Genomic DNA, 144,179 nt, shown 5'->3' with positions numbered 1-144,179 from the left:
CCGACCTGAGGAACCTAGGAGGCTTGTGCAGATTCGCCAATCTAGACGAAGCCATGCGTGACCAAGTCGTCCTCGGCCTGAAAGACCCAACTCTCCAAAGCAGACTGGTGGCTACAGGGGACATCTCCTCACCGACGCCGTAGCCAAAGCCACCGCAGCCGAGGCCACCCGTAAGTCAGCAGTGCGAATGCGGCGTTCAAACGGAACCGACCGCCAACCCACCAGCGAGACGGCAACCGCAGCAGAAAAACACACAGCATCCACCCACCACGGCAACATCGAATCCCCTTCTGACAGTGAAGAGGAAGAAATTCACAGACTTCAGTCGGAACGCGAGCGACGAGACCGGCGCAGTTGTAAGTCGAGTTACCAATGTGCCAGCTGCGGAGGAAATCACCCACGTTCCGAATGCAAGTTCCTGGACACTGTTTGCCATTTTTGTGAAAAACGAGGGCATATTGCCAAAGTATGCCGCAACAAATGAAATTCCAGGCCCCGACAATGGGGAAACAGCCCAAGAAGAAGTGATGGCACCCCCACCATGAACCGGGACCGCCAAAATGACAGCCGATGGAACCGGGACAGCCGACCCAGGAAGTTCATCGAGGTACCCAGAAGAGAAGAAACGCACCAAACAGTCACCATCGGCCACGCTTCATCAATAGACGCACGGAAGATACATGTAGAAGTCACCATCGAGAATCAACCTTGCACCATGGAGGTAGACTCCGGTTCCTCCCTCTCTATGGTCTCCTGGAGGACCATAAAACGACTAATTCCCAGCATCCGCCGCCAAGAGCTAAGCAACTAGAAGCTAATATTGAGAGACTATCAAGGTAATCGCATCCCGGTCGCTGGCACTGGACATTTTAAGGTTTCCTTCAAAAACCACACCACCATCCTACCACTCACAATCATTGATAAAGACCGACCCAGCCTACTCGGGTTGCAGTGGTTCGCACCGTTGGGGATCGAGATGGCAGGCATCAACCACACAGAAGACAAAGACTGGGAAGCAACGCTCATCCAAGACTTCCAAGAAGTCTTCAGTGAACATTTAGGCAAGTACAAGGGGTCCCCTATCTCCTTTAATCTCAGCCCTGACATCGCTCCCATTCGTCTCAAACCGCGCCGAGTGCCTTTTGCACTCAAGCCTATGTTAGATGAACAATTAGACAAACTAATAGCGCAAGGCGTGTTAGAACCCATCGATCATGCCTGTTGGGAGACCCCAATTGTCACCCCCATCAAACCTGATGGCTCCCTGAGAATTTGTGGGGACTACAAGGCCACCCTCAACCACGCATTGCAGCAGAGCGCCTACCCGGTTCCAGTAGTCCAACATCTCCTGCACTCACTAGTGGGTGGCAAAATCTTTGCAAAGCTCGACCTGGCTCAAGCTTATCAACAACTGCCAGTCGATGCTGAAACCGCCGAAGCCCAAACAATAGTAACTCATAGAGGGGCGTTCAAATGTAACCGGCTCCAGTTCGGGGTCAGCGTCGCACCGGGCATTTTTCAAAGTCTAATGGAGAGATTGCTGCAGGGAATTAAAGGAGCCGTGCCCTATTTCGACGACGTTCTGGTAGCAGCCCCTACCAAACAACAATTGGAAAAACAGCTGAGGGCGGTCCTACAGAAATTCAAAGACGCTGGCCTCAAGGTAAAAAAGGAAAAGTGCCAATTATGCACTTAAAGGGTTGAATTTCTTGGCTACCTCCTTGACAAACAAGGAATTCACCTCACAGATAAAAAATTGAAAGCCATCAAAAACGCCCCCAGACTAAAGAACAAAATGGACCTCTAAGCTTTCCTCCCACTGCCCAGACTTAACACTTTCTTTACGCAGATAGGTAATGGCTTCAGTGTTGGAAGGGAGTGGATATTGCTCTCTGTTTATATATAGTAGCTTCCCCTATTGGCAGGGGTATTGTTTTCCCCTTGATAGTTCCTTAATTGGGTGGTTATTTACTGTCTGAATGATTATTTGAGTTAGTAGTTCCTTGATTTGGGTATTGTTTACTGCTTGGTTGTTTGGTGTTGTAAACTGCTAAAGATCTATTAAGCCAATTATGGTTCTACAACATTCTGTCGGTGGGAGTGAAATTTGGTTTAGAAAGTTTATATTTTCCTACTGAACAAGCAGAGCTGGTATTGTTGTTGATGTTGTTGTCATCATGGTCATCTTTATTAAAAATGCAGAAAACTGCACAGCAAATAATTCCCATCCTCCCTTTTCCCAGACACTCACAGATTGCAGTAATAAAGACAACATGGGGCATAGTTTAAATTTTTAACTCTGATCTTGAACAAACAAATATTTTTCTTGTTTAGAATGTATATGTAAAACCCACACATGTACAACACTCATATACTTTCTATCATTTTAGATTTAAAAATAGGGTTACATGGACTGATAATTATGATTCTGTTCCTTTAATAAGGCTGCTTTTAACACTGCTATCACTGCAATCGTTTCTTTGACACTGTACCTCTCAAATAAAATGAGCTTTTATGATTTGCCCAGCATATAAATGTACTCTTTCTCTGTATATTTTCTTGAGTTTTGCAGAGCTTTGAAGAGATGCCGTAGTTCCACAGAGCTTTAGTCAAATTTTTCACTTGAAGCAGGCATGCAAGTCCAAGTGGAAATCTGGTTCAAAGCAATAAATCCAATCAAGTGGCTGCAGAGTGCTTTATAGCCTTTTGTAAGTACTTTGCAAATTCGGTGGCATTGAACTGCTGGAAAGTAAAAAAAAAAAATCAACTGTGTTGCATTTCGTAACAGAATAACAGAGTTGGAAGCAGGTTCCGACCAGTTCTGGAGAACCGGTAGCAGAAATTTTGAGTAATTCAGAGAACCGGTAGTAGAAATTTTGAGTAGTTTGGAATACCATCTCTGACTGCCCCTGCCCCCATCTATTCTCTGCTTCTGGAGTCCCAGCTGATCATGAGGAAAGCATCAGGAGCCCAGGGAGGGAAAAAACACATTTGTCTCTTTTTGTTTTTGTTTTAATTTAGTAGCATCAACCAGAAGCGAAAGCTGTGGTAGGAATTATATACTTTTCCCAGAAGGAAAATTCTCAAAACTCACTCTCCACTTCTATCATAGTAGGAACTAAACCTATGCCCTTCTAGAGCGTATGGTCAATACCCAGGATGATGAGTATGTCTTTCTTGGATTAGAGGAGATGTGTCAACTGTGTTGGAATTAACAGACCTGTGGAATAATTGAATAGTGGACTTCAGCTTTAGAGTTTGCTATTTCCTCTAGGTTTTTTTTGTCCCCCACTCTTATTTCATGAATCTGGTTGTTCACAATCTTTATACTCTGTGAACTGACCAGTAGAATATTAATGTTGTTTAATGTTTACACTGCTCTGTCATTTGATCCCTGAAGACTTGACCCCTAGCTGCATGGTATCCAACCTCAACTGTCAATAGCCAAAATATTCATAACCCTTTCATGACCCCACTTCTGTAATGGAGAATAAATGCTAACACAGTTTCAGATTAAACCAGCATCTCTGACTGTATAAATTCCTGGGGACTTCTGTTTTTCAAGCATTAAGTAAGGTATTTGTAAGCTCATGTAGATTTTTTTTGTTATGAAATATCTTTCCATTGTTTTTGTCAAAGCCCACAAGCATAGGAATTCCTACCACACTTTAGAATATCTCAGCCTGCAGTTTCATCTGATCATCGTAATTCCTGTCTGCCATTGCAAACACAAGAACACCAAAAATGAAATGTTCCACTTCATTTGACCTTTGCTTGTAGAAATATATTAAACATGTATAAAGACTACATTTTTTCTTTCATTGATTCCAGAATGTATTCAATCTGAAAAGCAACAGAACACAGATTTCAGGAGCTGTCAGCCATTCAATTTACTATGGCTGTTCCACAGAAAAAATGTGCAGAGCTAAAAGGACATCAAAAACAAACATTCAGTTACCTGCTCAGCATACAGAGGACCCATAAGAGAGATCCATTTATTGCCAAAGGGTATTCAAACTTTGAACTTCTGCTTACCTGGAAATGTGACAACACTTAATGGTCAGACTTCAATGTTCAATATTCTTCCTTCTTTTATAACAAATTATATTATAACATTCTAGGATTTTTGCATATTCCATCCCATTCTGGTGTAAAACCTGTGACCTGCATTTTTCCCATACATGCATTCCTATGACCAAATAACCACATCTTTCATAACTTTACTCCAAATTAGATCACTTGTGAACTAACATGCTCATTAACTGGAATTCTGAATTTTATTTATTGATTTATTTAAAAATAGTCACATAGTTGTCCATCTTATAACCACCTCTGGATTGGCCCCACAGTCTCCACACGTTCTTGGTAAATGGGATGGTATTATTCTATCTGTATTCCAAATTGTAAAGTCTCTGTGAAGCTCACTTTTCATCAGGAAGAGAGGAAGGAAGAGAAAATTTCTCACCATTCTTATTATTTGGGTACTGTTAAGTCTTCATAATCAAATAGCTGTCACTGATAGTTCCTGTGGTAAAAAGAGGGTATGAACATTGATAGATAGTTCTGGTGACTTTTCTGAAATCTTGGTATCTATATGGTTCATTATGTAGCTAGGCAGATATAATATTTAGTGCTATCAAAGCCATTGGTCACAAATCACTTCTAAGGCTTGCAGGAATATCTGGTAAATCCATAAATTAAATTACTGGAAGGGAATACCATATTTTTCCCCAGAAAGCACTTTATTTGGTGCATATCTCTGTAACTGAGAATGTATTTATAGGTTGCTTTGGTCTACAGAAATGATAAGCAAAAATTGCCATGACTTTGCTCAACAATTTCCTGACTGCATGGCACAATATTGAACAGGGGAAAAAAAGCCCAGGCTGCTGACATATTTTAAATACATCAATGTATCATTGAGGGAGTAATACAATTAGCCAGATTGCAAAGTAGTGGGAACATGAAGGATATTCTTTTTTAATTGGAAGAAATAATTACTCTCACTAAAATTATTTGTACTGATACACTTCAAGTAAAATTAGGAAATCAGAATAATTCATGCCAAATCCAATTAGTTTCACCTTTTTATTTCCTGTGTGAACCTTCTGATGTATATTGTTGACATTACTTTCTGATATTGAGTAAATGCTAAGTGAGAAGCAAAATGGAACATATTTAAACTCATTGCTATGTAGTAATATATAATATTTTTAATATTCTTTCTTGTGTTTTTTCTGTAATGCCAATATTCATAAGAAGTCTCTTAATATACTAATTGAAAAACAGCCTAGAACCTCTCAGCTCTCCTTTTCTCATCAACTCCATCCAACCACAACTTTCTATGCATATGGTTGACAAGAAATGATTGGCCCAAATCCACCCAGCCAGCTTCTGTGCCTAAGGAAGCTCTAGAACATGGTTGTCTGAACTTCACTGTCCAGCACTTTAACCTTATAAGTAAGCTTAAACATTACTGTCTGATCTTAATTCATTCTCTCTGTGTGACCAAGGCAAATCAATGTTGGTATTCATATTGGTCATTTTTGTATTCATTTGCATACAAGCTTACATCACCCATTCATTATTGATTTTATTTCTTCTTGTTTTACCACATGCACATATTCCATCATCATTATTATTATTATTATTATTATTATTATTATTATTACCATCATTGTCATTACTATTGTTATTATTATTATTATTATTAGTAGTAGTAGTAGTAGTAGTAGTATATATCAACAACAGCTGGTCTCAGGATATAACTGTAATACTGTATATAAGTTTTGTGATGAAAACTTAGAGTCTTTACACATCAACTGCAAGCCATTTTACTCTCCACTTGAGCTCTCCTCATTTCTCCTAATAGCTGTGTATGTTCCTCCACAAGCCTGTGCAAACAAGGCATTACGAACTCTTGCTGATCAAATTATGGAGTCTGAAGCCAAACACCCAGGTTCCCTTCCCATAATTTTAGGAGATTTCAATCAAGCAAATTTAAGGAAAGAGCTCCCAAAATATTTCCAGCATGTAAATTATCCCACCAGAGGCAAAAATACTTTAGATCACTGCTACACAACAGTAAAAGATGCTTGTAGCTCTTTACCATGAGCAGCTGTGGGACACTCTGACCACTGTATGATTCACCTTGTACCTGCCTACAGACAAAGACTTAAAACCATGAAACCAACAATTAAATCAGTGAAGACTTGGTCAGATGAGGCAAAGCTGAAACTCCAGGCCTGCCTTGATTACACTGACTGGAATGTTTTTGAAGATGCCTCTGCAGACCTAGATGAGCTCATAGATACTGTAACATCATATGTTAGCTTCTGCGAACATATGTGTACCAACAAGGAACCTGCAAATATATAGTAACAATAAACCTTGGTTCACAGCTAAACCTAAGCAGCTACGTCGTTCCAAAGAGGAAGCCTACAGAAAAGGTGACAGAATGCTAAACAACCAGGCCAGAAACATACTGTATCAACAAGAGAGATCAGAGCAGCCAAAAGAAACTACTCTGAAAAGTTGAAGAATCAATTCTCAACAAATGAACCAGCAAACATGTGGAAACCTCTTAAAAACATCACTGGCTTCAGCAAACTTCCTGCCCAGGCAGAAGGAAATCAACAACTAGCAGATGACCTGAATGTGTTTTACTGCAGGTTTGAAAAGAAACTACAGCCACCTATCTCCACAACCCACATCTCAAACACACCAACAACAGCCAAGCCTCCTACAACTAGCCCCAATCCATTGGGCTCACAACCTCTGGTGATCACAGATGAAGAAGTGCAAGATCTATTACACAGACAGAAGCCAGGAAAAGCACCAGGGCCAGACAAGATAACTCCTTCTTGCTTAAAAGTCTATGCTGACCAATTGGCCCCCATGTTCACCCAAATCTTCAATAGATCACTAGAGATGTGCTATGTTCCTTCCTGCTTCAAACATTCTACCATCATCCCAATGCCAAAGAAGCCCTCCATCAAGGAACTGAATGACTACAGACCAGTTGCTCTAACATCTGTAGTTATGAAAATCTTTGAAAGGCTTGTGCTGTCCCACCTGAAAACCATCACGGATCCGCTGTTAGATCCCATGCAGTTTGCATACCGAGCAAATAGATCGACAGATGATGCTGTTAACATGGCTCTGCATTACACACCTTGAATCTCCAAATACCTACGTAAGGGTTCTCTTTGTAGACTTCAGTTCAGCATTCAATACCATCATTCCAGACACTCTTCTAAGTAAATTATACCAACTAGCGGTACCTGAACACACTTGTAAGTGGATCATAAGCTTCCTAACAGACAGGAAGCAGCAGCTGAAGCTAGGCGGAATCACATCTAATACCTGTACAATCAGCACAGCCCCCTCCCCCAAAGGCTGTGTGCTATCTCCACTTCTCTTCTCCCTATATATCAATGACTACATCTCAAATGATTCATCTGTTAAAATACTGAAGTTTGCTAATGACACAACAGTGATTGGTCTCATTCGAGACAATGATGAATATGCATACAGACAGGAGGTTATACAACTTGCCTTGTGGTGTAACCGGAACAATCTGGAACACTCAAAACCATAGAAATGATGGTAGACTTTAGAAGAAACTCTCCCATACTACCACCTCTTACAATACTAGACAACACAGTATCATCAGTAGAGACCTTCAAATTTCTAGGTTCTACTATATCACATGACCTATAATGGACACCTAACATCAAAAACATCATCAAAAAAACACAACAAAGAATGTTCTTTCTGCGCCAACTCAGAAAGCTCAAACTGCCCAAGGAGCTGCTAATACAGTTCTACAGAGGAATTATTGAGTCTATCATCTGCACCTCTATAACTGTCTGGTTTGGTTCTGCAACCCAACAGGAAAGACACAGATTTCAGAGGATAATTAGGACTGCAGAAAAAACAATTACTACCCACCTGCCTTCAATTGAGGACCTGTATACTGCACGAATCAAAAAGAGGGCTGTGAAAATATTTACAGACCCTTCACATCCTGGACATAAATTGTTTCTACTCCTTCCCTCAAAACGACTCTATAGAGCACTTCACACCAGAACAACTAGACACAAGAACAGTTTTTTCCCGAAAGCCATCACTCTGCTAAACAAATAATTCCCTCAACACTGTTCAACTATTTACAAAGTGTACTATTACTGTTAATCTTCTCATCACTCCTTATCACCCATCCCCTCCCACTTGTGATTGTAGGACTGTAACTTTGTTGCTTGTATCTGTACGATTTATATTGACTGTTTCCTAGTATGATTTGATTGTTGATTGTACCCTATGACTATCATTAAGTGTTGTATGTTATGATTCTTGATTCTTAACCAATGTACCTTTTCTTTATGTATACTGAGAGTATTTACCTTGTGTGTCCAATCACACTTGGCCAATAAAGTATTCTATTCTATTCTATTCTATTCTATTCTATTCTATTCTATTCCATTCCATTCCATTCCATTCCATTCCATTCCATTCCATTCCATTCCATTCTATTCTATTCTATTCTATTCTATTCTATTCTATTCTATTACCTTCAGCTTACTTTTATGTTTCTTATAATGTAGCAAATTCTCATTTTCCTATAAAATGTAAGTAGAAACAAATTTGTATGTACAGACATTTCTGCTTATTCCAAGAAAAGTTCATTCCCCACAATAGAATGCTTCTTCTTTTTTTACCTACATTGCATATCTTAAAATTATATTTTCTAATGTTCCTATTTTTAATATACATCTGTGACCCAGTGCTGTCTGCATCAAGGCTGCATGGCAATAAATCCCAAATGTATTTGGTAAAACAAGAGCAGAGCAAGGAATTCAGGGAGCAAAATATTCAGATAATTCATTCAGAACATCACACAGGAATGATACTTGGCACGTTCAAACATCAGCACACAACACTTCTGCAACTCAGCGTTTGTTCCCAACAAATGCCCCTCCCCATAGCATCTCCTTAAGTCTCATTCTCCAGATGTGCCTGGTGAAGTTGGGCGGGGCATTCTCCTTGTGAGTGTCCTGCTCCGTCTGAGCTGATCCCGCCTCTCTGCACTCTCCTAGCCCTTGCATCAGTAGGGGGTCGTTCTTGCCTCTCTCTCAGTTCTTGTTCCATCTCATCTTCCCCCGCTGATTCAGACTCCAATGGGGGCATGACAACATCCAAGTACACAGGTTCATAGGACTGCTCTGTTGTTGTTGTTTTTTCCTTTCTTTTTTGCCATTTAGATACTACATGCATTTTTTTCTGTCAAGCACAATGCCTTTAACTTCAATAATTAATTTTGAAGTGTGTGTTTCTTATTGCCTCATATATTGTCAAATTTTCATTGTAAATCATTTGGATTCATAGGCAACAATGTGGCACCATTTTCAACCAGAAATGTATACCCATTTTATCCTAAACCAATATGTCTAACATCACTGTAAGCATTCCTTTTATATTTATTCATGGTTCACTAAACATCCAAAGTAATGTCACACATTCTGCTGTCACTCCCTGATCAATGTTAAATCATTCACTGCACAAATCCATTTATTTCCATGCAAACCTTTAGTTCTATCTTGTATCAATTTTGCCATTTTCGGTGACCAACATTTAACTCCATATTCATGCCAATCACTGTATAATTCAGGATTATTTACTTTAGTATATATTTCTCTAAATGCTTGCTTGCTTGTTTGATTTGTATCTGATATTAGTCAAATTACTCTCAGTGGTTGACCTGACATGAAAAAAGCAATTTAAAATATCCACAATAGGCATAAAAAATACATGACAATAAAACAACAACTCAAAGACAAAACCACTCAGACATAAAAGCAGACATGGACCAGCCTGGTTAGAACACACTTGGGAAGAGGTTTCATGGGTGGGGTGGGAGTTAGACCCTGATCTCCACAGACAGACTGTTCCAAACAATCAGATTTGATTAACTTTATATCCCGGAAGTGGGATATTAGCAACAGTTTTCCCTAGATGAAATTAGGTAGCGTTGACTAGTGTTCAGAGCAAGAGATCTTGTAGGTACCCAGGTGCTAAGCCATAAAAGTTTCTTTTCTTTATTATTTTTTTCTTGGACATTGACATTTATAGTAGTGTCCAGAAATAATGATAATAATGATGATAATGATGCTAATGATGATAATAATAATAATAATAATAATAATAATAATAATAATAATAATAATAATAATAATAATAATAATAAAAACCTTTATGGCTTGGTACCTTGCTACCTATAATACCAGACTTGTATTTTATCTTCATGCTATTATTTTACTTGTGATCTTTTTTTCTCCTTTCTTCTATGTTTATTTTTCCTCGCTAACCATTATTATATATACAGTATATAATGTGTGTGTGTGTGCGCGTGTGTTTGGGTATACTGTATGTACCTTGCTACCTATAGGACCCCTGTATTTATAGCATTCATTCATATTCCAGTCATCAGAATGCTATAATTCCCAAACATTCTCTCAAAATACTCCTTCCCCTTCTTTTTTCATCCTGCATCATTTCATCATTCTTATTCTTAATCCCAAGCACTGTTCTTAGGGTCCATTTTCACCCACTTCCAAAGCAATACCTTTATTTCCATCAAAACTGCTTTGCATCTTTTCTGCTGTTTTCAATCTCACCATTCTTTGCTGAGCTTGACTGTTTCCCTTGAGGCTAAAGAGGTGCACAAAACGTGGCATCCATGCACTTTCCTGTACATAGAACAGGCAATTTGGGCTGATTTGTGCACAGAACAAAACAGCTGTGTTTGGATTAGGCACAGAATGAGAACATTCATGTTCCAGGGAGAAGGATTCCCAAGTGTGAGAGAGAATTAAGAAAAATGTGATGCAGTTGGTGGTAATAAGTAGGGGCACCAAGGGGAAGGAAGCGGCTGGGAAGATTGGGGAGGTACAGGTGGATCAGATAATAGGGCAGAAGTGGAAATAAGGAAGGAAAATGCAGGAACTGTATGGTGGGGCTATTTAACATGATGTGTTTATATTCAAGTGTGGTAGAAAGTACAGTGTTGGGAAATTGGCAGCTGGGCTGGCATAGAGCCAGACAAAGGGGAAGGTGAGAGGAGTCCCATCCTTTCTCTACTTGTCTGTAAGATGGTTCTGGGTTTTTGTCTTCCCAGAATTCTGTAAAGAGTTCTATAATGTTCTTGGTCTCAGTTCAGCAGGACCATGACACAGAGGAATTTCAGAGTTTGTCTTATTGCACAAAACATATTCTTACTGTTCTTGCACAGTTTGCAACCTTTTCCTGTCTTTATACACGACTACACAATGCATTTCTTTCTTTCCCAGTTTTTGAAGCAAACTTTATCTTATGTACAACTTTTTTTTCTGATCCAAAGCCTTTTCATTCTCCCAAAGCATCCTTTTTCATACTTCACATTAATGTATGATACTTCCAGGCATTCCATGACACTTTGTAATATAATTTGTTCTCACTGGGTTCCAAGCAGCTTTCATAAACTCTCTCCTTACATTGACCTACAATTCATGTGGTTGTTAGTTTCTAGTATTTCTTTAATACCAGACTTGTATTTTATCTTCATGCTATTATTCTACTTGTGATCTTTTTTTCTCCTTTCTTCTATGTTTATTTTTCCTCGCTAACCATTATTATATATACCGTATATAATGGGTGTGTGTGTGTGCATGTGCTTGGGTATACTATATGTATACAGGTGAAACTCAAAAAATTAGAATATTGTGCAAAAGTTCATTTATTTCAGTAATGCAACTTAAAAGGTGAACCTAATATATGAGATAGATTCATTACATGCAAAGCAATATAGTTCAAGCTGTGATGTGCCATAATTGAGATGATTATGGCTTACAGCTCATGAAAACCCCAAATCCACAATCTCAGAAAATTAGAATATTGTGAAAAGGTTCACTATTCTAGGCTCAAAGTGTCCCACTCTAATCAGCTAATGAAGCCATAACACCTGCAAAGGGTTCCTGAGCCTTAAATGGTCTCTGGTTCAGTAGGAATCACAATCATGGGAAAGACTGCTGACCTGACAGTTGTGCAGAAAATCATCATTGACACCCTCCATAAGGAGGGAAAGCCTCAAAAGGCAATTACAAAAGAAGTTGGATGTTCCCAAAGTGCTGTATCAAAGCATATTAATAGAAGGGAAAAGTGTGGAAGAAAAAGATGCACAAGCAGTCTGGAGAGGATTGTCAGGAAAAGGCCATTCAAAAGTTTTGGGGACTTTCACAAGGAGTGGACTGTGGCTGGAGTCAGTGCATCAAGAGCCACCACATACAGATGGATCCTGGACATGGGCTTCAAATGTCATATTCCTCTTGTCAAGCCACTCCTGAACAACAAACAATGTCAAAAGCGTCTTCCCTGGGCTAAAGAAAAACAGAATTGGTCTGTTGCTCAGTGGTCCAAAATCCTCTTTTCTGATGAGAGCAACTTTTGCATCTCATTTGGAAACCAAGGACCCAGAGTCTGGAGGAAGAATAGAGAGGCAAGATGTTTGAAGTCCAGTGTGAAGTTTCCACAGTCTGTGTTGATTTGGGGAGGCATGTCATCTGCTAGTATTGGTCCACTGTGCTTCATTAAGTCCAGGGTCAACACAGCCATCTACCAGGAGATTTTGGAGCACTTCATGCTTCCTTCTGCAGATGAGCTTTATGGGGATGCTGACTTCATTTTCCAGCAGGACTTGGCACCTGCCCACACTGCCAAAAGCACCAAAACCTGGTTCAATGACCATGGGATTACTGTGCTTGATTGGCCAGCAAACCCGCCTGACCTGAACCCCATAGAGAATCTATGGGGCATTGCCAAGAGAAAGATGAGAGACATGAGACCGAACAATGCAGAAGAGCTGAAGGCCACTATTGAAGCATTCTGGTCTTCCATAACACCTTAGCAGTGCCACAGGCTGATAGCTTCCATTCCACGCCACATTGAGGCAGTCATTGCTGCAAAAGGGGCCCAAACCAGATACTGAGTATATTTGCATGCTTATACTTTTCAGAGGTCCAATATTGTTCTATGTACAATCCTTGTTTTATTGATTGCAAGTAATATTCTAATTTTCTGAGATTGTGGATTTGGGGTTTTCATGAGTTGTAAGCCATAATCATCACAATTATGACAAATCACAGCTTGAACTATCTTGCTTTGCATGCAATGAGTTTATCTCAAATATTAGTTTCACCTTTTAAGTTGCATTACTGAAATAAATGAACTTTTGCACAATATTCTAATTTTTTGAGTATATATATATATATATATATATATATATATATATATATATATATATATATAGTATGGTGTTCGGCTTGGTTGGTATTTTCCCACGTCATTGTAGTTGTTCTTTTAAAGTTGTAGCAACGTTTCAGCAGAATCTCATCTGCCATCATCAGGCTTCTGTATTGTGTCGCCTATTGTGAAGCCTGATGATGGCAGATGAGATTTGCTGAACGTTGCTACAACTAAAAGAACAACTACAATGACGTGAAACTACCAACAACCAACACCATACATGTAAGTACCAGCGAAAACTTAAGAAAACATATATATATATATATATATGATTTGTACTGAAACTTTTTCAAAAGAAGATACAAATTAATACAAACTAACGTGAAGTAAGAAAGAAAAATAAAGAATTCAAATAGAAAGGAAGAAGTGCAAGGAAAGAAGTAGTTAAAGAAAAATAGAAAGGAAAGAAAAATGATAACAAAGAATGGGCTTCCGAACTTCTTCATACAATTATATTTTAACCTCTCTTCCCTAAAGTTACATCATTAATACTCTTCTTTCTATAATCTATTCTATCCTAATTATCAAGGCCATAAAACACTTTCATTTTTTAATGCAAAAGTCCATAAGAGGTTTTCAGTCATCAATACAAGTGACTCTTCTCTAATCAAAGAAGTTAGTTTATCCATCTCAGCAAGATCATCAGTTTCACCATTCCTCCATAGTGGGTAGTCTGAATTGTTTCATTTTAGTGCATACACAATATTCATATATTGAAATAATCTTCCACTGCCATTTTTTGTTTACCTATTAGTCCTATACAGCAAAGTTCTAACTTCAACTGAATATTAATCTTTAATATCTAGTTATATATACTGAATCACCTTATACTGTACTCTGTATCAAAGTATGTATTTGGATCCATTTTAAGTTTTTTTTACATAATCATCAGCATAAAAATCGTTCCTTCGTGTTGTGCACATTTCCAACATACATTTGAAGTCTTTTTTACTCATTCTAAATAATTTATATGGCATTAAATATCAAAACTGCATCATTTTCTAAAAAAATTCTCGTTAAGATCGTAATGCAATATAAATTTTAACACTTTGATCCCTTTGTATATTACAACTGAAATTCTTAGCCTACTTTATTGAACATTTTTTAATCTCTTCTTCTTCTGTTCTTCCTGTTTCAAATTCCAGCAAAAGCGTATACATTTTAACAATTACACGTTCATCATCGGTTCACAATTGTACTTCTAATTCTGCGTTACTCCACCTTTTACTGTGTTACTCCACCTTTTTGTACATTTTGAATCTTTTAAATAATTAACAACAATATCCTTCTGCTATTAATTGCTTTCTTGATTTAATTTTAAATTCTCTTTCATAGGTTCCAATAATTCCTAATATATCAATCATTTGTCCTTGTTGGCTAGTTTCTTTTCTATGATATGAATTACTAGTCCTGGATAGAATGGTCCTGTTCCTGATGCACAATCTAGGGGTCCTCTTACACTAATAGCTTCTGATATGATATGCATCTTGAAGATAGAATTAAAAAGATGTTTTTGGCATAACCTGGATTCTTATCTAGTCCATATTCTTAATATGACCCATCTAATACAATTATTTTTGAAATTCATATTAACTTTAACTTTATGCTAGTGTAAATATCTATGCCATCCAAACTTCAGGTCATGACCTAACTCTAAAAGCCTCTCGTAGTCTCAGTGACATCTATCTTGTCATCCAGACACACACAAACCCCCCCAAAGTACAATTTCAAATTCAGTAAACCCAATCATTCTCTTTCCTTTGTGTTGCATTATAAAGTTTGTAATATAATATTTATAATATTCCTTATAATATTCTAATTGGAATTTCCTTAAATACAATTATACTTGTATTATCAATCCTCAATCTAGTATCAAAATGCTGTTGTAAAACTTGATCTCTAGTCTTCTTCCTGACAAAATGCAAGGGGAACACAGAAACATTTCTTAATTTTGCAAAACATGTATTCATCCTATAAACCTTTAAAATCTATGCTTATTGTCATCTTCCTTCCATTCCATGAAATGCGACAAAAACCTAACTATGCTTTTTCTCTGATATCCTCTCCATGTTTAGTAATTGCTCTGATTCTAAACAAAATTCTTTCTCTCTCAGTTTCAGTTATGCAAGTTGTCCCATTCTTTTTCCATTTATCTATTTATAACATTTGTTTTTCTTTCCCAAACTTCCACTTTGTTAGTAAAATTGTTTTAAGTCTGCAGCCAGTCGCTCAACAATTTCCTCAATCATTTTAATTTCTTCTTTCACATCTTTCTTTATTCCTGCGAATCCTTTTCCATTTATTTTCTTTTACTTACTTTTTTCCATTGACATGCCCAGCTACGGTGTTCACAGGGCTTCCAGCCAAAAGAATACAAAATAACCCAACCAATCAAGATCACCAGTTAATATTCCTTGGTTTTGTTATGTTGGAATGATAAAGAACATATTGTAAATCAAGGTTTCTATAACCTAAATGCGGCATTTGATAATACCATGGGGTGATCATACTGCAACGCCTCTACATCCCTCTAACAAGACTCCAATCCTGCCCTAATTACAGATAGACACAGTATGGATCATAAGCAATGGCATTTAAGGACACCAAAGAAAATACAACAGTCTGTTTTCTATAATAATTTGTCTCATTTTCCTCAAGGGTCATTTCACAGTGTCAGCATGCATTTACTTTCATGCTTCTGTTCATGATTATGCCACAAAGAAACCACCATACCTGCTAGCAAATCTCCACATTAAATTCAGTGCTGTTTTGTTTAATCAACACTTTCCAATAATAATTTTAATAAGATAGCCTCAAACATACCCATAATCCAATCAGCCTGCCAAGGAGACCAGATAGGAAACACACTACAGGTTGACCATAATTGAACCTAAAATTTCTGTTGCTAAATGTGGCAGTTAAGTGACTTTTGCCCTGTTTTATGACCTTTCTTGCCACAGCTGTTAAGTGAATCACTGCAGCTGTTAAGTTAATAATACGGTTGCTAAATGCATCTGGCTTCCCCATTGACTTTGTGAGAAGATTGAAAAAGTGAATCCCATGAGCCCAGGATCATAAATATGAGTCAGTTGCCAAGCATCCAAATTCTGATCACGTGATCACAGGGTGCTGCAACAGTGAACAATTGTCATAACTCACTTTTTTCAGCGCTGTTGTAACTTTGAATGGTCATTAAATGAACTGTTGTAAGTTGAGGATGAACTGTAGTTCAACATTATTTATTATTTATTTACTTATTTACTTATTTATTTTTTCAAACAATTATTAGATAACAGGTATAAGTATAAACATGGTTATAAATACATGAAATGGATATGAATAAGGAAAAAAAGAAACAATAGGACAGGGACGGTAGGCACGTTTTGGTGCGTTTATGCACGCCCCCAGATGAACTAATTCTACTTCATTGTAAGACTATATTAACAGAAACTTCTGAGTCAGAAAGTGCACATCTCTTGCTGTCTCTTTTTTACCTCCTGATAAATTAGAGTGGATCCTTCCTAAATTTCTTTCTCTGCCCATTAGTGAGTTGCAGGCTCCTCTAGCTTTCATCTGATCCCTTCCTCCCATCTTCTAAAGTCATTATTCCAAGGATTTGGACAGGATCACGCCTATGTGACATCTCTTGGCCCTTTGCTCCTGACCCTTCCCATGGTTCATGGAGCAGTTGCGGGTTTTGAAAAGGGTTAAGGGATACCTAGAATGCTGCTGGAGGAAAACGAAGAATGACTCTGACCAGACACAACTTACAGCTACATTAAACCTACCTCATGGTAATAAAAGCAGCAAAACAGCACTATTTCTCTGGCCTTATTGCATCTGGATCACCTGGTCCTTCCTGGGACAAGGAGGCTCGGGTGATCATCTTCAGAGCTGTGCAGAGGAATTTGTTCAACACCTGAGGGACAAAGTCACTTGGATTTGCTTGGAGCAAGTCCATACGAGGTGCCTCAGGAGAGTCTTGCCTGGTGAACTGGAAATTGTTTGACCTTTTGGACCTGAGGAAGTGGGCAGGGTCCTTAATGCTGTCAGTGCCATGACCTGCCAGTTAGATCCTTCTCCCTTCTGGAGGGTGAAAGCCTTCAGGATGGTGACTAGCACTTGGGCTCAGGCAATGATTAACATGTCACTACAGGAGGGGACATTTCCAGGGCCTTTTAAGCTGCCTGCTTTTTAAAAAATTGCTTGATTCCACCTGTCTGGGCAATTTTCATCCTGTTTCCAGTCTTGCCTTCCTAGGGAAGGTGGCAGAAATGGTGGTTGCCTGGAAGCTTCAGAGGATCCTAGATGAAACAGGTTATCTGGATACCTTTCATTCAAGCCCACTTATGGGAAAGAAATGGCAATGGTCATGCTTGTTGATTATCCCTGGCAACAGCAGGATGGAGGTAATGCAACCATCCTCACTCTCCTTGACTTCTCCGTGTCCTTCGATACTATTGACCATGATATTCTTTTGGGCAAGCTGGGGCTGGGAGGCATTGTTTCAGCTGCTTTCTCCTTGGCAGGTACCAATAGGTATTGAAAAAGAGTGAAAGATCCATTCCTCAACTGCTATCTTGTGGTGTGCCACAGTGTCTGGTACTATCTCCACTGCTTTTTAACACCTACATGAAGCCACTGGGTGAGATCATCCGTCACCATGGGTTGAGGTATCTGCAGGATGCCAACAGTAGCCAACTGTATATTTCCATCCTTGGTGACCAAAGTGATGCTGTTGCTGCTCTCTTATGGTGCCTGGAGGCTGCAGGGGCCTGGATGGAGGGACACCAGGTTTCAACTAAACCCTGGAAAAACTGTTTGGCTTTGGGGGCATTTACCTCCAAGATAAAGGACGTTGAAATCTAGTTCTGGATGGGGTGGTACTAGTCCAGATAGTTTTGGTCCACAACTGGGGGGTTCTCCTGGACTTGTGACTCCTGACTGAAAAGCAGGTGGTAGCTGCATGTAGTTGTGCCTTTGCACAACTTCAGGTTGTTGTGGACTCTCCTATTTCTGTGCTCAGTCAATCAAGCCCTAATCATTTTGTGCTTGGACTATTACAGTGCACTCTACATGGGGGTACCTTGAATTGTATTTATAAGCTAGAACTGGTGCAGATGGGGCAGTGTGGGCAATTCTTGGGGACTCATGTAACACCACTGCTCTGCAAGCTGCACTGGCTTCCAGTTTGTTTCTGGTTGCAATTCAAGATATTTTATTTATAGTATTTTATTTATATTGCCTATAGGTTTTGTACAGCTTTATCTTTATTTATATCACCTATAGGTTGTGTATAGTTTTATCTTTTTAATGGTAAGTGTCAGAGATCCATCCCCAAACCCCTCTCTAGATGCGAGCTCAGAAGGAGAATCAGCAGAGGAAAGTGCAGAGCTGAGTGATGGTCTGGATCAGAGCTCAGAGAGAGCTATCTGGACTGAGGAGCTATCCAGACTCATCTGGTTGACTCGGTCAATCAGATGAGCAGCAGGCTGAGGCTGAGAGAGACAAGCCACAGTTGCAATGAGTTGGCCAGGAGACTGCAGTCAAGGACTGGGAGGAACTGCTGCCCATTAGCAATGAGGAAGATAATCCATATCTCTTTCTGATCCTAGGATACATAGGGCAGAGAGGAGACAGGAGCAATGCTGGCCAGCTAGATTAATTGTGCGGAGGCAACCTTTCCCCATGTGAAGAGTTGCACTGATATCACATAATTAATCCCGCCCCAAGGACTTGAGTGTTGCTGGAGCAATGTGCCCAGTTCCATGCCTTGTGTATTTGTGCTATATATACCGAACCATTTGATATGTAGATTGTTTCCATTGGACTCAGTTTACACAGTGACTCTTCCTGTGCTGAGCTTGGAATCTGAACTTGAACAATGTGGATGCTTTCTGAGGACCTGCTTCGTGTGTGTGTGTGTGTGTGTGTGTGTGTTGACTAAGAGTTTCTAGAACTCTTGCTGTGTCTTCATGTTTGTGAAGGGAACAAGGCAGTACAGAAATCATCTTTAAAGCCCTTCATGGAATGGTTCTAAGCTACTTGAGGGACTGTCTCATCCCACTGGGATTGGCCCGCCCCACCCATGCCAACAGAGGAGGCATACCGCAGGCTTCATAGGGCAGCATATTCCTGCTGGTGGGCTCCAGCTGAAGTGCTTTCTCTGCTATTGCACCTGCCCTTTTGGAACATGTTGCCTCCCTGGACCGAGGTCAGCTCCAACCCTCCTACTTTCCATAGAAGCTTAAAGACCTGGCTTTGCCGGATTGGCTTGGGGCTCGAATGGAGGGGTTTCACATTGGGAGTGATTGATAGATTAATAACAGATCCTACCTGCCCTCCTTCTCATCCTATTCCATCTTCCCATCTTTAGTTAGGGTTGAGTATTTGGATCTTTAGTATTTTATTTATATCTCCTATAGGTTTTGTATAATTTTATCTGTTTAATATTGTAAACCACCCAGTGTTATCCTGTGGTAAGATGAATTTTAAAAATAAATAAATCATCACATTCCATTGCAATAGGGGAGGCAAAACAAGGAAAGAGAATGTTTTCTGCAGAAAAACCTAGTGGGATGTGAGTCTAAATTCTAAATTTCAAGATGAACATAACTGCCAACGCTTTTAGAAACTGCTTCTGATCTAATTCTTTTTAACAGCAAAGACACTCAGAATCGCACATTCACTGTATATAATGCAAACATGGATTGAAAGGCAGAATACAAAAGAAAGTTAGCAATATAAACCTCATCATCCTGAAGGAGTTGCAAAATAAAAACCCCTCTTCATTATATTAAAGGATGGTTCAGATCATAAACCTTCATGTGCTTCTCAGCAAGATTATGACTAAAAATCATCAAAAAGGAACAAATGAGGTTAGAGACTAAGGCTTCTTTCCCAGTTGTATTCATAAGCTTCCAAATAGATAATAAATGATGTCCTGTTAAAAGTAATCTAAATGTATATGTATCTCACTAGAGATGTTCCAAGAGAGAAAATATTACTAACATTTATAAACAGCCTTTCCAATAAATCACATATACTCACAGTAAACTCAGTTCTCTAAGTGCTAGTCTTTGTGCATCTAAGACAATATGATCTGCAGGGCAAAAGGTGATAATTGACTTATTTTGGAGAGCATATAGAGCATCAACAGATGTAAAACATAAAAAAACCAAAGGAGGGGAATATAAAGGGCAAAAACAAAGAAAATACTTCAGCAAAGACCAGGAACCCTCAGGGAAAGAGCTGGGAGGGGAGGATCAGCTGAAAAGAATAAAATAGATTGGTTGGAATATTAAATTGAATACTGTAGACTTTAGCTGTTTTACAAATCTTCTCACTCCAAAGCATCTTTCTACAGCTGCGATCTTCTTTATGGGATCATGTCAACAATGCTTAATCACAAACAAAGCTACATTGGGCTTTCTGCTGCTGCTGCTGCACAGCCACTTACACAGCCACTTACACAGGAAGTGTATTATATTCAACCTTAGAAACACATCTCATGACAAACATTTTGGCTTCAGATCTTCATTCAATGTATTGAAAATTGTCCTAAAGTTAACATTTGCTTCAAAGGGTTTCATAGAACTGCACTTTCAAACTCTTTTGTCATTGCTGACAATATTTTAAGCATAAATTGTCACTGGAGATTCCCTGAATTCCATTGTTAACTTAGCAACAACCATAACCACAATGGCCACTTGGTGAGGGCAGTTCTAGCAGTCCACATTGCTGTTGTTAAATGAAGATCATGTAGGTCATTAAGCAAAGGTTTCGTGTGACCATGACTTCTGATTTCCTGCTGGCTTCCCCATTGACTTTATTTGTGGGAAGCCAGTAGGGAACATTGAAAATTCTGTTCATGTGACCATGAGGGGCTATAATGGCCAGAACTCCAAAAATGAATCATCAATTTCCCTCATTCAGCAATACCTGTGTTGAGAGTTTACAAAATAGAATTTAAAATCCTGATAATTGTTCTGGTGTGCTTACTGCTTCTACAAGACCTTTCCCTGGGAAGGTTATCATTGCTTAATTTCATGTTGTCATTCAAAGGGAAAATTGTTGGCATTCTTCAGTAACTAAGAAAACATGGTAAATGATTGTGTTATTTGATCATTAAGCTGTCAACAAAAAGTTCCAGGCAGAGGTTTCATGCGCTAGAAGATCAGAACAAGTTCAGGAGATCTGGTTGTCTTGGAACAGGAGCAATCATTCTGTCAAGATGCACATTTTACTATGAAAGCAGACATTTTTCAACTCCACTTATGATCTTCTGTAATTAGCAAGACAGTTCTAATTATCATGTTTTTAAAATCAAGCCTTTCCATCACTTGACTTGCAATTGTTAATAATTCCCCTAACAGAAATCTCTCTCTCCATACATGCATGCATGCATACATACATAAATACAAACACACTCACAAATATGTGTGTGCATGCACACACAGAGAGATACCTGCTCACACAAACACATACACATACACCTTTCAATTTCATAGTTTACCTACAGGATGCTGCATTGATAAATGTCTCCTGAGTTCTCGTTACCTTAGTTTACTAGGAAATTCTACATAACTTGTGTGCCTTTCGATAACATTTATTGTATAAATTTACCATGTCCAGATGAATGTATGCAGAACATCAGACATCTTTCTTGCTACTAATTATGTTTTCACCATGGTTCAATTTGCACATGTATTTAAATTCCTATCATGTTATAGTTTTTTTTTGTTAAAAGAACCACTATTCATCCCAAAGTAATTTGTCTAAAGCATGTTATATGTCAAAAAATTTTTTTTGATTCAACGAATCAAATAATTTTACCAACTCTTAACTCAAGGGGAATGCCCTCTCCTCTTAATATATTTGAACAGGCTTAAGATTGAATAATGTATATCTGGAAGTGTAGGGTTGAGTTCTGTTTGTATACTACTAAAAGTTTAATTGTATTTATATGCTCATACCCTCAGGTTAGTCCAAATAATGTTTTATATTACAATAATTTTTGAATCAAGGTACCCAAAATCCACTACCTTAAATAATGCATTAAAAATTCAGTTACTGACATTGAACTGAAATTTCAAGGAACTTCAGACTACTTTTATTTGCAAAGTTGTAGCTGCAGCAGCATGCCCATTGTCACATGGTCATGATTTTTGATACTCTCTACTAGCTTGTCACAAGCAAAGTCAATGGTGAAGCCAGCAGGAAATTGGAAGTCATTCCTTTTCCCACTGGCTATTTTGCCCAATTGTGGTCATTCTGTTTATCTGTTTATGTAAGAAAATATTGATTTATTATTGAAATTTGTTTACCACTACAATTATTTTCTATTTGTGATATGTACTCTATTTTGGTGATCATAGGACCATTCTGCACTGGGGAAAGTGTAAAATGTAATGTAATTACATACATAATACAATGTAATATAATGTAATAATAATAATAATAATAATAATAATAATAATAATAATAATAATAATAATAATAATAATAATAATAATAATAATAATAGTAAAATATAAAATACAATACAATAGTGTGTGCATGTGTGTATGTGAGTGTATACACAGTATATTGATGGATGAAATTAAATATGTTTAAAGTTTTGAGAAATCAGAATGAATAACTTCATGCAGCCTTCAGTAATATTCAGCATTTAAAAATGTAGTGTTGGATTCATGTGTGTTTCGGTATTTTGATGATACCACATATAGGTTCCAGTTCCCCCCCGCCCCCATTAATATGTTTCTTGTTTTAGTTCTCTATTATCATCTCCTTGCTGGGAAAAGCTTTATCAAAATTTTCTCATTGATGATCTCATGGATGATTTTTTTAAATTCAATCCATGTACATGTACGTGTGCATGTGTGTATGCATATGTATATGTAATGTGTGTTACACACACATCGCACTGTCCCACCAACATTTGCATATTTAAGGTAGAGTAGATGGGGCTTAAATCTAAGACAAAGTCAAATGGATACATTTATCTATCATTATAGAGCATAATGATAATAATGAGCATAAGATAATAATAAGTATTATAGTTTGGTTTTAACTGTTTTTATTTTCTATTTCAAAAATGACAACCATGTTGAGTCTGTTCTTGAAAACTAGGGAGTAAATGTATAAAATAAATGCATAATAACCAAACACTTACTCTGTCTTCCTTTCACTTTTCATTTCCTGGAATGAACTATAATAATATGAGCTGAATAACATGCAACTATATAAAAATAATGATTTAGAAAATATGCACTCGTCCTCTATGTTTTTGATACATAGAGTAGCTAGAGAATTATTGTTAGAAGTTATAAAAAGAGAAACTGGAACAGCTGTTCTTTGAAGAGTGATATTGCTCAACTGTTTTATACAATAGACTGCATCTGCAATCCACTGAATATGCAGCTGACTGGAACCGTGCATTCTGGAATGAAAAGAATTATAAACAAAAGATGTTTTATAGTCAATGATGGAGATATCCTGACTGCATGCCTTGTATTTCTTTTTCTTGAGCTAAGCAATTCACTTAAAAATAATGACAATGCTGGAGATTATTTTAGAGGGTATTTATATGTTCAGCAGATGTTCAGTTTAGCTGTATAAAGTAGGATTATCATCCATGAAGTTGGAAGGAAAACAATGTTTTATTTCTGCTGGAAATCTGTAGACTAGGAAGCTGTACAATATATTTATTTATTTTATTTTATTTTATTTTATTTTATTTTATTTTATTTTATTTTATTTTATTTTATTTTATTTTATTTTATTTTATTTTATGATTTGATTTGTCAATTGCTTACAAGATACAGGTATAAGAATAAACATAGTTTTGAATTCATGAGATAGATACTTATAAGAAAAATAAAAACAAACAATAGGACAGGGGCGGTAGGCACGTTGGTGTGCTTATGCATACCCCCTACAGACCTCTTAGGAAAGGAGTGAGGTCAATAGTAGACAGTCTAAGGTTAAAGTTTTTGGGGTTTGGGGAAGAAACCACAGAGTCAGGTAGAGTATTCCAAACATTGACCACTCTGTTGCTGAAGTCGTGTTTTCTGCAGTCAAGTTTGGTGCGGTAAACCTTGAGTTTGTATCTATTGTGTGCTCTTGTATTGTTATGGTTGAAGCTGAAGTATTCATTTGCGGGTAAGACATTGCAATGTATGATTTTATATACTATATTTAGATCAGACCGAAGGCGGCGTAGTTCTGGGTTTTCTAGGTCTAGAGTTTCAAGTCTGGTGGCATAAGGTATTCTGCAACGAGTAGAAGAGTGGAGAACTCTTCTTGTGAAATATTTCTGGACTTTCTCAACTGTGCTAATATCAGATACATGATATGGGTTCCAGATTGATGAGCTGTATTCAAGTATAGGTCTAGCAAATGTTCTGTATGCTCTAGCTAGTAGTGTGATATTACCACAGAAGAAGCTATGTAAGATTAGATTAACAACTCTTAATGCCTTTTTGGCTATGTAGTTACAGTGGGCTCTAGCACTTAGATCATTAGAGATGAATACTCCAAGGTCCTTGACAGAGTTTAGATCATCAACAAGGTCTTGACTATTTAGCTTGTATTTTATTTTCTGATTTTTTTTGCCAATATGTAAGACAGAGCATTTATTTGTTGAGATTTGAAGTTGCCATTTGTTTGACCATTCTGATACATAGTCAATATCTTTTTGAAGGGTAGCAGTATTGTCTGTGGTATTGAACAGCTTTATATCATCAGCGAAGAGAACACAGTTGCTCTTAATATGATCACAGAGGTCATTTATGTAGAGTATGAAGAGAGTTGGTCCTAGAACACTGACTTGGGGGACACCACTATTGACAGGTACAGAATTTGATAGGACACTCCCAATTTTGACCATTTGTTGTCTGTTTGACAGGACTGCTTCTATCCAGTTATGCAGTTGTCCAGAGATACCATAGGATTTTAGTTTTAGGAGTAGTTTGTTGTGTACCACTGAATCAAAGGCTTTACAGAAGTCTATGTAGATTGCATCTATTGCTTTGCCCTGATCAAGTTGTGTAGTCCATACGTTTTTGCAGTGTAAAATTGAGAGTCAATTTGGTGTAGTGGTTTAAGAAGCACAACTAGAAGCTAGGAGACCATGAATTCCCTAGTCTTAGCTTAGACATTAAACCATTTGGGTAATATTGGACCAATCACTTTCTGTCCAAATTAGGAAGAGGGCCATGGCAAATCACTTCTGAAAACCTTGTCCCCTCCCCACATCCCCAAAAAACAAAATGAAACTGCAGGGTTATTGCCAGCCAGTTACCATGAAATGACCATGACTTGAAAGTGGCAAGTAATAACAATAGTGCAAGTTATCACCTTGATCATTGAAGATGAAGACAAATGAGGCAAAATTATAAAAGAATGGGAAGTGAACATAAGTATGTTGTATTAGCTTTTCCTGCTGAGTTTTTTTTTATCCTGTTGTTTTCTTCACCGCACACCATCCAGAGTCAAATGACTGTATAACTAATATATAGGTAAAAGAAAGTTTAAAAAATCAAGAATACTGTACATTCCTCAGTTACCTGGGAAAACTGTAACTAGCCTATTGGTTCAGATAACGGGGTTTAGAAAAAAAAACACCTTCTGTTGAAAGATAAATTAGGATCCAAAATAAAGGTAATTCATTTTTTTAAAATTTCTGTACCCCCAAATCTTTTCCATTTCAATAAATCTTGTCAAAGAACACCTGATGAGATTCTTATTTTCAGTAAAATTGGTGGCAAAAAGCCTGATATTCCAACAACTCTCCTATTTCTTTATAAGGGAGGCTACTTTATTTAATGTTCTTGGCCAAGATCATGGCAACCAAACCTTTGAGTACACAAGTGATTGTTAAACAAGTAATTAAGATCTATTTCAGCATCAGAATTAGGTAGATTGGTTGGCTAATATTACCTGAATAATGGAGCAAATTAGGGGAAACACATTGTAGTTGTTCTTCCTGCTATTCTTGCACCTTTAGATTTTCCCGCTCTCCAGGCACTTTATAGGTTGATGTATCACTTGACAAGAGTGAAGCTTTCATCACTCAGTGTGAGTTAAACATTTCCTTGATATCAGTTGAGATTTCCACAGATCACGTTTAGTAGGATTTATCTTTGGACTCTTAATAGATGGGGCTGTCAAATGGTCAATTCTTATCATGTACAGTAAAGATTCTATGATATATAACTGCCAATTTTAGCAGTAGCTAAAAGTTGCCTTTGGTTACACTGCTAGAAGAGCTACAATTAACTTTGATTTTCTCAGAATGTTCAAAGTTAAATACAGGGTGTGGGCATAAGTAGGTGGATAAAGTATGTTGTGGACTCCATCAGTTAAAGAACTCTGACTGATGGGGTCCTGAAAGAAATTCTTCTCTGATGTTGCCCATGCCCTAGAATATCCCCCCCCACAGCAGGGGCAACAACCTTCCTCACAGGTGGGGCAGACCCCTACTCTCCTGGCCTTCTGAAAAGGAGTAAAAGCATGGCTCTGTGGCCTTAAGTGGAGAGCACAGAGGAACATCAATTGTGTGGGGCTGGTTAGTGCCCTCCCTTTGCCTCTCAATTAATTTTTAATACTGACTTAATCATCCTTCCTTTTATTTTTTTTTAACTTTTGCATACTAATTTTTATACTTTAATATTTTACTGTACACCACTCAGAGTCTCTCTGTGAGGAAATCTGGCACAAATTTGGCAACAGTGTAATAAAACTAAATAAATTAGTAGCTCACTTTAAAATGTATTTGAGCTGAAGACTTCTGGGGAAGAAAAGGAAAACTGAAAACAGTTCTGCTAAGAACGGAGCTGAAAACTATAGTGATATGAAGAGTCAGTGATGGGGTTTGTTCTTTGGGAATTCCTCTCTGGACTAGGAAAGGATATGGGATCATCCACATGTGCTCCAAAGAGTTGTTCTTCATTGGGGTCCTGATGGGTTTGAAATAAGGAAGGAAGGAAGTAGGAGAATAAAATATTGATTTATTTTTATTTTATTTATTTATTTGGTTTGTCAATTGCTTACAAGATAATAGGTACAAGTAAAAACATAGTTATGAATACATGGATACATATAAGAAAAATAAAAAATAAAAGAAACAATAAAAGAAACAATTAAAACTAAAATTAAAGATTTACATTTGGCTTAGCAGTGCAGAATGGATCAAATTTTTTTAGAATTCAATGTATTCAAAGGTATTTGTGAACAATGGATCCAGAAGATAATTTTAAGAGTGTCTGCTATAATAGATGGCCTGTCTTTAAAAGATGCTGTGGAAAAGGAACAAATTTTATCAGATAAAATTGAAATTGATGTGAAAATGGATTTACAAAAGAATGACATGGAAAAATGCACTTCACTGGATATCTATATGACCGAAAGAAATATATAAATAAGTAACTGAATATGTAACTTGGATAACTTTGCTATATTGGATTTACAAAGCAGACTTGCTAAAGTTTTGAATTTTGAAATGAAAGAAAAATGAAAAGAAATCAAGCTCTAGGCCATTATTTGAAAGGATTAAAAAATCAAGAAGTTTAAAAGTAAAAGGAAGGAATGTAAGATTTATTTGATCTAGGTTAAAGTAGATTTGTTGTTATTTCTGGTAATCCTAATGGATTTTTGCTGAATAGGACTGAATGACAAGGTTTTAAGGATTCGTTTATAGATAAGAAATGAAACATGGGAAGAAGAGATCATTTGTATTTTAAGATAAAATGATATATTTTCAAAATTGTTTATACTTATTGTGATGAAGAGGGAAGTCATTTACTTATATATTTCTTTACTTTTCTTTACTATATCCCCATATTTCTTTTCTATTTTTCTTTTATGAACTTTCTATTTTTTCAGTTTTTTCTTTTCTTTTTCTTAGTTTGTACTAGTTGAATAAAAATTACTTTTAAAAAGTGAGAACTGTGTGTCAACTCATAAAACATATTGTATACACGTTTTATAGTTGTCAACAGAAAGAAGGGGGGAGTTTCAAAGAGCAGGCAGCAGTGTGGAATCGAAAGTACATTCCATTCATATTTTCTTCAGAGACTGATTAGATGACTGAAGCTTCTGCTGCACAAAAATCTAATTGGAGAGCATGATTGATGACTCTTGGCTATGGACGTGTTTCATTGGATGATACACCCAGAGGGATGGGGGGGAAAGCAGGATCAAGGGTGACAGTGAATTATGTATCTCAGAGTCGGCTACACCCAAGCTAATGCCAGCATGTTAACTTCTAATAAATCCTTTGAAGTTTTGAGAGTGTGACTCAAGGCTCATGATTTAATTGGAGTAACTGCCAGAATCCTGACACTGTGAGCTGGGATTATTTATTTATTTGATTTGTCAGTCGCTTACAAGATAATAGATATAAGTATAAACATGAGTAAGAATACAGGAAATAGGTACGAATAAATGGGGACAATAGGATAGGGACGGGAGGCACAATGGTACACTTATGCACACCCCTTAACTTCCTTTTATTGAGCCATGGTGATGCAGTGGCTAGAATGCAGTATTGCAAGCTAATTCTGCTGACTGCCAACTACCAGCAGTTTGGCAGTTCGAGTCTCACTGGGTCAAGGTGACTCAGCCTCCCATTCTTCCAAAGTCGATAAAATGAGGACCCAGATTGTTGGGGTCAATATGCGGACTCTGTAAATTGCTTAGAGAGGGCTGTAAAGTACTGTGAAGCAGTATATATATAGTAAGTATAAGTGCTATTGCTATTGATCAATGTCAAAAGAGTGCTATCTTAGGAACTGCACAATGAATTAGGGTGCTACAAACACTTTACTGAAATTGCTTTAATATTGTGTAACCATAAATGGAAAGCTGAAGTGCTGGGACACTTTCTACAAGAAAGAAAGGAAATGTCATACTGCCTCTTCTACCCCACTTTTTTTCTAGAATTGAACTTACGAAATTAATATAAATCTGCCATCGCGATAAGTTTTATTGTGGTAATTCTGAACATGTTGCACTGGCTTTCTCTGCTTCACTTTCTTTTCCTGAACCATTTAGAATGTGCCATATCTTAGAATCAAAGATTATGTTGTTAGTAAGTAACTCAATCTTTCCAATTTTTAGTTTAGAAGAGATCTTCGTTTCAAGAATTCAGCAGGGGAGCTATCAGAAAACCAGGAAGAGCATTAGTATGCAATATTTTGTCCTGTTATTCTGTGCTCTCAAGCTGCTGTTCACAAACACTTTTCAGAATCAGTAGTGATGGCTAATTTTATTGACAAGCCTATTATGTAAGCACTCACTTTAGCCACAATTGAACCCCCATTTCATGCTTAAATTATTGATAGAGGTGTTTTATGGGGAGAACGTGGGATTTCAGATTCAGGTTAATGTCGGCGTTCCAACCAAACTCTCCATTTCAGTTCAGCACTCAGAGACAAAGTCCATCCACATAAGAATTTATTGGAGAAGTTATATTGGCACATCTGGGAAAAGCCGAATCTGAAATCCCACATTTTATCCTGCTTAATTAAACTCACATCCAGCCCCCTTACTGATGACCCCCAAGTCACACTCTCCAATCCACCTCTATTCTGAACTCCCACTAAGTTCAGTCACTTCCCTCCAAACTCCAGCGACTTGGCCTTGTGCAGGGGTGGGATTCAAATTTTTTAACAACTGGTTCTGTGGGCATGGCTTAGTTGGTGGGCGTAGCTTGGTGGTCATGTTATTGGCTGGGTGTGGCCAACTCAGTATCACTCACATCGAGGCACGCATCTCCTCGCCTGGCCTCTCATGACTGTGGGGATGCTGCAACAATGTGAAACAATGTGTGAAAAATGGTCATGTCACTTTTTTCAGTGCCATTGTAACTATGAATGGTCACTCCACACAAGCAAAGTACCAGCAAAGGAGGGGGGAAAAACTCCAGAGAAGTTCCTGAGACAGGAAGTCTAGTCCTGCCAAGAATGTAATAAGAGTTAACGGAGAGGCAGTTTCTGTAAGCAACACTAGAATATTTCCTTCCTGCCTTCCTTACAGGATTAGGCCAGTAATTTCTTCTAACAACCAGTTCTCCAAACTGCTTAGAATGTTAACAACTGGTTCTAGCAAATAGGTGCAAACTGGTAGAATCCCACCCCTGGCCTTGTGCTCTGGTGAAAGAATGTTGCTGTGGCAATCCTCCCTCCTCACTTTACTTTCATTCCCATGGTCACCCATCTCCCTTGTGGCAGCCCAAATCTGATTCAACATGAATGCGGGGCTAACACAATCACTGAACACACCATCCTTCTTTACCTCATTTAGCTAGATATCTTACACGATTACACTAGCTACAGATCCGAAATCTTGACATTTGCTGGTATTAAAATACCATGTTAACTGTATTTCATAACTGTCAAGATCAGTAACTACAGATAATCAAGCCCATCTTCCATTACCACTGTTTAAAAAGTCATTCCTTCTGTTTTGACAGAAAAATATTCTGAGTTTACAGATCTCTTTGGAAAGAACAAGTAGTTTATATTCCCCTCACCCCATTTTAGTTATTACACCTTGGTTCCGGAGCTCAGACCCTTATTGGACATTAATATCCTGTGTCTACCAAAAAGTTGGCTTGTTCAAAGGAATGTATTAAAAATTCCTGTGAACAAGTTCTTTTGAACCATTTCTTTGAACTATTTCTTTTCCTGTGAAAAAAGGTTTATTGGATTGCTTTCCTTTCTTATCCTTCTCCTATTTATTTCCATTACCCCCTAAGATAAAATATATCTCTTAGAGAGTAGTTCATGACTTTAGATTTTTGAACTCTCTGTTAGAGATCACTATGTGCTTCCACTCATTTCTGATCTTCTTGAAAACCTGCACAAAGTGTGTATTTTTACTAAATTGAACTTAGCAGAAGCTCACAATTTGATTTGTATGACAGACATACATAAATATTTAACTGTCTTTGACACATTTACAAAAAGTTTCAATACCCTGTGATGCCCTTCAACTTTTTGGTCTTTATGGGATTCATGAATGAAACATTTTCAGATATCTTGGTTGCTTATGTCATGCTGCAGTTAAACGTGTTGTTTTTTTCCTCCCAAAAATTGCAGGTGCCCATACTGAACATATCAGAAATGTTCCGGTTGTTCTTCCATCATGTCAGAGTGGAATCCGCAATTGTGCATGTTTTTGCTCTGTGCTCACTTATTGGAGGGTCCCGATGGGACTGGAACTACGCTGAAGGGGTGGTGAAGAAGGGGGGACCACTTAGAGGGTTGAGGGGAGCCGCATCTCCCCTCCCTGACAAGATAAACCCCCTTTGAATAGAAGTTACAGCAGTGGTCTAAAATGGCCACCATGAAGATGGGAGGCAGTCCGGGAAACTAAGACTGCTGGAGTGGTGAAGTTGTGAGTGGTATGTGAACCAGGCAATATACATGGACATTAAGGTACCTCAGAATTAAGAAATAAAGAACTATTTTTGATGAAAGTGTGTAAAAGCAGTGACCGGAGAGAGAGAGAAAAAATTTGAACTTATGAAATTGGTTTTGAACATTGAAATGAATTAATTTGGAGGTGGAAAATTTAGAGGAAAATATCTGATTACAAAAGGCTTGGAAATTAAACTGGATTATTGGATTTTTGGCACTAAATAGGCATAAATTGAAATTGAATTGAACGTATTAAAAAGAAATAATAGCTAATAACTGGAATTAGCGAAATTAATAAAAGGTTTTTTTAAGTGAAAATAAAGGGTGGAATGTGGAAACAGAATTGAGAGTGCCACCTAATAGTACAGGAAAAATTTCAGCAACTCTTTGAAAAGTGCTTGGTCTTCCTAAAATTGGAATTTAAAAGGAAATAAGAGGAACTCCACTATAATAAAATAAAAACCCTGAAAAGTGAAATACTATAATACTCCAAAGGAAAAAGATACATGAAGAAATTACCTTGGGATTATTTGGTGACTTTGGGAAAAAGTTGGGAAAGAAATTAACAGAAGGAACCTGGAAACAAAGACTTATGGACATTGATTGTTGAAATTAAATATAAAAGATGCTGGTTGAAATAAACTACTGGACATTTGGATTGGATATAATTATCAAGAGAAGGAGAAGCATACAAAATGAGAGAACTATATGTGGAAATGAGACTGGAACTACAAGATATGAAGGAAATGATGAAAGAAAGCATGGAAATGTACAATATTATACTACAAAAATTAGATGTGGTGATTCAGATTGAAGAAGAAGAAAGAGAACCAAAGGGGGAGGAGCTAAATAAAGAGGAAACCAGCTTTAAAGAACAAGTAGAACAACAAACATTAAAATGAGGGGGGGAGAATTAAAGTTAAAAATCTGAGGTTTGATACAATAATTAAAGGGAGAATTGTTTGGAAAGCTAAACAAAGGAAAAGGAAACAGCAGAAGAGGGAATTACAGAGGAAAGATCAAGAGAGGGAGGGGAACAAAACAAATAATTGGAATAAGAAATGGAGGGAAATAATGAAGGAAAAAAGGGGAATTAAGAGAAAGGACCACAAGATGAAGGGAAGCAGAAAGCAAACAAGAATTAAAAGAAATTATATAATCAGCAGGATGAGAGACAATGGGTAGAAGAAGAATAGGGAGGGAGGTTCTGCAAGATAATTTGTTGTGATATATAAGAATAGAGATTTAAAAATAGATAAGATTGGAACTGATATTTTTAAAGGATTATTGTTAAACCAGATATAGATTTTATTGAAATAGATATGGAAATGGGAATTTATTATAAGAATATCAATTGATATTTAATAAAATGATGAATAAAGTTAAAATGAATTATGAGAATTGTAATGGAAAGGTTAATATCAGTTTCTATAATTAATTGAATAGATTAATATTTTTGGAATATATAGGTGATTTATAAGGTAATTGAGAAAAAGAGTACCATGTGGAATCTGACTTAAAATATATAGGCATATGTGATGTGTAGTAGTTAGGAGAATATTGTTAGTAATGTATAATGTGGTAATTAAAATGGTAAATTTTTATAATGAATTAAAGGGAATAAATTGAAGGAATGTATAAGGTAAATAGGTGGCAAATGGGAATTGGCAACTAAAAGGGACAACTTTTTGAATTATTAGAATAAGGATGAAATTTATTGAATAATGAACGGAATAATAGTATGTGATAAAATTGCAAATGTGACAGATAAAAGCAATATGTGTAATAAATATATAAATGAAATAAGAATTTTAGATAATATTGTAAAACAAGACATGAGAATATTTTAAGAAAAATGAAACAAGTTAAAATATGAACTGTAATTGGGTAAAATAAGTGTAATGAATTTAATATTTGAGAATATTCAAAGGAAAATAGAATAAGTAATAATGTTATATGAAATCGAATAAGAAAGATGAATATGCAACTATGGCCATGTTTGTATTGAAATGTAAAAACCTGGAACCACACTGTTCGCCAAAAAATATATAAAAAAAATTAATAAATATTTTTTTAAAATATAAAAATAAAAAGTTTATTAAAAAAAAAAAGAAATGTTCTGACACAACTTCACAAACACAAACTGTACACTAAAATGGCGAAATCTGTCTTTGCCATTCCTGCCCTGGACTACTTTGTCTAAAAATAGGAGGGCCATATGAGAAAAATTTAAGGGTCACATGAGGCTTTGGGGACCACCAGTTGTACATTCCTACTACAGCAAATGTGAAAGAATTGATCTTCATCTCTCAAGCTAATGTCAAGATCAGAATGTAGCTACCTCTGTGATCCTGAATATCTATCTTGAGTAACCTGTTGTTTATCATCTATAAATAAATAAAACAAACAAAAAAGTATCAGTTATCCAGAAGTGATTCTGCCACATAAATATTTACTTACAATGGCTATTACTTTTATGTTTTAATGAGTAGCATATGAATTATGTGAGTGAATGTTCAATCCACCAGTTCAGAATTTTCCCATTGGCTAGATTTGATACTTTACTGGTGGCCTTTCCTGAAGCTACAATAAATCCCTACATAAAACAAATCTGTCATTGGTTATGCAGACAAATATAATCAATATAAGAAATCTTGATATTTTGTTTTGTCCTTGATATAGGGATCTGAGGGAACACTTGCTAAAACTGCTCCTTAAAGGCTATATATAATATGATTTATATTTTATCTTAACTCTAATGAATTGCTCTAGCTATCTACATGACTTTCTAATGCCTTTTTGTTTGTTTGTTTATAAAGTTGATATTTATAATTGAATGGTGTTTGAGGTGTGTTTTAGCTATTTACCATACTTTTCGCACTATAAGATGCTCCAGACTATAAGACGCACATTAGCTTTAAAGGAGGAAAAAAAAAAATCTGCCTCTGCCTCCCAGCATCCATCTGGTATTCATCTGGCTTGCAGCAAACAGCAAACAGCCTGGTTAGTTTCAGCACATTATTGCAGCCCCAGCACATGGCTCATCAGGGCTTTGCTCTGTTGTCAACTGAGCTGAGCTGCTGCTGCTGCCGAGGAGCTTTTGCTGCCGAGCAGGTGATTGGCGATTGAATTTGCCTCCTGGAATACCACTGATCAGCTGTTCTAGGCAGCAGGAATCTCTACCACTACCTATCACTGCCTATTACCACCCATTTGTGGCTGTGTTCACTGCCGATAGGCAGCGGCGAATGGGCAGTGGTGATCGGTGGTGGCGATTGGCAACAATGATCGGCAGTGAACAGGCAGTGGCAAACGGGCAGCAGTGAATGGGCAGCGATAATCAGTGGTAGTGGCAAATGATGGAGGTGAATGGGTGATGATGATAAGTGGTAATAGGCAGCAATAGGCTGTGGCAGTGATCCCTGCCACCTAGAACAGCTGATTGACAGTATTCCAGGAGGCAAATCCAATCACCAATCTTCTGCTCGGCAGCGAAGGCTCCAGCATTCCCTGGTGGTGGCGGCAGTAGAAAATGCTGGAACTACACCAACCCCCTTCCCCCCACCACAACATTCACTCTATAAGATGCACAGACATTTCCACCCACTTTTTGGGGGGGAGGGGGAGTGCATGTTATAGTGTGAAAAATATGGTGTATATATTTTTTCTCTTTTTTGGTTTTAGTTCCTTTTATAACAATTAGTAGTCTATGTATAATAAAGTATTCCCTATCTTTGGCAAAATGGTATTTCACTTTTTATGCTGTATACGATATATGTTTATTAAAGAAATGTAGAAATGATTAATATAAATTAAACCAAAGTACAGTATTTCTCACCTTACAAGAGAAGCCTCTAACTAGCATTTTGATACCTTTCTTATCAGGTTTGTAGCTGTTAGTAGGCAACTGTCAAGTCTATGATTCATCTATGTAGAGTGCTTAGACCCTGATTTCAATCAGAATAGAGCTGGGAGGTCCTTGGAGGTCTTCTAGTCCAATCCCCTGCTCAAGCAGGAGACTCTACACCATTTCAAATAGGTAGCTATCCAGTCTTTTCTTAAAAACCTCCAGTGATGAAGCATCTACATCTGAAGGCAAGCTGTTCCACTGGTTAATCGTCCTTACTGTTAGAAATTTTCTCAATTCCAAGTTGCTTCTCTCCTTGCTTAGTTTCCATCCATTGTTTCTTGTCTTGCCTTCTGATGCTTTGGAAAATAAGCTGACCCTATCTTCTTTGTGGCAGCCCCTCAAATACTGGAATACTGTTATCATGTTACCCCTAGTCCTTCTTCTCTCTAGTCTGGCCATACCCAATTCCGGTAACCTAGACCAGCCATACCCAATTCCTGCATTCTTCATATGTTTTACAAATTTATCTCTGTAGGGTTCTTAGATCTGGCCTGATGTTTAACCACCAGATGCTTTTAAATAAGAAACTCCAATGTAATACCTGCGTAATTTATAACACAACTATCTACTTTTAACAAAATTTCAAGAGTAGTACATACATTTGCATGAGCACATGAGCACCCTGGTTAAATAATCTGGATAAACAGCTTGCTTTGACCATTGGTTGGATTCAGGGATAGCATTTACTGATGGCTACAAAAGCAAGCCCATTGTTTGTCTCCACTGAGATGAGCACAAAGTAATATACATACAATTTGGACAGCATATATGTCATAGCAACATAGAAAACATAGCTTTCGGTCAAATGAACTTACTGCTAGGAAAATAGGCATAGAATTATAGTTTGGAACTCATTTGTCTCAGATAGCAATTTTTCCCCCAGTTTTATTTACTGTTTTAATGCAGTAGCTGCATGTTCTTTGTAAAACAGAGCCAAACAATTGCAACTTTCTTCAAAGTTTATTTTTGAAGAATTTCCAAAGAAGTAAACATTTCAAAAAAATAAACTAGTTATGAGAAATGTCTTTTCTTCTTCCATAAATTATCCTATCTATCCTGAGTGTCCATTATTGGCACTATTGCACAAAAGACTTGGTTATGTAAATTGTACCATGTTATCTGACACATGGACAGATATTGCATTATTTGCATTATAATATCATGACACATCTCATCATTTGCTCACCCTTGACTCCCATGGATGTCCATGTTAAGCTCTGAAAGGCCTATAATCTCCAATATTCATACATCTACACAGCCTGCAGAAAAAGTCATTCTACTTCCTTTCCCTTCTGAACAGAAAAGGTAAGGCAATGAATTGCCATGTGGTGGACCAAAACCTAGTTCATCTAAGTAGAGGAGGTGTTCATTGGGCTTTGGATACTAGCCAATGCTATACGGTTCTTTGATGGTGTCAGATTCAGGAAATCAGGAAGCAAAGCAATTCAAATGAGTACAGGTTTAATGTACCCTAACACTTTCTACAAGAATCTGAACTACTAACAGTCAAAGCAAATTGGTGGCAGATGAGTCAATGGAATTCAAAGTGGCCTGGACTTAGATCACTTGTGGGCACTAAGGGATTAGAGGCTGATGACATGCTTGACCCCTCCCTCAGGCTCAGCCTGGTAATCTCCCACAGATGAAAATCTGTGTCTGTAGCCTGAAAAATGTGTCTGAGTTAAAGAACTAGATTTACCTCTAGACATGCAAAACCTAGCATACTTCTATTGTCTTTTTTTTTTTGTCTCCAAGTACTATGAGTTAAACTCTTGCTTTAAGGAGAAATGTTTGCACTTTTTTCTGCTTAATCAGAAAAGGGCTTTATAAGACACTAAAACTTGGAGAGTAGAATATGTGTGTGTATTCTTAGTGCTGCTAACACTGTGAGAAAGGACAAGTTATGCAATTTAAAAGTGACCTCAAATACAATTTTGGAGACAGGCTGAATTACACATTTGATATACTACTGAAATGTACACATTAAATAGCTGAGTGACTTTTGTTCCTAACATGAGATTTTTTTTCTCTATCTCCCAGTCATTTTGTAAAAAAAATGCATTCATTGAATTTATTAATCATATACAGGGAACAATCCTTGTGACCTTATGAGTCTTTCTTCATAAGAATTATTTTTCCCTTGGTAAGAAACAAAGGCCTTCCAATTATGGATGATCAAACGTATTAGAAAAAACTTTATGAAGCTATTAAAATCTTAGTAATCTGCTTTCAACCTCTGTTCTACTTTGAGGCACATCTTTATCTCAACGGAACTATAAAACCTGAAATAACTCACATAATAATAGTTTTGCCATACTCATGCACACCTTTCTGAAATGTCAGGTATAAGTTATTTTCTCTAGACGGAGATCAAAGAAAATGCTGCTGTACAAAATGCTGCCTTATGCTATAGTTGTGCTAGAACTGTCATTGACAGGCTGCTTACACCTCCCACTTTCTTTACCGGGTTCTATTTAGTTTGATTTAGCATGTTGTGTGAATCTAACTATTGGGATTTGTAAACCATGATTTATGATTTAGCGATGCATGCTAATTGTTAATTGATGTTTCAACAAAAATCTAAATGAGCCTATTATTTCCAGTTACTTGGCAATGGAGTACTTAACTCTGTTTTCAAAGGAGACTGGCTTTAGAGACAGAACCAGTGACTGGAAATTATGCCAGAACTGGAAAACAGCAAGGATGGGTATTTTACAAGACCTAAACCCATCAAAGGGCAAACAGCTGTAGCAGTGCTACACAAATTACAAGCTACACAAGGTATCTTGGGTACTCTGATGCAACTTGGTAGCACTTCTAACATTGTGGGTGACATTTTTTACCCTTCAGGTTGTTAGGGTCTCACTGAAACTATCATGCTATTCCAAATTTTAAAAGCGACGTTAATACTGAAACATCTAAAGAAACATAGGTTATGAATGCACTGTTGCAGAAGCATATGCGAATATCAGAATTACAGCTACATCTGTCTAGTTTGAAGGAATCTCAATCAAAAAGAAATGAGGCAAAACAGAAATGAAAATAAATGTATCATTACCCAATATAAAAACCAAGTGGTTACAATCTATAGATGGTTGAGTATAATCATTGTTCAGTTTTACGCCTCTTTCCTCAGATATAAAATCCCACCTGGGATGTTACCTAAATTAGGCAGCAACTGATGCCAATAACAAGTTGTCAGAATACAGTGTCTTCTGCGTTCGTATACTGTTTCATATGGGATTATGAAACTCATACACACCATTCATTGTCCACATACAATCCAAATATTCTAGTCTTGGAGATAAAAGATGGACTATTTTAAAGTTTTATTTCCCCTCTGATCAGATTACCAATGTTTTCAAAACGATGTTCATCAAATCAATCACATTGAAGTAGGAGGGAGGCCTCCATTCAGTTAATATCTTAGCCCCTCAATAAAAATTTTATTGCAGACTCTGGATCTAATTTGGCCTAAAATGTATGGAATGAAAGGGAGAGCCAAACAGGAGAGTTTGAGGGGGCAATTTTTCTTGATACCATCCCACTAGCACAGTGGGCGATCACCCATAACAATCACTGACTGGCCAGCAGATTAAAACCAGGGCTAACTATGTTTTCTTTGGTACCACTTCCCTCTTCAAGCCTATGTAGCATCAACAGTCTAAATACATTCACTGGGAGGTAACTTCCTATGCACAATGGGGTTACGCTTGCATGAACACATCAGCCAGAAGCAATAAAATGACAAATGGTGAACTAATTATCTAGGCCAGAAGTGTCAAACTCACATCATCCCCTTTGCTAAAATGGGGGTTGGGCGTGGCCAGTACATGACACATCCGGCATATGATGCACCTCTTATCTAGGCTGTGGATTAGCAAGCCTTCTGTTCTGTACAGTAATTAACATACTTGTAAACCCCGCGCCGTGATTGGCTAAAGCGCGGCGACCGGATTGGCGGCGAGCCGCACAGTTGGCCCGTTAAGAACCTCCCGCGATTGGACAAGCCAAGAGCGGGAGATTAGCGATGCCATTGGTCGCCAACCGCCGCGGCTTGGGAATAAATAGCCGCAGTTTTCCCTTCCACTTTAAGTTGTAGCTGAAGCACAATAAAGAGCTGAACTTGTCACTGACTCGAGCTTCCTTCCTGCGCCGGACACGACACTGGCGATGAAGGTGGGATCAAGGAAGAACCACCAAGCACGTGTCGGAGGAAGACAAAGCCGACTAGATGGCGGCATCACCGCCCGCGCCATTCAACCCGGCTACCGAGGACTGGGAATCGTACACAGACCGATTCCTGATGTTCCTCGAGAGTAGCAACTTGAAGGACGCGAACGGACAGAAGAAAAGGGCTGTTTTCCTGACACACTGCGGGCCCGCAGTGTTCAAGATGGCAAAAGCCCTCGCAAAACCCGCAGATGTAAAGGCGATGGACTGGGCGACCTTGCGCCATTACTCCAAAACCACTACGCTCCCACCGTACCCATCCTCATCCGGCGGGGCCGAATTCTACCGGCGGAACCAGCGGCAGGACGAGAGCGTCAGCGATTTCATAGCCGATCTGCGGGACCTCGGGGGCCTGTGCAAGTTCAGGAATTAGATGGCGTCCTCCGTGACCGCGTGGTACTAGGTCTCCGGGACCAGGCACTGAAGAGCCGCCTAATGGCGAAGGGCGACATCGATCTCGCCACCGCCATGGCGGAAGCTTCTGCAGCTGAAGCCACCAAGAAATCAGCGGCCCGATGCGGAAGGCAGAGAAGCGGGGACGCCGACAACCCCGAGGCAAACCGCCGAGAGACCACCACACACCACGGCGACCTGGACTCCGCCTCGGACACCCGGAAGAAGAAGAAGACGTCCATCGGCTCCAGACGGGACGAGACCGGAGATCAACGGGGTCGTAAATCGGGGACCCAGTGCGGCGGTGCGGGGGCAACCATTTCGAGCAGAATGCCGTTTCATCGACGCGACCTGCCGGCATTGCAATAAGAAGGGCCACATCACCCGAGTCTGCGGCTCAGAAAAACTTACAGCCCGACGCCGAGAACCGAGCAACCGGAGGCGGGCGACACACCCCAGGCACAGAGCGCCAAGCCGACAATCGCTGGAACCGAGACAACCGGGGGCGAAGCGGGGGAAGACCGCCAGAGGAGGAAACCCATCAGACGGTCACCATTGGCCACGCCGAGACCAACGATGCCCGCAAGGTCTACGTGGAAGTGAACATCGAGGCGAGTCCTGCTGGATGGAGGTGGACTCGGGTCCTACCTCTCCATGATCGCCTGGAAAGAAATCAAGCGGCTGGTGCCAAACATCCAAAAGGCAGGACTGGAGAGCCAAAATTGGTAGTCAAGGACTACCAAGGGAACCGAATCCCGTCATCGGGACCGGACAGTTCGGTGGCGTTCAAGGGCCGCACCTCAAAACTTCCCCTGACAGTTGTGGACGGAACCGACCCAGCCTCCTAGGACTCCAATGGTTCGCACCACTGGGCATCGAGGTCACGGAATAAACCACATTGAGGAAGCCGACTGGGAGCAGCAGCTGGCTAAGGACTTCCAAGAAGTATTCGACAGCACCCTAGGCAAGTACCGAGGGCCCCCTATCTCTTTCAGCCTAGACCCAAACATCGCCCCATCGCCTAAAACCGAGGCGGGTGCCTTTGCACTATGGAAAAAAATGAGACGAGCAGCTTGACAAGCTCGTCAAACAGAAGGTTTTGCAGCCAATTGACCACGCCCGGTGGGAGACCCCAATAGTCACCCCAGTTAAGCCAGATGGGTCAGTAAGGATCTGCGGGGACTATAAGGCCACCCTCAATTGCGCCTTGCAACAAAGCGCCTACCCGTCCCAGTAGTGCAGCACCTACTTCACTCACTGGGGGGCAAAGTTTTTCGCGAAGCTCGACCTGGCGCAAGCCTATCAGCAACTGCCGGTCGACGAAGAAACCGCCGAGGCACAAACTATAGTCACCCACCGGGAGGCGTTTCGTTGTAACCGACTCCAGTTTGGAGTCAGCGTGGCCCGGGATTTTTCAAAGCCTAATGGAGAGACTACTGCAGGGGATAAAGGGTGGTCCCTTACCCGACGACGTACTAGTATCAGCAGCCAACCGGGAAGAACTAGAGGGTCGCCTAAGGGAGGTACTTGAGAAATTCAAAAGGGCCGGTCTAAAAGTGAAAGAGAGAAATGCCAGCTTTACACAGAGCAAGTCGAGTTCCTGGGGTACCTCCTAGACCGACATGGCATCCACCCGACCGGAAACAAAGTAAAAGCCATCAAGGAAGCTCCCATCCCCAAGAACAAAACAGAGTTGCAGGCATTTCTGGGACTGCTCAATTTTTACAATGTATTCTTGCCCCAAAAAGGCGACCGCTGGCGGAGCCTTTGCATGAAGCTCCTGGACAAGACGGCAAAATGGACCTGGGGGACACGTGAGGACGCTGCATTCAGGAAAACCAAGGACCTGCTAACCTCGGATGCCGTCCTCATACAATACAACGAGACTCTACCCTCGCTGTCACATGCGACGCCTCACCTTTTGGCGTCGGCGCCGTCCTCAGCCATACCCTGCCGGACAGAAAAGAAGCACCCATTGCCTTCTTTTCGAGGACACTGTACAAGCCAGAAAGAAACTACAGCCAACTGGACAAGGAAGCCCTTGCCATCGTTGCAGCAGTAAAGAAATTCCATGAGTACCTTTACGGCCGCCGATTCACCATTATCACGGACCACAAGCCGTTGCTAGGAATCCTGGCGGGGAACAAGGCCACCCGAACATCCTATCCCCCAGAATGACGAGGTGGTCGAGTTCCTCACCGCCTCACGACTACTGGCTCACACACCGCCCGGAAGACAATCACCCATGCAGACGCACTGAGCCGCTCGCCATTACCCGACCTCGACGACGACCCGGCCCCCACGGCGACCACCCTCAGCATAGAGGCATTGCCCGACCTACCCATAACCGCGTCAGACATTGCCCGAGAGACAAATAAAGACAAACGTCTGGCGCGGGTATTGCATTGGGTAGAAAAAGGGTGGGAAAAAGACAATGACGAATCGTTCAGGATATTCAAACCGCCAAACAGAACTGTCATTGCAAAAGGTTGTTTGTTATGGGGGACAGGGTGGTCATACCAGAAAAACTACAAGGGAAAGTATTAAAACTTTTGCACAAAGGGCACCCGGGCATCGTACGAACAAAGCCTTGGCCAGAAGCTACACTTGGTGGCCAGGCATGGACAAGGAAATTGAGGCTTGGGTGGCCAGGTGCTCACGCTGCCAAGAAACCAGACCAAACCCCTACGCGCCAATACTAGAATGGGAGACCCCCAGGGGCCATGGTCCAGAATACATATAGATTTCGCCGGCCCCACAAGAGGAAACACATTCCTCATCACAGTGGATGCTTACTCCAATTGGCTGGAGGTAAGCAACATGAAAACCACCACAACAGAAGCTGTCACCAGGGTACTCAACAAACTGTTCGCGACCCACGGTCTCGCGGATGTCATCGTGTCAGACAACGGGCCCCAATTCACCTCGCTGAATTCGAAAAATTCCTAGCGGAGCAGGGCATACGACACGCACTGACAGCGACGGCACATCCGCGCCAATGGTAGGGCGGAACAGATGGTTCAATTCTACGAAGAAAACCATCCAAAAAATCGAACACGGGGACATACAAGAAAAAATAAATAAAATGCTCCTAATAAACATATAACCCTAATACAACAACAAACAAAAGCCCAGCAGAATTACTGATGGGAGGAAACTAAGGTCCCCACTTGACAGACTGCACCCCACATACAACCCGGAAAAACCCCAGACTCATCAAGCAAACACCGGGCATTTGCACCAGGCGATGCAGTCTATGCAAAAAACCTTACGGAGACCCACTATGGGTACCGGCAACCATAACCCAACTAACAGGCCCCCACTCATACAGACTGCAAACAACGGACGGACAATCATGGAAACGCCACATCGATCAGTTAAGATCAAGGGCAAGAAACACAACCGACACGCAAGCAAGCACAGGCAACCCCATTAACACAAACCAAGGGGAGGGAAGATACAGGGGCCAAGAAAGAATAGAACATAACCAGCAATACTCACCAGGTAACAGCCAACTCGAAGCCTCACCAGGAGAAGCAGCCAGGCCAGCTCAACCAGCCCGGAAAGACCAGGCGGGAGCGGCGAAAGTCGCAGCTCTACCAACCCGGGTAGACCGGGAGGAGCTGCAACGACAGGCCAGGCAACACCTTCCAGGCGATTCCATCGAAGAGGCCAAGAGACAAAAAGACCCCGACCGAACAGGTTGAAAGCCAAAGAACAACTGACCTGCGCAGGTCCAGTAGACAGGTACGAAGCCCGCCTACTTACGGGACTTCGTCACGTAGGAACGAACCAAGAGGGAGGGGTGTTCTGTACAGTAATTAACATACTCGTAAACCCACGCCGTGATTGGCTAAAGCGCGGCGACGGATTGGCCGGCGAGCTGCACTGATTGGCCCATTAAGAACCTCCGCGATTGGACAAGACAAGAGCGGGAGATTCAAGCGATGCCATTAGTCGCAGCCGCCGTGGCTTGGGAATAAATAGCCGCAGTTTTCCCTTCCACTTTAAGTTGTAGCTGAAGCACAATAAAGAGCTGAACTTGTCACTGACTCCGAGCTTCCTTCCTGCACCGGACACGACACCTTCAATCCCTTTCTCTCTTTTTTTCCTTTTCATTGCATATTTAAAGAAGCATGAAGAATATAGCTTATGGATTCCTTTCCAATCTCTTCATTAGCAATAATAATTGGAGATGTCTGCAAAAATTCAGTAAATTAGCATTATCTTTTTCTGTGGAACAAAGTTTCTCTCTGTGTAAAATCAACCATATATATTGAGTCTCCATATGTTTCTGCTCTTTCTTCTTGCTTTATCAATGTATGTTTGGGTGTGCAACATCAGGTAGGTTCATTAATTATGATCTGTTGGGTTTCATGACCAGCAAATAAATGGGAAGGGGCCTAGAATGGAAGAGTCAATAGCACTCCAAATCAATGGTGGGATTCACAATTTTTTACTACTGGTTCTGTGGGTGTGGCTTGGTGGGCATGGTGTATCTTAGTGGGGATGGCTTGGTGGGCATGGCAGGGGAAGGATACTGTAAAATCTCCATTTCCTCCCCACCCCACTAACCTGCTTTCCAGCTCCGTTCTCCTGTGCAGGGCAACAAAAGAAGGCCAATCAGCTGGGACTCAAGAGGCAGAGAATAGATAGGGGCAGGGCCAGTCAGAGGTGGTATTTGCTGGTTTTCTGAACTACTCAAAATTTCTGCTACTGGTTCTCCAGAACTGGTCAGAACCTGCTGAATTCCACCTCTGATCCAAATGCTACTGAATTGTTTTTTTATGGGATTACACTGGTTTAAGTTGGGGGTGGAGTTTCTTGCTGTTTTCACATTTCTTTGTAGACAACTGACTTTATATCTCCTGTGACGTTTACTCATTAGTTTTTAAGAGCCTTCCACCACACACACATATACACAAGTATTTACTTCTCTTTCCAGTTATTATCCTTGTTCTTCTTTGAACAACATTTTCCCTTCACAAACACAATTCAGTTCAATTCTCTTGGGCAGCTTGCATCATTGTTTTTACAATTGGTAGAATAATGGAATAAATTCTAGAAATATCTATTCACACTCTTATTCATTAGTTCTTTGCAAGTAGCAAATAGACAGAATCTATGACTTATAAGAAAAATCTAATTCCATCATCCTGGTAACTACTACAGGCTAAAGATGCTTTTTCCCTCCTTAGCAACAACTTTATGAAACTGAGAACCATTATTGTATCACAAGCCAGACACTGACTTAATTTTTTATATGGAATAGGTTGTCTAGCACATTCTGTTAAGCCTCTGGATGGAAGAATGAAGGATATGAAAAGAAGGGTTATGTGGGATGTTACCAAAACAATGTTTTAGCTCTTTTGTAGATTTTTTGTAAAATCAGCAAAAAGAAGAGTGAAAAGAAGAAGAAAAAAGAAATACCACTGATTTCCACTCAACACTTTGGGGAAATGGGAGACTTAAATATTTGACTTCTTAGTTGTTGCCACTGCATAATCATTTATCCTATTATTATCTACCATTCATCCTCAGGAGCTTTGATGATGAGTTGATCCTTGACAAAGAATCATTGCTGTCATGAAAAGAGAATGGGGAGGAGCAAAAGTCTCTTGAATGCAAGAAGAAAGCAATGATTGGTGCTATATTCCTTAATCATTAATTCTATCAGCCATGAAGCATGAAGCACATTTAAGGGAATCCTGGCAACCTGCATTTATTGAAGCAAAACATCACCAAAAGATCTGTTCAGCTTTACCATTCTATATTTCTAGTGGCGGTAGAAAAACAGGCAAATCATTCTGTTAATGAAATGTTACTTTTGCATGTATTCATCAGATTCCATTCCATTTCTTCATTCATTTTCAGCCTTGAAAACAACAAGGATTTGCACAGCTGAATCAGACATTTCTGAGCCCATTTGTTGAGCTAAAAACAGAAGAGTTGAGTAGAAGATCAGATTATGTCTGCATATAGTGCTTTGCAGTGTACCTGTATTGAGCAACTGCGTGGACCACCTAACGTTAGCTGTTGCTATAACATGTTGCCCATAAGGGCAATGGTTGAGTTCCTATGACCCTGAAGTACTTTTAAAGATGGAATTCAAAAGTTGCAATCCCAAAAGACAGTATCAGAGTAATGAAGCATTTGAGGTCCCAGTGACTGATTTAAGTTTCAATATGTATATATGTCTGGACACAATTTTAGTACACTACTTCCCAGAATTCCTAGGAAGTATGGCTAGAAGCAACTTAAGGTGCAGGACTTTTAATTTTGGAATTCCTACTTATCGACTTCAAATTCTGGTAACTTTAGCAACTGAATCCTATGCTGGTTCTTACAATGTGATACGTATATACTGTACTATTTTCAGTGATTCCAGTTAATGTTGTAGATCAGCTTATATTTTGTTGAATCCATAATTGTGTTTGGAGAATCTGGTAGAGGTTCAAATGGCCTGGAGGTCATGATGAATGACCATGAATAAAATGGATTGGTGATTATTTCTGTTTCTTCTCTACATGTGGAGTAGTCTCACATTTGATAAGAACACAGAATGCTTGTAGATACAGACATATTCATGAACAGAACTGTTTACATGTGTGGGTTTGTAAGCCACAAGGCTGAATTCCACTATGGTGCAAAAGCTCCCATTTCATAAGGGTACCACATAACTTATATTAGTCGATGAAAAATAGAATATACAGAAAACTTCATTTATTTTTTAATGGTATGTACAATTAATACATCTCCTTATGCTTCCACTTGTATAAGATTAGACAGAGCATTTTAATTAAATGATGTTACTCTATTCATAGCCTTGGGAAATTTTTGAAATTAATTTAACCAGAGATGGAGGAAAAGAGAGAATGTTGGAAAAACCAGGATAGGTTGGGACCAAATGATGGATGAAGGCGGTCTCTGTGGTAGAAAGGCAATGGGCTTTCAGGTAAATGTGGGACTGAAATAACTAAGGGCAGAATAAAATATGCAATAATAAGTAAACGATCAGCAAACCAAGTGCTGATTACAATCAGAAGACAGTTGCAAGAATGCCTGCAACAATTTTGCTTGCTATTTTTAGGGAAATCAACTAGTTCTTACTGAGAGAAAACTCTTGTCCAGCTCTTCAGGAAAATCAGAGTTGGACAGATCTCTCTTCCTTTGGATGGTTTTTCATTTTTAAAATTCTTGATCAGTTTATGATTTTAATCACATAAAAGCCTAAGCCATAACAGGTACCCATTTTTTTCGTGTATAACATTCCTCAATACACATATACATAGATATTATGTACGTACATCTATTCTATACACAGATTAATAGCTGTAACAGAGGCTCCAATGTATACTCTAAGCCTTGCTAGGGTCCCTAGCTTGAAGACAACCATGGTCTCTTGTATAGGTAGTCCTTCACTTATCGCAATTGAACCCAAGTTTCCTTCACTAAGCAAGACAGTTAAATGAATTTTGCCCCATTTTATGACATTTTTGCCAGTTATTAAGCAAATCACTGCAGTTGTTAAGTGAGTCATGAAGTTGTAAAGCGGATCTGGCTTTCCCCATTGACTTTGTTTGTGGGAAGCTAGCTAGAAAGATTACAAAGATTACACTTGGCTGTTTTTCTTGAGACTGTTGTTTTATTGAAGCAGGAATTTAAAATGTAACTCATTTATCTGTCTTGAGAGCAAAAAAGGAAACCTCTTTTTTTTTTTTTTTTTTTTGGAGCTATAGGGCCCAAATAAATGTGGACGCTGCATTTTCAATCTAGTTTTGAGGCAGAGGTGGTATTCAGCAGGCTCTGACCAGTTCTGGAGAACTGGTAGTGGAAATTTTGAGTAGTTTGGAGAACCAGCAAATACCACCTCTGACTGGAGATTTTATAAATACTACCTGTAGATTTTACATACCCTGCCATGCCCACCAAGGTGCGCTCACAGAACCGGTAGTAGAAAAATTTGAATTCCACCACTATTTTGAGGGGTTGGGAAGATTCAAGTCAGAGTAGAAAGAATGATTGTATAGGAAATACTGTATATTTCATGATGAATGAGATATGTACAGTAGATCACAAGTACCTCATCCATGTTTTAGATGATCCTCAGATATGGAAGGAACTGAAGGTTCCCCTAACGAATAATGACATTTGATTTATTTTCTCTAAAAGCTCCTGGCCATTTTATTTTAGCAACAGTTTCAAAAAATTAGCTGAACATCTTGACATACATAACTTTTAAACATTAGGCATTGATACAAGCTCTGGAGGCGCCTCTAGCAGGTTTCAAACACTTTTGTAGGATCATTCATCACAATGGGGATAAATTGTTTAAAATGAGGTAGAACGATATATCAAAGAATATATGAAAAAAACATTTTGGATCCAATTCTGAGATGTACCAAGAATTCTACAGAGCCTAAGATCTTGTACAGGGGGGAAAAAACCTCTGAGATATATTTATATAAACCTCACATATTTTTTTCACATTTAAAACAAACATTAATTTGTAGCTCTGCCCCTCCACTATAATCTGTGAAATGCAGAGCAAGAAAGATCTTAGGCAAACAGGCCCTGCAATCATATAGCTTATATGATCATATTACTTAATTAAAGTCAGAGCCTTTCTATAATCTCATCTCTCTGAGACAAATATTCTAATGTGCACAGAGCAGTCTAATTGGCTTTCAAAACTGCCTCAGAGCAGCCATTCCACAAATGATTAATATATACCCTATTAAATTATTTAAGCTTTTTTTTCCAGCCTTTTGAAATATAATCACTTCTGTAAACAGAATAAATCTCAGGATATTCCCTAAATTTATTACTTTTCACAATGCTGAAAAAAAGACTCCAAAAACTTATGCCCTGTAAAATATACACTATAAAATATGTGCAGATACTGGTGCTTGTAGTTTGAATGAAGCTGCAGGATAATTTTTTTTTTCCTTTTTCACAGGTTAAACCCAGAGGACCGCAGTCATTACCTTCTCACTTGATATTGGCTTCTGATGACTGCCTTTGGACACCAGTTAAGTTTTTAGCTTGGGAGTAAAAACAAAAGATCAAATGCTTTTAGTTATTTATTTAAACATTTTTTAAATATTGTAACTACTTAAGGCAATTTACCCTTCTCAGATAAGATTTGCTTTCCTTCATGCAAGTCATTTTTCACTAGATTCAGATTCCCCTGTCTTCTGGAAGAAAGGAATTCTCTATATGCATTTCAGAGAAATGGATTATTTATGAATAAATTAAGAATATCAGCATAATTTATTGATAAATTAAACAGCACATGTGTATATCACATGGATTGACTAACTACTTTCCTCGGTTGTGAAAACAGTTTCTTTATTCTGGATCTGTCTTCCTGTCCTTTAAACTGATAGAGGACTGCAGATGGGTGATCATTAAATTTGGTTTAATTAGCCATGTCTATATATATGTTAGTGTACCATATATCATATAATATAATGTATATATTGATGAGTGTGTGTTTGTGTGTGCATAGTTAATACAGTATATAATTATATGTTATATTTATATGTATCAAAAGGACGTACAGGTGGTCCTTGATTTGATCACAGTTGACCCCAGCAGCTAAGTGAATTTTGCCCCATTTTATGACTTTTCTTGCCACAGTTGTTAAATGAGTCACTGCAGTTGTTAAGTTTCTAACATGGTTGTTAACTGAATCTGGCTTCCCCGTTGACTTTGTGTGTCAGAAGTTCACAAAAGGTGATCACATGAACATTGCAACCATCATAAATACATGCCAGTTGTCAAGCATCCAAATTTTGATCTTGTGACTATTGGGGATACTGCAATGGTCAGAAGTGTGAAAAATGGCCATCAGTCGTTTTTATCACTTTGAACAGTCAGTAACCAAATGGTTGTAAGTCAAGGACCATCTGTATACAAAGTAGATCCCTCCGTTTCTATGCAACCTCTCTTCACATTCAGGCTAAGTCCACCTAAGAGCAAACTGTACTAAAACACATTTCAAAAACATTTTGGAACTTGAAGACATGTATAATATTAAATCAAAAGCATTTGCTTCATTCAGCTTCTTCCTGCTTCATTTTCCATTTCAAATGAAAATGTTAAGCTTTCATTCCACTTAATTAATTAGCTCTTCATTTATTATAGCCTCAAATTGTATCTGCTTTGCTTCCTCAGTGTGTTTCTATGAGAGAGGGGGTTGGGGCGAGAGAGAGAGAAGTAATTTTCTACATTCTTTTACAATCAGCTCTGCCACAATGAAAGAAAATCTTCACTTCAGATCGACTATAGGCTGTGCAGAGAAAGGACCCTCTGCCTTCAATTCTCCTGGAGAAATGTCACCCATCTATGCCGGTAACAGGCTGGGGAGGCCTGTTGTTCAGAGGTGAAGAGACAGCTGCAACTTGTTGAAGGCAAATAAGCCAGGGATTTGAAAGACCCAAGAGGGGGATAAGCAGGCACCCTTTTTGCTATTGGTGGACATCAGAAATGGTTCACAAGTGCACAGAACCAAATCTGACAATAACAGTAGAATGGGTCTCTGAAAGACATGTCCAACAGCTTCAGTCAAAAGACTGAATTCTGATCATTTTCATTTTAGACATTCTACCATTCATGATATGTAAGAGCTGTGGTGATGAGGTAATTAGAATGCAGTATTGCAGGCTGTCTCTGCATTCCACTGCCAGGAGTTCAGTCTTGACTGGTTTAAGATTGTGATCAGCCTTCCAGCCTTCCAAAGTCGGTGAAATGAGGACCCATATTCTTGAGAGCAATATGCTGACATTGTAAACCGCTTAGAGGGTGCTGTAAAGTACTATGAAGCGGTAGATAAGTCTAAGTGTGATTGTTATTTCTAAGAAACCCAATAAAGAATATTTTAGGTTTCAATGCAACAATGAAATTAAACTTGACATTTTAGCCCCTCACTGCAGCACTGGGAAATTCCCTTTCTTTTTGTCTTACAATGAGCTTTCCTAATTGGGCACGAGGAGCAGATGTTAGGTTCGCACAAAATTTTACCTGGGTAAACATAAACCTGTATACTAAAACAGTTCAAACTATACTGCAGTCCATGCAAATAATTTATCTAAAATTTATTTAGACTGTTTTTAAAGGACTCTTTGAAGTGAGCAAGCATGATTTAAAAAATTCAATCAAATTTGTGAGGGGAGAAATTGGGTAAAATATACTTCTATATATTTTTTTTTCTGAATTTCTCCAGAGAAATAATTTCCTCAGAATTCCTCAAGAATTTCTCAAGTTTATGAGTGACAAAAGTACTATTACTGAAAAAAGTCCATGAAAAGAATTGCTGTTATTGTGGTGGTGGTGGTAGTTCACATTATACCATATTTTTCATTTAGGCACTCTGTCTTAGTGTCTTGGAATATAACCATAAACTGTAAAACCAGTGAGTTCATAGAGTGCTGCAAGGATAAATGTAGAATGAGAAATAAAATATGCACACAAATGGTGCTTTCATAGGAAGAAGGCAAAAGGGAATAACTGATGAAACATGCATCATGACAGCAGAACCCAAAGTCTTTGATGTATGTAGCTCGCACAGATATAAAAGTATGGAATTATATAGTGAGGTGGGCCTTTTTTAAAAAATCAGTGTTGACTCCTGGCAACTGCCTGGACAACTCTCTGTATTTCCTTGGCAAAATATCAGATGTTTGTCCTTGTTTGTCTCTTCAGCTGAGCCAGAGGGAGTGACCCAAGATCATTCAGTTGTCTTTGGGTCTAAGGTGGGACTAGGGCTCAGTTTCTAACCTAATGACTTAACCACTATACCAAACTGTTTCTCATCTCCCTTCCCCCTCTTCTTCAAGACCACCTGCCCAATAGAAGAAAAGTGATTAGCTTTTCTTTTTCCTGAATCAAAAAGGTGGGCAAGCTATCAGCAGGGGAATTGTCCAGTTGGGAAGCTATGGGGACTGGTAGTCAGGACTGAAAAAATTACAAACTATCATCAACATGTTTTAATGCAGACAGGGTTTTCTTAAAACTGGTTTAAAATCCAATGCTATGTGCAGGTGTGTCCAATGCCAACAGAACATATAATTTTAAGACGAACCCAAATTTACATTTCATAGAACTTCAATATCACAGTCTCTTCCACTCTGTTCCACTAATGCTATTAGAGTAAATGCAATGGTAGTTATTTATTTCCAACATCCTATTACTTTTGAGCTGTGCTTGTTTCTTTAATAGTTATTTTGCAAATGCAATAATTGAGATCAGAAGAAAGAAAGAAAGAAAGAAAGAAAGAAAGAAAGAAAGAAAGAAAGAAAGAAAGAAAGAAAGAAAGAAAGAAAGAAAGAAAGAAAGAAAGAAATGCAAAGTGGATCAATTCCTTTCTCAAATCATCATTAAAAATATTAGGTAATGGGCTGGAGCTCCGGTTTGCAGGCCTTCAGCAGCAGGCAGGAATCCGCGATCGTGCGTGGTTTCTGCCTGTGCTCGCAGCTGGAGTGCCCCGAGCCAGCCGGCTTCGGGGCTAAGCCACCCCGTAGAGGTGGTGAAGGCAGGGGAGACCTGGCAGGGTCGAGGGGAGCTGGCTAAATTCTCTTTTCTGAAGGCGGTAAGAGCGGCGGTCAGAAATGGCCGCCTCAAAGAAGCACTCAGCCAGAAAAGAAAGTGCAGGAGGAAGTTAAGAAGTGAAAGTTTTTGGCTGACCGGGACAAAAAGCAACAACTAAGGTACCCTGGAATTTAAATTTTGCAAAAGATACATCGCTCCCAAAGAAGAGTCGGAAGCAGTGAATGAAAGTGAAAAGGGAAAAATATCAGGTAATGGGGCAAAGTTGAAGAAAGATTAGCATTGCAAGCTTCCTTCTGCTTGTGGAGTCCTTTATTCTAAAAATACATATATCCACCTCTGGGAAGCACTGAGAAAAATCATTTAGACCAGTTTCAGAGGGATTTGATACTGTTGTTTTCCCATCTCTGAGCCTTCCATTGAGGGTGCAATGTTTTTCAGTAGCTCAGCAATGCCTTGTAAGATCTACAATCAAGATGAGATAATAAGAAACAGCTTGACTTGAAGTATTATTTACTATCTGCAGTTTGTCTTTAATAGCTGGAACTTGAGTTCAAAATTCAACATTATAAAATGGAGATAAAATATAAGGTTTCCAATGATACTTATATTTTGTTATTTTATGTTTGTTGCAATATGCTTGGGTTTCAATACCTGTACTTGATTCTTCTGCATCAGTTGCTTCTTATATTCTTTAAAAATATACAACACAATAAAATAGGCATGGGAAGTGGGTAGATAAATAATAAGCTACTTTGTGTAGGACAAATAGTCTGTCTAACCTAGTGCCATGTACAGGAAATAAGCAGTATCACTCTATAGTTCTAGCATCTTTACAATAAGCTGTTACTGATCATTTTGACAGTGAATTGAATCTGAAGTTTTCTATATTCTCTATCACTGAGTTGTAGGTGTTATTTTGGTTGCTAGGCCAGCACTGATGGCATGAATTTTCAGTGAGCTAAGCATCCATTCTGGGCTACTTTTTTTGCTAAGGGATACCGGTATAAAAGCCATGAGAGACTTCTTTCCAAAACTCAGATAATTTATTCCTAAATTCTCCACTGTGATTGGCAACACAGAAAATGAAAATCCCAAAATGTTAGGCAATCTTTTAAGAAAGTTGTTTTTTAAACAATATTTTAAACAGTATTTGCGTATATATTCATGATACCCCCCGAGTTTCTCTGTCAGTTGGGTCATTTCCAAATTTGATAAAGTAAATGAATGAATGAATGAACGAACGAACGAATGAATGAATGAATGAATGAATATGCTCTGAGTCCCCTTTGAACAAGCAGCAATGAAAATATAGAAGACGGAGTATGTTCTAAATGACATATGCTCAGGGAACGATACACTTTTCTCATTAAACTAATTAAAGGCCAGAACTAGGTAGCAATTGTGCAGATGTCACTAAGAATTCTGCAAGGCCATGTACAGCTGTCAGCCTGAAATACAATATCATTATACTTGATACTAACATTATCTATGTATGACAGTTTCAATAATGAGATGTTAGTCTGAGATGGAGAAGCAATAATTTATCTTCTTGTTCCTAAGATCTTGAATGAATTTCTTATTGCTTCAAGAAAGTGTTCCTTCTCAAAAATTCTGATTCTAGAAAGGATACAGAAACAGAAGGTTTGTGGCATCCTGGACAAATGGAGAGGCTACAGACAAGGCAGGCAACATTACAAGATAGTGAGGGTATCTTATACAATCAGGTGAGGAGAGGTGTGGGTGGGGCCAGCCTGTCGGTTCAACTACTGGTTCAGCGAACCAAATGTAAATTTAACATCCAGTTCACTTGAACCGGTCTGAACTGGCTGAATCCCACCCCTGCTCCTGAGTCATGAAAGCCAGCTGGGTGATTTTGGGTCAGTCACTCTCTCTCAGCCCAACTGAACTCACAGGGCTATTGTTGTGAGGAAAATAGGAGGAAGAAGATGTGTTGATATGTTACCTTGAGTTATTTGTAAAAATAATAAAGGCAGAATACAACTTGAATAAATAAATAAATGCAATCAAACAGACATGGGAATCATCATGTGGTATCTATTGCCAAGCACATATCTGGAGTGAGGAGCTATCAGAATAAAACTAAGAAATAATCCAAATTGAAGAGCAAAATTGGAGAAGTCTTTTATGGGTTCCAATAGTTTCTTGTTCAAGTAAATCTTTTTGTGAGACTCAAACTTAAACAATAGCCCTAAAAATAGCTAGAGAACTTGTTTTGAAAGTAATTTTGTAAGGGTAAGATGGTATTTTCTTTTGCTTAAACAAGTTACTCTTTTAAAGCGAAACAAGTATCCAGTGGGGTGGGTAAGTGTGTTTGTGTCCATTAGTATCTTTGTGTAGATCAGTTTGTTTCGGCATCAACTGTCAAACTGCAAATAAAACAAGCTTCTTTGATAGTCACAATGTTAGTTATTATTTACTAATACAGTAAAACACCAAAATAAAAAAAAGAACACATTCTCTCCAAATGATAACTTTATTTACTTTTGGTAAATAAAGTTTATCTATCTATCTATCTATCTATCTATCTATCTATCTATCTATCTATCTATCTATCTATCTATCATCTGTCTATCTATCTCTATTGGGAGTTGGCAACCTGCGGCTCTGGATCCACATGCAGCTCTTTGGGCCCTCTGCTGCGGCTCCCTGTCATGGCAGTGGCATGGCTGGAGCCTTAATGCAGGAGCAAAGTGCCCCTGCACTTGCACTTGTGTGGTGATCTATAGCCTGACAGTCACTCCTTTTGCAATGTTAGGTTTATTTTTGTATCTTTCCAGAGACAGAAAGAACATGGTCGAATTTCCTTAGTTATTCCCTGGGTTTGTGGGTTGGGAAGTGGAGGGGTGGGGAGTGGGAGGGAGAGGGGGAGGGAGAGAGAGGGAAAGAGAGATATGAGGGAGAGAGGGGGTGAGAGGCAGATAGAGAGAAAAAGAGAAAGAATGAGAGAAAAAGAGATGAGAGGGAGGGAGAGGGAGACAGAGAGAAAAAGGGAAAGAGATGAGAAAAAGAGGGAGAAAGAGAGAAAGAGAAAAAAGAGAAAGAGAAAAGAGAGGGGGATGGGAGATAAAGGGAAATAGAAAGTGTGATAGGGAGGGAGATAGAGAGAAAAGAGATGAGAGAAAGATAAGAGAGAGGGAGAGGGGGAGTGGGGGAGATAGAAAAAGAGAGATGAGAGAGAGGGAGATAGATAGAGAGGGAGAAAGAGATGAGAGGGAGGGGGAGGGGGGGGAGGGAGGGAGAGAGAGAGAGAGAGAGAGAGAGAGAGAGAGAGAGAGAGAGACTTATTTCCCATAGAAAAGAAAATATGGGGAGCCACAAAACCTGGGTAGGCATGGCTGGGGGGGTGTCATGTGACTGGGTGGGAGTGAGTGACACTGAGTTGGCCAAGCCCACCCAGGTTTTGTGGCTCCCAGTGTTTTGTTTTCTGTGGGAAATGGGCCCAAGTGGGTGGGTGTTTGAGTGTTTAAGGTTGCAGACCCCTGATCTATCTCTATCTATATCATCTATCTATATCATTTATATCTATCTATCTATCTATCTATCTATCTATCTATCTATCTATCTATCTATCTATCTATCTATCTATCTATCTATCCATCCATCCATCCATCCATCCATCCATCCATCCATCCATCCATCCATCCATCCATCCATCCATCCATCCATCCATCTATCTATCTATCTATCTATCTATCTATCTATCTATCTATCTATCTATCTATCATCTTTGTACAATAATATATATTTCCTCAGGCAGCTAGTATTCTGAAAGGGTATTACCTATTTCAATTTTTTATTTATGTTTCTTTTTTTCCTTATTTATAGCTATGTTGGCCCTATTTTGTTGTGATGAAGAATGTAGATCAGGGGTGTCAAACTCAATTTCATTGAGGGCCGCATCAGGGTTTGTTTAACCTCAGGAGTCTCAGTGAGCATGGCTAGGATGGGCATGGCCAGCTTGACATTCTGCAGCACTCTGTCAGAGAAAACACAGCCCAGGAAGGAGGTGTGCAGCCCTCGCAAGCTCCATTTTCTCTGGCAGAAGCACTTCAGGCCGGTCCTTCATTGTTTCTAGGGAGGCCCCACAGGCCAGATCTAAGCACCCTACAGGCTAGATCTGGCCCCTGGGCCTTGAGTCTGACACCCATGATGTAGATATTTTCATCATTTTCTTGATGAACAGTATTGCATGTAGGTTAGTGTAGTTTTTTGTTGTCCTATATATCCAGCTAAATGTTTCCTCTTATGGTTACATTTATGAAGAAATGTGTGAATCTAAATAAATTTCCTCAAAGAATAAATAATACATTACAAATAAAGCAACATTAATAAGTCAGATCATGTTTAGTTACGACTTCCCCCAGAACTATTTGAAGCAAAAAGATGGAATGGCATTTAAAAAATAAGAATTTCCAGATAATTCCCCTTAAATCTCTTTTATTTAGTTTTAAATTTTGATTTTATATGCTTTTAGGGGATGATCATTTTTTTTTAAAAAAAGAATCCTCTCCTTTCAGCTCAATCTGCATTATCCTATATCACTGAAAATTAAAATGGAAAAGGGCTTAAAGATAATGGCTGCCTCAGCGAACTCTATTTGAAGTTGCTTTCTTTCACATCTGCTTGCCTTACATATTATGTAAATATGAAGGCTTATTCTTTGCTTAAGAACGCTTGCTGCCTGGTGACCATAGATCTACACCATGGCAATGCTGAACAGAGAGATGAATCTGAGTGATGTTAGATTGCTATGCTGAATGTGAGAACTGCAAAGTGCAAGCTGGTTAAATGATCTTTACAATGCTTAGATTATATTTACCACTATTATGAGTGTTTTACACAGGCAGCTTTAATGAAGTGTTGTGGCTGTGGCCTGAACAATCATTTAAATGAATGGGATGCAGATATGATATTCTCCTTTTCAATAATGAGGCATGGTTCTTTTCAGTAGTTCAACGTTTTACCATAAAATATATATTTATGGGTAAGCACTACCTGAAGCTCAAATAGTCATTGGATTTATATCCCACCTTTATTTTGTACAACTCAAGGCAGAGCACATCATGTTCCATCAGCTATTTTCTCCACAATAACAACTCTGCGAGGTGGGCTGAAGGAGTCTGAATTACCCAAGATCTTCTGTGCTTAAGGACAGGCATTTTGAAAGGCATTCTTTTAAACCACCCTATAAAACAGCCATTCAAATTGCGATAGTTCCTGTGCATGTTAAAGTGCATCAGTATTATCAGTCATTTCAAGACAGTGAGATGAGTGGCACATAAATTAAACAAACAAATGCATAGCAATAGCACTTATATACTGCTTCACAGTGCTTTATAGCCCACTTTAAGTGGTTTATTGTGGTGGGTCATATCCAGGACAACAATGAAGATACTTATAGGGAAGAGATGAAGGCTCTTGTGGACTGGTGCAATAAAAGTAACCTGGTTCTAAATGTTAATAAAACAAAGGAGAACATCGTAGATTTTGGAAAGAGCCAGCATGGTCGTACTCTACTCAGTATCAAGGATACAGCTGTACAGGTGATCAACAATATGAAGTATCTGCGGGTGCAGATAATCAACAATCTGAACTGGTCTCTCCACATGTCATCCTTAGTGAAATGTGCAAACAGTGTCTGCATTTCCTGTGTCAGATGAGGAGAGCACATCTTTCTACTTCTGTCCTGACAACTTTTTACAGAGGCATGATTGAGAGTGCTTTAACAAACTGCATCACTGTTTAGTTTGGTGGTTGCAGTACCACAGAGAGAAAGTCCATTCAGAGAGTGGTAAGGACAGCCGAGAAGATTATAGAAAGCTCACTTCCCGTCATTCAGGATACTGCTTAAAAGCACTATGTGCTTAGAGCTCAAAGCATTGTTAGAGACCCCACACACCCACTTCATGGTCTGTTTCTGTTGCTCCTCTCTGGGAGGAGGTTTCGAAGTATCTCCAACAGGACTACCAGATTCTGTAACAGCTTTGTTCCTTATGCCATCCATCTGGGAAACTTCGCAAGATTTATTTTTCTTGCCATGTACATGTATACATCCGATCTAGACTGTTGTTTCTCCATATAATATATGTAGGTATATGCATATTTATTTATTTATTTATTTATTTATTTATTTATTTATTTATTTATTTATTTATTTATGTTGTCATGTTTATACAGTATATATTGGGGGTGGTGACCCTTTGAGAGTTATATGCAATGAACTTTCATTTTAATGTATGCTGTTGGTGTACATTCAGTGTCAATAAAGTTATTCTAAGTCTATTGTCCTCAAGAATCTGGGTCCTCATTTTACTGACCTCAGAAGGATGGAAGGCTTAGTCAACCTTGAGCATACATACATACTGTACATTTAGAACATTTCCTATATAACCAATCATAGCTTTTTAGTATCATTTTTTTAAAAAAATAAGTAAATAAATTGGTAAATATTGTTTCTTTAAATAAATACACACAGAACAATGTAGGCAAGAATATAATAGAAATTGTATGTGGTGTAAATTAAATTAAAATTTTATATTAGCACTGAAAAATTTGAGGGCAGCCCCAGAGCTACACACAAAATGTTTAAATATGGTTCTCTCCACTCATTTGTTCTAAATGTATTTCTTTCATTTTACTCCTTTTGAGTACCAATGCAAAAATCAATTTCAATGAAAGTTTAATCCATGAGTTTAAGAATCGCCCTTTGAAATTGGGAGGGTGGGCAGGGCAGCACTTAAACTTTATAGAGGATTTTCCATAAAGATCTTTGCCAAATATGAATACAGTGTTGGATAATAATATGTCTGTAGGAAAGCTTCATCTACATCTACATCACTGGTTTGCCTGATTTGTAGGCAAAATTGGTTTAACGTCACTGGTTTGAACCCTTCTTTTCACATGTTGTTGCTAGCATAGCAAAAATGTCCCAAATGCAATCATATAAACGTGAATGCAACACTTTGGGGTAATATTTAATAAGTATTGTTTTTCTCATGTAAATCTATTTTTGGTAGAAGACTTTTTTGTCCCGGAATAAAATTTAATAAAGATATTTAGGATTTGGTGCTGAAGGTGTGTGTGTGTGTGTGTGTGTGTGTGTGTGTGTGTGTTTTATTTAAAGCATTTGGATTTTGCACTTCAGTTGAAAGGCTCCAACATAGCACATCAATCAATAGAAAAGGGTCAGTTCCTGACCTTGGGATTAAAGGCTGGGAAATCACAAAAGGAGAACAAGAATATTTCGTTATCTGTTCTTAATGTCAAAAAGATTGTAATTTCTCCTTATATTAAAGTTCAATAAGGGAGAAACAAAATCTAATAGAATTGGTTTCTTAAGAATGTGGAGGGTTCCTTATTTTATTTCTCTTTCTTAGCCACAGCCTGTAAAATATAATTCATACTATGTAATTAATAGAAATACAATAATGATATTATTCCCTCTCTTCCTGGTCATGAAGGAATTGTTTAAAGTTTTGCGAATGCATTTTAAATGGATTTTTAAAAAAAGTGGGAGGGAAAGAAATAAAATCATTATAAAAGTACAATATTCCTAAATTGAATTTTGTAAAAGGAGGAAGTCACCTTGAAGATTGAATGTAACTATCTAATGGTTGAAAGATGTACATTGTGACAGTAAGTTTGCTAGTCTGAAAATTAATTAAAAGGTGACAACACATTAGATTGAAGATGGGCAATTGCATAATGCTAGTTTAGTACAAATAATTATCTAACTGCTCATTGTTATTGAATTAAAAGAAATGAATCCAAGAAAATTATTGCTGAAAAAAGCAAAGATATGCTGTAGACAAATTCCTTGTGTGCCCAATGACAATTGACCTATCTATTCTATTCTATTCTATTCTATTCTATTCTATTCTATTCTATTCTATTCTATTCCATCAAAATATGACGATGTTACGTAGTTTGGGTAATGAAACATCTGCAAGAAAACAATCAAGCTGAGAGAGTGCCAAGGACTCCTCATATAAAAATGATTGTAAATAATGAAGTAAAAAGGCCAAAGGAATGGTAAAAAGTTAAAAAAAAAAAAGGGTAGAGAAAATGCAAGCAATGTCAACAGAAATAAGAATGGCTTGGAAGTAGTGAAACAAGGATCCTTTATCAGAATAAATGGAATTAAGTGATATAATTATTTGTGAGGAAGCTGAAGTATAGGAATGCTCCAAAGAGTGTTTTAAAGGTTTGCAAGGGAATACTGGTGATATATCAAAAAGCAGCATTGAAACGAGTGGTATAAATATTAGTGTAGAGAAAAAAGGATGGAATCATAACTCTTGTGAGGATATTGAAAAATGATCAAGCGATTGGTACAGATGGTATAACTGCTAAAATATGAAAGTGGTTTGCTTGGGGGGGGTTGTGCAGCATGTTAATGATCTGTGTAAAGATTGCATCTGTGCCAGATGATTGGAAAAATGATGTGATGTTTCCCTGTACAAAGAGAACAAAAATGAAGGCACAAAGTACAGAAGAAAATTCATCTGCTAAGTATATCTGCAAAGTTATTTTGTAGAATTTTCATTAAAAGGATACAAGAAACATCAATGAAGAGAAGTTGGGAAGGGCAGATTGGCTTGAATGGTAGAATGATGCTCATAAATATGGAATTTAAATTGGATGAATGAAATAAGAATGTCATATGATAGATGTTAAGTATTTATTTATTTTTATTTTATTTTATTTTTTATTTATTTATTTTATTTATTTATTTATTTTATTTTGATTTGTCAATCACTTACAAGAATAAGAATAACGTTTCTTTATTTGAAGCAGTAACAGATTAACGTGGCTGCCCAGCTGGGCTGGCAGCCGGCTGGCTGGAGCCGGAGCCCCAACTCCCCCAGTTGATGCCGTTTGACAGCTCCTTATATAGTCTGCTGTCAAACGGCACCAACCAATGGGAACAGTCAGGTGGTCCCGCTCAAAATGCGGACCAGGTTGAAGACTTAGCTAGTCAGGGACACAACACCCCTTTCCCCTAGCTAAGGGCATGCGCTGCCCAGCCTTTTGGGAATACAATGGTACAATTAAGGAAATTGAACTAGTGGCCAGGGAGGAGCACCTGGCCTGGGAAGGAGGCCCTGACAAGCGTGGCAAGCAACCCTGCCCAGGTGACCTCCCGCCTGTGGTGGAGTAGGGGCCCCCACATCCAAAGGGTTGTGGGTCAAATACTGACAGCTGCCTGCCTGGAACCAACGCTGCAGAGATGGCAGGTCTAGCTGTGGCTTGCGTGAAGGGGTATGTGGGGACCACTGAGTTAGGGAGCTGACTATGATGGTCAAGGCCTAAGGCTGAAAAGGGGGAGCAGGCCTTCGTGCTCTCCTGCCCCCCCCAGGGTAGTGACAATCCAACCTCCCACCCACCTAGCTTGAGAGCCCCCTTGGGGACATATAGACAATCTAACATATAGCTACTACCAAGAATTGCAAGACCAGGTGGAAGGACCCTAATGGTGGGTGCATGGAAGGACTCTAATGGTGGGTGCGCTCGTCGTTCAGCCTCTGCCACCCACCACCCCTAAACGGGATCCATCCCCCAGAGTCATTGGGAAGGGGGGGGGGGCAGAGAGAATTTTTATTTAACAACCTGAGAGAACGAAGAAAGGTCTCAAACAGTTCAGTGAACCCGGTAACAATGCCAGCCATGCTCAAAACTACGAAGGGACTGCAGATCTGCCGAGCAAATGGCTGCACCGAGTTCACGATGGAGAAAGGCCTGGAGCTGAAACGCAGCAGGCCCACGAAGAGCTGCACCCGCAGTAGGCCCATCGCTCGGCAGCCGGTGGGAGTCGAGGAGGCGCTCGGCGGAGGCGGCAGCGGCGGCGACGGCCGGGATGGGGAGGCGACTGCAGCGGAGGCGCGCGGCGGCGGCGGAGGCTGGAGAGGGCAGGCAGCGGCGGCGGGCGACGGAGGCGCGGCGGGCGGGGCGTGGCGGCGGCGGCGGAGAGAGGCGGTGGCTGCGGAGCGAGGCGACGGCTGCGAAGCGAGGCGACGGCTGCGGAGGCGCGCGGAGGCGGCGGCAGAAGAAACGGAGGCGCGCGGGCGGGCAGCGAGGCCGCGGTGGCGGCAGAAGAAACGGAGGCCGCGGCGGCGGCAGCGGAACAGGCGCGGCGGCAGAAGAGCGGAGGCGCGGAGGCGCGCGCGGCGGCGGCGGAGCGAGGCGACGAGCTGCGGAGGCGCGCGGCGGCGGCGGCAGAAGAGCAGAGGCTGCGGCGGCGGCAGAAGAGCGGAGGCTGCGGCGGCGGCGCGGTAGCGGAGGCGCGGCGGCGGCAGAAGAGCGGAGGGCGCAGCGGCGGCTGAAGAGCGGAGGCCGCAGCGGCGGCAGCGGAGGCCGCAGCGGCGGCAGAAGAGCGGAGGCCGCAGCGGCGGCAGAAGAGCGGAGGCGCGGCGGCAGCGGAGGCCGCAGCGGCGTCCTCGGCGGGAGCGGCTGCAGCGGAGGCGCTCGGCGTCCTTGGCGGGAGCGGCTGTCGGGCGGTGGCGGTGAAGCGAGGAGGCAGAGGTGACAGCTTGGAAACCGCGGCGGCAGCAGCGACGGTAACGGCGGCCGGATCGGTGGGGGGTGGAAGCGTAGTCTCGCCGGCCTTCACGGCCTTGAGGCGAAGTCTGGACCTCTGCTAGAGGCTGTAGGCTTTTTGCGCTCTTGTAGCGCCAACGGGGGTGCCCTTGGCACAGGAGGCGGCTCTATGCCAGCTCTACGGGGGGTTTCGCCGGCCTTCACGGGCCTTGAGGCGACGTCTGTTCCTCGGCTGGGGAGGCTTTTCAGACTTCTGCGCTCTTGGTAGCGCCAACGGGGGTGCCTTTCGCACGGGAGGCTAGAGTGCCTGTCAGGCAGTGACTTTCTCCTCAGCTCAGGGAGACTTTCTCCTCAGCTCAGGGAGACTTTCTTTTCCTCAGCTGAGGAGGCTCTTTAAATTTGGCGCGTGCAGAGACTGTCTGCGGCTCCAGACATTCTGTGGCTTCAGCTCTTTCTTCAGTGACTTAGCTTCTTGCCTGGGTGTCTCTTCTGACATCCCATCCTCGTCGCCAGAGTTGTATTTGGTCGGACGGACACACCAGGCAGACACAGGAGCTGAAGAATAACGTTTCTTTATTTGAAGCAGTAACAGATTAACGTGGCTGCCCAGCTGGGCTGGCAGCCGGCTGGCTGGAGCCGGAGCCCCAACTCCCCAGTTGATGCCGTTTGACAGCTCCTTATATAGTCTGCTGTCAAACGGCACCAACCAATGGGAACAGTCAGGTGGTCCCGCTCAAAATGCGGACCAGGTTGAAGACTTAGCTAGTCAGGGACACAACAGTTTGAATAAATGATTGATTTTTGCCTACATGCTTGAACACAAACTAAGGTCTTGACATTAGTTCTCTCTTCTTTGTAAAAGTTTTGTCCTAAATTGTCTCACTTGTCACATGTTTTTTCACCTGTATAAAAAAATGTAGAGCTCTCTTTGGTATGAAAGAGGGGTATCAAACTTGCAGCCCATGGACTGAATGCATCACATGCTGGCCCCACCCCTGCCTGGTTTAGCAAAGGGGAAAAAAGTCCTGATACGTCACATGACACTGTGGTGATGCCGCAAGTTTGACACCCTGGTATGAAAGTACCATTAAAGAGGAATTTGGAGAAGTGGTTATACAATCCAGAAGTTGAAGCAAGTGTTAAACTCAAAGTAACTCTACTTTCAATATAAGAAGAAATAGAGAAAAATTAGGACAGACTTTCACAATTGTGTTACTATGCCCAACTACAATATACCAGCATTCCTGGGATCATTGTACAGTTTCTTGACTTGATTTATCTCCAAGGACTGACAAGCTGTCAATTCCGGGGTTATTATGGAATAATTTTAATTTTGCAAAAAAAATTAATCACATTTCCTAAAACAGATATTGTCAGATGTATTTTGCAATGACGTCATTGAATTGACTGTGGAAAGGGAGACAGGGAAAGAGGCCTGAGGATAAATTGTCCGTACTAGAATTGCAAAGAATCCAAGACCTTACCTTCTCTTTGTCAAAATATTGTTTCTACTTAGTTTCATTTTTAAACAGATCCTTAATGAGATATTGCACAAATTCAAGCTGAGTACATCCACAGCTCAAGTACAAATTATATTAAATACGTGAGCACTTCTATTAAAAAAACCAACAAGGATCATCAGGAATAATAATTGTGATAAGAAGAATTTACACCTTTATTCCATTATTTTTACTTGTCTTTTCCAGGAAAAAAAACCTGATACTCTTTTTTATTATTCTAAAACTTAAACATTTAATAGTAATTGCAAAAGATGCAAAGAAAAGGTTCAACTACTAAATGTTTATGTCTATGGAGGTTCTCAGTTATCCAGGTCATGGTTGTCCCAAAGACGCTTCTCTTCAAGGAGAGAGAAGAGAGCTGAAGAATCTTCTTGGATTAGAAGCAAAATGTCTTTAAAAAAATAACAATACCAAGAAAGTCCAATTGCCTTTTGAAAAAGCACCTTTGGGACATTAAATGTTTCTGCTGTTTGAACAGAATGTATTGTCCAAAATAATAGTATAAACAAAATACAAGGATTGAATGAAAAGTACTGCCATCTATGTTAACACAACTGACCAGCTAGAAACTCTGATGCATTTTCAGCATCTGTTTCTTCATTTTAGTTGGCAGGAAGTTGCTATAAGAAAAAGTTGTGTTACTCTTAGTAGTGAAATGAAAACCTTTTCACTGCACTTTAAGCAATGCATTATGTGTGAATTTTTGACTTTCAAAAGAGTCCTTCCAGTTGAAATTCAATACTGAATGCAGATTGCTTATGGTAATGACTGCTGATGTGAGTACTGTGCATCACTGGACCAAAAAAATATGAAGATGGTGTTCTAAAAACTGATGTGTGTGATTAAGAACTAAGTAGACAACCGGTAACAATGCTACTAAGTTTCACAAGGAAGAGATTGATGAATTGATTAAGGACAATCAGAGGATCACTCAAATATAAATTGCTGTCATTTCATACAAACCGTTAGGTCACATTATTAATGGTCTTCAGTAGTGAAAGTTTGCACATGATAGGTTTCCCCTATGTTGACACCATTTCAAAAATTGAAATTAACCAGCAATTGTGGTCATGCTGTGAAAATGAAGGTGAGGAATTTCTTCAAAGCATTGTAACTGTCAACAAAACACAGCTTTATCATTAGGATTCTGAAACAGTTTATTGGAATATCATCACAAAGATTTACTTGTTGGGAGAAAAAAAAATCTAAACCTCTGGCTTCGGCAGCTCATTTCAAGGATTATTTTTCTGTTTCATTTATTAAAATATCCCTGTTAAAAGTTAGAGAGGTAGAGACATTAATTTTCATACTGTTCTTGTATATCACAAATTAAAGAAAAAAGAAAGCAAATAATGAAGTGTTTGCCATGTGCAAAAACTTTCTTGAAGTTAAACCAACAAAAACCACAATACTACTTTTAGTAGAATTGCGTCAGTGGTGGGATTCAATTTTTTTTTTACTTCCAGTTCTGTGGGCATGGCTCAGTGGGCATGGCAGGGGAAGGACACTGTAACATCTCAGTCAGAGGTGAAATTTGCCGGTTCTCCGAACTACTCAAAATTTCCTCTATCAGTTCTCCAGAACTGGTCAGAACCTGCTAAATACCACCTCTGAATTGCATATCTAAATGTTCAGAGATCTTTACCCCCAAAATACAATTCAGGGTGTGTATAAATAAAAATATTAGAAAATAAACCGAAACTCCTGTATTCTCTTAGCACAAACAGAACTCTATATTAAAACTCTTGCATCACAAATTGTATTTATTTATATGAAAAAAGTTTTCCTTTCAAGAAAGGGATTTTGGGACATAAACCAGTCTTACACGACTTGTAACATTAACTGAAACTTGTGCAACAAGTGGGTTTATTATCTACAATGCTTTTATATTCTCAGTTTCACCAGCACCCATAGAATCAGATAATGCACTAATGTTGCTTAGACTTTTTACACTAATAAATTTAGGGCATGATTCATGTTGGGGTTTTTTCCCCTTCCTTTTTCACAAATTGTTCCTGCAGTTTGTTTGTGCTGATAGTGATACTTACAGTCCTTTGTCTGAGCGTTTTTCAGGGTGGGTTTTATTGACAGCTATTCTACTGATAGTGGGGGTGACATTTTATTATTAAAACAGATGCAGGGTAAATACCTTTCATTGATATTTTCATGTACAGCTTTTGAATCTTTCATGAAAATGAAAAGTGAGTAATACATTTTCAAATATAAAAAATAATGACTCAGTGACTTTGTGAACATTCAAGTACTTTTCTTGGTAGTAATAGGGAAATGTTTTCCCATCACCTTCACTCTTTTTCTCCCTCTTTTCTTTTTGTTCTTTTACTGACCAATCTGTTCTATAAACCTGGCCTTTCTTCAAAATCTTCAATTAAAGTACTAGCTAGTCTTCACCTTGCTGAGACAAATAAGTGAGGTGGGACCTCCAGAAGTCATTTGAAAATGACTGCAGTGACAAATACCCCAGCTTCACTGGCAACACTAAACATACAGAAAGGTCTAATTCCTCTCTTTCATTTCTTCCTCTCACTTTTCCCACACGTTTTTTTCTTGTCCATGAAAAATGACTTCTTTCCATCTGTTGGCAGGGTTTGGTGCAGCAGGTTGTTTAAAGGTGTCATTATCTTGACAGCTACTGTGGGTTTTACAGTCCTCTACACTGACAACAATTTGTTTCCTTCCTCTTTTTAGATAGAAAATAAAATGCACATTGAATGCATTTATGAATAAGCAAATTATTTGAAAAATAATAGCAAGATAGGAAAAAAGAAGAGAATTAGCTTCATGTTTGGGAAAATATTCCTTGGAAAAAACATCAGTAATATACCCTCAAAATATAGTATGAATTCACTTTCCAGCAAATTCCACTTTAGGCTATGAAATTGTCCCAAGTTGCTATTTCTTTTCTTTTCTTTTCTTTTCTTTTCTTTTCTTTTTCTTTTTCTTTTCTGCCCTTCACGTTTGCTCAGTTAATTTAAAGCAATGTTTCATAAACTTGGCAACTAAAATGTGTCGAATTCAGTTCCCATAATTCCCCAGCTACTTATCAAATCCACACACATATTTAAATTTCCCAGGATTTTATTGTTGATAGTGTGCTGTCAAATATAAAATACATCTGGAAAAAGTGCACTCACATTTACAGTATCTACCCTCAAATACCATACCCCTGTGGTTTGTTCAGTTGTTCTACTATTGTATGAACTTCATTTTTACAATGAATTTTCAATCAATGGTCCCACTGTTTAATTTCTATTTGTGGAAACTGGATGGCCTGATTCAAAAATGAATCAGTATAACTAACACAGCAAGACTCAATTGATTTATCATTAATTTCTCTTACTTTCTCTGGATTCTAGCTCATTATGAACGAAAAAGCTCTAAGGAAGTAGTGGCATTTATTTTTGATTAGTCCCATATAGAACTGCAGTCTAGGGTAAAGTTTAAGATATTGGACTTAAACAACAGAAATCTAGATTCATAATCTCCACTTGACCATGAACTCACTGGGAGCTATGGTTCAATATATCTTACATGGTTATTGTGGGGAAAAAATGAAATTTTCTAATATAAGCCATATTGTGGTCTCAAGATAAAAGGTAGAATATATGTCCAAACTAAGACCTTAACTAATAGCTCTGCTTTCTTATAAATTGATACAAAAATTTTTCATTGAAGCTAGAACTGTTACTGTGTGACCTGGGGTGTGGCACAAAGGCAACACAGCCAGAGAACAAGTACAGGTCCCTTTATTAGCTCCAACTTTGCCCCCAATGACCCAGTTACCTTCAGGTCTGGAGAAAAACTCTCCCACGAACCTGCACCAGCCTTTGGCTTCAGATATTCCAGTCCAAACATTGTAAACTAAAAACTTTAAACTATAAACAAGGCAAAATAAGGTAATAAATCTGGCAGAGCAAGATATGGAGATATGAAGTAACAAGGCAGTAAATCAAACCAGTTGGGAGGATGCCAGGAACTCATAACAGCAGCCAACACAAGATAAACTCAGTGTTTGTTCCCAACAAACACCCTTCCCAATTGGTTCTCCTTTAAGCCCCACTTCCTAGATGTGCCTTGTGAAGGGAAGCAGGGCCTTTTCCTCCTTCGTAAGCCATGCAACCCACATTGCTCTCTTCTTCGTTCTTCCCTGCATGCCCTAGGATGAAAGGGGGGTGGGCCTTGGTCTTCCTCTGAATCTCCTCTCCCTTGTTCTATCTCTTCCCTGCTCTGCCCAGCCTGACTTTGTCCTTCCCCAGTTTCCTCCACAGTCAATGGAGCCACTCTCCTCCTCCCTGATGGCTGTTCGTCTTCCTCCTCAGATTCAGACTCTGACGGGGGCATGACACATACTCTTAGACCAGTGTCATTAAGGGCCCAAGAGGATTAATTTCTGTTAGTATTGAAGCTTGTTTTTCAGTCATTCTAGGGATCAAGAAGGCTTGCACATCATTCTTCACATGTTCAACTTCTCTACCCATGTACCAGGATAAACTAACAGGAATGACTACTGAGGTTCAATAATTTTTGGGAGAGTATCTTTACTATAACAGTCAAATATCTACTGAAATATGGATATATCAATGCCTTCCTCTGCTGAATATTGATATAAAACTGCTATTAAGTAGATTATGAATTCACATCTTTCGTACTATCTTGCAGAATAGCCAGTTTGAATACTTGGAGAAGTACTCTTACTAACAGCCAAAGTCTAGAGCTCATAGACCTGAGCTTAATTTCCCAACAGATCTCCTCGAAATGGTCAAGCTAATCAATAACATATTCATATATGATTAATAGATTTGTGTGGTGTCATGTTTCTACATGTCTAAAAGTTTTTTCTAGGTATCACTTAGAAAAGGTCTTCCTGAAGCCAATGATATTAACATCGGAAATCAATATTCCAGTTTACCCTACTGACACAGTTCTAAAATTTTCCAACTATGATCAATACTCACACTGCCATTTCAGATTATAGACTCCTTTGAACGCTCCTAGGTAAGAATAATTGGGCCTGAGGGTGATTTTCTGGAAACTGGTATGTTCACTCAGCACAGGAAACAAGTTCTATAAACATTATTTAAGTGACTAAAGTATGGGGGATTAACACTGGAGTTGATGGTAGTTCCCCTGTAACTCTCCCCACCCACCCACTTCAAAGTTGCTCAGAAACAAATTGCAAGGAATCATCAAACTTTTGGAATCAATATTCAAGGAATTTGGAGGGGAAGGGGGTTGCTATAGATAGTGAATAAGTGCCTTGTGTATATTTATGTTTCAATTCATATTTCTGGTCTTCCACATATTGTTAAATCTTAACATGTTAATCATCATAAATATAGTGCAGTTTTGGTTCACTGTTATATAGAATTATAATATTATAAACACTTGAATGGGAAGTACTATAAGTCTAAAACTAACATTCAAGATAATCAATGAACAGGAAGATACAATGCCACAAAAGGCTTTCCACAAAAGAAAAACAAGTTGTTTTGTGAATCAAAAAACCCCACAACTAATGTGGATTCTCTTACTTATGTATTTATTCACCTATGTATAAATAAAATTTATTTTAATTGTATCCCCCCTTTATTAATTTTACAAATAAATCAAGGCAGGGAACATGGTTCAACATACCTTCCTCCTCCTGTTTTTTTTTCCATAACAACAACTCTGTCAGGTGGGTTGACTAAGGTAGGAGTTGAACTCATGGCCTCCTGCTTTCTAGTCTGGTACCTTAATCACTAGATCAAACTGGCTCTCCAGTTACATCTTAACCAGCAAAAAAATTTGTAGTTTCACCATGAAACTATTTTATGTCTTAGTTTGTATACATCAAAGTCTTTTACCTGCATAGTTAATTGTGGATCTTTTAATATATGAGTTTTGATAAAGCTACATGAATCATTATCATTCTCCTTAATTGACTTTTCTTAAAAGAAATATTTAACAGGAATGAAAAGAATAATTGTGAAGAAATACAATAACTCAATAGAATACTAATAGTTAAACCTCTCAAAAACACAATTCCATCAATCAGAAATCCAGTGTTCTGCTCAAGGAAATGCCTTGGAAATGATAACGTTGCCTTCTCTCCAGATGAATTAACCAATATAAAAGCAATTTGTGGTGGTTTTATCAATGTTAAACTGTGGTAACTGTGTGTTTATTGTGTTACCTGGGTAGGCCATGAAAAAAAAATGCTTCCACCAACTTAAAATGAGAGAACAAGGACTGGTGATAGAACCTACACAGCCAATTAAGGACAGAAATTAAAGTCCAGGTTATTCTGAGTGCCTGGAGAAAAAAAGGGTTGTAGAAGCTGTAGGTGATGTCACCTGAAACTTGATTGGCTAAAGTGGAGGAAAGGCTGCCAAAGAGCAGAAAATATATACCACTATGGAAACAGAATGGTTATTTGGTTAGTGACATAGAAAAAACTAAAAGGGAGAAGGAAAGAAATTAAAAAAAAAATAGGAAGAGACCCAAGGAAAGAAAGAGATAAACAGCAGAAACAGAAAGTACAGGGTACAGGTGCACTGTTACTGCTGATATGCATTATTGTAAATATATTTACAATAAGGAGGCTAGAAAGACACATTGGACAGCTATCTATGTTTAAATTGGACTGAGCAAACCAATCCAAAAACTAGATGTCTGATAATTTGGGACAAGAGAGAACATATTCAGCCTTGCCGTACTCTAAGTTGACCATGTGAAAGTGCAGATTGTGAGTGGGACAGTGGAAAGTCAAGAGAAAAGAAAAAGAGAGAAGAAAAAAAGGAAATATCCTACTTTATGAGTAAGAAACTGAGATTGGAGGAGAAGGAAGATAGGAGAAGGGGGAGAAGTATCTCCTTGGAATGTGAGAACACGGAGTGCTAATCCCTGCCTTCCATCATTAGGTGAAGATGGAACAGAAAAGGAAGTTTTATTTATTTATTTATTTATTTATTTATTTATTTATTTATTTATTTATTTATTTATTTATTTATTTATTTATTTATTTTGTCAAGCGATTATAAGATAACAGGTATAAGTATAAACATAGTTATGAATACATGAAATGGATACATATAAGAAAAATAAAAAAAAACAATAGGACAGGGACGGTATTTATCATTGGTGCGCTTATGCACACCCCCTACAGATCTCTTAGAAAAGGGATGAGGTCAATAGTAGACAGTCTAAGGTTAAAGTTTTTGGGGTTTAGGGAAGAAACCACAGAGTCAGGTAGAATATTCCAGACGTTGGCCACTCTGTTGCTGAAGTCTTATTTCCTGCAATCAAGTTTGGTGCAGTTTACCTTGAGTTTGTATCTATTGTGTGCTTTTGTGTGCTCTTGTATTGTTATGGTTGAAGCTGAAGTATTCATTGGCAGGTAGGACATTGCAATGTATAATTGTATATGCTATACTTAGATCAGACCGAAGGTGGCAGAGTTCTAGGTTTTCTTGGTCTAGAATTTCAAGTCTGGTGGCATAAGGTATTCTGCAATGACTTGTCATGCCCCTGGTGAGACTGACTCTGAGGAAGAGGAGGAACAGCCAACAGGGAGTGGGAGTGTGGCTCCACAGGTGGTGGAGGAGCCTGGGGAAGGGCAGAGGCTGGCTGAGCAATTAGAGGAGGATCCAGGCCCATCCCCTATTCATCCTAGGTCACGCAGGAAGGAGAGGATCAGGGAAAAGTGAGGTCTACTCAAGAGGAGATTACCATGATCCTCCTCATGGCTTGCAGTTGGGAGCTATGTATATAAGTTTGTAACTGTGCAGTCAGAATTGCTGGAGTCAATTTAGTGTTTACTTTGAAAGAGGTTTATCTTTGCTGGCGTTCTTCCCATGGACTCTCCTCGGTTATTTTCCTGGAGTTTATGATTAGTTATCTTGGCTTGCTTCGGAACTCTCATCAATGCAGTTTGTTTTGGTTTTCTTTTTACCTCATTATTTACTTTTGTGACTTTAAACTGCCTAATAAAACAGTAAAGTTAAGTTGAAGGCCTTACCAGACTTTGATGTATGTTTTGGGTTATTTTGAGAGACTACTACATCACACGAGTAGAGGAGTGGAGAACTCTTCTTGTGAAATATTTCTGGACTTTCTCAACTGTATTAATATCAGATACGTAATGTGGGTTCCAGACTGATGAGCTGTATTCAAGTATTGGACTAGCAAATGTTTTGTATGCTCTAGTTAGTAGTGTGATATTACCAGAGAAAAAGCCACGTAGGATTAGGTTAACAACTCTTAATGCCTTTTTGGCTCTGTAGTTAAAGTGGGCTCTAGCACTTAGATCATTAGAGATGAGTACTCCAAGGTTCTTGACAGAGTTTGGATCATCAGCAAGGTCTTGACTATTCAGCTTGCATTTTATTTTCTGATTATTATTATTTTTGCCAATATATAAGACAGAGCATTTATTTGTTGAGATTTGAAGTTGCCATTTGTTTGACCATTCTGATACATAGTCGAGGTGTTTTTGAAGGGTGGCAGTATTGTCTGTGGTATTGAATAGCTTTACATCATCAGCGAAGAGAACGCAGTTGCTCTTAATATGATCACAGAGGTCATTTATGTAGAGTATGAAGAGAGTTGGTCCTAGAACCCTGCCTTGGGGGACACCACTGTTATTTTTTGTTTTTGTTTTATCTGAAATAGTGGGGGGAGGGAGGAAGATTAAGTAATGAATTTCTGAACAATATCCAGGAATGTGTTGGAGAAATCACAGCGATAACAAGGAAAGCATGGATCCTGATGTCAGATAGAAGTGCCATTAGTGTTAGATATTTAATGGCCTGGATAGACCCTTAAGGGTTTGCTATACCACAAGAGTGAAGATGGTCAGATCTGAAGTCATGTCTAAACTGGGTACTTTATTGAGCAAAATAAGCCCTAGTAAATAAATACACCAGCTCCAAATGCACTGATTATGAAGCTGGTTTGCTTTAGTTAATTATAGCTATATAAATCACAGCTGGGGTGGGTCATATAAAATAAATAAATGTCAATTCAATGAAATCTTCAGTAGCTTAAAATCAGATGAAGGGCAGAAGTAGATGAATTTCAGGCTTATACATGCAATGATAAACAATTGTTTATGTTCCGACCCAGCCAGTCTGTTTCCATTTATTGTGGTCCTATGATATGTAGAGTGAATAACTTGTTGCAGCAGCCAAGATAATCACCACCATTGGCCCATCAAATAAAGCTTTGTATTTATTGTAATCTCTACTGCCTCCTTAGTAACCAGATGTCTATAGGGTACACTTCAACATTTCTCCATTTCCCTTTTCTTTCTCAGTTTTTTCCTTCTATAGGAACGTATGTCCCCTTTGCTTGGGCAAGACTGTTTATGATTCTTTGGCTAAACTATATGTGTAGGTTAATTAGAAGATGTGCTTGAAAGATGCAAATCTGCTTAAGCTCTTCTTGCTTGGAATTTTGCCTCCTGCATCCACATGCAAATCTTTTTCTCTTTCCCAAAAGGATTTGTGAAATCATTCTATGTAAATACTTATTAGTTATGGGCTTCATGATGAAGCCCTCTGAGGCCGATTGTCTTTTCAGCCCAAGACATTTTTGCCTGCTCATCTGTTTTATTGGCCTGCAGAGCTAACCTCATGCCAAAATTGTGATTGCTGCATAAATTAGTGAGTGCAAGTTATTGCTCAAACTTTGCAAAACTCCATAATTGCAAGACATTGGAGACATAATTGCCAACACAATTCTTTTGCAGATGGGGGTTTCCCTACATCCCTGAAATCTTTTACTTTATTTATTTATTTTTATTTATTTGATTTGCCAATTGTTTACAAGATAATAAGTATAAGTGTATACATAGTTGTGAATACATGAAACTTAGGACTCAGTATCTCAGTAAAATTTTGAAGAATCATAGTTCTTGACTTTAAACAGTTCTTTAAAATTATCAAAATTAAATTAACATTTTCCCTGGAATGTATGCATGGTGCCATCTTTTCTTCCATTTTCTTTCTCAAATGCTCCTTTCCTCTTTAAATCTTTTGCGGTGATTTTCTATTGTAGAATCTTGACATTACAGTAAAAGGTAATTGTGTTAAAATTCCTTTATCAAAAGTCCAGTGTCAATATGCAAATTGGTGGCATACAAATATTTTTCCTCTTTATTATTTCACCTGCAGTATAGAACAGGGCAGGCCCTAAATAATTTTGCTATTCTTTGGCAAATATGCAATTCATCTGGTCATTGGCCAAACTTGTCTCAGATTGCTCCTAATTCTAAAATACTCTAATTCCTAATTAATCTGTTTGCAATCCTCTAAATATTTAGAAAATATATTCAGTGTTGTTTTCGGATGCAGTAATTTAGGAAAGAGAACAAGGGTGTTTTTTAAAAAAAATTACATAAGCTTATTAAAAATTCATAAACTTCTTCATAAATGACAATTAGTAGGACCTCAAGTGATAGTTTTCTTCTTTCAGGCACAGGGGTTTAATACTTTTTGAAGTCTAAGTCTGAATCCTTGTGTATTTAGTTACCCTTGTAGGGTTGCATTAAAGTAACCACTTCATTGTTTTCTGATACTCTTCTCTAGTGAAGCTATTTAGCAGTTAAATTCAACATAGTCTTCTGCCTGCTGGAAATAAAGGAACCTTTGGCCAGTTCAAGTGAATGATTCATATTTGATAAATTATTTGCCACAAATTGAGCAGACTTTATAGTAAAAAAAGAGTATGGGAGAAAACAGAATTAATAAATGTGTCCATTCCATCAGAAACAAACAGCAAGAATGTACTTTCGCTGGAAACCCAGATCTTGAGAGCCCTAGTTCAGGATTCTGCCTGGCTATTTTCTATTAGAATAAAGAAAATAAATAAATAAATGTTTAGTCTGTCTATAAATTATTTACACTGCGATTCAAGTATAAAACTGATTGCCTTTTACAAGCACAGCAGACTTACACCAATTTTCACAATCATCAACACATTTTAATTGAGAAACATCAGATTTCTTCAAGACGTAACAATATAGGATCTCTAGAGAAAAAGTCACTTTTAAAAACAAAATGATTCAGTCAGAGTCCAGAAGCTCATTCAGGAATCACATAATTAGGCTGGCAATAATTGCTTACACTTTTTCAAGGTCACACAAGCTAGAACTCACATAAATGAATCATTCTATTTCTATCCTATAGATGTAAAGCACCACAACCCAGTCAGGAGTTGCTTGGGTTAACACAGTCCAGCTTTCCTAAGTCTGGTTTAGTGAAAATCTCCAGCGGCAATGAAAGATATAGGATGCCCATCCTTAGCAAGGAACCTCCCTTGGAATTGTCTGAATGGGAGATGTTTTCATGCTAATTGTCATGCACGATCATTGTGCTTATGTACCACTTCAGCTGGATCAAAATCACAGTATCATTTCCGGACTGCAGGGTGATATTCACTCTTTCCTGGGGATTATGTGGATAGTAGTTCAGCAGCTTCTTCGCATAGATGAAATCTTGTCTAACCATTCAAGGAATTCTGAACCTCTTCAGGAGAGAAAATTAATGTCTAATCATTCAAGGAATTCTGAACTTCTTCAGGAGAGAAAATTAATGTATGCTGAAGGAATTACTTTCCAAGTGACTAGTTGCTCCTTTTGTCTCAGAATGAATAGGCAAAGAGTATCACTTCGAGTGGTGTGTGTGTGTGTGTGTGTGTTTATTCTACAATTGAGTGAGGAGACTGCATGTTACTGTGAATTAACTGAATGATTACTCGCAAGTGAGAATCACTCACAAGAAATAAGAGAGTAGGATCCAATCATTTATTAGAGGGAACAGAGTGAATGGGATTTCTCCTTGACGCTACAGATTTCAATTCCCTATTAGAAATCATTATTTCAAAACCAAGCTTACATGTGAATATCTCTGGAGTGTAATTTGTGTTTTGCTGCGCTTGAATGAGAAGACGTTACATGCAATTTACAGTTTAGCCCATAACACACACTTCCCGGTTTTGGCTATTCTGTTTTTCTACTGAAAGGCAAAGAAAATAAACCTCTACACCTGGGGTGTCAAACTGGATTTTTTCGAGGGCTGGATCAGCATGATAGTTCTCCTCCATGGCCTGGCCTGGGGGGGTGGGGGGGGAGACAGGACAGATGCCTCCTGCAGCACCCTGCCAGCCAAAACAGGGCACTGGGAGCCATGTGCACCCTCATGCCCCATTTTGGCCAGCAGAGTGCTGCAGGAGGCCATCCAGGCAAAAAATGGGGCACGGGGGGGAGCATGCAAACCCCTCATGCCTCATTTTGGCTGCCAGAGGTACCGTGGGCCAATCCTTTGCTATTTCAAGGCTGGCCCCGCAGGTCAGATTTAAGCACCCTGCGGGCCAGATTTAGCCTGTGCGCCTTGAGTTTGACGCCCCTGTTCTACAGTGTCTCCAAAGTGTGGAAATTCCACACAGCATTTCATTTTATCAGTTAAGGAGAAACGGCTGGCTCTGAAATTAGTTGTAGTTGACATAATTTCTCCATTCTCTCACCCAAGCTCTGATATGATCTTGCATATATATGCAAAACATACCTGTATGGCCATATTTAAAAGTATTCTTCATTGTGAGAATTTAGATTTTGAAAATATCAATAGCACTTAGACTTATATATCACTTCACAATGCTTTACCGCCCTCTCTAAGCAGTTTACAGAGTCAACATCTTGCCCCCAACAATCTGGATCCTCATTTTACTGACCTTGGAAGGATGGAAGGCTGAGTCAAGCTTGAGCCACTGAGGGTCTAACTCCTGGTGTGAACAGTGAGTTAGCCTGCACTACTGCATTCTAATATGATGCTATACAAAACTATTCTTGATCCCCATCTTTTAAAAGGTAAAAGGGTTTGGTAACTTGAGGAGCTGCCTGTCTCCCATAGTATCTGCTTGGGCAATTTGAACTGACAGTGTTGTCTCACTCTGGGTTCCTTTGATTAAACAATGTCATCTATTGGGATCTGGAAGCATACTCTGCCCTCTAGCAGAGATGGTATTCAATTGGTTCGCACCTACTCAGGTGAACTAGTAGCGGTTATTTGGCATGGGTCGCCAAACCGGTGGCGACCCCTGGCTGGCCATGCCCCCAACCCGGTCTCCCGGTCACTCACTTGTGATTGGTCTCCTAGTTTTCCATTCCCCACATCCTCTTTCTCCCCAGGGGAAAGGAAAAAAGGCATGGATGCTGCAAGTATCGCTTTCCCCATGTGAGTTAAAGTGTCTGGAGTGAGAAAGAGTGCGGTCTGACAGAGGGGGTGGGGAAATCCACTCCAGCCTTGGAGAAATTTAAAGGAGCTGCTTCCAAAATGCTTGTCTGTTAAGTGCTCTTTGTGTGTGTGTGTGTGTCTGTGTGTGTGTGTGTGAGAGAGAGAGAGAGAGAAAGAGAGAGAGAGAGAGAGAGAGAGAGAGAGAGAGAGAGAGAAAGAAAGAAAGAAAGAAAGAAAGAAAGAAAGAAAGAAAGAAAGAAAGAAAGAAAGAAAGAAAGAAAGAAAGAAAGAAAGAAAGAAAGAAAGAAATAGGAAGGGAGAGATAGATAAAACTCTGTGCTATTATTTTTAATTGTTCCATTATTTATCATGTGTTAATATTTTACACTGTTCCTACACCTAGAGTGATTTTTCTGCCTTTCTTTTGCCCAGGGCTACCACATATTTTTCAGGGTTTACATGCATTCAATGTCAATAGTCCAGAGCATAAAATACACATGTGTTTAACAAGAGTTGAAAGGGACCTTGGAGGTCTTCTAGTCCAACCCCCAGCTCAAGCAAGAAAACTGGGGATGCCAAACTCTGAGTAGAAATCCTGGGAAAGGTGTCAGAATAACACTTGAAAGGGACCTTGGGGGGAACCCTGTACCATTTCAGAGAAATGGCTGTCCAGTCTTTTCTGAAAAACTTCCAGTGATTGAGCACCCAGAACGTCTGGACACAGGCAGTTCCACTGGTTAATTGTTCTCACTCACAGGAAGTTTCTCCTTAGTTTTAGGTTGCTTCTCTCTGTTCAGTTTCCATCCATTGCTTCTTCTTTGCATTCTGCTTCTTTGGAAAATACATCGTCCCCCTTTCTTTGTGGCAGCCCCTTAAAAGTCTGTTGCCTATCACACTCTTGAGTAAACCATGTGAGCCATTTCCTCCTTTCAGTGGTCCATGAAAGTACATCTATAGTATGCAGATAATAAAGTCAAAAAAGGAGAACAACATTTTTACAGAACTATAGATAAGTTGAGGCTGGGTGACAAGGAATGGCTGGGAGGGGAGGGGCCAGGTGAGGCACCCCTTGATGTGAGTGACATTGAGTTGGCCAAGCCCACCCAGTCACATGACCACAAGCCATGCCCACCAAATAAGCCACGCCCACAGAACCGGTAGTAAAAAAAATTGAATTCCACCACTGCCCTCTAGGGTGAAGCTCCAAACCCAAGGGCTTCCTACTGGTATTTTCCAGGGCACTCTTTGCTCAAGTCTTTGGGAAGAACATTTAATGCCTCTTTTCTTCCTTCCCAATTTCCATATGGGTTTGTTTTCTCTGCCATCTATGTATTTTTTGTAATCTTGTTTTAGGTTTTTCTGTTGTTTCTTTCTTTTTAGCAATTTATAAACTGGTAGGAGTTGCTGGGAGTCAGACGGTATATACATAGAATCATAAATATACATATAATAAATAGACATATAATCATAAAATTGTTCCAAATAAAGCTGCCTTTTGCAATTGACTGATGGTGATTTTTTTCCATACCAATGGTGTTCAAGTGGTGTTCCAAATATTCTGGAATTGCACCTAAGATGACTATTCCTATTGGTACTATCTTTCTTTTTTCTTTTTGCCACAGTTGTTTTACTTCTATTTGTTATTGACTCCAGTATTTTCTGTTCTGTTCTGCTGTCTCCAGGTACTACAAGATCCACTATCCAGACTTTTTTTTGCCTTACCAACAATTGTTCAGCATGTGGTAGTGCTTCTCTACTGGAATTCTAAATCCCAGAGCACTTTAGCTTCTTCATTTTCTATTACCTTGTCTATTTTGTAATCCCACCAGTTCTTGCTTGCAGGAAATTGCATTTATTGCAGATATTCCAATACACCATTGTCTTGATAGGTGGATATAGTGCCACATTCAGTCTATACATCTGTTGAATATGTGACAAATTATAATAATAATTGACTTTATTAAGTGGTAAGGGTCAAAAGCAGTGGTGGGATTCAAAATTTTTAACAACCAGGGCATGGCTTAGTTGGTGGGCATGGCTTGGTGGTCATGTTATTGGCTGGGTGTGGCCAACTCAATATCACTCACATCGAGGCATGCATCTCCTCGCCTGGTCTCTCATGACTGTGGGGATGCTGCAACAGTTGTAAGTGTGAAACATGGTCATATGTCACTTTTTTCAGTGCCATTGTAACTTTGAATGGTCACTCCACACAAGCAAAGTACCAGCAAAGGAGGGGGAAAAAACTCCAGGGAAGTTCCTGAGACAGGAAGTCTTGTCCTGCCAAGAATGTAATAAGGGTTAACGGAGAAGCAGTTTCTGTAAGCAACACCAGAATGTTTCCTTCCTGCCTTCCTTACAGGATTAGGCCAGTAATTTCTTCTAACAACTGGTTCTCTGAAATGCTTAGAATGTTAACAACCAGTTCTAGTGAATAGGTGCGAACTGGTAGAATCCCACCCCTGCTCAAAAGCATAGATATCTGAGTATAGCCCATTGTAATCCATCAATTTATATAGAAAGGATGTAATGGATTCCTTTGAAATGGATATGTGATGGATTTCACAAATCTGTATTGTTTGAATAGTGAATACATACAGCTTCTAAGGGTAAGAAATTCCAAAGGATATCATTATCTATTTTGAGCCTCTCCAAACCTGAGTGATGTATTTGAGAATCAACTTCAGCTGAACATTGATAATATAACCAAATTTAGTAATATCACACAGGCACATCATACTCATTGAACCATATAATAAAGCAGTGGTTCTTAACCTGGGCGATATTGCCCCCCAGGGAGCGATTTCATTTTTCAGTGGGGCGATGGAACAAAAAGGGGTGACACAGGGGTGAAGGAATGGAAGTGGGGCGATATGGGGGTGATGGAGCAAGATGTTTTGGGGACCCTTTTGAGACTTTTTTCATACAGTGAACCACTGTATATCTGTCATACAAAAACATCAGATTGCTCGCTATTAGTGGATTGAACTGTGTTTTAAAATGTTCCTCCAGCTAGCTTCAGTACAGAACACCATACATATGTGAATACACATCGCTCATTTTCATGCGTGTTGCACAGCAGCCTCTATCATTCTAGCCATTAAATTTATCGCTCTGATTTTTGTTGCTTTCCTTCTGTAAAAATTTTCTTTGTGTCTTTTTAACCCTTTTTACAGTGTGCATGAATATATATTTTCCTCAAATCTTAATTTAGTTTCAGAGTTTTCGTCTTGAAATTCTTAGTTCCTGCATTGCGGTTTGTTCTTATGCCCTTTTTATATTTCTTTTTGCGTCTTAAAATTCACTTGTAATTAAATTGTTAAATGTTACTGGTTTTTTTTCAGGCATTTCATTTTCTTGCAATTAAATTTTGTTTTCAGTGGTCATTGCATTTAAGTGTCTTGAATAAATAAGATAATAATGAAATACATGTATCACAAAGTTTGTGAGTAAAGTGATAGGTGGCATCAGAATTTTTCACACAGTTGAGATATGGGGAAAAGATTGGAAATAAATTATTTGCATCGATATGTCCTGATGACAATTTTAAAGAAAACAAAAAATGTGTTTGCTTAAATTGAAGAATTATTTCCCTGTGTTGTGATTGAGAGGTTATGTTGGGGGAAGGGGGCGATGATAACTTCCTTGATGGCTCAAGGGGGCGATTCTTTCAAAAAGGTTAAGAACCACTGTAATAAAGCAATAAAAATACAAATAGAAATCAATTTCTAAGTGCAATAACAAATAATATCATTTACATTTAAAAAGAGAAAAGGTAAAAAAATATAAAATATATCAAATGAGGATGTTTTTCTGTAGTTTATCCTTTAATTTTACCCTTTTCTTCAATCAAAGAAGATAGCTGATCAATTCAGCTTGTCTGTGTACCTGGACCAGGGGATCAAAAGGTGTTTTGAACAGGTGGGCTGCACTTATGTTAAAAACCAATTAGCTAGTTATGAGCGTATGCGCAGGCGTGCTCATTCCGCTCGCACACGCCTCTTGGGGAGTGAAACACTGCTTCAAACATGTAGCTAATCAATTCAGGCACCTTCGGTGAGTACAACAGGGGCAGTGCGGAACTCAGGTGGGCAGCTGGGTAGGGGAACAAGCTAGAAAATGAGTTAGAAATGGAAAGGATAGCGCAGGGGCAGGTGGGCGGGCCCAGCCAGCCATCACAACTACTGGTTTGCCCGAACCGGTGTGCGACCAGGCAGCAGCCCAACTGGTTATGAGTCACATTCAGTGACTTTATTGATTTTTTTAAATTATTTTTTTATTAATTTTCAATAAACAAACATACACAAACAAAACACAAAACATGAAAACATAAAACATCTTTTTGGAAAGCAGTTTAGTCCCGGGTTACATTTTTTTGTACAGACATAAATTCAACTTCATGCTCACTTTCATATACCATTTCATATCTTATTTACCATTCTACATTTTCTATATAGTTTCTCCTCTCTTTTCACTCTCTTAATTCTGTTTTATTTATTTCATCTCAATTTAAATCTTTACCCTTGGCCTTCCCTGCCGAGGGGCGCACTTTCCCTAATACAAAACCAGCCAGCTCAACCGTATTTAAGAAAAAAGAAGCCTACAAAAAGCTAACACCCCTTTCGGCGGGGACCACCCAGTTATATTTTAAGGATAGGAAAGCCTAGCCTCTCACCTTTTCAGAAAACCAAAACCATTCCAGTCCTCTACACAAAAAACACAGCTGCTTTGCACCTTTTGACCCACTCAACCGTTTCCGCCCTTGCTCTTTCCCCCCCCCCCTTGCTGACCCACCCTCGCCTTTCTGCGCGCCTTCCCACCTTGTTTTGCTCCTCCCCTTCCTTTCCCACGCGCACTTCCCTTGGCACACCTCTCTTCTTTACCCCCAGCGGCCCAGCTCCCCCAAAGCACCCCAGCGCCTTCTTTCTCCGGGGTGCAAGCCCGCGCCCCCCCACTCCGCTTTTCCTCGCCCCCCCCCCCCCCCCCCCCCCCGCCGGCCCCGGCGCGGCTGCGGGGCTTCTTGGAGGTACTTGCTGCCTTGAGTCGCGTGCCTCACTTTATCCAGTGACAGAGATGGCATCTTTAGAAGACATGGTTTAATTATGGCATTCAGCATATGATGGAATTGTCTTTCTTTGACCACCTTTCTTGGGGGAAGCAAGGGCATCTGGGTGGTGGTGGATAGGGCAAGCTCCGCAACATGATGTAGCACTGCAATGGAGAAATGGGCAATGGAGCGGCTGGCACAAGAGAAGGAGACCACTTTCCCTCTTTCTTCTCCCTGTTCCTCCTCCTTCCCTCATGCTGGCTGCTCCATTTCCCATTTTTCCATTGCAGATAGCGAGTGGAGAGGGGGTAATTTAATAACTGGTTTGCCCAGGGTCAGGTTGGCCATCACAGGAGGCTCATCCCACATGTGTAGAGCTGGAGGACGGGGATAGACCACGCCTCTCACAACAGCCAATCTGACCCTGGGCGAACCAGCTGTTAAATTATTTGAATCCCACCACTGGAATATTCTGTATAGACTGAAATGTCAACACAGCAAGGCCTTCAATCCAGTCTGTAGCCTACAGTTCTTTGGCTATTGTGCAGTTTCCCTGTCTTCTACCAATAATTTTTTACTTTTACTTTCACATTCCTTTCTCTGTGTGACTATAATCCTCTCTCTCTCTCTCTCTCTCTCTCTCTCTCTCACACACACACACACACACACACACACACACACACACACACACAGAGGCAGAGGCAGAGGCAGAGGTAATGTATATATACAAGATTAAATAATCAAACTGCAGTTTCATGTGTAAAAACAAGATATCACTCTTAAAAGTCCATATATCTCCCTTATCAGAACTGCTGCAAAAGTAATAGCTGCTAAGATCTTTGTTTAGTCTAGATCTTTGTTTACCAGTCCCAAACCATCAGAATTTTGTTTTGAAAAATATGTTTCTTTCTGGAGATGGTGGGTTTTCCATCTCTGCTTTTCTTTCAAATAAGTCCAGAATTTAATATATTATTGCTTTTCCAGTAATCTGAAGTAGAAGATTTTCATCCTCAGGTCCCAAATAATGCAGCCCAAACAAAAACCTAAGAACAATGTGTGTTTGTGGGTGTGTTCACATCACATGAAATAGTTATTTAATCCATAAGACTCATTTAGCAATGGTTATTTAATTTGCATATTTCCTCATATACTAAGCCATGCTATTTCATCTCTAAAGAAAAACCACTACAGGATTTATTCCCTCCTGTTTACTTAATTGATATTGCTTTTGTCAGAAGGATCAAATTCCTTCTTTTTCCACTGGTTCATTTCCAAGGTGGAAATATCAATGAAATGCACCAGTTGATTAGTTGTCAAGTAGCTTTGGAGGGGTAGCTGCAAAACATTGTTCCTCCTTTTTAATAAGGTTTTGTAGTTTAGATATTTAGCCAATATTTAGCCAACAGAATGGAATGTGTTAGCTTATTACAAACAAACATTTCCTTACCTTAGAGTGAAAGCAGATGCCTCCTTATCTAAAAGCAAAACATAGTTTTTTTGTGCATAAGATATACAGTATGTAGATATATATGTTTTCCTTTACATAGATACACATCAACATATCTTATTTTACAAAGGTTTTGCTATGTGATGTCTCTTGTATTTTCTAATGGAAAAGCCAGCTTTTATAAAATGACACCCTTTAATTTAAACTTATTGTAAACATATAAAAAAAATCCAACACTTTATATGTGTCAGAAGCTCTTATGTCAAGCCAATTTGGGGCTATGTTAATATGCAAAAGAGTAATTCCTGTAATGTTGGGTGCTTTGTCTAAAAAAATATTCATTTATCTTTATGTGGGATTTTATTGTGCAACTAAACCTTTGCAGTAAATCGATGGTTTCCATGGTTTTATTCTTTTTTATAATACATTAAGCTAAAATCATGTTAATGTTTATTTACATCTTAGAAAAGAGTAGAAATTCTCTTTCAAAGCAATACTAAGAAAAAATACATCTCAGTCAACTAGATATCAAAGTAACTAAATTCAGCATACTAAATTACATCTTAATGAACTTCATAGTTAAAACCTGCATTCTAAAAAGCACTTTGAAGATGTCCTAATTTGAAACTTAAATAATATAAGGAATAGGCAAATAAATTGAATAAACAAAATTTGTTAAAGGAATAAATCACTTAAAAAACATTTTAAAAGGTTTCCTTCATCTGAGAATACAATATTTTACTATTTCCAATGTGCATATGTGCTAGAGGATCAGCAAATGACCAGCAAATGGTATATCAGATCAGACCCTGATGGTGAATAAGGGTGAGGTTAGGCAACCATCATAAATGTGGCTCCCAAATTATAAGAATTTCCCTTCTGAAATATTATTTTAAGTGGTTTAAGATGCATTTACATATTAATGCAATCCACAATACACCCACATCAAAATAATGTATGTATTCATGATATAATTTACCTAATATAATCCTCAGGATTTAAAAAAAAATCGTCCTTTTAAAAATGCCCTCACTTTTGAAAAAGTTGATTACTGTTGTTTATACCAAAACCTCAAATAACAGTAGAGTGTATGGAGTGAATCTCCACTTTCTAACTGTCAAATACAGAACTTTATTAAGAGCAGAAGACTTCAACACTTAATATTATTAAGTATAGAAGAACTGATGGTTGGAGCTTATGTTTAAATGAAGGGGAGGGGAGGGGAGGAAGACAGCCATTTTAAATGTCATTTGACCCTTCCATCTCTCTCTCTCTCTCTCTCTCTCTCTCTCTCTCTCTCTCTCTCTCTCTCTGTGTGTGTGTGTGTGTGTGTGTGTCTTCAAACCAGTGTTGATTCCTGATAACTACCTGGACTAGTCCCTCCAGTTTTCTTTCCAAGATTTTGGAAGTGCTTTCTCTTTTTTCTAGGGCTGAGAGTAATTGACCCAAAATCACCCCGATGGCTTTGTGTCTAAGGCAGGACTACAATGTTCAGTCTCCCAGTTTCTAGCATCCTGCCTTAACCACTAGGCCAAACTGGCTCTCATGTGGCAAAAGGAGGGAGCCATTTTCTCATGTAGGGAAACAAATACAATCTCTTGGAGATAGCCAAGCATCCCCTTCATGTAAATGTAATAAGCCATGAAAGGAAGGATGAGACAAACATCAAAGAGTTGGTCAAACACAATCAAGGATTTTATTCATATTCTTAAGCTTTAAAAACTAAAAATCATCATTACACATTGAATTGCCAAAACTGGAGGGTAAGATTCATGATGAATATAATTGAATTTTATCCTCAAAGGGCCTTGCTCCATTCTTGAGCTAAAATGCTGTCCATCATGTCAGCAGGCATGAAATTTGAGGTCCCTCTCCCCTGCCAATCCATATTCTGTTTCTCCTGGCTCTGCTTCAAGCCATCATCATCTCCCAACTTTCCTCCAAGCAAAGTCCTTCTTGAGCCAGGAAAGGGAGAAAAAATATACACAGATAACCCTTTCTCACACATCTCACAATGAGATATGAGCAATGGAAAAGCTGTTGCTAGTCCATGCTTGTGCCAGAGTTAGATGCATATGGGGAACGCTCCTAGATGTATAAGGGGGAATGTATTCCCTTCCCCCAGGGTTCGGATCTGACTGGTGTAACTACCGGTTCAGTGATTTATGTTTTGCATACATGTGCGCATCGCGGGCACACATGCCTGACATGTGAAACATCGTCAGCTGTGCTGCTCGGACAGCTGAGCAGCGCTGCACGTGGGTGCGCAGCATTTGAAAAGCCACTTTTCCCTGCTTTTTCAACCGCAGCTGTGCCTCACAACACAGCTGAGGTTGAAAAAGCAGGAAATAAAGGTCAGGTAAGAGTCCGGGCGGGCAGGTGGTCCAAAACAGCAGCAGACACAGAACCGGTTCTGTGTCTGCTGCTCTTCAGAGCTACTGGTTCTACAAAGCCAGACAGAACTGGTAGAATCCCACCCCTGCCTTCCCCCCAGTATTTCTCTCATACACATGCAGAAGGAAATAAAATGAATAGTCACAAATGGAGTGAGAAGGAGATTGTTTTACATGCTTAGGTAATTTTGGAATCTCGAGGGAAAGGATGAAGATACTCTCAATCCTTAACAGAATAACAGAGATGGAAGGGACCATGAAGGTCTTCTGGTCCAACCCCGTTCAAACAGAAAACCCTAATAACATTTCAGACAAATGTCCAGCCTCTTCTTATACACAATGGTCTCTGTGATTATTAGTCCACCAATCTACAGCTAACAAGGATGTAAAGCAATTTCAGACATGAAGAGATGAAGTAAAGAAAATGCCTAAGGCATACAAAAGAAAAAAAGTGATATTTCCAGGGCTTGTTTATGCTGAGAATAGGTGCAACTGGGGAAAGAGCCAAAGGATTTAATGTAGATATCACATGAAGCTACTGGGGAATCTATTTGATATCCTGCTGGGTCATATCCAAAAAGATCTGAGTTTACCTGAAAATATTCAATAGCACTAATAGATATAAACAAATCTGTTAGATCAGGCCAAGGCCCATCCTTGTCCACGATTTTGTTTTTCACAGCTGCCCATGGAATCTCCTGCTATTGTTGTCCTGCAACCAGATATGGGATGTCTATTGCCCCTAATCTGCGGGTAACATTGGATTTTCAAGGCCAATAATCCTTGAAAAACCTGTCCTTTGTGAATTTATTCAGTTTCTTGTAAAGTCATCCATTAGTGGCCATCACAGATGTTATGGTAAATAATTCCACTGGTCTTGTACATAGTTGACAAATACATAGGTATGTGTTAACACAAGGGCTACACAATATATTGGACAATGGCACACAATGTATTCCACTGTGTCTACTATAATAGTTCATAGACTAGGTTTCTGTTAGGAATGTAAGTCACCTAACAGCTATTTGGGTTAGAAATATATAAACCAGGATAGACATTTTAATACTGTCTCTTTAAAGGAATCCTAAAACTGTAATTGGGTGTGGTTACTCAAATGGCTATAAGATGGAGCCAGAAACCTGGGTTGTTTAGAGAGTCTCAGGAAGTCTCAGTGAGTATCTGTTTCCTTCTGTTGGAAAGAGTTTTGCCGTTCCTCCATTTTTCCCTATTGACTGTTATTCTTGGATTTGATGCAAGTCTTGTTACTGAACTGTTTTTGATACTGGACTTTGATATTGGAATTATCCCTGGAATGAACACTGACTGATTTAACTGTGAATGACTTGGACTGTGTTTGAACTTTGCTTAAACTTTTATGGAAGTAAAAACCTACATTTACTGTACAGTGTATCTGTGTGCTATTTGTGTATTATTCAAACACTACTCTCACTACATCTCCCTGTATGCACTCATTCTCCTAACAGGGAATTACCTCAACAGTTTCCTTCCAGAATTTCCTCTGCATCTCTATATTTGCTCTATTCAGTTATGATTTAATACTTCAACCAAAACCACAAGTCATTGTAATTAGGGATATGTACTCCTGAGGTTATTTGTACAACTGGGAAGTAAGGGCTCTAATGAATGGATTATTCCATCTCTTCTCTGTTCCTTGAAAATTGGTCATGGTTTTGATCAATTTTCAAAGACAAGAGTTCACATAAATAAAGATTAAGGAATTTCTATAGGAATTATTTTGCAGTAAATACCTGGCTGCTGTACTGTTATGAATGAATAAAGAGGATTATGACTAAATCCTCTTCTTAAAATTCTCTTTCCATACAGAGGCAAGTTGAAGCAATATCTATAGTTTACTTTTAAAACTTGTTTAAACAGGTACCTGGTAAGCTGTCATACTCTGTTCTGAAGAAACATATTAAGAAAATGTTATGTGTACCCTCTTCTCTTTAGCCTTTCCTTCATTTGATCTCACTTGTTCTTGCCTCCTTTTCAGTTGAATTGTACAATTCAGAAAACCCAGTAGAAATAAAGATTATAGGAAGTGGAAAATTCTTTCTTAACTGTGGTACGTCTTTAAATATTTTTGTATCAATATCAAATATGTCACAATAGATATTCTTATTCAGTAGAAAATATTTTACCTCTTCACTCCTATTGTGGAAAAAAAAATCATTATCAGGTGGATTTTCTATAGGTGGGTTTATATAACAAGGATGTTGTAATATGACAATTTTTCTTTCAAAATTGTACATTTGATATTTATTACTCTGTTTCAAACCAATATATTATCCTTTTTCCCATCCTGAGCATATATTGGGATGATGGTAGAAGTCTGACACCTTGTAAGATGATCTTCATATTAGAGATCCCGGCTTGCACAGAATATTTTGAGCATGCTAAGAACAAAACTGGACTTTGGTTATGCTTGTGACACAGTGACCAAACTATGCCTCAGTTCATTGGTACTGCTTTTATCATTAGCATGGGAAGACTGCATGTGGCGCTGGCATGACTAGACTGATAAATGTATCTATAAACTTATGAAAAAGTTTTATATGAAATACTCATTTAGCCAAAGTCATGATAATCAGTAAAAATCAATTTTATGGGCCCATCTGGTAATGACAATGGCATGTGGCTAATGTATAAAGGGTAAATGAGGAAGGAAGGAAGGAAGGAAGGAAGGAAGGAAGGAAGGAAGGAAGGAAGGAAGGAAGGAAGGAAGGAAAAAATAATAGATCTGAACAAAAATGATCTGATCTTGTGGAGTAGAGCTGATAAATACTTGAAGGGTAGTGGAAAAAAAGATAAAATTATAAATAAAAGGGTTAAAATGTGTCAATACACAGCCTGCTTTCACACATGCCTTCCTTTTGGCTGTTCTTATATACACATAGACACACAAAGAAAACTTTTGTTTTAGACAGTTGATAAAAGAAACTGGATTCAAGAGTTACTTTAGTTTCCCATATAAAATTGTTCCCACAGAAGGAGGAAGAGCTATCAGGCTGGGAACAAAAATGGAGTCTTAAATTACCAGAGGAACTCGGAACGAAAGCAACAGAGAGAATTTGAAGGAGGTATGCAACATCTTAGGCATCTCTAATGTATCTCTAATATCTCAATCTCTGCTGAATAGCTGTTGGTTTTAGGAAAATGTATGGGAAGACTTGCAGTCCTAAAATGGACTGGGCAATGTTACACTGCTGAAGTTTTGCCTTGGGGCTAAGATGACAGAAGGCATTGAAGGAGGGCACAATCTGTAGAGGTAAGTCTAGAGCAAAGAACAGGAGGTGCCTTGGGAGACCTTTCACATATGATCCCTCAGAGATTAATATGATAAAGGATAAGAGGTTTTATCAGACAGAGAAAAGCCACTTGCCAGCTTGACTGACAGAGAAAAATTGCTGGCCAATATCTTTAACCCCTTTCTTAAAACCCAACTGTAGCAATTAAAAGGTTTAGAGGCATAGAAGAGTGCCTATGCATTGCTAAAGTATGTTTTTCGAACATATACTTGCTTACAGAACTTTGAGCTGCACAACTAAACTGAAAGGGAGAGAGAGGCAAAGAAAGAGAAACCTACTTGTGGTTCATTTAAATTCTCAGACTAAAGCTTTACTCGCTTCTCTTCTTATCAGTAAAATAAGCCAGGAAAAGGCAGAATAGTTGTCTTGTATAGTTGTTTAATAAAGAAGAAGAAACATGTAAAGTGGTGTTTTGTACCAAGTTTTCCATCAAACCTTATGAATCCACAGGAAGTTTCAGTCATAGCTGGAAATTATGAATTGGTGTTACCTAAATTGTTGTGGGTACATAGGAAAATAGAAATCCATAGCTTGGTTACTGCATTGTTATGCCATCCTGAAAAATGATAACAGAAGAACCAAGGATAGTTTTTGGAGGGGGGGAAACTTACAATATACTGAATGAATATGATCTAGGTGAACATTTTTTGTATTGTATGATATGAATGGCTAGGTGAGAATGATACATGAAAGTAGAAAAAAATTGGAACCCGAGAATGAATAACAATACTGTTTCATGAGCTTTTGTTTAAAACAATGTATGGGAAAATAATTAATTAAAATCATTAGCAATTTGATTGCTAAAGTTAAAAAAAGACAGAATCTTTTTATTGTTCAGGTGAGAAATAGTTCTGGACACAGGACAATATCCTATTACTGTCAAAAGCAGATCGGGTTAAAAGTAGATGTGGAAAAAGGAAAGAAATGAAAGCAAGAGGGAAATAACCCAACTTCAAAAAGAGAAACATTTTTTTTTCTTTTAACAATCTTGTAATCCCTTGCATCAGGGTGGAATTGGGAATTGGGGCAACTGAATAAAGCTCGAGCATTTACTGACCAGATGCCCTTCCTGAAACCTATGCAGAGTTCACAGCAGACAATTACTCATTGTGCCCAGAGAGAGAGAAATATCTGCCGTTATCTAGGATTGCCAATTTCTAGCCTGGTGCCTGAACCACTAGATCAAACTGCTTGAGACAGTGTTTGGAAAGGATGGATCCAAGGAGGAACAACAATGTTTATCATGAGCAGTAAGATTATATGTTAGGCATAAGGTATGCAGGGCAGTTTCTTGTTTTAACGAATTATTTCTGAAATATGTAAATGTGAAAATATTTACCATATATTTGTTGATTTTTGAGAGGAATGTAATAAATGAATAGGACTGAAATGCTTTGCGTGAATAAGGAGTTCAAGAGTGATTGCTGAATTCAATCATGAAAATAAAGTGTGCATGGCCCCTTGGTTCTTAATGGGCATCACAGAGTTCTGTAGGTTGGTACCATATATAAATGCATACTGTTCTTTTCAGCCAATGTCATGTTCTTACCTGAGAACCCATATTATTGGGCGCAAAGATTAGATAGATGAGTATGGATCTGAAAATTAATGCCTCAAAGACCAAGGCCATTGAGTTTAACAGGAAAAATAAAGAGAAATTCAAGGAGATATAGTGTGACCTTATATAAATTATGAAAAGCTAGCTATTACATCTATTAGACAAATGATAGAGAAATTTGAAGACATGGACGCGCTGGTTAAAAGGTACTGAATAGATTCCAGTCTGTTGCAACAAATTATTTCTGTTTTGTTTTTGTGAAAGAAGCAAAATTTTCTGCGAACAAGAGCAGATATCTGCCCAATTCATTCAACAGAAGAATTAGATATGTCAAGATAAATATAAACTGAATGTAATGAAGTCCTTAAAAAGTAGGTGTAGCCAAACAAGAATAAATGAATATATTCAAGAATAAATGAATGCTGAATGAATCTGGATTGGATTCAAAAATTTATCCAATGTGAACAGAATGTATGAGGACATAGCACCCTGTGTGTGTGTGTGTGTGTGTGAAAGCTTGGAGACAACAGATGACATATGCATCATGATTCAAATTGTATAATTGAAGTACATGTATCACAACATCATTACATAATTACAACCATTTGTGTGATGATGTCGTGATGGATGTGCCGTGATGGATGTCTCATTCATACAGGCTATGGGCCTGAATGAATGAGGGTAAAATAATAAAAGAAATACATGAAGGAAGAGTGAATAGATGCCATAGGGAAAAAGGAATATCAGGGTACTGTTGCTGTGGTTGAATGAATGACAACTTGAAAAAGAGAGGTTAAGATATTTATAAAGAATTGACCACTTGGAAGCACTGTATGGATCAACTGCAAGGAAGGCCAGTCTGTACAGATACAAAGATAAAAAATTTTGCACTGACTTCTGATGTAAACTATGTTTAACTATCTCCTTTTCTTTTTCCTTACTTTTTTCTTTACTTTCTTTACTTTTTGTTTATTACATCTTATTCCTTTTCTCCATTATGTTTGCCTATTGAAAGAGAATTGGTGTAAATATAATGTGTCTGTCTGTCTGTCTGCTTGCCTGCCTGCCTGCCTGTATGTATGTATAATGTACCCATATCTTGTTTATCTTGTAGTACATTGTTGTGCAATATTTAGAACAAAGTGACACTTTAGAAGACTATAGTTCATGTTTTACAATGTATTTTGAGTCAGCACATTTACAGTCTTCCCCTTTAGTATTTCAGCTATCTGGCTAATGGCTATTTATCACAATGAACATTACTTTGGTTCAAATGGTCACTTTCAAATAAAAAAATAACAATTGTTGGCATGAATTCCTGGGATCCAAACTCTATTAAACAACTGTCAAAGACTGAGTTGGCCCAGACTGACAGGAAGTTTTGATGTTCCTCACCACCACCACCAATTATAACACTATAATTTATTGAATTCAAAAATTGCCCAAATAAATTGAAAAGAAGAAAGAGAAGGAGAATCCAACCAAAGCTTTAACAGAAAAAATGACCCTCTTGTGAAATCATAATAATTTGTGCTGGATATATTTATTCTACTTTTATGTACCACTTCTTCTTTCATTTAATAAAACAGAATTTGCATAGAAGATATTTCAAATGAGAATAGTATTCCAGACAATTCTGATAGGCAATCAGGTTCAGGCACTGATTTCATTTTAAGACAGCCAAGGGTATATGTGTAAATGTCATTTTGTTTGGTTCCCAGTAGTCCAGCTTTTGACACTTTAATTATAGTAAATGATATGGGAAATTCTATTTCTCCTATTGGGTATTTTGAATTAAAAAAACACCCTACTGCATAGATCTTTTTTCATTTTACAAAGAAAATCTGTGTCCACAGATTTGGTTGAAAATGTTGAAAGGCTCTTTATAGCCTGTATTCAATCAGTGGTACAGTTAGGTTACAGACTTTGGAGGAATTGTTTAAATAATAACATGCATTTTTTTCCACTTGCTTGAGTGTTGATAAGTCAGGCCTGTGCTTTTGGTGGCCATTGTAGAATTAGGCTGAAGGGAGTTCTCTCAAAGTCTTACCTTGTTGGCACACTGATAGCTGTACATATTTAACCTGGAACATGGTACATGCTACAAAATTCTGAAACATGCTTTTAATTCAATGAGACACAAATTTAAATCTGCAAAATAAGACAGATTTCAATTGTCATTGTTTCCAACCCATCCCTTTCTTCTGCTGCTATATGACTATTTTTCTAAATGATTAATTTGTTCTAACAATATTTTAAGATATTTCCACTTTATTTTTTTTTTCAAAATAGGATAGTTTATTTTTTTTGAAGAAGTTTTTTATTTTGTATTTACAACAATTCCATCTTTCATTTCAAAGCATGTGTCTACTGGGTACATATATCTTGTGCTTACAATTATAATTAATACTTTTCTTACCAATGTAACAATGATCACATTTTTATAGCTATTATTTGATATATCTATTATTATTTAATAATCTTAATTTGTTTCTCTCTAATTCATTTTAATTTGTTTTATTTTCCAACCATTGATAAAATAGATCCCATACCATGTAATATTCCATTTCTTCTTTTTCATTTTTCAGTGTTAACCTATTCATCTCTGCACATTCAAATATTTTCTCAATTACTTTTCCCTCTATCGGTATCTTATCGCTTTTCCAATTCTGAGCAAATACTATTCTAGCTGCTATAAATACATGTACAATTAAATATGATTTTTCTTTACTGTAACCTTCAGGTACCATTCCTTATAAAAAATATTTCAGGTTTCAAATCTATGTGTTGCTTTATCATTTTTTCCAACCATGTGTGTAGTTTTGATAGTTTATTTGATGCTTTGATATGTTATAACTTTTGTTTCCCTATCAAAGCTAATTTTCAGTTTGACACCAGATGGATAGTTATGATGAACTTCATGGAAGAAGATCAAACTTTAGAACTCCATCTCTTGCTAGCCAGAGAATGTATGGCTGGCACCCCTGTTGAGCATGTTGACAGCTTCAGAACTGCGGTTTCTTTTGGAGTCAAATTCCCTTATTTTTAGACTCTACAGCTATGACATTCAGCACTAAATTTGCTCTTGTTATGAATAATATCCTGCCTGTTAACAAGAGGGAACAAAAAGATGCTTTAGCAGAGCTCCCTCTACCACCCACTGTCATCACCTTGTTGTTTGTTTTTTTCAAAATAAATTCAGCAAGCAGACAGGAGTTCAGGCATGCTTAAATTAGGAGGGCAGGAAAGGTAACATTGATGTAAACTATAGGCAAATCACAGCAAAGTTTGTTGTACTTTTCATTTATCCCCAACACAACTCAGATGCGTTTGCCACTTGCCAAGTCTGCAAAATCTATAGTAGATTCTCCCTGAGCTTGGTTTTTTGCTTGCAGATGTTTCATTATCAATCCAGATAATAACTTCAGTATCTTCGCTTGTCAGATGGGGATGTTTTCTCCTTGGTAGTTTTTTGCTTGGGTCATTATTTTCTGCTTGATTGTTTGTCTGAGTTGAATGTTGTAAGGAAGTGTTCTAGTCTTTTTGTTTTTTAGCTTGTTGATTGTTTCTTTTGAATTTTATATTTATCTCTATGTGCCTGTTGATGTCTGATTTGTCTGAGTCTCAAGCTTATAGGAATTTTCTGCCATTTTTAGATTTAGCTTAATCTATGATATTCACAATTTTCCAGTTGAAACTATGGTTAAGTCTGTCAATATGTTATGATAGTAAGGAGTTTTCATCATGTCTTTCTAACTGCTAGTTAGTGTTTCTGAGTATGTTGTGCTAGTCTTCTGCCTGTTTGTCCTACACAGTCATTATCACAGTTCTTATGCTGTATGTTGTAAATTGCTCCTGTTTTTTTCTTCTTCTTGGGCTGAGTGTTTTGGTTTACTTACGATGTTTTGGAGGGTTTTAGTTGGTTTGTGTATTACTGTGATGCCATGTGGTTGCAATAGTTTGTTGTTGGTTGTTTCTGAGATGTTTTTGATGCATGTCAATATTATCCTTTTCATAGTTTGACTTGTGCTGTGGTAGGTTGAGTGGTCAGGCCTTTTTAATAAAGTTGTATGGGTATCCATTTTGTTGGAAGATGTTTTATAGGCAGTCTGTTTCCCTTTCCTGGTGCTATGGGTTGCTGCAGTGTGTTTTGTACATCTGAATGATATTCTTCTTGTGGGAATTGAATTGCTACTTTAGTGAGTTCAACAAATTTGCATTTGTAATTTGCTGCTATTTCCTCTACTGATGAGGATATTCAGAAAAAGGTTGTGTGTCAAAATTCAATGTAATGCTGAAATATATGATAAAGTCAAGTCATATCATGAACTAATATTACATACCTGAAATTCCTTGCTAGAGGAATTTCTTTGTAAGGAAACATAAATTCGGGACTTCAGTCTTCTCACAAGCAGTTTTCCATGTTAGCTTACAGACAAAACTTCCTTTTTGGTTTAACATTTTTCATGAACAGAATTAAAAAAGGAATACATTCAATGATAACCTTCATTCTGTTTCAAGACTTTGGGTTTAGACTTGACAAAATATAGGGAAATTTGTCAAGAAATTGGCTTCCTTATAATGATTAACAGGACACTTCCCTGAACCCTCAACTCCCTCCAGTGGGGAGGACGGTGTCTTGCTGGGCCCAGGAGAGATGATGGCTGTGTTGCAGGGAAGAAACACCCCCCCAAAAAAAGAGGTGGCGGAAGAGCAGGGACCTTCAGGTTCAGAAACTGTCGGTTAAGCACAAGCTGCTACTTCTTCCCTCCCTGCCCTCATTTCACATTGCCTTTGATCACAAAGCAAATCTTAATGATAAACAACCCTTTTGTAACTTACCAACTGCATGCCAAATCCCAGCCACCACCCCCAGTGGAACCACAAAGCAACACCCCAATTTATTTAAAATCCACCATTTTAATAAAAATAAATAAACCAAGCCATTTATTCAAATACAGGAACAATTTATTCAAACACAGGAACAATTTAGGCAAACATACGTAGGAACAATTTATTCAAAAACAGTTATGTCATCTTCTTCTGGAACATCGTCATAACACTCTAAAGCAGGGGTGGGCAAACTTTTTGGCTCGGGGGCCGCATGGACTTTTAAAATTTGACAGACGGGCCGGGTCAGCACAAGATTTTTTGGGAATCGCCCCCCACCCTTTCTCCCCCCTCTTCTCCTCCTTCCCCTCCCCTCGGAGGCCCCTGAGTCAGGAGTTGCTACCGCCAGCGCGGCTCCGCACGGCTCCAGTCCCGCATTGCCTTGGGAAGGGAAAGGCAAAAAGGAAGAGCCGCGGCGGTGCTTTGCAACGGCAGCAACGGCACCGGAGGCTCAGGCTCAGTGGCTCCTAGTTTTGCCTTTTCCTTCCCAAGGCAACGCGGGACTGGAGCCGCGCGGAGCTGCACCGGCGGTAGCAACTCCTGACAGCCCCAGCCGGACACCTGAGCAGAGCCCGGGCGGAACTGCCTGTTGCTGCTGCCAGAGCACCACCGAGTCGCCTCCTCCAAGCAGCCCACCCACCGGCCGGGCTTCCCCTCCGCTGTGCGGCTCAGGGCCAGGCGCGAGCACCCGCGAGTTAAAAGGAAGCCAAAAGTTGCTGGGAAGTTGCTCGGGTTTCCGGGGCTTCCAGGCTTAAACTTTGCAAAGGCAAAGATTGCAGGCGGGAGCGTCTTCCCGCCGAGGAGCGGGAAGGGTTCCAGCGGGCGGGCAGGCTGCTTGGAGGAGGCGACCCGGCGGTGCTCTGGGTTTCCCCTCCGCCGCACGGCTCGGGGCCAGGCGCAAGCGCCCGCGAGGAAAAAGGAAGCCGCAAGTTGCTGGGAAGTTGCTCGGGTGGTGGGAGCAGGCTTTTAAAGTGCCACCCGAGCAGGACCGCCGAGCCGGGAAACGGGGCACCAAGGCAGGGCAAGGCTCCACCAGCAGCAGCCTAGCTTTAGGTGGCTCCAAGCAGCCCGCTCCAAGCAGCCCGCCCGCCCACCGGGCGGAACCCTTCCCACTCCTCGGCCGGAAGACGCTCCCGCCTGCAAACTTTGCCTTTGCAAAGTTTAAGCCTGGAAGCCCCGGAAAAAAAGGGGATCGGCGGGGACTCACCTTCGGAGAGGTCGCACTCGAAGGTGATTTGAACTCCCAGCCGAGGCCTTTGCAAAGTTCTTCTTTTCTTTCCTACCCCGAGAGCGCTCCGCACTGTTTTGCATCTTTGGGGGCCACATGGTGCAGGGCAATACGTCACGGCCAGCGATTTTTTTTCAGGGGCGGGCCGGATTGGACAGACCAACGGGCCGGATGTGGCCCGCGGGCCGTAGTTTGCCCACCCCTGCCTTAGACAGAACCTAGAGGGGAGGGGTGTTCCGGACTAGCAGGCTTGAAAGCCTGCAAAGCGGATTGGTCTGCTAACAGCAGGTCGTGATTGGTCGCTCCAGACTGATCCGATTGGCTAGTTAACGGGCTGCCGCGATTGGGCAAACCAAGCGCGGCAAGCTCAAACCACTGTCATTGGCCGTTTAGCCGCAGCCAGCTCTATAAAAGGGGCTGCTGCAGCTAGGGAGTTTCGCTCAGATCGGAAGTCACTAATAAAGAGCTGTAGTCACTTTCTGAGTCTCGTCTCCATTCTTGGACCCATCCTTCCAGACATAACAGCAACAGCTGAAACAGGGTAGCCCTAAGGCTCCAGGTGGGGAAAGCACGCATCTGCCATCTAGTTAGGGAGGAAGAGGAGGAGCTGCCTTCTGCAGCTGAACCCAGAACACTTAGGGCAGAGCAAAGGCAGGAGCAGTGAAGGTCAGCTTGATTACTTGCGAGGAGCCAGTCTCGCTCTTCTTGATGGGCTGCCCCAGAATCTGGCTCTTTAGCACAGCAGGCAGACGAGGTAATGCTGGGAACAATTTGTTTGTAAGAAGTGGGTTGGAGTAGAAGACCTCCCAAGGGCCCTTCCAACTCAGTTACTCTGTTCTATTATTCTTTCTGTATATAGAGGGACGGCTTCACCAACCGACGATGGAGGGCTGAATCACCCCCACCGATGAAGCCCATCGAGGAGCCGCTTTCCCTCAAGGAAGTTTCCTTGATTGATGGCTTGCTGTTTGTTTGTTTTTTTTGTTTGTTTGTTATCATCGTTGTTAGTTTTAATATTTATTCATTTTTTAATTTGGTGTTTATATGTTATTATTTTATATATTTTTGTTTAATTTTTGTTTCTATCAACAAAACTTTTAATTAAAATCAACAGTTAAATAAACAACATTGTTCATTGACCGTTATTATTTTCTATATACAGCTGTATACAGGTAGTCCTCAAATAACCACCCAAATTTATGTTGCCATGTGAAACATTTGTGAAGTGAAACATTTCCTCCATTTTATTACCTGTCTTGCCACAGTTGTTAAAGAAATTAATCAGTGGTGAGATTCAAAAAGAATTACTGTGGGTGTGGCAGGGGAAGGATACTGCAAAATCTTCATTCCCACCCGACTCCTGGGGGAAGGTTACCACCGATTCTCTGAACTATTCAACATTTCCGCTACTGGTTCTCCAGAACTGGTCAAAACCTGCTGAATACCACCTCTGAAATCAATGCCGTTCTTAAGTTAGTAACACAGTTGTTGTAAGAATCTGGCTTGCCCATTGCTTTTGCTTGCCAGAAGGACACAAAAGCAGATCACATGACCCTGGGAGACTGCAACCATCATAAAAATGAGTCAGTTGCCAAGTGGCTGAATATTGATCACATGACCGTGGGGATGCTGCAAGAGTCATAAGTGTGAAAAAGGGCATAAGTCCTTTTTTTTTTCAGTACCGTTATAATCTTGAACGGCCACTAAATGAACGGTTGTAACTCGAGGATCACCTGTACTTTCTGCAGCATCAACCAGTAAGAAGTAGAATTTTGCTCAGCAACTTCAAGAAAATGGGTCCTTGGAACATCATGATGGTACTAACAAAAAAGCACAGTAGATCTTCTATACCGGCATAAACTTTGTATTCTTCCAGAAAAAAGACATTTTACAGATCAGTACCCAGGTTACAGTGTCTAAGAGGTTATAATTTATGCTCATGCTAAGTTTTTTTTTTTACAATACATACACTAGCAAAATGCTGTATATAATAAGATACACAAATGAGACAGCTAAAATGGCAGGGAGAGTGCATGTCTGAACCTGGCATGGAGAATTTCCATGCACAGTGATTTCAAGTAAAGTGTAAACAAAAATTCTACCTCGTGTGAATGGCAATGTAGCATGCCTTGCTTTGATATTGTCCACTCAGTAGTAACCTTGTTAGTTGGTGAAACATTTTCAATTGAAAAAGAAGTCTTGATTCAAGTTCACTAAGAATTAAGAATATAAGAGGACGACAAAAGTCCCTTCTTCTGATTTGGATAAATGGCACACATTATGGACTTGAAACTGTAAGTTAACCATGTCAACGACCTACAAAGAGAATTTGTGTAAGATGTTTGAAAGGTGGCACTTACCCCCAGCGAGAATAGCCAAGAAGTTCAAAGACAAATTGGTGAAGTGTTGGAAATGCCATCAGACACCTGGATCATATTACCATGTGCTGGACATGCATTGACACTAAAAAATATGGACTAGAATATACATGTGGTTGGAAAAAAAGATAAACCAACATATAGATTTAAAATCAGATATATTTTTTATTGGGAATTTTGCCTGAAGGTTACAACAGAGAGATAACATATTTGATTATCAATGTACTAACAGCAGTTAGAATTGTACTTGTACAAAATTGGAAAAATGAGAAAATTCCGACAGAGGAGGAAACAATTAAGAAAATAATGGAATGTGGGCAAATGAGTAGATTGACAATGACAATTAGAGAACAGGAAGAAAAAGATTCTTATAAGATTTGGAATTTATTCTATGGATGGCTAGATAGAAGAAAGAAAGAAAGAAAGAAAGAAAGAAAGAAAGAAAGAAAGAAAGAAAGAAAGAAAGAAAGAAAGAAAGAAAGAAAGAAAGAAAGAAAGAAAGAAAGAAAGAAAGAAAAAGGCACAGTGATTTCAACATTTTCTCCCAATATCCAGTGTAACCATTCCTTCCTATTGCCTTCCCTTGTTTTGCCCTGGTATTCATAATTATTTGGGGGCTTTTGTGTTTGTGTGTCTGTCTTCGCTGCAAAAAATTGTGGAAACCATGGAAAACACTGGCTCTCTCAGCCTGAGGAGCAACTACAGGAGGACAAACAGCCTGGACTGCAGGCCTCTCTCATCTCAGGCCTGATTTTGAGGCCCTGTGTTGGGAAAGGAGGAGGCCATTTCCTATTGCCCAGAAATTCACTGATTGGATCTTAGGACCATCAATCAAAGGACAGTGACACTGGGTTCCTCCTCCTGGATGATATTCTTGCGAATATGGACAATTTTCTGTCCAAAGGTTCTTGGGACAAACTCAAACGAAATGCCAGCTTGTTATGGACTCAAGTCCCAGTTCTCATTTTCCTGCACACGTACTCCTCAGCTTAAAACCATAACAGAGCTCAACATTTCTGTTGTTAAGTGAGAGATTGGTAAAGTAAGTTTTGCCTCATTTTGTGACCTTTCTTGCCACAGTTCATAAGTGATTCACTGCCGTTGATAACTTAGTAACTTCGAACCTGGCTTCCGCATTGATTTTGCTTTGCCAAAGGGGAATTGCATGACCTTGGGATACAGCAACGGTCATAAGTATGAACCAGTTGCCAAGCATCTGTTTTTTTTTAAAAAAAAAAAGTTTTATTAATTCTTCAAGACATACAATACATAAATACACAAAAACACAAAACATAAAAGCGTAAAAAATCTCTTTTCTGAAAGTTGCTTAGTCCCGGGTTATAACTCTTGGTACAGACACAAATTCAAATTCATATTCCTTTTATATACCATTTCATATCTTATTAACATTTTCAATTTTCTATATAACTTCTCTCTTTTAAATTTTCTCAATTTTATTTTATTTATCTCCTCTCAATTCGTATCATAATATTTATTATTCTTTGTCTGTTCTATTTCCATCCATCCATTTATTCTTCTTCTTTAAAAAAAGAAGAAAAACTTCTCCTGTACACTATATGGAGTATGATGCCTTTATCTCTTTCCCCTATATTTATAATACTTAATATAAAACACATAACTTACTTTGGGATTTTGTCTGGTACATTCTAAAATTATACTATGTTATCAAAAATAATACAAATCTATTCATTAGTATTGATATTCATTTATATCTTGAACATTTAACACATTACTTTTCAATTAAATCACATACTTTTATTGGAGCCCTATTTTCCATAGTTATTCCCCCCATATCACATATTATAGCTCATTATTTCATTATGATGTTCCTCCTTCTTCTACTTCAAATCTCTCATTTCACAAAGAATTTCACTAATATACCATAATCTAATCATTAATATTAACAATCCTTTATATCTTAAACATTTTATCCATTTCAATTAAATATCCTGCCTTTATGGGAACACTTATGCTTTCCAAAATTTATTACCCTCCCCCAAATCACAATCTTGAATCATATTTCATTACAGTACTCCTTTTTCTTAACAAAAATTTCACTAATTTATGTTAAATATTTTATCACATTTTAAATTACATATTATTTCCAATTTTCTATGGTTATTTCTAAATACAAATATAAAAATGCAGTCTTATGTACCTTTCTAGAATCCCTTTATCAATAAAATTTATCCATTATCTCTAAAAAAATTTGCTTCTTAACATCTTGCTCCCCACCATTAGGGCTTCTCATCCCTTCCTTTCTTCCTTGCTTGTTCTTCTCCTTGTCCTCTTTAACCGCTTGTCTCTCCACCTCCTTTTATTCTGCTTTCCCCCTTTCTGTTGTTTCCTAACATAATATCTCCTTTTCACCTTATTCTTCTCTTTTGGGTTGTTTTTCCAGATCTTAGAGTCCTCTTTTCCTTTTTCTCTTTCTTTTCCCTTCTCCAACCAAAGTCATTTGTTCATCAAAGATGGCTTCTTCTTTGTCCCCATCATCCTGTTGTTCATTCTGCTTCACATAAGTATAAACCGCCATTTCTAAAAATTGAAAAAGAGTGCCAAGAACATCCTTCCCTTCTTGTTTTTCTTTTTCATATTTTTGATATACAAGTTTCAATCCATCCACAAGTGATGCCATTGCGTAGAGAAAAAGTTTTTCCAAACAACCACCCAGATGTTTTTAATCAGAAATAATTCTCAAAGTTCCAAAATCACCAAACAATCCAAACAGGCTGTTTCTTTTAAATACCTTCTTCTTCTTCACTTTCTCTTTCTGGAGTTAAAGTTTAATCACAAAGTTCCCTTTCAAATATATTTTTGGAAGTCTTATTGATGTTTAGTAACTCTTTAAAATTCTAGGCAATCTTCTCCTTATTTTCAAATTTTGCTCCAATTTTTCCCCCTCTCCCTTCCCACTCACAGCCAAAGGTTTTTTTCCTCCACTGTCACTTTAAGAAGGAGAGTGGAACAGAGAAAAAACTTTCCCTTTTAGAATATTCGCAGCTTGTAACTCTCACTAGAGACAATGCATACTTAGCAGCCTTCAAGGTTCCAGGTCACTTTCTCTTGTCTTGTCCCGGTTAAAAGCAACTTTCAGTATTCTTCCGACTTTCTCCCTCCTGCACCTGCTTGTCCGGCTGCAGATTTTCGTGGCGGCCATTGCTGACCGCCATTCCTCCGCCTCGGAAAAGGAGGTTTAGCCAGCTGGGGAGGGTCTGCGACACCCCCAAACCCCTTTCCGGATCCCCCTGTCTTCAGCTGCCTCTACAGGGCAGCTATATCCCCCAGATCCAAACGGATCGGAGGAGCCTTGGCGGCGAACGCAGCAGGGATCGCGCGGTGTCGCAAATCCCTGCCACCGCCCAGCTTGCAAACCGGAAGTTGCAGCATCTCAGTTTTGATCACATGGTCATGGGACTGCCAGAAAAATCGTAAGGTGGGGATATGCGGCCTCCATAATCCTTAAAATAAGTCATACATAACTCTGGGACAGTTCTTCATAACTTTAAATGCAACCAGTCATAAATCGAGGACTACCTATAATGAGTGGCTTGTTTAAATACATATAGACAATAAAACACACCTGTAGATATTGTGGTGGAAACAAAAGTTAGTAATCAATACTTTCAAGAAGATCACTAAATAATTGTATTTTATGAGGGGAAAACCCTGTAAGGGGAGAGGAGGGCCTGTCCTGTCCCTTCCTAAGCCAGGCCATGGAAGGAGGCAACGCGCGTCCGGCATGGTCCCTCAGCAGCAGCAGCAGCAGCAGCAGCAGCAGCAGCAGCGAGAGTGGCAGCAGCCCAGCCAGGGTCATTGTACCTCCACCCAGGGGCACATAGGGGTGGGAGCACAGAAGGCTCCAAGTAACATGGCCCCAGGAGAGGTCATGCCTGAAGTCTGAATGGGGATGGGGAGGAAACCCCTCCTGGGGACCCTGGTAACATAAAGAAGAAGAGCCTCTACGATGGCTGGAAAGACCTTTGGGGCTTGCAATGGAAAGGTGACAACATTTGCAGAGCCTTTCCAAGTAATCCTCACCTCCATTGGTGTCCCTGGCACAATTAAGGGGTTGCACCTCTGAACCTCCTCCTCATGCTTCACCCCTCCCTTGGGTTGAGTGAGACTCTGTGTAAAGAGGTCAGGGCGCCTTAAAATCAAATCTGAAAATGTACTGTATATTAGGATATTCTAAGCAGACAGGATTGGGACCCACTAACAGGGGAGCTAGAGATGCCAGGCTGTGCTTCCCAATGGGTAAAGGAAGGTCAAATTGCCCAAGGAGCCCAGCATAGAAGCAAGTTGGCTTCCGGGCGTCTTGAAGAGAACACCAAGGAAAGACAGGATGGCAGTCTTCCAATACTTGTAGGGCTGCCACAGAGAAGAGGGGTTGATCCTCCAAAGCAGCTGAAGGAAGAACACGGAGCAATGGATGGAAACTCATCAGAGAGAGAAGAGAGAGAGAGAGAGAGATCCAATCCTGGAAATAAGGAGAATTTCCTCACAGTGACAACTGTTAAGCTGTGGAACAGTTTGTTTCCAAGACTTGTTTATGTTCCATTGTCAAGACTTAAAAGAAAAGATTGGGCAATCATTGGTCTGAGATGGTAGGAGAAGTCCTTCTTTGGGCAGGGAGTTGGACTAAAAGTCGCTTCCACACTAGGATTCCATGATTGCCTCTCTGCTTTGTGCCACAATGATGGAGCTTCTCTGTTGTTCATGAACAGGCAACTTCCCACATGAAATCCAGAGGCCAAAGACCACCAAAGAGTCAGCCACCAGCCACTCCTAGACCCAGGTGAGCTGCCCTCCTTGTGTAGGTATAGAAAATGGCCATTGTTTACCTAGTTGCCAAGGGAACAAGGTTGTCAGTTGCCCTGAAAAGCCACTAGCCACTGCACAACTGCCCATTCTCCCTTGGTGCACTGCGAGTAGGAGCAACTAGTTGGTCATGGCTGCCAGAAGGCTTTTCAGAGTAAGTATGGCCATCTCAGCTACCAAGAAACTGGCAGTAGGGGAGAAAATCACACTTCTCAACTCTTTTCACTGACTCACATTTATTTCTCTTCTCTTCACAGAACATCTGGAAAAGGTGTTCGAGCCTTTTCTGTTGCTGGAAGAGCAACATTGAAGATATACCTGTGCCTCCTGACAGGTACCACCACCACCTTCTCTTTAAACCCTGGGCATGGGGGGCATGCAGAGTCTAAGGGCCTCTCCCAAAGCAGCTTTTTGTCCAGAAGGGGCTTCAGGGGAAAAAGATGGGCGGGCTGGCTGGCCAGGGTTAGCAAGGAGAAGCTGAGCGAGATGGATGTTCTTTGACATGTCATCTTTTTCTTTTGGTCAGCACTGAGGAGGCACAGGAACCGGATGACCAGCAGGGAGATTGGGAGACACATCATGTGTCTGATGGAGGCAGATCTTCCTTTCCTGGGGTAAGGACGCTTCTGCAACATGGCCAGTGGGGCTTCAGGCTTCAAAATCGGGTGGGGAAGGGAGGAATTTTCCCTTGAGGGGAACCTGGTCAGCCTAGAAAACTGAAGAAGAGCCCCTTGGATTCATGGAAAGATCTTGATGGCTTGGAAGGGAAAATCCTGAGAAAACTAAGGAAGAGCCATTTGAGCCTCTTCCTATCAGCCACATTTTCCATGACCTGCTGCCTCTTTGCCCTCTGGGGAAGACAAATGTCCATCACATGCAGAGAATTTTTAATTCATACTTTATATGAACAATTGTTACTTGCAGGTTGTGATGGGTGTTCGTGCCACTGCCCGGAGCCCCAGGATGGAAGATGTTAAGCCTACTCTCATTTTAATGAGGTTAGTGTTCTCACCTGAGGGATTCTGAAGCCCCCAAGAAGGAGGCTGCACTGAAGCCCTACAGAGAAGGGCTAGAAGAAAGGTTTGCAGAGGGGAGGCATCTCCACCCTCTGCCTCTTCTTCTGACTCAGGCCCTTCATTCTCTCCCCAGATATGAGAGGACATTGAAGTGGACGCCACGGCTCCCTACAATTTTGGAGACCTGCACTGAGTCGGTAAGGCCAGACCAGCTCCTCCCCAAAGTAAAGGCAGAAGCCCTGTCTCTCTGGATTTGCTAATATGCCAAGAGACGGGATATTTGCCTTCTTCTTGCAGGATCCATCGGAAGAAAGCCGACCGATGGAGACGGCTCAGAGCCCAAGGGACATGCAGGAGGAAAGCAGTGCCTGCCTACCAGGGTAGGTAACGCTTTGGAGGGTGAAACTTTGCAGAGGGAGGCATCTCTGCTTCTGCTACGGGAAGAAGGACTCAGGGCAATCCCACTGGCAGGCCAAGCCCCTGGGCTGTTAGAGCCTCCACATGACCACTCTTGAAAAAGGGCCTATGGCTACTTTTGATCTTTGGCCCTTTCGTTTTCTCCCCCAGAGAGGACAGGCACTGCAGGCCGGGATGTCCACCATGTTGGAGACCTTCACTGAGTTGGTAAGGCTTGGACAGTTCCTCCCATGTGAGAAGAAGAAGCCCTGTCTGTGTGGTTTTCTTGAGATGCCAACAGACGGAATCTTTGCATTTTTATTGCAGAAACCAGAAGAGCAACTGGTGGAGGAGGAGCTCTCTCCTGGTGGGGAGGAATCCCCTTCCTCACAGGTAAGAAAGCTTGGGCAATGGGGCCGATGGAGGCCATGCCATCATTCCTCATGGGAGCGGGAGAAGGCTCCCTATCCTTTAGCAATCTTTTGGAATGGAGAAAGCTTAGGATTTAATATTGTCCTTTGCAGGATTCGCTGACAGTCCTGGTGGGCTCCAGCAGCCTGGGGGATTTGAACTCCTTAGCTGACCTTCTGGAGGAGGAATCTGAGGATAGCAGGGAGCAGGATGCGGAGGCTTCAGAAGCCAGTCCTTCTTCCAGTCCATGGGTAAGAAAGACAAAGTGTTTTTGGTTGGGGAGGGATAGGGTCCCTCTCGTCAGTTCTCCTAACCTGAGTGAACTGGGCTGGAGCAGTCTGGGCAGTGGAGCAAGGGGACACCCGGCCCTTGGGACAACGTCCTTAGGCTAACTCTAGGCACCCAAGCTCTGGTGCGACTGGTTCCTTTGCCGCAAAGCAGCAGGGACTGGTGGCCTAAATGGATGTGGTCCCCATTCAATAGGCCCTCTTTTAGGAATTCTGAGTCTCTTTTCCCTGATGGCTAAAGAGGAATCACTGTGGTTCACAGGATTCTCCAGAAGGGGAAGACACCCTGGAGGATGTCAGCAGCCTGGAAGAGGACAGCCTGGACTCCCTGGAACGCCTTCTTCAATAAGAAGAGGTATCTATTTTGGCCTCTTCATGGATCAAAGTTTTTCCTTGCGAAGCTCAGTGAAGCAATGAGCTATGCTGCGCAGGGCCACCCAAGTCAGACAGGCCCAAGTGGAGGGTGCTGACACAATGTGGTCCACTGGGGAAGGAAATGACAACCCTCTCCAGTATCCTTAGTAAGAAAACCCCAGGGAAAGTATCAAAAGGCTAAAAGCTACGATGCCAGAAGATGAGCCCCTCAGATCAGAAGGCGTCCAGGTGGCTACCTGGGGAGAGCGGAGGGCAATTAAAGGAGCTCCAGAAAGAACAAAGGGGTACTAATAGTAGCCTTTGATTGCTCCCTCAGATGCTTCCTCAGATTCCTCTCCAGATGGCAGCTTGGAGGAGGAGGAACCCAGGCACCTCAGGGGTGAGTTGGTCAATGGCTCTGAGCAGCCTGCCCAGAGTGATTTGGCTGAAGCAACTGTTCCGGACTAGCAGGCTTGAAAGCCTGCAAACGGATTGGTCCGCTAACAGCGGGTCATGATTGGTCGCTCCAGACTCATCCGATTGGCTAGTAAACGGGCTGCCGTGATTGGGCAAACCAAGCGCGGCAAGCTCAAACCACTGTCATTGGCCGTTTAGCCACAGCCAGCTCTATAAAGGGGCTGCTGCGGCTAGGGAGTTTCGCTCAGATCGGAAGTGACTAATAAAGAGCTGTAGTCACTTTCTGAGTCTCGTCTCCGTTCTTGGACCCATCTTTCCAGACATAACACTGGCGACGAGGATGGGATTTGGAGACAGCAGAGCTGACTGAGCACTCACCAAAGATCGACAGAGCACGTGGCTGACAGCGCGCAGACGTCGGCAGAATGGCCAGCGGCGCTATACCACCCGCCCGTTCGATCCAGCCAGCGAAGACTGGGACTCATACTTGGACAGGTTTCAAATGTTCCTAGAGTCCAACAATCTGAAGGATGCCACTCCCAGCAAAAAACGAGCAGTGTTCCTGACGCATTGCGGACCCGCCGACTTTAGAATGGCCAAAGCGCTTGCAAAACCGGCTGAAGTCAAGTCAATGGACTGGGATACCCTTGCTCCCATCCTTCGCAACCACTACGCCCGGCAGTACCGACTCTCATCCGCAGACACGAATTTTACCAAAAGGATCAACACGAAGGTGAGAGCATCGGGATTTTGTAGCTGACCTAAGGAATTGAGGCGGGTTGTGTGGCTTCGCAAACCTAGAAAAAGCCATGAGGGATCGAGTTGTCCTTGGCCTAAGAGACCCCACGGTCCAAAGCAAAATCATGGCCAAAGGAGACATCTCCCTCGCAGATTCCATAGCAGACGCCACTGCAGCTGAAGCCACCCATAAATCAGCAGCATGGATGCGCCAGACAAATGGGGCCAGCCGCCAACCCACCAATGATACAGCAACACCACCAGAGAAATACACGTCAACCGCCCATCATGAAGACATTGAATCCTCATCAGATAGTGAGGAGGAAGAAGTCCACAGACTCCGGTCAGAGTGCGAACAACGAGACCAGCGGGGTCGTAAATTGAATTTCAATGCGCCGGATGTGGCGGAAACCACCCACGATCCGAATGCAGATTCCTAGACGCCATCTGTCGTTTTTGTGAGAGAAGAGGGCATATTGCTAAAGTATGCCGAAACAAAAGAGGAGCCAGTCTGAAACGGAAAGAAAACAGTCTCCGACAAACAGATGGCAACACCACTACAAATCGAGACCGCCCAAACAACCAGTGGAGCCAGTACAACAGAACTCGGAAATTTACTGGCGCACCCAGACGAGAAGAAGCACATCAGACTATCACCATCGGCCACACTTCATCTTTAGACACCAAAAAAATCCGTGTAAAGGTCAACATTGAAAATCGACCATGCATCATGGAAGTGGACTCCGGGTCTTCCCTATCCATGGTCTCCTGGAAAACCCTGAAGCAGCTGATTCCCAACATCCGCCGCCAGGACTTCAGCACTCAGAGACTTATATTAAAGGACTACCAGGGCAACCGGATTCCGGTGCTGGTTCCAGTCACTTCCAGGTCTCCTTCAAGGACCACTCCGCAATACTACCTCTCACCATCGTTGACAGAGACCGACCCAGCCTACTGGGTCTACAGTGGTTCGCGCCATTAGGAATCGAAATGGCAGGCATCAATCAGACTGTAGACGAAGACTGGGAAGCGGCCCTCGTCCGGGACTTCCAAGAAGTCTTCAGTGAAAATCTAGGCAAGTACAAGGGGTCCCCTATCTCTTTTAATCTCCGCCCTGATATTGCGCCCATTCGCCTAAAACCACGCCGTGTCCATTTTGCTCTCAAACCAAAAATTGACGAGCAACTGGACAAACTAATTGCACAAGGCGTGTTAGAACCCATTGATCACGCCCGATGGGAGACCTCGATTGTAACGCCCACAAAACCTGACGGATCTTTGAGAATCTGTGGGGATTACAAGGCCACCCTCAACCACGCGTTACAGCAGAGCGCCTATCCGGTACCCGTGATCCAGCATCTCCTTCACTCACTTGGGGGTGGCAGAATATTCGCAAAGCTTGACCTGGCCCAAGCTTATCAACAGCTGCCAGTAGATGCTGAAACCGCCGAAGCCCAAACATAGTTACGCACAGAGGCGCGTTCAAATGTAACAGACTCCAGTTTGGAGTAAGCGTAGCACCAGGCATTTTCAAAGTCTGATGGAAAGGTTGTTGCAGGGCATTAAAGGGGTCGTGCCTTACTTCGACGACGTGTTAATAGCCGCCCCAACAAAGAGTCAGTTAGAAAAATGACTGAGGACAGTCCTACAAAAGTTCCAAGACGCTGGCCTCAAGGTAAAGAAGGAAAAGTGCCAGTTATGCACTGAAAGGGTTGAATTTCTTGGTTACCTCCTTGACAAACAAGGAATTCACCCTACAGAAAAGAAATTGGCTGCCATCAAAAATGCCCCGAGACCACAAAACAAAACAGACCTTCAAGCCTTCCTGGGACTCATTAACTTTTATAACATTTTCCTACCCCAGAAGGCGACCGTTGCTGAACCCCTTCATAGACTCCTCGATAAAAAAGGCTTCCTGGATTTGGGGACGAAGGGAGGAACATGCCTTTCAACAAGTAAAGGACCTTTTAACTTCGGATGCAGTGCTCATCCAATACAATGAAACACTTCCATTAACTGTGACTTGTGACGCCTCACCTTTCGGAGTAGGAGCCATCCTGAGCCACGTCCTGCCAAACGGTACAGAGGCGCCTATTGCATTTTTTTCAAGAACTTTGTCAAAAACAGAAAGGAACTATAGTCACTTAGACAAGGAAGCCCTCGCTATCGTATCTGCAATCAAAAGGTTCCACGAGTATGTGTATGGGAGATCATTTTCCATCATCACAGATCATAAACCATTACTGGGCATCTTGGCAGGCGACAAACCTACTCCACATATTCTATCCCCTAGAATGACACGATGGTCGGAGTTCCTAGCCGCCTACGACTACCAATTGAGGCATTGCCCGGGGAAAACCATTCCCCACGCAGACGCTTTGAGCCGCTCTCCATTGCCAGAACTCCAAGATGACCCAGCTCCCACACTATCAACACTACAAATTGAGACACTTCCCTCACCTCCACTAACAGCTTAAGACATCGCATTGGAAACCAAAAAAGACTCATGCTTGGCACGAGTTCTTGGCTGGGTGGAGAGGGGATGGCCCCAAATCGAACCCAACGAAACATTTAAACCCTTCAAGAACAGACAAACAGAACTCTTCTCACAAAAAGGGTGCGTGTTGTGGGGAGACCGAGTGGTCATACCAGCAAAACTACAAAAAAAAGTTCTATAATTACTGCACGATGGGCACCCGGGCATCGTACGCATGAAAGCGCTGGCGAGGAGCTACGCCTGGTGGCCAGGTATGGACAAACAAATTGAAACCTGGGTCGCCACCTGTAGCAAATGCCAAGAGACACGCTCGGCCCCACCGAAAGCCTCACCAGCCAAATGGGAAACGCCCAGGGATCCCTGGTCACGCATCCATATCGATTTTGTGGGACCTACAAAAGGGCATACTTTCCTAATAACAGTAGACGCATACTCTATCTGGCTCAAGGTTAACAATATGAAGTCTACCACCACAGATGCAGTCATCAAGAAATTGAACAGACTTTTTGCAACGCACGGGTTACCAGATGTCCTGGTGTCCGACAATGGCCCTCAATTTACCACCTTAGCCTTTGAACAATACTTAGCAGACCGTGGCATACGACACGCACTGACATCACCGGCTCACCTGGAGGCGAATGGTAGAGCTGAACGAATGGTTCAGTTCACAAAAAGAACTCTACAAAAAATGGAACAAGGCAACATCCACGATAAAGTCACCAGGATGCTCCTTCTCCAGCATATTACACCAAACACTACGACCAACAAAAGCCCAGCTGAACTTCTGATGGCCAGAAAACTCAGATCGCCTCTAGACCGCCTACACCCTGCATACACCCGGAAAAACCCCTGGGTTCCAGCAGTAAACACCGTGCCTTCAAGGTAGGAGACCCTGTATTTGCAAAGAACTTTTCAGGGGACCCTCTGTGGATCCCTGCCAAAATAACTCAAATTACAGGCCCCCGCTCTTACCGGCTAGAAACCACAGATGGGAGAGTGTGGAAACGCCACATCGACCAGCTGCGATCCAGGCTGACCACATCTCCCATCAGGGACCCTAACCACGAAACCAGAGGGGGAAGGGAAACTGGGGGTTCTGAAATTGAACCAACATCTGGCATAGAAGAAAGAACCCCACGATCACCACATCAAAGCCTACAATACTCACCAGCTGATGAAGAGCCTTGGCAATTGATCGTCACACCTAGTAGCAGCAACCGAACAGGTCCAGCAAAACCTGAGAGCCCAAGCGGTAGCAACGAAGGAGGCGTGTCAATCATCCCGGGGTCACCTGAAGGGAGTCACTGCTATGGAACCGGCTCACCATTCCAGGGAATTCCAGCAAGCAGCCCGTCGGAACCCGAGACCGAGCAAAGACAATTCGAACAGCGCAAGTCAGGTAGACAGGTGCGGAAACCCGCCTACCTGCGAGACTATATAACCCCACCCCTTAGACCAGGGGTGGGCAAACTTTTTGGCTCGGGGCCTCATGGACTTTTAAAATTTGACAGACGGGCCGGGTCAGCACAAGATTTTTGGGAATCGCCCCCACCCTTTCTCCCCCTCTTCTCCTCCTTCCCCTCCCCTCGGAGGCCCCTGAGTCAGGAGTTGCTACCGCCGCGCGCGGCTCCGCACAGCTCCAGTCCCGCATTGCCTTGGGAAGGGAAAGGCAAAAAGGAAGAGCTGCGGCGGTGCTTTGCAACAGCAGCGCGGCACCAGAGGCTCAGGCTCAGCGGCTCCTAGTTTTGCCTTTTCCTTCCCAAGGCAACGCGGGACTGGAGCCGCGCGAGCTGCGCCGGCGGTAGCAACTCCTGACAGCCCCAGCTGGACACCTGAGCGGAGCCCGGGCGGAACTGCCTGTTGCTGCTGCCGGAGCACCACTGGGTCGCCTCCTCCAAGCAGCCCGCCCACTGGCTGGGCTTCCCCTCCGCCGTGCGGCTCAGGGCCAGGCGCGAGCACCCGTGAGTTAAAGGAAGCCAAAAGTTGCTGGAAAGTTGCTCGGGTTTCCGGGGCTTCCAGGCTTAAACTTTGCACAGGCAAAGATTGCAGTCGGGAGCATCTTCCCGCCGAGGAGCGGGAAGGGTTCCAGCGGGCGGGCGGGCTGCTTGGAGGAGGCGACCGGCGGTGCTCGGGTTTCCCCTCCGCCGCGCGGCTCAGGGCCAGGCGCGAGCGCCCGCGAGGAAAAAGGAAGCCGCAAGTTGCTGGGAAGTTGCTCGGGTGCTGGGAGCAGGCTTTTAAAGTGCCGCCCGAGCAGGACCGCCGAGCCGGGAAACGGGCACCAAGGCAGGGCAAGGCTCCACCAGCAGCGGCCTAGCTTTAGGTGGCTCCAAGCAGCCCGCCCGCCCCGCCCGCCGGGCGGAACCCTCCCTCCTCGGCCGGAAGACGCTCCCGCCTGCAAACTTTGCCTTTGCAAAGTTTAAGCCTGAAGCCCCGGAAAAAGGGGGGATCGGCGGGGACTCACCTTTGGAGAGGTCGCACTCGAAGGTGATTTCGAACTCCCAGCCAAGGCCTTTGCAAAGTTCTTCTTTTCTTTCCTACCCGAGAGCGCTCTGCACTGTTTTGCAGCTTTGGGGGCCACATGGTGCAGGGCAATACGCCACGGCCAGCTATTTTTTTTCAGGGGCGGGCCGGATTGGACAGGCCATCCAGCCAGCGATGAGAGGCTTTGAATTCTCCTTGGGTAATTTCAAACTGTGGTGCCATTGCAAGGGCAAATGCTTGAATATCAGCCCTGCATACAACCAAAGCCTTTGCTCTCCTGTCAGCAATCCACTGAGAGGTGGTGTCTTCAGGTTCAGGATATAATGGATGCCGACCTGATCCACACCTGCGCTTCTTGGCATTTCCCTTCTGCACCTGTTGACTGAGGTCAGCTCTCCATTTTCGGACCATACAGAGATGCAACATATTCTCTTTGCAGAAAGCGGTCAGATTCTTACCACGAGAATCCTCCACAATTGCTTTCTTGAATTCCACAGAGTAGCTCTTTCTTTTTAAACTCATCTTCTCTCTAGACCAAAATAAAAATCACTTTAGATCATTAACTCAATTAATCAATTAACCCAAACACATTAAGCCACCTTGGGGTGGTGGCTGGGATTTGGCATGCAGTTGGTAACTTACAAAAGGGTTGTTTATCATTGAGATCTGCTTTGTGATCAAAGGCAATGTGAAATGAGGGCAGGGAGGGAAGAAGTAGCAGCTTGTGCTTAACCGACAGTTTCTGAACCTGAAGGTCCCTGCTCTTCTGCCACCTCTCTTTTGTTGGTGCAATTTACCTGGGAGGGGGGGTTGTCAAAAGACCCTTTGAGTTTATTCATTCATTTACATTTCCCCAAGGGGCTTTTTGGGGGGAGGTCTTTCTTCCCTGCAACGCAGCCATCATCTCTCCCAGGCCCAGCAAGATGCCGTCCTCCCCACTGGAGGGAGTTGGGGATTCAGGGAAGTGTCCTGTTAATCATTAAAGCAATCTGAAAGACCACCCTTTGGGGCCACCAGGATGATCTTCACCCAGCTCAGGCAAAAAACTCAGGAGCCCCTCCACTCCTCCCCCTCCCTGCCCCCCCCCAGTGCCTGCTCTGCTCAAGTCAGAGATGGGGGGAGGGAACAAGCCTTGGATTCCCAGAGTGCACCTGGGAGGGGGCTTGTCTAGGATGGAAACTAAGCAGGGTTGGAACTGGGATGGATTCCCCAGGAGAGGATTTCCAAGGCTGCAGAGAGAAGTTTAAAAGAGTGGGACAGGAGAAGACAAAAGCTTCCTTAGTGACCCTCCTGGGATCCAAATGGTTGCAGTGGGAAATTGAGGTGGGGGGGAATAGGGCTATTTGAGGGGACGAAGAAGAGCAGCTGGCTCAGGAAGCAGAAATGCAGCGGGAATCTTGGGGTTGTCTGATATTTATTCTGACAACAGCATATGTACATTGCATTGAGTTTGCAGTTGCATTGAGTTTGCAGTTGCATTGAGTTTGCAGTTGCATTGAGTTTGCAGTTGGGAACCTGATGCATAGGCACGCCTCGCCCCGAAGTGGCTGGGGACTCTGCCTTCATGGGAGTTTTCGTCGGCTGATAGAAGCAGCCTCACGGTGAGGGGAGTGTGTGTGTGCACTCGCCCCAAGGCCGCTTCTACTGGCCTATCAAAGTGGCTGGTGACTGCACTTGGGGAGCTTCCATCACCTGAAAGAGACTGCCTAAAGGCGAGGGGACACGGGCAGCCACACCACGCCCTGAAGCGGCTGGGGACTCTGTCTTCGGGGAGCTTCTATCGGCTATCGGGGTATTCTAGCCTAGGCTACCTGCAGGGCACTCCTAAAGGCAAGTTTTCTCCTCACCCACCCCCACCCTTCCCCCCCATTTCTCTTCACCTCGTGTAGTTCTAACGAACGATGTGAGAAATGGCGGGGAAACGCATGGATTAAATAGGCCTAAATTTTGGGGGCGGGGCTTAATTTCACCTCATGCCTAGAAATCATGCTGGGCCTTCCTATTAGTGGAGGCCGTATTGTTGGAGAAACACGGTATAAATAAAAGTATATTTAGATTTAGGATGTTCACAAGCTGTGAACATCTCTCTGTTCACAACAATAGCATTTAAGATTTTTATGTATTGATGTATATGAACAGTGTGAACACACACTGTGAACACACAGTGTGAACACACACTGTGAATACTATCTAGACAAAAATATACATACGTGAGTCTTACAAATATAGAATCCCATCAAAGATTTATTAACTTAAACCTGTTTCATCAGATGCAATAAAAAGTATGCTAAATCTAAAGAAATGTAAACAGATGTATACTAGTTAGGGGGATATTTCACAAGTTAAGTTTCCAATTAAGTTATGATGAAGTGGACAATCACTCTAAAAGTCCCCTTGGTTACACTCTCCCAACCTCCAAAAAGGCAATTTCCCTGTGGGAATTATCTTACATGTTAGAGTTGCAGCAACTTAGCTATAGATCAAAGTGGTAAGATAGTAATGTAGACCAATTGTAAACATATGGATTGTCTTTGGAGCATCTTTTGGCTTCAACTGAAACAAGAAGACAATTAAGAATTGAAAATGTTATAAAGTTATAAAGTGACCTCTATTATGCTTCAGAGTATCTTAATATTTTGGAGAAAAAAATCTTTTAATGGATTATTTTATTTATTGTAAACACTATTAGATCCTTAGTAAAGTGCATTTTCCTTTTCCTTATCAATTTTATAGAGAAAATTCAGTGATATCTGTGTAAAATGTATCAATTAAATCAAATGATTTAATATATACAGTACATTTGATACTGACCTCTGCTTTAGGCTATTATGGCCTTGCTAATAAATATGCCTGAACACTTGATAATTTTTATATTTAGTACTTTTTGACAGACAGTGTCATGCCCCTGTTGGAATCTGATTTGGAGGGGGAGACCGAACAGCTGAGAAGGAGTGGGAGTGTGGCTCCAATGGCTGTGGAAGAAACTGGGGAAGGGCACAGTCTGGCTGGGCAGAGCAGGGGAGAGGTAGAGCAAGAGAGAGGGAATTCAGAGGAAGACCCAGGCACACCCCCTCTTCATCTTAGGGCATGCAGGGAGGAACAGAGAAGGGAGCAATGTGAGTTGCATGGCTTATGGGGGAGGAAAGGGCCATGATTCCTTTAGTTAGCTGCAGCTGGGAACATAGTGTTTAAAAAGGAAAGCTGCATGCAGCAAGTTGTTGGGAGCAAATTGTGAAATTATCTGGTATTGTTGTGGCTTATCTGTGTTCCTGGTGTCTTCCCAACTGTGTGAGTGTTGCCATGCTTTCAAGTCTGAAAGTTTTTCTCCTTCCCTGTCAAGTTAATTACTGCAGCTTTGTTTGTTTGGATTTTTAGTTATAGTCTGTATGTGCCTTGTTTTGGACTGAATTTTCTACAGTTAAAGGCTGTTCATGGGTGAGTTTTTTTCTCCAGCCGAAGGTAACCTGGACATTGGGGGCAAAGTTGGAGATAATAAAGGGACTCTTCTTGCGTATTTAACTGTGTTGCCTTTGTGCCACGCCCCGGGTCATCACATTCAAAGGTAACATATATAATTCCCCAAACTGCTTTCTAGGTTCAAGGACCCAACACATTATATTATTTTTGGCAAGGTCAGCTAAAATATGTAACTAGTACATTATAGTATATTGTTATAGTTTTATCTAGTTATTAATAAAGTTTATCTTCTATAGCTTTGTCAAATCACACAAGATGGATACTTTTCTTATAATAAATTATTTGTTTTTACTCTTTACAGATGATTTGGTTCTTATTAGAGGTGCATCGTGGATGTTAAGAAATAGAGAGCTACTTCAGAACAGGTATTAATTTACACTGAATGAATGGGCCCAAATAAATAAACAGAAGCTGGTGTGTTTCAGCATTGGAACTGCTAGAAAAGATATGTCTTGTGTGGAATTTGGACATGTTGTAAAAATGTAACAACACAGAAGCTCTGGAAATAATTTCATTTCATATATATATATATATATATATATATATATATATATATATATATATATATATGTGTGTGTGTGTGTGTGTGTGTGTGTGTGTGTTTATGTGTATGTATATGCATAAACACACACACACATTGAGGAGCTGAATTATATTTAGAGACAAATTTGTCATAAAGTCAGGATGATCCTTATGATCAGACCCAACCAATCACAGAGTTTTACAGATACACAGGTTAGGAGAAAGGAAAAGCTTTAATCTTACCTTTGACTTCATTCCATCTCGTAGTCTAAACTATAATAACTAACAACATCTTTTTTTCTGAGAAAGTATTGATTTATTCTGCAAGTAAAATAAAACAAAACATTACCCACCACTTATATTTCACCTATAGTTACTGAGGATTAGAAAGGTGTATTATTACAAACACACCTTCCCTTTGTACAAGAAAAACTCATTAATTTCAGAAATCTATCAAGTTTTGCAGCCTTTTCTTGCCACTACAGCAGTTACTATTGCTGAATATTTCATTATTTTGCCACATACAAATATATAGTTTTGGGTCATTTTTCATCAATAAATAATTGAACACTATAACGTTTTTGATTAATTTGTTTAATTGGCTTCTCTTCATCGAGTTTTGGGTCTGGTTTGAAAAACAGAGCATGTTTCAGGACAAATTTCTGCAGAAATATTGAAATTTCAAAAAGGTTCACAAACTTTTAAGCACCATTGTATAACATTGACTCATTCATAATAATCGTTAATACTTGCTAATTTAATCTAATTATATTTCAAGTTACAGATATTTATATTCTTCATTTGCTAGGCAGTGGGGTAAATGGAGCCCCTTTTTCTCAATCTTGTTTTAAGGCCAAATGTTAGATCAGTCAATCTGTCCAAGAGCATTCTGTACTGAATTGGACTATTGCCTGAGGTGTGATTGGAAGCTCTACTTAATCAGATAAGTCTCTTCAAACCCAATTATTTATTAAACATTCTTTATGTAACTGTTATAGTAGTGGGAAAAGCTAAGAGCTTCTATTTCTTAATCTATCTTTCAGCACTAACCTAATTCTCAATAAAATCAAAGTTATTTAAGTCTAGCAAAGCTTATTTATAACCTCTTTCCTTCCAAAGATTTCAGAGCAGCAATTAAAAATAAAAAAGCAACAAAATAATCAGTTAAATACATAACAATCAGCTATAATAAGCTGTATCAAAAGCTAGACAATAGTCATTACAATATAGGGCAGATAAAAATGAATTCCATTACAATATAATCAACTTCTGGGGAACTTCTAAAGAAGAACGATGGACTGATTGCAACTAACAGAATGCAGCCAACAAATGGATAGGCTTGTTTGACCTGTTCTGGACAAAGAATGGACAAGAGATTGCCCAAGCTGTGCTCCATACAGTTGCTTCTCATGAGGACTCTGATCATGACTCTGTCAGAGCCTTCCAAAAGGATATTCAGTTTGCTCTTCCTTTGGTAATTCCTTTCAGAAATTGTCTTGTAATTGCTTTAGAAAAATTAGATACTTTCAAAATGACCAGGCTGGAAATGCCAAGTGAATGCCTTTAATCTTAATATGAGAAAATATACGTATTTTGTAAGTTTAAAAATTTAAAATAAACAGCAAAAAGCAAGACAAGATTTGGGCTAAATAAATTTAAATTGACTAAGAATTAGGAAAAAATTGGAATATTTAATTTTGCACATTAAGACTTTTAAAATGAATGCATGTTATTGGAAAAGAAAAATCATTTTCAATACTGGTGACATAATAAAGATAAGCAACATATAATGGCATTCAGAGACATTTTTTAAATAAATTTTTATTGGTTTTTAAAAACAAACATAAACAAACAAAACATAAAAACATCAAGCCATCTTCCATATGTGTACATACAGTGTGCCGGTTGGTTTACAAATTGTTTTGTGCTTCCATTTCTTAGTCTTCAATTACAATTACATTGCATATAATCTCATATTTTCAATCAAAATTAAATACCTTAGTATCATTATTAATCAATCATTTGACTATACTTTTAATCATTCATGTTTTACAAGATAATCATAATTTACTTAGTTTGTTTTATAACAGTCATATTATCACCCCAAATCTATCCTAAAATCATTTTGTAGATATAATAAGAAAGAAGTACATCTTTATATATTTATTATTTTCTAAGAGTCTACATATTTCATTACTGTATTTTATTGTCTAACCATTGATAGAATAGATCCCAAATTTTATAAAATTGTTCATCCTCTTGTTCTCTAATTTCAAATGTCAATCTACTCATTTCAGCACATTCCAATATTTTCTTAATGATTTCCTCCTGTGATGGTATTTTCTCATTTTTCCAGTTTTTAGCAAATACAATCCTAGCCACTGTTAATACATTTACAATCAGGTATTTCAAGTCTTTACTATATATTTCAGGTAAAATTCCCAATAAAAATATCTCTGGTTTCAAGTCTATATGTTTTTGGCATTCAGAGACATTTTTGAGGAATTGTAGTGGGGCTTTGAATCAATAATGTCAGTGTGTTGTGTGTACTTAGGAATAGTCTGTTCCCAGAAGAAGCTCTTACAGAAAAAGATTTGCAAAATAATTTATCTTGAGAACAACATGAATAAGAAATTGTCATGAGACATTAAAAAAAAAATCAGATGAGGCTTTAAAAATTACAAAGAAAATAAAAATGCCAATCTCAGAGAGCAATTGGAATCATTTGTTACTTAGGAAAATTATTTGACTAGAGAGATTACTGCAATTGATTGATTGGTGTGATATTGGCTATATTGATTATCCAAAATTGTTCCATTAATTAATTTAATCAATGTACCATCTTAACAAACCTACCATGCCAAGAAAAAATCCAATGCCAAACCACAACCTAAAGAGAAAGTAATCCCCACCAATGAACCACAAGACTCCTGCACATGCCTTAAATGCTACAAAACTCTAAAGGATAATGAAAACTTCATCAAATGTTCTCTAGGTAAGAAATATGCTCATCATGACTGCTTGGGATTACCCGAGCAAATGATTCAATACCTAGAATAATCCAATGAGTTTTCATATTTCTGCAAATCATGCAGACCCAAACTGGATCTGTTGGAAAGAGTTGATACTATTGAAACACGACTAACATCCCTTGACACCATAGTAGCATCCCTGGACGCCTTAAAAGAAAGATTATCCAACCTTAAAAACAAAGATACAACGCAAAAACCTGAACATCCAATAGCTACAAACCACTTCTCTACCCAATAACCACAACCCAATACACAACCCAATCCACAAAAAAACATAAGCCACACAAATAATGATATCCCAATCCTCATCAGAGAAGCTGTTGAGCATGAACGGAAACGTCCAAACGCCATCTTATTTGGTCTAGAGGACATCAATGATAATGATAACATCACAACTGTCGGAAACATCATCAGTGATTATCAAGCATCAACCATCTCCCCTGATGAAATACTTGACATTTCCCACATTGGCTGAGAGCTCAAAAACAGAGACGGCTCTGAGGCCCCACGCTTCTGCAGGATCATTTGCAAAAATGAATCAAGCAAACATAAATTCATTTATACTATAAATTCACTTGCCAAAAGCAACACCAACCTTAAGAACCTCCGTTCTCACCCTGACCTAACCATACAGCAATGTGCCCGCTCCTGTATACTCTGCACAGAACTCAAAAAACGTCTAGACAATGGAGAGAAGGACCTGTACATTGACTACCATGCTGACTGTATCAAAAGTAAGACACACAACCCACAACTCAGCTTTAACCTTCAACCACAACCCTACCTCAACCAATCCACCATCACCGAAGACTAGGCATGCATGCCCCTAACTACCTCAATTCCAACTCCAGCTGGCCTTAAATGCAAGCTACTCAATGCAAGAAGCCTTGCGAATAAAATACCTGAATTTTTCCTCTTACTAAATATGGCTAAATTCGACATCATATTTGTCTGTGAAACATGGCTCAATGCATCTCTCCCTGACTCCATTACCACAGTAAGAGACTATCATGTTTACCGATCAGATGGTGAAATTCGTAGAGGAGGTGGTGTTGCTATCTTCTATAAAAAGTCCTTACATCTAAAACACATCCAAGTTACCCAGGAGCTTGCTCTTCCTGAGACCATCATCTGTGAACTACCATGCTGACTTAAATATCACATTTCGATTCTTACTATGTTACAGAGCACCTGATTATGACATCGAACAAGCTAAATACACTACTAACATGGGCAGCATCCTGCCCACACGCTTTTATCTTTCTTGGTGACTTCAATCTACCTCATATTGACTGAACCCTAAATGAATGTACAACTGAACCCATACACGCAACCTTCTACAATGCTGTTACAAATCTGGGACTGGAACAACTAGTAACCAACAACACTAGACTAAACAACTGCCTCGATCTCATCTTCTCCAATAGTTTGAATTTAATTTACGGAATACAAACTAAAGAACCCTTTTCCAGCAGTGACCACAATATGACTGACTTTTGTCTCAACATACACCCACACAAAAATCATCACAATGACGTAATCCCCAATTATAACTTCAAAAAAGGCAACTATGATCTTATAGACAATGAACTCTCATCCCTTGATTGGCAATCTCTATTCACTGGATGCAATACTGTTGAAGACCATTACAACATATTTTTACTTGAAGTCAAAAGAGTCATCAAACTATATGTACCAACAACAACTCCCCCCCCACAAAAAAAAAAAAAAACAGATTACCCATAACAATAAGGAAACTTCAATCCAAAAAGAGATCACTCTGTGGGAAAAACAAATCTGGTCACGTTGCCAATTTGAAAAGCCTATAAAAAAAATTATGCCACCAGATAAAGACTGAATGCACCAATTATCACATTAAACAAGAGGAAAACCTTCTTTGCACCAATTCCACCCGCACTTTTTACAATTTTGTAAACAACAAACTAAAAGAATCATGGTCCATCCCACCCCTGATAGGACCTAATGGTAAAGACTGCAACGACAACACCATTAAAGCCAAGATCTTTAACAAATTCTTCGGCTCAGTATTTGTAAACAGCAATGGATCATGCCCAGTATTTCCTAGCCGAACCACAGACAACTACAATGATCTAATACATATCAATTTTACAGAAGACAATGCTGAAAAAGCACTACGCAATCTAAAACCATCAAAAAGGGAGACCCCAGCCTAGTTGAAAATTACAGACCAATCTTCTTATGCTGCATCACCTGTAAAGTCATGGAATCAATCATTAACCAATCCATTATTCTCCACTTAACCTACTCTCTAATAAACAATTTGGTTTCAGGAAAAAAACTATCTTGTAATCTGCAACTCTTACACTGCAAAAACATATGGACTACACAACTCGATCAGGACAAAGCAATAGACGCAATCCACATAGACTTTTGTAAAGCCTTTGATTCAGTGGTACATGACAAACTACTCCTAAAACTAAAATCTTATGGTATCTCTGGACAACTGCATAACTGGATAGAAGCATTCTTGTCAAACAGACAACAAATGGTCAAAATTGGGAGTGTCCTATCAAATTCTGTACCTGTCAATAGTGGTGTCCCCCAAAGCAGTGTTCTAGGACCAACTCTCTTCATATTCTACATAAATGACCTCTGTGATCATATTAAGAGCAACTGCATTCTTTTTGCTGATGATGTAAAGCTGTTCAATACCACAGACAATACTGCTACCCTTCAAAAAGATATTGACTATGTATCAGAATGGTCAAACAAATGGCAACTTCAAATCTCAACAAATAAATGCTCTGTCTTACATATTGGCAAAAAAAAAATCAGAAAATAAAATACAAGCTTAATAGTCAAGATCTTGTTGATGATCCAAGCTCTGTAAAGGACCTTGGAATACTCATCTCTAATGATCTGAGTGGTACAGCCCACTGTAACTACATAGTCAAAAAGGCATTAAGAGTTGTTAACCTAATCCTACATAGCTTTTTCTCTGGTAATATCACACTACTAACTAGAGCATACAAAACATTTGCTAGACTAATACTCAAATACAGCTCATCAGTCTGGAACCTACATTACGTATCTGATATTAGCACAGTTGAGAAAGTCCAGAAATATTTCACAAGAAGAGTTCTCCACTCCTCTACTCGTTGTAGAATACCTTATGCCACCAGACTTGAAATTCTAGAGCTAGAAAACCTAGAATTACGCCGTCTTCGGTCTGATCTAAGTATGGTATATAAAATCATACATTGCAATGTCCTACTTGTCAATGGATACTTCAGCTTCAACCATAACAACACAAGAGCACACAATAGATACAAACTCAAGGTTAACCGCACCAAACTTGATTCCAGGAAATACGACTTCAGCAACAGAGTGGTCAATGTCTAGAATATTCTACCTGACTCTGTAGTTTCTTCCCCAAACCCCAAAAACTTTAACCTTAGACTGTCTACTATTGACCTCACCCCTTTCCTAAGAGGTCTGTAGGGGGCGTGCATAAGCGCACCAACGTGCCTACCGTCCCTGTCCTATTGTTTCTTTTATTTTTCTTATATGTACCCATTTCATGTATTCATAATTATGTATATACTTATACCTATTATCTTGTAAGCGATTGACAAATCAAAAAATAAATAATTAAACAAATCGTCCTTCTTGTCATATTAAAATTCAGTCTTTTATTCATATTAGGATGTGGGTACCACTGTATGCGTTCTAAATGTGGATTTGCTTACAGTTAGGAGCTGAAATATGGAATGAGGAGTTTAGTATTTGATAATTAGTGTTATTATTTTAGGGCTCTGTTTGAACTTTAATATCTGGATTGGAGAAAACATTACTTATTGGATTTGCCTATAGATAGGAGGAGATATGACAAGGAGTTAATTAAGAAGAGATGAAAAGATAGTAAAATGGTATATACTTGTCATGAGGTCAAGTATAAGTAAGTGGTGAGATGTCACTTTCTTTTATGTTGCTTTTTTGTTTTCTTGCACCTTTTATTCTCTCTATTTTTTCCCTTTTTGTTTTTAGTTTGTATCTTTTACTATTATCTTTTACTATTGTAATTAAAATGTTTAATAAAATTAGTTCTCTGTGCATACCGTTGCTATTGAAGTTCACTGCAGAACAGAATTTGGAGTTCTGGAATGAGGCATACATTTTAAAATATTTAGCTGACCTCCTGAGATTTTATTTTTCTCTCATTTAATCTGTTTAAATTCAACCAGGTGGTAACTGGTACCAAAAAAAGCTATACAGGAGAGTTATCATCCTCTATTTTCTTGTCAAAATGTCCAGCTGTGTAATACAATATTGAGAATAAAATCAATAAATTGCAAAATCAAACATCCATAGCTTTAAAGGAGGTAATCATAGCTGCCTTCAGGATGTCAAGCTGTAATATCAAAGATAGTCCAGAACACAGCAGTCTGGACAATATGCTTTGACACCCAAATAATGTTTTGCACCTTCCCTCCGGTAAAGTAACATTTTTCTGAAATGGTGCGTAGCATGCTTTTCTAAAATGCTGCAATGCAGATTTTTTTTCTCTATTCTTCTCCCTGTGCTTTTATTATTGCAATGTGCACTTTCTGTGCCATACAAACCACAAAAGTGGTTTTTTTTTGTTTTTGTTTTTTATGAAACCAGCAAAATTTAAACCACTCTGAATGTAAACTTCGGTTTGATTTTTAAAATGTATACAACTTCTTCACTGCTTATAGCTATGTAAGAATTTAGCCATTGGCATTCCATTGCCAATGTTGCATAATGTGCCATACTAAATTGGTGTATACTGAATACACATGACCAGTTCTCTCTAGGTTGGAACTTCCACACTCCCACCATCTAAACTGTAAAGCTGTAGAGTTGTCAGCTAGAAAGAGCTCAGCACAAGTCAGTTCACTCATGTTGCTAATCATTTGTTGGTTTAAAATAGATAGTTTGATGATTTAATAATATGTGATACCAGTGAGCTGTTGGCATTCTACATCCTCCTCTGACTAGAATCTCAGTCATCTAGGTCTTGGTTGTCCCAAAGTTGCTTTTTCAAGAGGCAACTGGACTTCCTGGGTTTTCTTTGAAGACATCAGAACTGAAGAAGCTTCTTGGATAAGAAGCTAAACATTTTCAAAGAAAAATGTGAAAGTCCAGTTGCCTCTTGAAAAAGCACCTTTGGTACTAGAATCTAAGAAGTATTTTCTTCCATTAACCTCCCTACTTAGCAAGCAACTATAGAATAAAAAAAAGTTAGGAAAAACTCTTTTTCTTTTGACTTCTTCCTCCTTTTTCTTTCTTTCCTTAGCACCATTCTTTTTATCCTCGACTGGAATGCTATTGTAACCTATGCATTTGTAAATACATAGGTTGCAATAGCACTGACATGTAAATATTTTTAGGGATACACATGGTATTCTTGGTCAGGCTATCAGTGATGTGAGAAAATTACAGTTCCCAGTTTTTCTTCTTTGGAATATTTTCACAACAGTATGACATGGGGGAGAGAATACACCCTCAATGGAACAACAGAAGATATGGAGCTGCTTCCAAAAAAAAAACCACTAATGGATATTTTTGGAGTGGTCAAGAGAGGCCTATTTTCCTTTGCAAGCTTTGAGATACATGATTTCAGAAGCAATGTTTAATTCCCAGGTTCCACATTCATGAACGGGGTTAAGACTTTTCTCTTCAAACAGGCTCTTTGAATTGTAGAACTAAGAATTATATCTGTGTTCACCTATTTTAAACAGTTTAGCAGAAGGCTTTTATTCCTTTTAATACATTGATATGGACACTAAAACATGCTGTTCATTTCTTCTGTGCAATGTATCTCAGCACCACCCTAATGGAGCAGTCTAATAGGCTTATCTAGCAATGCGGTCAAGTGCAGATTCACATTACATCAGAATGCACTCACTATCAATCTGTAGACCAATCCCTTCTCCTTTTAGTCAGGTAGATTTTACAACCTATTACTCAGATCCCTGAGCAAGAATTCCTTTCCCAAATAAGGAAGGATGCCTTCTGTTTTTAAATTTTCCCAGTGAGAAGAACTGATTGTGGGGAAGGAAACTAGCAATGAAACCCCAACATCCAAACTGGGTGAAATCTTCTAGGCTCAAGGAAAGAAATTAAGTGCTAACATTCACTTTGATTGTGTCTGTCCTCAAGGCAATACATACTGTACTTTTCTGCCTCTGAATTGCCATCATAGATAGGATTACTTATTACACCTTTGTTCACCTTACTTGACAGAAGCCTAGCTTCCCCTCCATGTCCATGTTGTTTGTTGTATACTTTTAATAAACTCTGTATGAATTAAGCAGATATTTTGATCCCCATTTGTGCCTTAAAAGGTTACACTCTGGAAACAGGCTTTAGAAGGCCTAGACATCTCCGTATTGATTACCAGATACAGATATTAAAGTGTAATTGCATTTCTGTAGAAGCAGAAAAGGGAATGCAGTTTCCATCTTTTAGGGTTCTTCCAACACCCTGGTTAAGGACAGGAGAAGTATTTGTTGGTGGCAAATATGAGATGAAGGAAATCATTGCTGCATTACCATTAGCTATTGGGAGACTTGATGGCAGACCCTTTACAAGTTGCTTATATATTTACTATATACAACAGTATCTAAGCATATATACCTCAAAGAAACTCCAGTTTCACCAATTTCTCTCATTGGCTATGATGATTTGGACATATGGGAGTTGTTGTTTAATAGTATTTTGGAAAACTGTGGGTTCTTTGCCTCTAATTTAAAGGCCTCGTAGAAAAATTACATTTTAAAGCATTTGACTAAGTGAAATAATAAGGGCTGGCAGAGCACCGAAACAATTAACAGTTGCCAAGATTGGCTGTTCTAACACTGCCTAGCTCGCTCATAAATATACTTGATATTAATGAACTGAAAGAACAGTTGTGAATCATCAGGAGAAAGTTGTAAACTCATTATCATTCCCTTTCTCAGAAGATTTTTTAAATTCATTTTGCCCTAAGTAATTACCTAATAAAATCTTAGTAAATTGTATGAACAACTACGCATATAATGGTATGTCATAGGAGAAAAAGAAAGAAAGAAAGAAAGAAAGAAAGAAAGAAAGAAAGAAAGAAAGAAAGAAAGAAAGAAAGAAAGAAAGAAAGATTAAATAAATAACTAATGCACACATTTGCCCACAGGCCAGTGGTGGGATTCAATTTTTTTTACTACCGGTTCTGTGGGCGTGGGCTTTGTGGGCGTGGCAGGGGAAGGATACTGTACAATCTCCAGTCAGAGGTGGTATTTGCCAGCTCTCCAACCTACTCAAAATTTCCACTACCGGTTCTCCAGAACTGGTCATAACCTGCTGAATACCACTTCTGCCCCAGGCGTGTCATTTATAACAAAGATATAACCAGGTATTGTGTAACAATTTAACAGAAAAATCTATTTCCCCAAAGACTGATCTGAACTGTTATAAGAACACAAATAGGTCTGAATACTTCCATTTGCAGGGGTGGAGTCAAAGAAGTCAATAGACTAGTCACAATTATGTGATCTAACACACACACATACACACCCCAAAATGGGGCTTAGTTTACATAGGTGATCACAATGGTGGCCACCATCTTTAATTTTTTTTAACCCTATCTTGGACACTTGCTCTTTCCATCAGCATCAGTGAGCCTAAGAGTACCATTTCCTACCACCTGTTCATCAACCTGCCTGCTTTATATAGCTTCCCATTTGGTTTTATTATTATGTGAAGACCCAGTTCTCTGGAAACAGGTCTACTGCTAGGAAAAGGTGGAAGGGATTAGAAGAACAGAATTACCGGTCACAAGGTTACAGATGGACTCAAATGCAGTGGTGATTAGAGTATGCTATAGGGAGACCTGTGAGAAAATCTATTTGTGGTCCCTAGGACTTGAAAATGACTTGATAGCACATTCAAAGTTTTTTACTACCAGTTCTGTGGGTGTAGTGTGGCGTGGCTTGGTGGGAGTGTCTTGGTGGGAGTGGCAGGGGAAGAATACTGTAAAATCTCCATTCCCACCCCAATCAATGGGAAGGATAATGTAAAATCTCAATTCCCTCCCCACTCCTGGGGGAAAGTTACTGCAAAATCCCATTCCCTCCCCACCCCACTAACCTGCTTTCCACCTCCATTCTCTTGTGCAGAGCAACAAAAGAAGACCCATCCAATCAGCTGGGACTTGGGAGGCAGAGAATAAATGGGGGCGGGGCCAGTCAGAGGTGGAATTTTCCAGTTCTCCAAACTATTCAAAATTTCCGCTACTGGTTCTCCAGAACTGGTCAGAACCCACTGAATACCACCTCTGATCAGTTAGTAAATCAATCAACCAATCAAAAATAGGCAGCATTGTTGCCTACTGTTTATTTTATGATATGATCTGCCAGTAAGAACCAATTTGGTTTACAGGTTAAAAATATCAGTCTAATTTTGTCATCTCTTCCAGCCATCCCTGTATCTTAGACCAGTATTTTTGAGCTTTGGGACAAAATTAAAGATTACATTCAACCCAGAGAACTTCTTATTGGGAATATCAGAACTGTCATGGAGTAAAAAACAACAGCATCTAATACTACACATCATCACAGCAGCAAGAATAGCCTTTGCTCAAAATTGGAAATTAACAATGGTACCCACAGATTTAGCAGTAATCAACAAAATTTACCAATGCACAGAAATGATTAGATTAGCTATGATATTAAAAAACAAGGAAGAGGGAGAATTTTTTACAACATGGAATACATGGTACAAATGGTTAAATGAAAAGGAAATAAAGATGTATAGTGAAAATGATTAAAGAAATATTATGGAACAACAGAAATAAGGATAAATGTATAGCTATGAATATATGTATAGTATAGCTATGTATATAGGTGTAGTAGTGTAGTAACATAGGAAAACAAACAATGTATCACAATGTATTAATAACATAGATAAGTAAGAAATCAGGAATTAGATTTAAGATATCTTTGTAGTAAATGATTTCAATTAACACTAATAGAGATGTACACTGTTATGAAAACACTGTAAAATGTCAGAACATGATTATCTTTTAAAAATATTTTTTATTTAATAAAAACTATTATTAAAAAAAATATCAGTCTAAAACTGGAAGATTGGGATTTCTAGTTTTGTTTTAGGCATAAAAGTCAGTTGATGACTTTGGCCCCCGTCCTAGGAAGGAGGCAAAGATAAATCACTTCTAAGGAAACTGCATGGGCTTAACCAGTCTGCCACCAGGAGTCAAGCCTGACTCAAAGGCAATCCCCTGCAAATAAATAAATAAACAAATGAATGAATAAATAATAGTAAAATAAATCAAGCAGTAGTACTGCTTATTGAAATAGGAGTTGTCAGAGAAATATCTTGTCATGGTTTGTTTCACTGGAGAAATATTATGAATTGCAATGTGACAGAATTGATTTTGCTTCTTTGCTAGTGTGAGACCTGACTTCAAATTAGGACCCACTAGAATCTGTGGAAATTTGTGGATAAAAATGAAAGAGAGTAATTTGTTAATGAATTCTGAACCAAAACCACCAGATTCACAGCTCTCCGATTTAGGCAAGAATATAGTCAGTATTCTAGAAAAGTTAGCACACCACACTTGGGTCTTTAAATGTGTCACTGATAGTATTATTTTGGGATAGTTGCAGATAATTGGATATGTATTTTTAGCTAAAATTAAGGTTTAAAATAATACTTAGACACATTTTTTTAAAAAGAAATCTTTTTTCTCAACCTTGACAATATAGCCATCAAACTAGAAAAATGATGTCATTCTCACACTGCTGTTTGTGAATCTATCCCTTTGTGGCAGTGGGAGATGTTATATCAATAAATTACTCTGAACAGTGCTCAATATTTAACAGAAGTTGATGAATGAATGATCTTATTCAAATTTGTGATTCAAGTAAGTTCCTTTCAGATTTTTTAGTCATGCTGGAATTGAAGATAAATATAGCTCTATTTATTGTGGTTATATTACAATATAACTAGGTATGCAGGGCCTTCAGGCTCCCTGATATTGTTGGACGATGACTCTATAATTCCTGTCTGCTGGTTAGGTTGACTGGCTGATGAAATTCAAGAACATCAGGAGCACCAAAGATCTGAATCCTGACCTAAATGTCTTGTGGAGTGCAAATCTTTGCGACATGTTCTTCTTGTAGATTTCAAACACACATTTTTCACTCAGACATTTGGTATAGCACACAGGGTTTCCTTCATTAATATTTCAATAATGAAATGTTGTGATGTGAAATATGAAATTCAAATTTGTAAGGTGAAAATATTGCCACATGCATGAGGCTTAGCTAATTCTACTGTCATATATTTTTCGTTATGATTGATAAGGACTGTTCAAGTGAAAAACAATGGAGACAATGCAGAGTAAAATATAAGAATGTTCCAAATATCTAAACTATTATTCAGTACTATCATCTTCCTTTATAACCCAGTTAATTTTAAAAACAAAGCACAATTAAGTGGAACAAAATAAATTCTGGAATCTTATCATTTGGCACATGATTCAGTAAATTAAACTCATGCGTGAAAACCCTCCTAAATTAAGTTGAAGTACAGATAGTCTCAACTTATAGCTATTCATTCAATGGCCATTTAAAATTATGATAACACTGAATGAATGGTGGTTATGATTGCCCCTTGAAGTTCCAGATGTGCCAGCATCTTCACCATCCTATAGTTCTGGTGATTGGCAACTGTCTTGTACTTATGACCAGCTGCAGTTCCTTGCAAGCACATGCCATTTGCAACCTTCCCTGCCAACATCCCTAGAATGCCAATGGGAAAGCTGGCAGGGAAGGTTGCAAATCTCTTCCATTTGCACACCCTTCCCTAAGCTCTCCATGCCCATGCCGCACTAGTTACTCTTGCACCCTCCCCAACCCCCACCACTTCTCTTTTGCATCCTCACATATTCTCATGCACCCTACATGAGCTACCTCTCCTGTATCCATGCACACCTTCCATGAGCTTCCCCACACCTACTTTGCACTCATAGGTTACCTGTATATATCATGGCAAAATGAATCAAAATAGGTTCCTGACCCAGCTACCCATTACAGTGGTACATTGAGTTGAAATGGAAATTCTCAATCACAACATCTGCACTTCAAGAGTGTTCCTGAAACAAAGTGGTGATTTGCAGTGATACAGAATGGATTATCTAAAGTCAGAGAGTGAGGGATACTGGTTGTAGCTCTTTCTCGTGAAGACAACTGACTATGACAAGCAACCAAGACTTCAAGAAAGATTTAAGTGGCTTCTAATTGTGCCCTCCTGCTAGTTGCTGACTGCAGTTCCTAATAATTTTTATCAGTCTTTGTAGTTTTATACTATACTGCAGAATACAGAATATATATATATCAGTTCCAGTTCTGCTTTATATTTGCTCAAATGTATGATTATATTCTAGACAAGATGTTGAGTATACATGAACATTTCTCTCCTCCCCAATTACAGTGCTTCTAATCCTGAACAGACATCAGACAGTAACAAGATGCTTTACATTATCATACTGCTTAGCAAGACTATCTATAGCATAACTTTCCTCACACTCCTACAAAATCCTTCCACAACTTGTGTGCTATTTCAGTATCAACTAGCATTGATGAGAATTCTGGGAGCTGCAGATGGAAAGTGCCAGGGATGGAGAAGGAGTTTTATATCCTTATGTAAGGAAATAGAAACACAGCTAGGCTGAGGCTCTTCCTGAAACAGGATATCTTGTGACTACTACCATTGCATGAAATAATGTGGAGATTACAAACCAGGAAGCATAACATCTTTATGGAATAGTTTCAAATCCAGCAAAACAACAGGAACAACATTTCTATGCCACTTAGCAAGGTGTAGTGATTAGAGCACTACTTTGATGCAGGAAACCAGGGTTCAAATCCTGGGTGGAGCCTATTTTATCAGTAGGAATCCTTGGACAAAGTCCCCCTAATGTTTTACCTGCCTACCTCAAATATGAGAGCAGCATGAACTAAGACAGGGGTAGGGAAACTTGGCTCTTTTATCACTTATGGACTTCAACTCCCAGAAATTCTGAGTGAGCCATAAAAGGTTCCCCATCCCTGGCCTACTGGTATTTCAGTTGTGGGGGAAATCAATTTTTGACTTGAATGGGACTGTTTAATATACTTTTGACTTGAATGGGACTGTTTAATATACAAATGTAGGACATATGTCCTACATTTGTATATTAAACCAGGGGTCCCCAACCACCGGTCTCCGGACCGGTACCGGTCCGTGGAACAATTTCTACCGGGCCACTGGTTTGCTGGGTGCCGCCATCTTGTTTTGATGAAAAAGTGCTTCCGGTGAGCTTTTCCGGGTAGAAAGCGGCGTTTGGGTGCTGAAAGAATCCTCGCGCCTTAGCTTCATCGAAGGGGGGGGGCGGCTTCGAACAAAACTAAGGTGCGAGGATTCTTTCAGCACGCATGGCAAGGCGAGCCGAGCGACCGTCCCGAAGCCGTCCGAAGCCCATCGACACAGGTACAAAGGAGGAGTTGAAGGTGGCGGGAGAGGCGGGGACGGCTGGCTGGCCGGTCGCTCGGCTCGCCTTGCCATGCGTGCTGATGCCGGTACCGGGCCGCGGATGATTTTGTGATGCCGGTACCGGGCCGCGGCACAAAAAAGGTTGGGAGCCACTGTATTAAACAGTCCCATTCAAGTCAAAAATTGATTTCCCCCACAACTGAAAACCAGTAGGCCAGAGATGGGGAATCTTTTATGGCTCACTCAGGAATTCTGGGAGTTGAAGTCCATAAGTGATAAAAGAGCCAAGTTTCCCTACCCCTGAACTAGGAGAATCATTTGATTCAGATGATGTCCAGATCAACAATGTTTGCATCAGATGTTGGGGAACCAGGACAGTCAGATGTTATGGGGGCTACTGGAACAAACCACACATGGATGTGACAAGAGGACCTGGAATTGATGAAATGCTATTACATCAGAAGACTTAATGAGAGGGGATATATGAAATGCTCATGGGCTTTCCCTTCTAGGAAGTCTGCAAGCACTGTTTAGACTGGTCTCCCTTAGAGATTCAATGTGAACTTTTAAGCAACAAGCATGAGATTCAAAGGTTCAAATTTGTGAATCCACAAGCCAATTGTGTGAAAAATCCATGTGGGTTTATGTTTGCCCTACAGTACAGGCATTTTGGAAATGCTGCATGCATAAGCATTTGTATGTTTATATATGTGAAATCACAAAACATTAATAAATATGTAACTTTTCTGATTACCTTGTTTAATAAACTAGCATTTTAAATTCTGTTTAGTGTTCAAAGCATTATTCAAAATATTCCATTTCAGCTAGTTAAATATTCCAGTTGTGGAAATCATTGAAAGGAAACTATACATAGAGTTAGTACCCAATCTCTAAGGAGTTGGAGATTTAAATATATTCTTATTATCAAGGTATGGTATCTGCCTTGCAAATTAAATTTAATGTTCCCAAAAATCTGATTCTGTAGTAAAGCTGTGTACATTCATATTTATGACCATTAATGTTAACACAGAAATGTATTCAGAATATTTCAAAATGACTCCAAAATGTGTAAAGAAGTATTCCATGGCAGGAAACACTTCAAATGAAACAAGCCAGCTATTTATCTTTTTTTAAAAAAAATAGGTTGATCTTCACAGTTGTGTTATTGTCCTTTCCTCCAGTCCATGAAGCTGCATAAAGGTATGCCAAAATATTCTAAACTTCCTTTATCTCTGAGTACTCTTCTGCTTCAACAATTAGCCCCAGGACTGGTATTATCCTCAGAGGTGTAAAGTATAAAAATTTAGGGTAGTATTTCTCAACCTTGGCAGCTTTAAGATCTGTGGAGGTCAATTCTCAGAATTCTTGCAGGGTGAGAATCCTGGGATTTAAAATCTGCACACATATGTTGCCAAAGCTAAGAAATACCAACTTAGGAAAGGAGTTGGTAGATTTCCTTGGTGTCTGCTGCTGGTGGGAAACACAACCACTAATTAGTCTTTCTAGAGAAAGCAAGAACGTGTTGACAAATTGTTAGACTTAGATCAAAACCTGGACCCAAGCCAACTGTTGGAATGGGAGTGGAAAGTGGCTTACCAGGCAGCATTCACTCAGATTACTGTGGTTAAATCTGATTTTTATAGAAATAAAAATAGATAAAATAAAGAATTCTTCTAAAAAAATCATATGAAATATGTTATTTCCACCAAATTAGGTCTATTTCTATAGCTACAAACTTACATAAATTCTGGTGTAGTTTTTTTTTTTTTTTTTTTAGAACTCAATCAATCAGAAGAACAGGTTTGCATCCAAAACTTTAACCCTTTTCAACATTATATGTAGTTCAGTAGGAACTGTTTTGAATTTAGCGGAAACTAAATTATAAACAAATGGCATAGATTATTTATTTGCTGGGTCCTTTCCAATAAATCCAAATTACTCCTTGGCCATAGTGTGCTGTGTAAAGTAATTGTGGCCCAGCTATGTTATTATAGTCCCCTAAAATAGTTTGAGCAAGCATATCCTCGGAAACGCAATAAAACACAATAATCCATAAAGAATTCTGTCTGCCAAAAGATGCTCATTCACTATCTAATACACATGGCTGCCAGGGGAAAAAAAATCTCAAGGTATTTAAACAAAACAAAATTGCATCAAGCAATATCCTTTTGCAGACTTGTTCAGATCTGCCAGATGCCATTATTTTAGATTTCTCACAATTGATGGAGAGTTGTTCATTCTGTGTAAAAACTAAAGCAACTAACTCCTAAGTTACTTTTGTGAGCATACAAAACCCAATAATGTTATATGCCTAAGGACTGAAATCTTGACATTTCTTATCTACACTCAAGACCAACATCACAACTCCAATACAAACTAAAAAGAAAGGGTTAGGGTTAAATGATGATGCTGAGGTGATCATCTACTTAAAATCTCAGTTGTTATAATGCAAGCAAAAGCATGATTTTTAATGTGCTGCTCCTCTAATTTCTTATGAATTTGCCCAGTATAAATCTCCCTTTAGTATCTAATAGATCTATAGGCTTAAGATTAATAAGACCATTTGTGGTGTCTTCATTATGCATAAGAGCTGCTGCAATCCAAGACCAGTTGACAGTGGGATACTAGATTTTTCAATACAGGAAGAATAAGCATGTAAATCCACTAGTCAGTGTTAATTCAAATAATTACAACATGGGCCTGAATTATGAAATTGAAAGCAAGAAGGGCTTTAATTTTAGAGGTCACTGTTCTTGGCTCAGCCTACTGAGCCCTAATTTCCGGGTTCTTCTAAGCAGAATGTAGTTGTAATATTAAAGTAGATCAATCATCTTAGAGATCACTGTGTGTTAGTGCTCAGTGATATGTCTAGCTTTGCTTCTTTCTGTAGCATCTGTAAGAGTTTTGGTGGGGGTTGAAAATCAGGAATGTCTGTTTTCAGGCAGTGTCCATGCAGAAGTAGCAGTGGTAGGTTCTGCTACACAAGTGACCTGCATCACAATTGAAGACATTTATCCCCCTTATCTACAGGCTCCTGCTACCTTGGTATGATGAATGGAGATAGGATTGGTAAAGATTCAAATATAGGAGGAAAAGCAGCTTGCTGGTTTTCCTCTAACATAAGAATATGAAACTTTTTTTAAAAAGAGAGAGCATGGAAATTAAAGGAACAGAAAAAAAAAAGTTTCTTCCTGTTAATTTAAGTTCTCAAATAGCTGAGATATCTCTGCATTCATGCATTGGGTGGGAAGAGCAAACTGTCATATTTCAGTGCTATAAACTCCAAAAGAAAAGACATACATATTCCATAGTGTTCTCATCACCTTAAATAGAAAAGCTGGCAGAAACATTTTATATTTAGCTTAGAAGATTTGGGTGATGGAGAAGCTGGATATCTGGAAGAAGCTTCTGGCCTTCAGAACAACAGAACACATTGGTAAGTGCTTATGAAAGATATTTCTTTTATTGTTGTAATTTAAGCCTAATTGAACCAATTGCTGTATGAGAAATTCTTGGGCTAAAATAGTTTGTTAGAGCCATGGTAGCACATTGGTTAGAATGCAGTATTGCGGAATAACTCTGCTTATAGCTGGGAGTTTGATCTTGACTGGCTCAAGATTGATTCAGCTTCCCATCCTTCCGAGGTCAGTAAAATGAGGACCCAGATTCTTGGGGGCAATATGTTTGACATTGTAAACTATTGAGAGTGCATTGTATAAAGTGTTGTATAAATCTAAATGTTGTTGTTAAATGCTACTGCTGTTTGACTGTTATAAATGAAGGTTTTAATATTAGAGATTCAACTTGAGACTTTAAGTTTATCAACCATCTGGACTACAAACATTTCTTGAATGTTTTCTAGACTAGGCTCAATAATTTCTGCTGTAGCGATGTAACAGGAATCTTCCAATGCTATAAGAATTTCTTGACATGTAGAACATTACCAGTTTGAAATCTGCTGTTAATGTTTTTTTAACTAATATTTTCTTCTTTTTCTGAGATACTCACTTTTCTGCTTCATTTCCTTTTACAAATTCACAGGTGCATCTCCTCATAGTTTTTGGTTATTTGAAATAAAAGTATTTCATACTAGCTCCCAAAGACTTTAAAAGTACTTATTTCTTTTTGGTCTATCTGGGAGTTAGGAAAAAAAATACAACTCTAGCCCTTTTCAGTTATGCTCCAGTTATGCTATTTGGAAACATTGGGGGGGGGGGGACAGGTCTCTGGAGAAGGCTGCAATGCTGGGAAGGACAGAAAGGAGGACAAACAGCAAGTGGATTGACTCAGTTACAGCAGTGATGGGAGCACCATTAGTGGACCTGAAAACCCAGACTGGGGAAAGACTTATGGAGATTTATTTACGTGGTCACTAAAAATCAACACCAATTTGATGACACATAGCAGTAGCAATAGCACTTAGACTTATAAACTGCTTTACCATGCTTTACCACCCCCTCTAAGCAGTTTACAGAGTCAGCATATTGCCCCAACAATCTTGGTCTTCATTTTACCGACCTTAGAAAGATGGAAGGCTGAGTCAACCTTGATTTGAACTGCCAAATTGCAGTCAGCTGGCAGTCAGCAGAAGTAGCCAGCAGTACTATAACCTAACCACTGCACCTCCATGGCTCAATCAATAATCAATCAATCTACCATTTTTAATGATGCATTGGTAAGTGCTTTTTTCAAAGGTCCAATAGAAAACTGGATAGTTCAGGAAAAAATACAGTAATTAAAAGTATTCATAATGGGTTTTAAACAAGTAACCAGGGGTGGGATTCTACCAGTTTGCTAGAACCAGTTGTTAACATTCTAAGCAGTTTGGAGAACCAGTTGTTAGAAGAAATTACTGGTCTAATTCTGTAAGGAAGGCAGGAAGGAAACATTCTGGTGTTCCTTACAGAAACTGCCTCTCTGTTAACCCTTATTACATTTCTTGGCAGGAATAGACTTCCTGTCTCAGGAACTTCTCTGGAGTTTTTTCCCCCTCCTTTACTGGTACTTTGCTTGTATGGAGTGACTTATGACCATTTTTCACACTTACAACTGTTGCAGCATCCCCACAGTCATGAGAGGCCAGGCGAGGAGATGTGTGCCTCGATGATATTGAGTTGGCCACGTCCAGCCAATAACATGACCACCAAGCCACATCCACCCAGTCACATGACCACCAAGCCACGCCCACAGAACTGGTTGTTAAAAAAATTAACACACACCCCCTCCAGTAACCCCTGTATATTAGGCTAATTTTATAATCACTAAGACAGCCAGTTTGATGTGGTAGTTAAGGCATTAGGCTGGAAACAGGGTGACCATGAATTTTACTTCCACTTTAGGCATGAAACCATCTGGGGGCCCTTTGGCTGGTCATTTTCTCTCAGCCCTTTGAAGAAGGAATGGCAAACCACTTCTGAAAAATCCTTGACAAGAAAACTGCAAGGGACTTATCTCAGGGAATCTCCAAGAACTGGACATAATTGAAGGGAAGGGGGGAAAATATCATTCTTCTTCTGGAACATGATTGGTAACCTCCAGCAGGCACTAAAGAGCTTTACAGCAATGCCAGTGACCAGGTGAGATGTTTCTTTCACTGTGAGCAAACTGCAGGCTTTCGCCTAGAAAACAAAAATGTAATGTGCATCAGGGAAACAGGCCAGAAGTACCTGTGAACACAAGGCCAAAAAATACTACATTCAACTCAAAACCGGAGAACACAGGCAAAAATTTTATTCCAAGTAGAACAGAGATAAGCAGAGGATAAGTACCAGCCAGGTGGCAGTTGTGTCCTAAAGGGCCTTGCACACATTCATCTAGTGCGCTACAAAGGTCAGAAGAAAGTTGTGTTGCTATATACAACTAATTACACCTAAATGTGAAAATAAGGGAGGGGGGCTTTTAGATCAGAGCTGCTAAAAGTCCTGAGCTCAGAGACATCTCCCCCTACCCCCACCCCCCAGAAATACTGTTCACACAATCTGCAAAGGAAAAAAAAGATACAGGAGCCAAGTGGAACTGAGATGAGTTAATTTCCATTAGAACTCTGCGGTAAGAAATCCAACTGCTTATGCAGCTGTACGGAATTTCACATGCATTTCTCCCAAAATACTCAGTATATTGTGGGAGAAGCTGTCATATGAATCAGATCTTAATTGCCAATCTTGCCATAGCTGAGCAACTAGCACTGTGTCTCCTCTTGCCAGCTTTTCAAATTATCTGAAGCCAAATCAGCTCAAAAAGATTTATTTCCAAAAGCAAACTTACTTTCTAAAGTAGTGCCAATGGATCCAAAATGTCCTGAGCCAAGGTTTGGTCTGAAAGCCAATCAAGAAAAATGGAATGTGACCATTTTGCTTATTAAAACTTCACAAATTCATAGCTAATACGAAGTTTAACAAATCCCACGAAAGAGTAGCTTGTCATATTCTGAGCTGAAAAGGAAGGCATGCCTGACTCATTCCATTTGATCATCAGCTATTTTATTTCTTCAGAATGTTACATGACACCTACAGCATCTGCATTATTATTCTAAAGACATTGAAAACTGAATCCAAGAAAAGACCAAGGACATGTCATTTATGGCCTTATTTGTGCCATATTTGTGCCGTTTGAAATAGCAGGATTAATAGCTTTCTATGAAATGGATTTGAACAGGATTTCTGTGCCATATCATGCAAGGCAGTCCTCAACTTACAACAGTTCATTTAGTGACCATTCAAAGATACAACAAATGTGACCTATGATTACTTTTCATAGTTATGACTATTGCAGCATCCCCACAGTCATGTGATCAAAATCAGACATGGCAAGTATTTATGACGGATGCAGTAACTGGGGTCATGTGATCACCTTTTACGACTTTCTGACGAGAAGTCAATGGGGAAGACAGGTTCATTACACAACTGTATTACTAACTTAAAAGCTGCAGTGATTCATTTAACTGTGGCAAGAAAGGTTGTAAAATGGGGCAAAACTCACTTAACAACTTTCTCTCCTGGCAACAGAAATGTTGGGCTCAATTGAAATTGCAAGTCAAGGACCACTTGTGTAATTGTAACCAACTTACAGAGGCCAAATAGATGGCAAAGTTATAAGCTTATATGTGCTATCTCTGCAGATTGTGCATTTGCTAACTTGATGGATGTATCTTTTTCATTATTTTTTTAGCCACTTTGATTACAGAATGGTGCATTCTTCCTATCACAGATACTGAAAAACAGGATTTAGCCTTTCTTCTTCTTTTACAACACTATCAAAGATTTCTAGTACAGAAACTAACATACTTGGTAGTTTCTATATGTATTACAAATGCCATTATTTCTGTGAATAATAAAAATTTTCAATATGCAGTTAGGCCATCCCTGTATTGGAAGGCAATTGTGGTAATGGAACATAACTCAAATCTCTAGGCATGATGTTGTCTGCACTCAGAAAATATAAGATCCTCAATCTGTTATATTTAAGTTCTACCTCAATTCTCATTTTATGCATGTTTGGAAGGCCTTTTTCTCAAGTCAAATCATGTATGATTAGAATTGTAGCCCATGTTTTCAACTCATACATCTGGAGAGATGTGACTTCCTCCAAAACATTCTTTAATCAGGAAACAACAATTTAACATTTTGGGGAGTAGTTTAAGGAGAAATATTGATCCCTCAGGTAGAAAGCTCACTTTTAAAAAAAAAAATAGCTTTTATTAAAATATTTTGCACATGTAAAACTAAATGTGGGAAAGAATAAAAGAAAAGAAAGAAAAGGAAGAGATAAAGAAAAAACAGAAAGCAAACATGAAAAAAGATATAAAGTGTGGTTATATATTTGTGTGCTTGTGTAAAGAATCTGAATGCCTCTAACAGAAATGTCTAAGTAACAAATGGTATAATTCTATAAAGTCTTTTGGATCATTGGCTGCAAAATATTCAGTTTTATTTTAATGTTCTTTATTTTACTTCATTAACTTTGCTTTGTTTTATTAATGTAGATTACAGTGTTATCATTAGTTGAAGACCAATATATTGTAAGTATGAGTTCAATTTCCTTCTCATCTGCACTAAAACCTATTTTTAATTCAGTTTTTTTTCTTTTTTTTAGAAGACCCCCATAGGTAGAACTGGCCTTGTGACTGTGGGATCGACTGATATAAATACACAATATATGTGAATCTTCTGAGCCCAATTCAAAGAGTAAGTCATGATGTACAAAGTGCTTTATGGGGCTGCAGATATGTCAGGCATTATTTTGCCAGAGAAGACTATACCTGATAATCCTTAGAGTCCCTATTCTCGGCAAAGTTCATGGGATTTGAATAAACCGGCAGGGTTCCTCTGTGGTGTAGAGAAGAATATGCTTCCTCCGGAGGCTGAAATCAACTTCCCTTCTCATATTTTAGAAAACTGTTAAAATGTTTTTTTTTTTAATCAAGCGTTCAGCCGCACTTGATTAATTGTGGGCTCTCATCATCACTTGTCTTTTTATGCATCAAGGCATTTGTTTATATTTCATATTTAGTGACTTGTTTTGCAGTTTTTTCCTTTGTCGTACACTCTCCAGAGTAGTGTGACAGGAGTGCTTAATGAAGATAATATGCAAAAATAAAAAATAAACAGATAACAGAGTGAAGGAAAAATTAGCAAAATGTTATTCTCAATCTCAACCAAAAATGCTGTTAGCAATACAAGAAAAATCTATGCTCAGAAAGTGATGTATTTTATGCTAATTGGACTGAAACCTTCCTTATTTCCTTGATCAGCTTTAAGCCATGAAATTGTGTTAATTTGGGAATATTATCCCTTTTCCATTGATAGTACTTTCTAACCAGAGCTATTCACTGTTTTTACTTTCATTTAAGTTAAGAAATATCCTTTGGGCTGCATTTCCTGTACTGAAGTGGAGACTTTCTTACAATGCCTGAAAAGTTACTGCCATGAACTTATCACTAAAATTCATACAGCCTTGCACTTGTTTGTATCTGCAGGATTGATGAGAAAAAATAAAGCACTTCAAGGGGGCTCAGCTTCACCAAAAGTGGCAGACTGATGAAATTGCTGGGTTCTGCCAACAAATCATTATGTTTGCTTCATCTGTCCTTTAACCTTCCTATCAATAATGCATTTCTTTGGATCTTACACTGAGAGTTTTCTGGGGTAAGAGGGATCTTACCCCTTTCAAAAAAAAAAAAAACCCAAACCTTCCCAGTGGGCATGGCAGGGGAAGGATACTATAAATCTCCAGTCAGAGGTGGTATTTGCCGGTTTTCCAAACTACTCAAAATTTCTGCTACTGGTTCTCCAGAACTGGTCAGAACCTGCTGAATACTACCTCTGTATTGCAAGCTTTAGCCTTGGCCTTTAGACGAAATTTTATTCTGGAGCCACTTGTTATCACTTTTTCCCTCCTTAAACCAGTCAAATTTCAAAACCAAACCCCAAGCAAGCAAGTAATAAAACAAAAAATACATTCATCACCAAATTAAAGCATTAGAACATCTTTGTAAAGTTGTCTGGAATGGTAAAGGACCTCCTGCTGGATCAGGGGATTCAACTAGAAGTTCTCAAATGCAGTGGTGGTATTGGACCGGTTCTGCCCGGTTCTGCTGAGCTGGTAGCAGCAATGAGCAGCAGAGACCGATCCAGTTCTCTCCACTGCTCTGCTGGCTCTGCTGTTGGGCCCACCCGCCTGCCCAGGCTCACCTTTATCCTCTGAATTTGAAGCGCAGCTGCTTTGTGCAGCACAGAAGAATACCACGCGACAGCTGCTAAACTGACCGGGATCGTGCAGGCTTGCAGGAGGTGAGTTAGAGCACCTCTGCACCTGCGCAAACACCTCTGTGCCCGTTCAAAGTATGCATTTGGCACATGTGCACACGCAAAGTGTGCGCATGCAGGCAAAGCGTGCCCACCAAGCCATGCCCACCAAACCAGTGGTAAAAATATTTGAATCCCACCACTGCTCCAATGTCTCTTCTATGTTATTCTATGCTCTAAACTCAATACATGGAATATTCTAATATATTTTATGGTATTTGTGAATTGTCCTCTGATTTTTAAGCTCAATATGTGGAATATTTTAATATATTTTATGATAGTCATCCATTGTTCTCTGATTTTTTTTTTAAATGGGAGCTCCCAACTTCTCCTAAAAAGTTTAAACAGCAAAATGTAGCAGAAGTTCTCATCCTTGGGCTTAATCATTTTGCTCAATATATAGCACAACATTTGTACTTTGCATTTGTATATTGGAGTGACAATTAAAGGAAGTGTTATATCTCTAGAAAAGGGGCCATCCCTTTTCAGTTGAAAAACCAAGGCTCTAACACTGTACTGAACTTTACTTCATTAGCTAAATTAATCTGATTAGTTCCATAGACTAGGAATCACATCCCAGAAGGAGATAGTAACAAACCACTTCCACAACTATTTTATTTGTTTATTTAATCAAATTTATATATCACCCATCTCATTAAGTAACTCTGGTTAGTTTACAAATAAAAGCTCTAAAGCAGGGGTGTCCAACCTTGGCAACTTTAAGACTTGTGGACTTCAACTCCCAGAATTCCTCAGCCAGCAAAGCTGGCTGAGGAATTCTGGGAGTTGAAGTCCACAAGTCTTAAAGTTGCCAAGGTTGGACACCCCTGCTCTAAAGCTATATAAAAGATACATATAATAAAAGACAAAATTAAAAACATGAGTAAAAACAGATTAACAAGTTAAAAGGCAGAGGGAGCACCTTCAAACCACAAACCA

At 39.6% G+C, this 144,179-nt stretch overlaps 1 long non-coding RNA gene across 4 annotated transcripts; it reads left to right on the top strand.

The window, feature by feature from the left end:
• The first annotated feature begins 136,330 nt into the window (after positions 1-136,330).
• On the top strand, positions 136,331-142,572 carry LOC148133121 (uncharacterized). 4 transcript variants are annotated; one of them, XR_015747100.1, is made up of 5 exons: positions 136,331-136,873; positions 138,777-139,013; positions 141,419-141,454; positions 141,529-141,620; positions 142,412-142,572. It is a non-coding gene; the product is annotated as an uncharacterized LOC148133121 (long non-coding RNA). The 4 variants fall into 4 exon arrangements; XR_015747097.1 differs by having other exon boundaries at positions 142,286-142,572; XR_015747098.1 differs by having other exon boundaries at positions 141,419-141,620.
• Positions 142,573-144,179: the final 1,607 nt, after the last annotated feature.

The sequence above is a fragment of the Notechis scutatus genome, chromosome 1, assembly GCF_049901735.1.
Source record: "Notechis scutatus isolate UNSWTSFEM ecotype Mainland chromosome 1, rNotScu1.2, whole genome shotgun sequence".
NCBI lineage: Eukaryota > Metazoa > Chordata > Lepidosauria > Squamata > Elapidae > Notechis > Notechis scutatus.
This window is presented reverse-complemented; position numbering and strand designations above follow the sequence as displayed.